The sequence below is a fragment of the Macrotis lagotis genome, chromosome 6 (genome assembly GCF_037893015.1).
Source record: "Macrotis lagotis isolate mMagLag1 chromosome 6, bilby.v1.9.chrom.fasta, whole genome shotgun sequence".
Taxonomy (NCBI): domain Eukaryota; kingdom Metazoa; phylum Chordata; class Mammalia; order Peramelemorphia; family Peramelidae; genus Macrotis; species Macrotis lagotis.
Window position 1 is genome coordinate 52,200,009 of NC_133663.1, and position 144,179 is coordinate 52,344,187.

Genomic DNA, 144,179 nt, shown 5'->3' on the forward strand with positions numbered 1-144,179 from the left:
TGGATGCAGGAGGACCTGAGTTCAAATGTGACCTCAGACATTTGATACTTATTTACTGTGTGATCTTGGGCAAGTGATTTAACACCATTACTTTGCAAAAAAGAAAAACTATAAAAAACAATTATAATTGGGCATCTATATGGTATAGTGAGTGAACAGAGTTTGAGGTCTGGAGTCAGACAGAAATGAGGTCAAATATGATCTCAGACACTTATTAGCTCTGTAATCTTGGGGAAGTCACTTAATGGTTTCCTCCTCCTTAAAATGGGAATAATAATAGAAACTAATTCCCTGAACTGTTGTGAGCATCAAATGATATAATATTTGTAAAGTACTTCGCACAGTCCTAGTGTATAGTCGATGCCTTATCAATTACAGCTATTATTATTATTAATAAGAGCAATAATGAAAAACAGATGAACCTTAAAAGTGAATTGTAGGGCGGCTAGGTGGCACAGTGGATAGAGCACCAGCCCTGGAGTCAGGAGTACCTGGGTTCAAATTCGACCTCAGACACTTAATAGTTACCTAGCTGTGTGGCCTTGGACAAGCCACTTAACCCCATTGACTTGCAAAATCTAAAAAAAAAAAAAAGTGAATTGTATGGAGCAATGGTGGTGGGGGGTGGAGGAGGAGCCAGTATGTTAAATATTTTCCAGTATATGCCTATTACTATCCAATTATTTATAAACTCCAAAATTCATTTGTTGGTCTCTAATACTTGAAGTAATAGAACAGCAACTAATTTACATTGCTCCAGGGAGTTTCCTCACCCAATTTCCCTATGACAATGGAGTCCCAAGATCCTAGATTCAGAGCCGAAAAGGGACCTTTATTAGCCATCAAGTCCAATGCCTTTATTTTACAGATGAAGAAATGCAGTAATATCATTATGCTATGTTGTCTCACAGATTCAGTCAGAAGAAGAAAATTTCTATGAGCAGCTTGTCTGCTACTAATTCTCAGAGTTATGAGTCATTTTCTCCTTTTCACACAAGTCCTATGTATTAGAGACAGGACTTGAACTTAGGCTTTCCTGACTCCAAGGTTAGCCCTCAATCCATTATGCAACATTGCTTCTCTCCTAAATTCATTAGGGAACAGGAAAAAATGGAAATTGAAAAACATTTAAATGTGTTTTGAAGATGACAGCCACACAAAAGCCAGCAGGCTCCTTTTCAGAAAAAGGTCGTGTTTTCTTGTAAATGTAGTTTTTAAACCATGTAATGTCATTCTTATCACCAGAGCATGTGTTCCACTCAAGAGTCCAAACTGTCATTTTCTGAGGGTTTCCTCCTTCATCTGTGTATTGGAAGATTCTGACAGAGAGTTCAAAGTTAAATTCTCCATTAAAAGCATAGACAGGCAAAGCTAGACTCTGTATCAGATACAGACATGTATTAAACAGTGTAAATATTCCTAATAACTTCTATATAAAAGGATATTGTAAACTGAATTATATTTACAGAAATCTTCTTAAATCATATCCTTTTCTAAAGTGAGGGATAACTTTGGAAAGCTTATAAATATTTTTTTTCTGGACTCTAATTTTCCTATGTTGGGCTTTTCTTAAAGTGGGATGTAGTCATATGCTTTTCTTGGCTTCTAGAATTCAGCTTTACCCTTGGGTATGTTCAGAGGGCTGAATCATTTAATAAAATGAGCTCAAGACTTGGAATTAAAGGTCTTGGTTGGGTTTATTGTCTGACCTTGGGCAAATCACTTAACCTTCTAGGCCTCTGCCTCATCATTGGGAGACAGTGCTGTTTGGTGGGTGGGTGGGGGGAACAGACTTGGGAGCCAAAGCTCCAGGTTTGAATTCCAGCTCTGCCACTGCTGGGAACCTAATCACCAGCTTCTCTGGAGTTTCAGTTTCTTCTCTATATCATGAGAGGGCTAGATGAGATATTGTTCTGTACTGTTTTGTGTTGCTGTTGTTTAATTGTGTACAATTCTTAGTGATCCCATGAGGAGTTTACTGGCAAAGATACAGGACTGGTTGATCATTTCCTTCTCCAGCTCATTTTAAGATGAAGAAATGGAGATAAACAGGATTAATTAAATGACTTGCCTAGGGTCATACAGCTAGTAAGTGTCTGAGGTCAAATTTGAACTCGGGTCTTGCTGACTCCATCCATTTCACCACCTAGCTGTACTTTTTCAGGTCTCACACAGTTCTAAATTTTTGAAATTACAAAAAGAATAATTTGAAACAAATTAAGGGATTAGAGTAGTGGTGCCAAATTCAAATAGAAACTGAATTCTAAACCGTATCTGAGAATCCCTAGGTGTGCTACCGTAGAAAACCACAAATCATCTTTATCTGTGTTCTATTGTAATTTTTATTTATTTCATCAAATCTTTCCCAATTTTTACTTTCATTTGACTTGGACTGAAATCCGGTTTAATGTTTGACCCTTCTAGATCACCTTCAAATTCTACCTCCTGCCTTTATCCCCCATAAAAGGTGAAGGTAGAGCAAGGGTCTATAGAATAAAGTGTTACAAAAACTAGACCTAGTCTAATGAGAATCTAGAGATTTGTTCAGTTCAGAATTAATAGAGCATGAAGTATGAAAGTATGGGGTGAGAAAGATTATCAAACAAACTTTTTCTCACATCTATCCTTATTTATACAAGTATTGACCAAATCTAGAACTGTAATGAATGGAGGGTCCATGGAAAAAAATAGTCCTCCAACCCTTCTTAGGATGACATTTTTTTTGGTTGACTGTATAAGATGCCCAAAACTATTGGCTACAAAGCTGAGGTACAAAGATGAGCTGCACTTGAATCCCAAATCCTTTTCCCCAGTGTATTCTAAAAGGGCAGCTGTAAGGCACTAAATTCTATTTCCAGCACTAGGGCATCCCAGGAGTCATAGTGAGGTTGTCTAAAATGATACTATGGCTTCTAGGATAGCCTATTTCTTTTTAAAAATAACAATCAGTATCTATTAAATGCTAATAGGGTAGCTAGTTGGTTAGAATGTAGGGTCTAGAGTCAAATCTTCCTGAGTTCAAATCCAGCCTGGGCACTTACAAGCTGTGTGACCCTGGACAAGTCATTTAATGCTGTTTGCCCCAGTTTCCTCATCTGTAAAATGAGCTGGAGAAGGAAACGGTAAACTACTCCACTATCTTTCCCAAGAAAATTCCAAATAGGGCCAGGAAGAGACGAATACGCCTGAAAAAAAAAAAGAAAAAGACTGAAAATTCTAACCATATACTGCTAAATTTCAATAACTACAAAGACCACAGTGACCCAGTCTCTGCCTTTTGGGTGAGACAACAGAAGACTACGCATATATGTAATGAATGCAAAAACATTATAAGACAGTTTGGGGAAAAAGCCCAGGTAACAGGGGGGTACTGGGCAAGCTTCTTGAAGAAGATTACCCTCAAACTTGAAAGAAACCAGGGATTCCAAAAGGGGGAGGTGTATTCAGACATAGGACATGGCCAGCCTGGGTAAAGAAAGTCATAGAGATGGAAGATAGATTGAACAGGAGGATAGTCAGTACAGCAGAATCACCGGGAGTCAGCAGAAAAATAATGTGTTAGAAGACCAGAAAGGTTAACAAAACCACTGATGTGGCAGGGAAATTTTAAATATTGTCCTCCTAAATAAAATATGCCACCTATTAGAATTTAGCTTATAAATCGAATCTGAACTTATGATTTCATTGAATTTGGGAGGAGGGAGGGAAAGGGAGGAGAATTCCTTCCCCAGCATGAGTCTTAACCTTCTCAGCAAATTAGATTCTTTGAGTGAGAGTTGCTGGCAGTGAGAGAGGCCAAGAGACTTAACCAGGAACACATAATGAGTATATCTCCAAAGCCGGACTAGAAATGCTTCTGGCTCCTAGAGCAGGTCTCTCCATCCTCTACACCAGAATTTTCAGACTGAAATAGGAATTGGGACTGCTAAACCAGACAAAAGGATCCCTGCAGCTATGTATTGACTTAGAAAACCACATATCTGTATACTATTCTATTTTATTTATTTTGCTGATTTTCCCCAATTACATTTTAATCTGCTTTGAGCAGATACTTGAGGGTGTAACAGCTTCAATTCCCTCTATCTACTTTGTTTGAGATCTCTGTACTGAGAGGACCATTATGTTTACGAAAATACATACTTGATTTCTCTCTATCTAAAACTCAGATCTTCAAATTATATCAAATTATATATTTGATTCAGTCTAATGGGTAGCTAGTTATTCCTAGATATGATTTTTATATGTATCCTTATCTCTTACAATTATAGACTATCAATTTTACTACCAACTATCTATCATTTTAAAGTTAGGCTCACATTCCTAAAATCTAAAAGGCAGATCCAGGTTTTTAGAAGAGAATCACATTTCCAATTGTTTTTTCTTCATTCTAAGGTCCCACCCCTGGGAAGGGGAAAAACATGTTCTTGGTGACTCAGACCTGCCCTTCTATTCCAAGCTACCTGTTTACAGTAAAAATAGCAAAAGCTTATCTGCAAAAGTGTGATCTTCCGCCTGATAAAATTCTTGTGCATCTGGTTTTATGCATTGGCACCTACAACTGAGAGGTGAGATTTCTAGAAGGCTTGGGCCATTAGATGACATAACCTGCATTCAATCTTAAAAGTCAAATCTATACTGACTGATTAAAATGTCAGCATAAGAATGATTGTATAAGTTGGTCTGAACATCCTGGATAAATTGGGAATTGTGCTAGGAGAAGGGGCTAAAATGACCAGTCTTTGACCAGAGATTTCTACCCTGAGTGTGTGTATATATATATATATATATATATATATATATATATATATATATCCTAAGGAGATCAAATACATAGACATTATTTTATTTATTACAAAATACAGTATTCAGAGCAGCCCATTTGTGATAAAAAAAAAATGAGAAGCAAACTTAGATGTGAATCCATTGGAAAGTGGCTAAATCATCTCTGGTAAATGAAAGTGATGAAATATTACTTTGCATAAATATGAATAAGTGCAAATACAATGAATCATTGAAAAACTCATGAAAATTTGAAGAATGAAATAAATAGATTAAAGGGAACATTGTATATATAAGAGCAGCAACTTTGAATGAATAAGTCATTTTGACTATTATACCTACCCAAATTAACTATATAGTTTATATATAAGAAAGACTATCTGCATTCAGTGAAAGAAGTGAAAAATAGAAAAGTATGTATAGAACAATTTTATAATCATGTATTATATATAATGTGTGCATATATATATATATATATATATATATATATATACATATATATGCAGGTGTATATGCGTGTCTAATGTTAGCCATCTCCAGGGTAGTGGAGAAGGGACAAAAAAACAGAAATTTACATAACTTTATTATTATTTAAAAGGAATAACAAGTTGTGCATAATAGATTTGCTATTTCATTGCAATCATATTTTTATTATACTATATTATGAAAATGCTTGCTTTATTCCAAAAATTAAAAATAAAAACTTTCAATTAGAAAAGCACCATATAAAATTGAGTAAGCAGAACTAAGCAAACAAGTGGCTGAGCCAATGCACATAACACTTTCAATTTTTAAAAAATGAAATCCAGTATTGTGTAATTATATTGAAAGGTTGGTCCCAAGGAAGAGATGAGAAAATATACTTCTCTTCCTAAAGAAAATGTGGGTGTGGGGTGTTACATTTAGTGTTAGACTCTGTTGATATTTTGGGGAGTTAGGTTAATTTTTTTTTAATTTTTAATTTCCAGGGAAAGCTTGTGGATTGGAAGTTGATAATGGCAAATGGGAAATTTGATATATTCAGAAATGCAGGTGATATAAAATACATCATATCAATAAAAATTGATTTAAGGAAACAGCATGAGAAAGTCAAGTGAAAAAGGAATTGTTCAAAGATTTTAAAAAGCTAGGTTATTGAGCTCCTAATTAGAATAAGAATCAGTGTTAGCCTTCTCTCATGTCTAAAACAAGAGGGAAGAGAAGCCATATACCTATCTAATCGCTAAAAACATACTCCTTGGCAATGATTTGACAGCTTGGCTTCTACTGAGAGGAAAACCTGATGACTAATTCATTTCAATTCAACCTACATTTACTTATTAAGCACCTACTATATACTGAAAGACATTCTAGTAAATATTCAAAATTTAGATAAGAAGAAAGGAGTAGAGGAAAAATCAAATTTCCTTGAAGGCAAGCATTGTTTAATTTTTGTCTTTATCTAGAAATTCCCTGGCATAAAGCCCATATGAGTGCCATGTTGTTGGCACTTAAATGCACTTTGAATTGAATTCTTTCCTCTGTGTAGACTACAGTCTCATAGGAAGACTACAGCACACAAAGAGAAAGCTCTAAGTGAATGGACAAATCAATCAGAAAACTATACACATGCCAAATACCAAAATGCCAGGCACTCTGCTTGGCACAGCACATTTCCTCCAGTGCTTCATACATTATTTGATATGTAAGAAATTAACAAATGTTTATTGACTGGTTGACTGACTAGGTATTGGGAAAACAAAAAACAGGTCCTGGCCCTAAGAAGCTTATAGGATAGGACAATTTAGAGAAGATTAAAAAAAAAAAAAACATACAAAATTTAAACCAAAAAAAAGTAGTTTGAGAATTAGGAGAGAAGAAAAGCTTTAGGTTGGGGTAGCACTTGAGTCAAACTTTAAAGAAAACTAGGAATTCAAAGAGTTGGAGGAGAGCTTAACTGGCATCAAGCTTAACCCATCAAGAGTCACAGAGATGGAAAATAGACTGCCAAATGTGAGAAATAGCAAAGAGGTCAGTTTGGCAAAATTAATGAGAAGTAATATGTATTAAGACAAGTTGGAGCCAGATTATGATAGGCTTAAAATGTCAATGAATATCAAAAAACTCTCTTTGTTTCTCCTTCCCCATCCAGTGGTTGGAATTCAATGAGATCCTTGCCTAGTGGATCTAATAGATCTCTGGAATAATCAGGAATCAGTCTTTCGTCCAGTGGAATGTTAGGATGGAATCAACGTTTGATGTTCTACTTACTAATAAATAAATACCTTTTCCCTGAAGCATGGGGGATCCTTGAAGATATGTGTGTATGTGTATACACACACACACATACATATGTGTATATATGTATGTGCATATATGTATATATGTGTATACACATGTGTGTATATATGTGGACTTAGTGTTGCTCATTTATTATATGCACATACAAAGTTAATATAAAATATATCTCTTTTCTACACATATAACTGAGTCATCTTTCTCTCACTTACATGGCATGAGGAGAGCAAAATTTTCCAGGTTTCTGGAGGATGCCTAGATATTCTGCTGCATCATTCCTATCCCAATATATCAAGTTAAAGAACAGGTCAGCATGAACCACCATATTCAGAGAAGTATCTGAATTCTTGCCAAGTCATTTGGCTCTGCTTGGGCTGTCATCAATTTGAATTACTTGTAAATCATGTCAGAAGATATTGGAATAATTATTGGCTACCATTCACATAGTGGTAAGAAGCCAACAATGCACTCACTGGACTTTTCTGTCCATCAACAAATTGTAGAATAGACACATTTTTGTCTTAAAACAATTAAACTAAATGTGTGTGTGTGTGTTTGTACAGATAGATATTTCAAGTCAATATATGTACCATTTGCATTTATGTAATCTTAAACTAAATTTGGACTATAGGTAATATTGTATATTTTGGTAATTTATTCAGTCAATGCAAAATTAAATGCTCTTGTATCATTGGTGTATGCAAAATATTTTTTCCCTGTGCTTTGAAAAAATTTTACACTAAAGCATTTCTAGAGAATACAAGGCATCTGTTTATGTTGTGTTTAAGAAATGTTAATGCATCATGCTTCAATTATTGTTTATGTAGACTTGGAAAGAGCTATGATTTCATCATTTTGAAAGCATTCTCTCCACCAGGGCAGCTCCCAATCCCTTCATGAGCTGCCAAGTCTCAAAATATTCTTCACTCAGAGGAAAAATGTGGGTGATGAGCCCTCTTAGCTCAGCCAGACTGGCCCTCAGAAAATATAGTGCCCCTCACCAGCTCACCCTCAGAACTTTTTCAGGTTGGTAAAAGCTTCCTAAGTTTTTATACTACCCACCAAGAACATAGGATCGTCTGCATGCTACAATAAAGAACCAAAGTAGAACTTTAGTGGAAAGATTACTGACAAAAAGTAATAATAGCTTGTATTTTTGTTATGGTTTATCGTCACATAAACTGTTTCATCTAGTCCTCAAATGAGATTTAAAAAAAAGACAAATAAGCACCAGAGAATAACAAATTCACATCTAAAATCTGTCCTTTTGTAAATTGGTTGTTGAAAATCAGAATATTATCCTACAGAAACTATCCCACTTAACTTCAGAAATAGCTGGACTATAATATTAATAGTAATGTAGAAACAAGCCACCACATAAGATATTTCTGTGGGAAAATTCAAGTTCCAGTTCAGGATCCTGGGAGCAAATCAGTCCAAGGGCCGTCCTGCCAGTAGGAGGGGAAATCTGGCCTCTTTCCTTCCTATCTTTGCCCATGTATATTAGGCATTGCATATACTCAGTAAATATGTATATACTAAAAATACACTACTTGCCAGGGCTACCAAAACAAAAATGAAATTGCTTCTGTCCTCTAGAATTTGCAGAGAGAAACAATTTACACAGAAAGACAAGTCAAATGAGTATGCCTGTACATATCATATAGATATATAGAGATAGAGATAGAGATAGAGATGATAGAGACAGAGACAGAGACAGAGATAGATAGAGATATATATTACATAATATATACACATATACAAACAATACATACACATGTATTTACATTGCCATATGCATGTTACATGTGTTGTGTATAGTGTGAATCATATGTTATTTATAGTTTATGCATAATTATATGTTATGGACAGATTATATGTATATATATATATAATTTCTAGAGATATAAATTATACTCCTCAACAATGAAATTTCACTTCTATTGGGGGAATAACCTGATGCCCCATTCCCCCCCCACACACACACATACATTAATTTGGAAGCAAAAAGAATGTTTTATACAAATGAACAGATAAGAAAAAGTATTCATAGTAAGTGGCATTTCTAAAGTAGACATTATAGTGTAGTATAGTATAATATAATATAATTAATATAACCATATCATATAGAATATATAACATAATATGATATGCTTGTACAATAGATCACTGTATAGCATAATATAACATGATATAGTATGGAATAGCAAAATATAGTATTAATAGCACATAATGTAATATGGTACAGCAAAATATGATCTTGTATAATGTAATATAGCATAGCATAATATAATGTAGTATATAATAGTATAGCATAATATAGTATAGTATAATATAGTGTAGTGTGGCACAGTAAAGTATAGCATAGTACAGCATAGCATAAGGATAGGATGGGATATTTTAGTGCAGTATAGTATAATATAGTAAATTGAAAGGCTCTGGTGTCACATCTTATCTGCATCACCTTGAACAGTTCATTTCACCTCTTGGCCTATTGGTTCAGAATCTGTAAACTGTAGAGATTGGACTAAATGCCCCTTGCGATTCTTGAAGCTCTAGGTCAATCTTTCAGTGATACCATAAAGCTTTTTTTAAGACAGGGAGATCGAAGATATACTGTTATATGTGAATCATAGCAAGACTTTAGATGGTATATCCAGATGAGTTAGAATAATCTATCTGGAGAGGTAGACTGGAGACAAAATATGAAAGTCTTTGATTGTCCAACCAAAAGAGGTGTATTTTCTCTGGGAAATCTCATTTGGGGGTTGTGCTTTAGGAATTAAAGGTTGACATCAGTATGGAGAATCTATTAGAGATGGGAGAGATTAGAGGCAGGGAAGCCAGCCAGAAGGCTATTGTAATCGCTTAGATAAGAAATGATGAGGGTGGATGAAGTAAGGTGGTAATTGTGTGAGAGAACAGAAAGGGATCAATAAAGATTTTTGTAGAGGCAAAATCAAGAAGACAACAATTGATTAGATATGGGGGGGAAAGGAGAATGGAAAATTGATAGTGACTTTTTGGGTAGCAATGCCCTCGTCCAAAATAGGAAATTTGGTAAGAACAATGAATCTGAACCAGTAGTTGGATGGGCAAACATTGGCCAAAAGTGTTCTTAGGTATTTCCTTTAGTAATGGAAACATAAAGAAAGTTCTGGAGGCCACAACAAGAATATGTTTCTGGATGGGACAACATTTAGACATAAGGTTATTTAAAAATCAAAGAGTGCCTTTATATATTGAATATTTGGTGAAAATGGAAGAAGTCAATTATATAACATGAAATAGAAGCAGAACAAAAAAGTAGCTTACATGTATTTACATACACCTTGTTAGAAATGACTGAAATTCTTTTTCTCTAACAACTGTTTTTTTGGTTCCAGGGTAGAGAGAAAAGTTCAAAGATAAAGAGATTATATATTAAAATAAAAATAAAATATATATGGTTACTGTCCTTTGCCCATTTTCTCTTATTCTCCACATATTTTCCCACAGTGTCCATGTTTTAATGAAGTGTGATAAGACCAATGGGCATTGATTTTAAATTAATGCCATCATCCAAAGCTGCATGGAAAGAGAGTTTATATTATCCATAACAATGAATGTTTTTTATGTTGTACTCATTTTGATCATATAATTATGTTCAGTTCTAAATGTCACATTTTGCAAGGCCATTAATTAGCTAGAAAGCATGCTGAGGAAAGAGTCCTGGATGGTGACACTTTAAGATCATACCATCACTAGGAGCACTGGGAGTTTTTAGCTTGAATAAGAGACTTACAAAGAACATACCTTCAGCCTCTAGATCCCAACATCCTCAGAAATTAAGGATTTGGAGAAGTGGAGGAGGGATTACACTTTCTGTCCAGAGCTCAAACAGAGCTGGTAGAAATTGCAAAAGGTAGTAGTATCACTCTTGAAGTCAGGAAAAGTTTTCTGACAATGACAGCTGGTCAAAAGTTGAAATTCTCCTCCTCAGGTCTTTAAACAGAAACTGGATTCGCCATGTACCAGCAGTGAAGTAGGGAAAAATCTTAGACAAAGATTAGATGACTTCTAAGATCTGTACTTATCCTGTCTTTGATTCCATGACAAAGCAAAAAGATGTAAAGCTTACCAAGAGTAAAAGTATCTGTGGGTATTCATGATATATAGGTCATAATCTCTCCCACAAAAGACTTCATTATATATGACTTTTGTCCAAGTCCTCCAAAAAATCCTGCTACAGGGAATTTACCTAATGTCCGCAAAATCTTGCTCTAGGTCATTTGACAATTCCATAAATACAGAGTACTACCAATGCTCACCAACTGTGGTATTCATTCCCTAGACACCTATCCCAGACTCACTTCTCTCTTGTTGAAGATCTCATGAATATGCATGAATATTACCTCTATCTATATAACACCTAAATCCATGGTTGGTTGGTTCTTGTCCTTCATAATCAAAGAAAACCAAAAGGACAACACAATTTTGAGACAAATTGCAGGGTGTCTGACTGTGATTGATCAGACCAGTATGAGCTGGGAATGTTCTAGCACAGTTTGGGGATAAATAGACCCTGTGAACACCCGGGGTGCTTACTGTAAACTTGCATATGTCATATTCCCTTTCAGCTGCTTCAATTCTGCCTTGGTCATAGAGTGCTGCACTCTCACTCACTGATGAGGGCATGCCATGCTGAGTGATTCTGTGCCAGTGTTTCCCATGTTGCACAATCAATTCTAAAGTTCTTCAATGAGACCTTCAAGGTATCTCAGTATTGCTTCTTCTGACCCCTTGTGAGTGTTTATCCTGTGTGAGTTCTCCATAACTAGTCTTTTTTGGCAAGCATACTCTGGTATTCTATCAACATGCCCAATCCATCATAGTTATACTCTCTGTAGTAATGTTGGAATGCTCGGGTGTTTAACTCGAGAAAGGATCTCAATGTCCGGTATCTTTTCCTGCCAGGTGATCTTCAGAATCTTCCTAAGATAATTTAAATGGAAGCAATTTTCAGGTTTCACAGGCATATAGAATGAGATCAGCACAACGGTTCTATAGGCCTTCAGTTTGGTAGTCAGTCTACTATGTCTTCTCTCCCACTTCTTTCAGAACCTCCCAAATACTGAGCTAGCTCTTGTAATGTGTGTGTGTGAACCTTATTGTCAATGTATACTTCCCTGGAAAGAACACTGGAAGGTAAGTGAACTTGTCCACAGTACTCAAAACTGCTCCATTTGCTGTAATAGATGGTTACAGAAATAGATGGTGTGGTGCTGGCTAATGGAGCACCTATGTTTTCTTGGTGTTGATGTTAGACCAAAATGAGCACAAGCATCAGGGAATCGACCTATGTGCTGATGCATCTCAGCTTCAGAGGCTGTATTGAGTGCACAATCATCTGCAAACAGAAGAATGTGCACCAACATTCCTTCCACTTTGGTCTTGGCTTGCACCCATCAATGCAGTAGCTGATCTTGAGACCATGTTTATCCTCGATAAAGGCATTTGATAACATGACTGAAAACCCAGTCTTGCTTTAATCCATTGGTGACTGGGAAGTCTCGAAAGCATCTTCCACTATACAGAACCTGGGCAAGCAAGTCAACATGAGATTGACATACAATACTATTGAACTCCAGGCAACCAAATTTTAGCAGAATTTTCCTTAAACCTTGGCGACTAATGGTATAAAAGAGCTTGGTCAGATCTACAAATGCTATATGTAAACCTCCATTCTGTTCCTGACATTTTTCTTGGAGTTGTTGGGCATCAAACACCAAAACAATTGTTCCTCAACCCTTTCTGAAGCCACACTGGCCCTCAAGAAGGTGAATATCTTCCTTGTGAAGGATCAACCTATTGAGAAGGACTCTGGCAAGTATCTTACCAGCAATGACTAAAAGAGAACTAACCTTGTGATTGTCACAGGGAAATCTATTCCCTTTACCTTTATAGAGATGGATGATGAAGATATCCTTGAATTCTTGAGGGATAACCTCTTCATGCTTTATAACCTGGAAAATTTCAATCAATTTTTGGGTGAACAATGGATTTCCCCACCTTGTAGATCTGTTGGAAGAGAATCAACACCAGGTGCTTTGCTACTTGAAAGGAGCCTAATGGCATTCAAAATCTTGTCTTCAGTTGGAACTTCATCTAGGGACTGATTGACTTCAATTTGAAGTAAGTGGTCAGTGACTTCTGCATTGATTACTGATGGTCTGTTAAGAACACTATGGAAATGTTCAGTTCATCTCTTTAGGATTGAGTCCTGATTAATGATCAATGTGGATCCATCAGCTCTGAGCTGTTGAGATGCACCATAAGTCTTTGGTCCATAAATAGCTTTCAGGGCATCATAAAAGAATCCTAGATCATTCTTCTGAATACTAGTCAGACGTGGACAATTGCCTGCTTAGATACCTCCTGCTCAGTATCCTCCAGATAAATGAAATTCAACATATATAAAACATAACTCAATATCTTTCCACCTGAATCTGCCACTCCTACAAACCTTTTAATTTCTATTAAGGGTCCCACTATTCTCCTGGCTACCCAGAACCTCAGAGTAATTCTTAACTGTTTCCTCTTCCTCAATCACCACTCCCATATCCAATAATCTATCATTTCTTGTTGACTCAACTGTCACAGTATTTCTTGCTTCTGGCTATTGATTTTTACTCATATGGGTGGTCACTTCTCTGACTTGAGCATTCATCATCTCTCACCTACCTTTCCACCTATGAGTACTCTACACTCTATTCAAATTAACTACACGTATTCCCTGCTCTTGAAATCCTGTCTTCTACTTTTATACATATTGTCCCCCATATCTCTTAGAACCTCCACCTTTCTTCAAATCACAGTTACTTCCCACACGCAGATTTTACTATTCAACCTTGCCCAATTAGTGCTCTCTGCCCTTGAAGGTAACCTTACATTACTTAGTATATAAACTTTCTCCTGACTTATCATTTTGTACATAATATACTTCCAGTGGGGGGAAAAAATCTATTCTTAGTTCTCTTGTACATTTTCTATGCTTCATAAACATTCAATGAATTAAAATGAGATTCTTAAAAATTAATATCCTCCAAGTCATATATACTTGAGCATGAATCCCTATAATCTCAGAGAAATAGGAAGGAAAGACCAATGGAGAAAAGAATGGTAAATTTTAGTATGTTGGAAATACATTACCTCCCCTTTACCATTACTACTATCTAGTCATAGCTTCTCCAACATGAAGCTATCTAGTCATAACTTCCCCAACAAATCACTCATCAAATTTCATCTCCATGGATTTAAACTAATGTGTAGTTTCAGCATTTTTGTTTAAATCTTAACTCTGCCAATCAGCATAAAAGTTCCACCTTCCAACTATATATCATCTACCAATTTAATAAAAAGAAATTTATGGGTATGGATATATATATATACTTATATATATATATACATATATATACATATATATATATGGGTACATATGTCTATGTGGTATGTACTATATATGCACAGTTATTCTAATGTTAAAAATTAGGAATCTTGTATTTTGTGCTTCAGACTCAATTGCACCAGAAGTAAACACTGTCATTGTTTCCCCTTGTACTGACATGTCTCTATTCAAAAATGATCTGAGCTAACATCTATAGGAAACCAGAACAAAGAAAAATGTCATAATATGTTAAAATTCAGTTTGGAGTTAAAATTCCAGAATAGTCAGTCCTTAAAGGATCCTTCCTTGCCTATTTCTCTCAAGACTAAAATGACTTTCTCTCTGTGATTAATTTATTTACTATAAATAAAAAATACAGGATTAATGGTTTTTTCTTTAACAATAGAATAACTGTGTATATATATATAGCATATATCACATATACACACATACATCTACCATAAATAAAAAAGAGTACCCTGCCCTTAGGTAAGCCTTAGTTGTCATCCATGATCAATTTCCTGGGATATCAACCTTTCTTCTACCCACATTCCTAAAGGGAGGGTTTTTAGCTGGAGAAACATGTATTTCTTCATATACTCAGTCAAACTAAAAAGGAGATATTTAATGTTTCCATGCTGTTTTAGCCCACATCTCTCATCTGCAGCAATAAGGGAGGAAGGGAAGCATGAGAGAATTATCAAATGATTTGCTAATCTATAAATAAAGTATATTGACAGAATTCCCCTGATTTATCAGGTCTAATAAATCTGTCAAAATAGAAATCATACTCAGAAATCAGTGTCCATTAAAAAACAATTCTTGAATAAGCTATATGAATTATGGTAACACTTTCTTTTAAACAATACTTCAGTAGCACATTCCAGGATTTCCACCTGAATTAGTGTCAAGTTCTCTGGTTAAGTATTTGCAGAGTCTTCTTGGAAATATAGGAAAATATTTTTCAGTTTTGCAGTATTTTAACTATTTGGTTTGATCTTTCACTGATATTGAGAATTCTGGATGAAAAACTTCTATCAATGCAGTTCCACAACTTCCCTGTAATTTAGGGCTTCCAGGGAGCCTTTAGATGTTCAATGATCTATCCAAATTATACCACCAGTGAGCTTTAGAGAAAGGGTTAGAATCCAGGTCTTCTTGATTATAAGGCCAGTTTTCTATCTATTAAACACATTGTCTCCCTTCTCTGACTTACCATATGCTAAGACTAGTCCTGCCAATCTCCCTCATAAAAAAAGTGAAAGAAAACAAATTTTATATTAGATTGGAGTGGACATTGTGTTTCTGCACAGTCCTTCAAACTGTTTCTGTAGCCAAAGTCTGTGGAATAACCATCAGAAAGAAGAGTTGTGTAGACAAGTCTACAGCTCCCTCTAATCATTTTCTAAGCTTTTATTTATTTGGAACAAAGACATCTTTGTTTTTTCTATCAGGAAGTTTCATGCTTATTCCGACAAATCTGATATGAGCCAGACTGCAAAAGTCAAAAGAGAATTGTGACTAAATTAACTGTGAAATAAATAACAGCCAGCTACATCTACACTGACCAGGAATAGACCACCCCTCAGAGCAGGTTCCAAGCCATCTGCAAGGTAAGCAGTTGAAATATCAAAGCACTTTTACAGAAATCTATAATCAAAACAAATGGGCTTGCTTATGAAATAAATATGATGTGGTGCCTTTTCAATAGGCATGAGTTGGAGAGGCAAGTATGGAGAGAGAGAGTAACCACAACATTGGGCTTGATCGATCAATAAAAATGTGTTTATGAAGTGCCAATCTTTAATCTCAGTAGGTTTATCTTTTAAGTGTGGAGAAGACCATTATCTCTAAATATATAAAATCAACTAAGCAGCAATCTAAGAAGGGAAGGGCTAGTCACTGGAGGAATCAGAAGACCATTCTGCAGCTGGGAATATTCGAGCTTAATCTTGAAGAAAATTAGGAAATCTGAGAGGCAGAGGTAATGATGGAGAACATTTTAGGCATGATCAGAACAATACTTTAGGAGGCTGTGCAGAAGACTGTTGGAATTGAAGAAGAATATCCAGGGAATTCTCCTTATCATTTCCCACCTGGCTTTTTTTCCTAGACTTTATCATATCCAGAAACTTCTTCAAGATGAAATGAACTCAGAAACTTTCTCCTCCTCAGTGGCCCCTGCCTCCAACTAGTTGGAAGGGATGAGGGTGGACATATGGGAATTTCTGATCCTCTACCAATTTTGAGGAGAGTAACTAGGGAATTCGCCTTATTATTTCCTACCCAACTCTTTCCTGGACATCATCTCCAAGAAACAAACAGTCTAAGAAATGAAATCAACTTTGAAACTCTCATCTCCTGAGATCTTTTTTCCTGTTCCCACTTTCAGTCTCTTTTTATGTATTGTCTCCACCACCATTAGGTGCCTTGAGAGAATTGGGGAAATTGAGAGAATTAGGATAAATATTTATAGTAACTGGGAGAACCACATCAATTACATCTTGTGACTCAATTTTGGAGCTAGTTCAGTTCCCTTTCTCTTCAATTATGGGCCTATCTGATTTCTGTCTGTGAGAAAACTTTATTCGATTTTGGGAATCAGGGGAAAAACCTTATTGCATTGCTTGAACCCAGACCTGTGTGACTGGGAAGCTGAACCACCTCTTGCTTAGAGACCCTTAACTAAGGACTAGATTATGCAGATCAGAAACCCAGGTAGATCCAAAGATTGATACAAAGAATTTTTTTTTACAACTCAACCCTGTCCTATACTGATCAATCAGTTATTGCCGTGTTTCTTTGATTGTTCACAAAGAATGGAGGAGAGTGAGATACCTCTTTTTCTGAATTAAGGAAATTGTGCCTATTTTCTCTCCCCCCCTCCCAACCTGGAGAGGAGCTAATCTTTCATCCAATCAGAAATCAAATAATCTAATATTGCATTGTTTCCCAGTAATTAATAGATCTATTTGATTATTTCTTAATGTATAAAAGTCTTTCTCCCCCCGTCCTTAGGGACCCTCCCTTATCTGAGGAAGAGGCCTGGTTCCAATTTGTCAGACAATTGGAATGCATTGCTTAATAACTCAAAATGCTTGAACCCTTCCTTCATGTTACCCAATCCTATTTCTTTCTTTATATCTTGATGCTTACCTTTGTACCCTACACTATATGCATAATATGCATTTAATAAATATCTGTTGACCTTGACTCTGACTCTGGAGTGGGGAAGACTTAAAGCAGGGAAACCTAATCCAAAGAGATCATTAAAAGGGGAAAAAGACCCACATGTACAAAAATATTTATAGCAGCTCTTTTTTGCAGTGGCAAAGAACTGGAAATTGAGGAAATACTCATCAATTGGGGAATGACTGAAAAAATTGTGGCCTATGAATATGATAGAGTAATATTGTTCTGTGAAAAATCATGAGTGTATAGACTTCAGAAAATCCTGTAAAGACTTGCATGAACTGATGAAGTGAACAGAACTAGTATAACGTTGTACACATCAACATCAACATTGACGATCATCTATGGTGAATTTAGCTTTTCTCAGAAGTTCAGTGATCAAGGACAATTCTAAAAGACTTGTGGAGTCTAAATGCAGACCAAAGCAGATGATTTTCACTTTTCAAAACTTGTTTAATATTTTTTCTCATGTTCTCCACCTTTTAGTTTTGATATTTCTTCAACAACATGATGAATATGGAAATATGTTAAACATGATTGTGTCTATATCAGATTACTCACATCCATGTGGAAGAGGGGGAAAAGAGGAGGGAGGTAGAAAAATGTGGAACTCAAAACTTTCAAAAATATGGGTGGTGAAAAAATCTTTAAATGTAATTGGAAAAAATAAAATTAAAAAAACATAAAAAGGAGACTATTGCTATTTGTGTATTTGAGTGGCAAGGAAGGTCTACACTATGATGGTTGATATTTGAGTGTAGAGAAAAGGTTCATATAAGAAAGATGTTGTAGTGATAGAAACAATATTTGCAAACTGATTAGATGTGGGATGAATGAAAGAGGAATCAATAACACTGAAATTGTGAACCTATAATAATAGAATGATCATGACTTCTTCAACAATAATAGGGAAGTTTATAAAAGGAGTGACATTGGGGAAAATGATTATGTTATCTTTTGGACATCTTATGGTCAAAATGAGGAGTTAAAAAATTAGAGCTCAGAGGAGAGGTTAGAGTTTGAGTTTGGATCTAAGATTCATCTACATGTGATTGATTATTGCAAGCATGAAAGCTGATGAAATTACCATACAAAAGAAAATGTAAAAGGACCCAGAGAGAGCCTTGGGGAACACTTACAGTTAGTGGGCAAGACATAGATAAAATCCAGCAAAATATTCTGAGAATAAGTCAGAGAGATATGAGGGGAACAAAGAAGGTACTTTCTCAAAAATCCAAATTAAAAAAAAAAGTATTTGGAAAGAGGAGGAGTTCATCAATGTAAAAATTCAGCAGAAAGGTCAAAAAGAATGTGACCTAAAAAAGATTAGGAGAGTTTGCAATTAAGAGATCTTTGACAACTCTAGGGGGATAAAACCTAATTTCAGTCAAAGGATAATATTTGGAAAGTAAATTTTTAAAGGAATTAAAAGAGAATGAAAGAGGGAAATGGAGGCATTAACATAGATAGGATTTTGTGCTTCATATCAGGAAATGTGATATTTATGCTTTGTACTATATTAATAATGATGCTGGCATTTAAATAAAGCTTTAAGATTTCCAAAGGATTTTGTAAACATCAACACACTCAAAACTTGCAATAGCTAAGATATTATGATCCTCACTTTACAGATATTTATAGACTGAGGCTTGGGGAAAAATAGTATGCACAGTAACTTTAACAATGTAAATGAAAAGAATAACCACCAATTGAATTTGAAATTTAATCTTATGAAATTAGGAAGATCAAGTTGATTCCAAGAAAGAAATAGGAGTGTATGTGTGTATTTATGTGTGTGTGTGTGTGTGTGTGTGTGTGTGTGTGTGTGTGTGAGAGAGAGAGAGAGAGAGAGAGAGAGAGAGAGAGAGAGAGAGAAAAACAGAGACAGAGAGAGGAGATATATATATATATATATATATATATATATATATAATATACATATATAATGTCAGATTTTTTCCTATGTGAATCAGTTTTGTTGGATCTTTTTTTTCCTTTTCTTTCTTTTCATTTCTTAAATATTTTTATAAGACATAGAATATCTCCAAAGGAATAGAGAGGAGGGACAAATCTGGGTGATGTAAAAAGAAATATAACAATCAAAGAATTTTTAAGAGAAAACTGAGACTAAGAAGGGTTAAATAGCCATTTTAGAAGCATGGGAGAAAGGATTTAAATCCCTATCTGTCCTTATACTAGAGTCAATATTTTATTACTACATCGAGTTATTTCTAGGAGACTAAAACTGAGCTTCTGGACTCATGTTGTTAACTCCCCTGACTGTATTGCCTAGCTCAAGGCAAAGAATTATTTCTTGGTAAGTTCCCCAAAGATAACAAATCATTGAAAAATAATCTTTAAAATCGTAAGAACTTTGGTATCATGGAATCTATACTCCTGTGACCTAGACCAGGAACTGAGAAATGGATTCTTAATCTAACCTGTCAATAAAAAGCTAGATAAAAATAAATAAATAGATAATAAGTTAGGTATTTCCAGACAAACTATATCATGTTTCTGAACTTCAAAAATTAAAAAGGGGGTGAGGAAGTGAATTGAATTATATCTTTCTATGTAGATGGTACCCCATTGTCTCCCTTAAATATCAGTCTCACATCCCAATTGACAGTTGTACATTTCCCTCTAGTCCCCAATGGTACTTAAAATTCAAAATTTTTGTTACAGAATCAATTTTCCATCCAAAAATTGTCCCTCCTCTTGACTTCACCATCATTGTTGGTGACACGACTGTCCTCCCAGTAACCTAGACCTGAAAATTCAGGACCATTTTTTGTTCTTCTTTGTCCTACATCCCTCCCATCTAATCAGTGACCAAGTCCTTCTGACTCAAACTCTGCACCATCTCTCAATTCTGGCTCCTCCTAATCCACATGGACATTTCTCTAGATCTGGTTCTCATTGCCTCTATTCTAAACAGTTCCTTAAATCGTGAATTTGAGAGTTGGTGGGGAATCACACAATACCCTCCAGTCTAACCCATTTTCAAAAGGGTTATTACCATTATAGAATACATCTTTTTCTTAACTGCTGACTGCTTTCCTGATGCCCCAAAACATAGTCCTACCTCCCTTCCTGCTTCAAAAAATTCTCACCATCCCCACTAACTATCATTCTATAACTCTTCTCCCTTTCTGGCAAAGACTTCAAAATCAATTCCTTTTCTTTCTCTTTCAAATCTGCTAGAGTCTAGCTTCCAGCATCACCATTCAACTGAAACTACTCTCTTCAGCTACTAGTGGTTTCTTAATTGCTAACTCTAATGGATTTTTTCCTCAGTTCTCATCCTTCTTAACCTCTCAGCAAACACTGATACTGTTCATCACTTTCTTCTTCTTACTCTCCTCTCTTCGAGGTCTCATTGTCTAACTCTGATCATTCCCCAAGTCTCTGTCCTGGGGGTTATCACCAGTCATTGACCTATGTCATGCCACTGGACACTGATGACTCTGGAAGAGAAAGTGAATCTGCTGACTTTGCACAATTCTCCTTCACTAAAATTCAATTAACTTGCAAGTTAAAACATCTTCTTTAATATCGTTGGTACTCTTTAAGCAAGAAGGACAATTACAACAGTCCTGAGTCATCCTCTCTTCTTCATCTATTGTCATTGATGATCTCATTAGCTCACATAGATTCAATTATTTACTCTATGGAGATGATCCTCAGATCTATTTATCCAACCCTGACTTCCATTAATCAGATCTCCAATATATCTTGGATTTCCTATAAAAATATCAAACTAGATATAATCAAAATTAAACTCATTGTTATCCCCTCAAAACCCTCCTTTTTCGTGATTTCCTGCCACCATAGAGTTCCACCATCCTCCCAGCTACTGAGGTTTGCAAACCACACATAAATGGCTTCTCATTCTCTATCATACCCCAATAACTAATTTGCTACTAAGTCTCATCAGTTCTATCTTCACAATATATCACCTCCATTCAGCTCTTAAAAGTAAGCTATCTTAAGTCTTATCTGACCATGATACACCTCTACTCAATTAATGACAGTGGCTCCCTACTACCTCTAAGATGAGAAATATAGTCTTCTATTTGCCTTTTAAAGCCTTCATAGTCATGAGCCTCAACCTTTTTGGTCTTCTGACACCTTACTCACCTCAACTTTTCAAAGATCCAATGAGATTAGCTTCCTTACTCTTGCTTACTCTAGACATTACCTCTGCCAAGTCTGGGTCAATCCCCAGAAGACTCTCTCTCTTCATCTCCACTTCCTGGTTTCCATAAAGTCACAATTAAAATCTCATTAAAATAAGTTCCCCCCCCCCTATAATTCTAGGGCCTTCCCTCGGAGATGAGCTCTAATTTACTCCTTGAGCACAGAGATTGTTTTTGTCTTTCTTTCATCCCAGGATTAAGCATAAACTTTATAAATTCTTGTTCACTAACTTATTAGTTTCATCTGCCAAACTTTGTTATTTCTCTCATTGGCCCCTTTTGTAAGTGCTAGTGTCCTCCCCCACCTCTTTCTTTCCATCTCCTTTTTCTGTTCACTGTCCCTCTCCCTTTCTTTGTTTCTCCCTCTCTCTGTCCTATGTCTCCCCATCCCTTTCTGCCTCCCCCTTTCTCTCTGACTCTCTGGCTGGCTGTCCTTCCCTACACACACACACACACACACACACACACACACACACACACACACACACACACACACAGACAAATGCAACATCTCCATGTACACATGCTGACTGCCTCAATCTCCTCCTTTTTCACAACCCTTCCACTGACTCAAAAGTATCCTAATTATTCTCCCTGCACCAGCCTTTACCTCAAAATTTTGGAAAATCACTTTAGCAGCTGTATGGAGGTAAATAGTCTAATCTATTCTCAAGCAGCTGCCATAGTGATTTTCCTAAAGCAAAGGTCTAAGAAACTCCAAAAATTTCCCTCTCATTTCTATATAAACATACACTTGGCTTCTCAGAATACTAGAGAGACCACTGGTCTTGGAGACAGGAAATAAGGATTCAATCGCTTCCTTCCATACTATTCAACTGTATTTTCCAGGACCAGTCACTTCATTTTTTGTGCCTCAGTTTCTCCACTAAGGACAATAGATAATTAGACTAAATGGCCATTATGTCCTCTTGGAGTTCAAAATCTACCTTCCCAGTCTTGTTATCCACTACATACTTTATACTATCTATGATGGAACCAAATTATACTTCATGATGTTTCTCACCCAGAGCATTAAAAATGACAATGCCTTAGAGCAGAGGCTATTTTACATTTGCCTTCTCATTTCCAACACAGCATCTGAAATATAGTAATTCATGACAAATTAATATTGAGTTGTTGAAAATATATAAAAAGCTCTTTGCAAATCATGATGCCCTATATGACGTTTACTACTGTGGTTATGTATATGTGTATGCTTGTGTTTACATTTATGCACATACACACACATTTATTGAGCAAGTCCCTTAACCCTGTTTGCTTCAGTTTCCTCATTAGTAAAATAAGCTGGAGAAAAAAAAAGAAAATCACTCCTATATCTTTCCCAAGAAAATCCCAATTAAGGTCAAAAAGAGTTGGACACAACTGAACAACAGAGACATACACATAAATGTGATTCCATGTGTTAAATACATATTTTATATAACATATACTATAATAATGTTTTGTGATTTAACATATACGCTACATGATATACACACACCATAATATTGACTTTCGGGACCAGAAGAGATCTTAGATGAAGACCATCAATCATCTAAAATGAGGATAAGTCACCTCATTTTTCAGATGAGGGTAGGGGACCTGCCCAAGATCCTATGGATAGTAAGTAATGAGCAGTGGTGGTAGAGATGAATCCCAGATTTCTTACCCCAAATCCAAAACTTTCTCTACTGCTTCCCTCCTATAAAATCACATACACACATTTTCACCAATAAATGAAATGAAATAATGAGGATTCCTATTTCTGTTAATACTATTCACTTAGGGGTGCTTCAAAGCAAAACTATTTCAGCATATTTGACTTGTCAACAACAGTTCTTTAGATGAAATCTCACATGATAGCAAAACATAAAAACATTTTTATAAATTATAATTAGCATTTATATGGTACCTTTCATCTTCAAAGGCTTTACAAGGGTTCAGCTAATTAATTTTCACCAAAGCTTTGCAATTATTTCTTGCAGGAAAAATACCAGTGAAAACTTGGAATCGAGACAGACAAGGAAAGGAAAGTGGTCATGACAGGAAGCCTTACCCTACAGAAAAGCCTCCTCATCACACATTATATGTTGGGCTGGCTCCCGCCATCCCTTTCCAAAAGAACAACTCTCTCTATAATGTTCAATGAAAAGGCAATATTGCTTCCTCATACTGAATTTAGTTCCTTGTAGGGCCTCATTGAAGGAACTAAAGGAGTTCAGAATTTGCCCAGAAAAGTTCACATGGGGATTCCATCATACTTTGCCAAATTCTCATGTTGTTCAGGGAATATTCAGAAATTAGGGCACCACTAATATCATCAAGATATAGACAAAAGGGGGTTTTGTGAATTAAAGAAAGCATAAAAGCTTCCCTAAGAAAGTCAGACGAAGAAAAATATTATATGAGAAATAGCAGAGAAAAACAGCCAGAGGGGAGAAACAGTGGAGGTAGGAAAAGAGCAGGAGGTTGGGGACAGACTCAGCATGAATTGAAGTCATTTCTGTTTGTTTGTGAGCTTTGGATATAAATAAGTCAGGGTCTTGGAATCCTGACGATACACAGGTCCCTACAGGGAAGGGAAATACAGAAAAGTAGTGTTAGATCAAAGAAAATAATAACCCGGAGATGAGTGAGTCTTAGTAATTCCATGTTAGTAACAGTCCTGTAGGCCATGCTGATCACCCAAGAAGCTGTGTTTTGAATAAATCTGACAGACTGTGTACTAGGGTTGAGCAAGCCCAGAAAGTTGTCTGAAGTCTGCTGAGGATCTTTGGAGAAAATAGCTATCCAGTAGGTAAGACTCAAATGAAATATCCAAGCCTTGCAGGAATGGATCTGTGTATAAATATATGCTGATGGAGAGAGAGAGAGAGAGAGAGAGAGAGAGAGAGAGAGAGAGAGAGAGAGAGAGAGAGAGAGAGGTGGATAGCTAAAGATATAGATGATAGAGATAGATGTATAAATATAGATATAGATTATATATGTATATATATATATATATATAATTGTGTATGTGTAAATGCATGTATGTATGTATGTATGGGGGGGGGAAGAGACAAAGAGAAAGCAATAAGTAAATAACCAACATCATTACTACCCTTGCCTAGGAAGTTAAAAATGAAGCAAAATTATTGCCCTATCAAACGTGACACTTTAAAAGATTGAGACTGGGCAGATAGGTGATGCAGTGAAAAGAGCACTGTCCCTGGAGTCAGGAGGACCTGAGTTCAAATCCAGATTCAGACACTTAATAATTGTCTGTGTATCCTTGGACAAGTCACTTAACCCTATTGCCTTAAATAAATTAAATTTTTTAAAAAGACTGAGAGATGGATTCTCAATAATTTACATGTTTTATAAAGTTAGCTTTTTTAAAATAAAAGGATGGTCATTTAGGCATCTCTCTTTGACCAAAGACCCCCCATACTAGTAGGCTCATATGCTTTTGGAAGAGTTGGTGTTCCTGAGGGTAACAATTAATTCTGATTCTTTAACAATTAATGAAAGAATGAATATTATGATGAAAAGTATGTTATATTCCATGAGGATACAGATCCCAAGTCTTAGCCAAAGAGATATCAATTTCGCTCTGACAAAAGGAAGGATTCACATTTTCCCAGACCTGTTTGAGCAAACACAATGAACAGAAATTGCACCCGTTAACCTAAACTTAGAATTTCTTTTACTGTCTTTGATTAGATTTCAGCCATCCTAAGCTGGGTAATCTTTGAAAGACATTTCCCACACTGTTTGATTTCTGAATGAGGAAGTAGAAAAAGAGAAAAACCTTGGTCCTGATTCAATAGTTGTTATTAATACAAGAGATAAATAATCATTTTCTCATTAACAAGTTGCTCACTTCATTGATCATGAATTTGACTTGTATATAAACATGGAGAATTCAATAGTAAAAATGAAACAACTGAGGCCACTTCCTAATATAGAAATGATTTATTTATGATTACTCCTAGGAAAATATATAGGAATAATTACATATGAAGTGACTTGAAAACAGGTAATATGGGGTTTTAAAATAAGTATGAGATTTGGCATGAGGAAAGTAAGTCTAGACTAGTTTCACATTTTGCCAATGAATGTGTGGCCTTGGGTAAAAAAAAGTTCACTTCTTTTCTCTCTGGGTTCCATGAGTTGGACTTCCTCTAAGAGGTTTGTTTCATGTGATAGATGGGGAAGAGATCAGGAGACTCTAGAACTGTGCCTGTCTTCTCTCCACCATCTTGGCCAGAAGTCTTAAAAAAAAAAGTTCACTTCTTTGAAGCTCAGTTTCTTCATCTGGGAAATGGAATTACATGATCACTAAAGTTGTTCGCAGTTCTAAATTTCCTGAAAGTCAAAATCCATTGAAATCTCTCATACTATCATGGATTATTCCAGAACTCTGAATGGAAAGTAACTATCCAGAAATACTCTTCAGGAAAATCTCGGTCAATCAGAATTGGAAAAGACTCAACAGTTATCTAAACCCATCAATATTTGAATACCATTCTCCTACTAAACCACACCAACAAATATTTAGTCACCTGAGTTCAGAACTGAAAATCTGTAATGAGGATAAACCCAGTACCACCCTAGGTAGATCAGAGTCCATTACAATTTCTAGTTAGCTCTAATTGTTAGAAATATGGATTGCTTATTTTCCTTTAATCAAACCTAAATTGGCTACTTTATAGATTCTAATCATTTGCTCAAAGTTGTTACCTAATGTCTTACTAGAAAAAATCAAACAGCTTTCTTACAGGGCAGTTCTTCAAATTCTTGAAGATAACAATCATGCCTGTCTAGGGGCATCTCTTCCTTAAGCTATATCCCCATTCCGCCAATTGATGTTTGTCTTGGTTTCTAGTACTATTATCTTCCTGGAGAGCTCCTTTTGGATGTCCTTCCTCACCCTATCATGTCCTTCCAAAAATGTGACACTTCTAAATGAAAGTATACTCCAGATGTGGTAGAGTATAGCAGGACTTTGCTCTTCATAATATGTTTCTCTTTTAATATTCTTAATTCAGGTTCAGAATATCCAAGCCCACCTGTACTATGCCCAATGTATAGAAGCTGAAGAGATGAAAGTAAAGGAAAGCTTGTACAACAAATTTAACCACAAATGAAGCTGAGATCATCACAGACTGTCAGGAAACTGTTTTGCATGTATTTCATTAACATAATGAGCAGATTTGTTTATAATAATAGATCCTGTTTTATGAAGTCTTTCACAGAAATTTCTACTGTAGCAATTCAGGATAAAATTGAGATGCATGCAAACAAAAGTGGACAGATCTTCATCTTCAAGGAACAATAGATAAAATGCTGTTATGCCTACTATTGCTCTTGTGAAAAAAAGGGAAGTCTACTTTGAAAGTGTAATGATGAAGGTCACTTCTAGATAATTACCCCGATCATACAAAAAGTTGTGTCGAGATCCTAAACCCTAATTCATTTATCAGGTTCAACCATTTTTCAGTCATGTCCAACTCTTCGTTATTTTATTTGGGGTTCTCTTGGGAAAAATTCTGGAACAGTTTCTCATTTCCTTCCCCAGTTCATTCTACAAATGAGGAAACTGAGTCAAACAGAATGAAGTGACTTATCCAATGTTACCCAAGCAATGTATATGAGGTCAGATTTGAATTGAGGAAGATGAATCTTCCTGACTCCAAGCCTGGTAGCTTATTCACTATACCACCTAGCTGCCCATTATTAGATGATAACACAGCTCAATTACTTATTGTTCAAGAATATGACTTGGATGCTTCCCCCATTATAAGAGAAAGATTGACTGAAGGATTGGTCATACCCTCGGGGCTCTTATATAAAGTTAGGTTTGAGTGTTTGAAAGTGAAAGGAGGGAGAGTAGTCGCTAAGAAGGAAACATTGGGATGAACATGTCACCACTGACTCAGCCTAGGTGATCCAGATAATTTTGGACTTCCCATTTAGCATCTTCACAGGGCAGTGGTGGTAGTAATGTCTACACTGGAATCCAAGGATGGTAAAAGCACCATGCAAAGCTCTACATGGGATCCAGAAGCTAAGTTATACTCTATCACCTAGATGAGAACATCTTGAGGATTCTAGCATGTACTTCAGGGAGTTCTGAATTATTTCTTCTGTCCCATTTGGTTTCTAAGCTTGAGTCCATTTTCCCCTGGTCCCTGTGCATACTGATGAGACACCATGTCACAGACTTTTGGGGAGAATATTTTGTGCCAATTATTTGTTATTGTTCAATCCCTCAGATGTAGTCACCTCTTCATGATCCTGTGGATCTTAGCATGCCAACTTTGTCTTTGTGGTTTTCTTATTAAGATGCTAGAGTGATTTGCCATTTCATTTGTTGTGGATTAAGATTTTACAAAAGGTTAAATGACTTATCCAGGATCACAAAGCTAGTGTCTGAAGCTAGTTTTGAACTCAGGTCTCCCTGACTCCATGTCCAGTGCCCTGTCCACTGAACCTTCTAGCTGCCAACGATACCACGAAATCACTAACTATACCACCACATTTCTAAAACTAATTACCTGGATGATTTATTAATATCAAATGATAATCATAGGAAGAAGTGTCCCAATATGCACAATGAATTATATTATTGTTCGGTCATTTCAGTTATGTTTGACTTTTCATGATCCCATATGTGATTTTCTTGACAAAAATACTGGAGTGCTATACCATTTTTTTCTCCAATTTATTTTATAATTGAGGAAACTAAGGCAAAAAGGGTTACTCAGATACTATTAAGTATTTGAGACCAGCTTTGAAATTACATGTACCTGACTCAAGGTCTATTGCTCTATCTACTGTGCCACCTAATATTTCCAATGAACTATGTAATATTTGAAAAAAATCTTCTACCCTTTAGGGCAACCCTTAAATTCTGAGAGTATAAAAAATAACCAAGCTTTGGGCACCCAATCTGCCAGTCTGAGTGGGGGTTGGGAGAATAATCAAGAGTCTAATAGAATACAGAAGTCCCAATAGTAAAAGACAAGGAAATACCACTAGAGATAATATATGATAATCAATAGAGTTCTAGGCTTATAATCAGGAAGACAAATAGTTCAAATTCAATCACAGACATCTGTTTCTTGTGTAACAAATCATTTACTTCTCTGTGCCTCAATTCTCTCATCTGTAAAATGAGAGGGTTGGGTGCCTGTTTGGTTCTTTCAGGTTCTAAATCTTTTGTCCCATGAGTCCCATTTTAAAGAGAGGAAATAGACCCAACCAAATTCCCCAGACACCACTTCAATCCAATCTTACCAGATAGAAACCTAAACTAATATGTTCTCACCTATCTTCAAGGACTGAATAAACTGGGAAATCTAGAGTTTGCAACATTTCAAATTTACAAAAGGTCCAAGGCAGAGATAGAGACCTTTTTTTCAATGTCTCAATTTTTAACCTATAAAATGAGATAAAATGGTTCTTTAAAACCCTTAAAACCTTTAAAACCTAAAACTACAAAATCCATTCTATTAGATTCTGTTCCTATTTTCCATGATAAAAAATGTTAATTGTTGCATTTAGAAGAACCAATAGACAAAGCAGAATTCAAATTCTTCCTTTGTAACTTACTGGCTAATGTACCCCAAAATAAATCTTTGGACCCCCGAGTCTCATAACTATCTTCAGGATCTATCTACTGAGTTATCACAGTTAGAAATTTGTGCTGGGAGATCAAGTTTCCATTCTAGGAGTTTCTCAAATTGATGAAATCATGAATCCATTATTGTGTATAGAATGTATATAAATATGTTACAACCATCATTGTAGCTGACATTTATATAGTATACTTTATACACTTTAATAATAATGAAAAATGGAGTAGAAAAAGAACCTGAAAGTAATGATAGGTTAAAAAGGTTGAATAGTTTTCTTCTAAATTACTTTTTTAATGTAACACACACAAAATGTTGTTCTTTTAGATAAATTTTAAAGTAATTTGAAACAAAAATAGAAAATGTTCAATAAAAATAGATCTTTTAGCTATCACATGAGACTGAATAAAATTGTGCTGTTTTACTAATGATATTCTTCAAAGGGTTTTATCTTGTAAAAATGTCAACATTTGGTCAATGAGTCTCAAGATTTTGAAATTAACAGTAAAGAACAAGCATAATGAACCATAAGGGAAAAATAGAAACTCTGATAAGTTTTGAAAAATGGATCCTTTGAAAATTAATTTCATATTTTTTTAATTTAATGAACCTGCTCAACTGTGCTGCTGCTACTGTCCTTCTATTCCTAGGAAAAAGAGCTGGTAAAGTTCTCCCAAATACCAAGTGGAGTCATGTTTTAGCCTGATCAGCAGTAGAACATTAAACATAATGTTCTAGATCACTAGAAAGACTATGGCATACTAGACGAAACATCCTGTTTAAAGAAGATTCTGAGTTCAAGTCCCATCTCTAACAATTACTATTTCTTTAAACATGAAAATGTCCCAGTTTTCTTATCTGTAAATGGGGATAATAACATTTGTAATAACTAATTCAGAGGATACTTTTAGGCTTAAAAGATGCATATAGAACTATAAAACTTAAAGCATTGCATACACATCATCTATTATGATATAATTTTTTATTCGCTTAGTTTTAACTATGTGGATTACTAGCCCATGGATCTTACATGTCCATATATTTTACTGGGAAGCCTCTCCAGCATTTCAGGACTTTTTCAGTTCTCTATTATTGGGGTAAAGGAAAAGAAAGATTTAGAACTGTTATTTAATCAGTGAAGAGAAATTCCATTCTAGAAACCCCCTCTAGCAAGTTAGTTCTGCAAAATCACTGTAACTTCTAATCTTAAACAGTTACTTGGGAACCAATACTTGAAGTCATTTAACCATGATCTCTCACAGTTTGTATATATTTTAAGCAGGACATGAACCCAGGTCTTCCTGTTTACAGGGTTGACTTTCTCTATGCTTTACTACACTACCTCTGTAAACATCCAAAAATGTTCTATGAGGATTGGCCAAAAGAATAAGGGATGTTTAACCTGGAGAATTAAGAAGGACATAGTTCTCTCCAAGCATTTGAAATATTGTTGCATAAAAAACAGTTGTTCTTTTTGGTTCAAGAGGACACAAGGTGGGGGGAGGGTTTAGAGAAAAAAACATCTTTCTCTTTAAAGTATCTAGAAAATGATTGATGTTTGTCCTTCATTCTTAAAGGAGATCCTGACATCAGGGAGGTGACAAGTATATGAACTGGATTTGAGAGAGGGCTGTGCTATGTCACCAGTGTCACTTTCTCCTCTAGAGTCATCTGGGTCCAGTGACACGATATGAATCAGGATGACCAGAGATGGTTCTGGATGCAAGACAATCAGGATTAAGTGACTAGCCCAAGGTCATCACAGAGCTAGTCATGTGTCTGAGGCTGGTTTCAAGCTCCCATCCTCCTGACTCTATATATACACTTGGATTCCTTATTACTGGTGGGTTTTAATCAAAAATTGGATGACCACTTGTTAGTTAAGCTGTCAAGAGAATCCATTTCCAGATCTGGGTTAGTTTTGTCTGAATGTATTCTGATGTTCCTTCTGAATCTGAAATTCTGTGATCCTATCATCTAGAAATCTAGGCCAGCATATTAATTTCCAGAGTCATATGAGACCTAGAAATATGGTTCAGTGTCCCATGTGACGTATTAAAAGCTATAAAATGATCATAGGAAACATTCTCACTGACTCAGAAAGGCCATGCTCTTGGAAATATAATCAAACTATGATCTGTCCTCTTAAATAGAAGATATAGGAACTATCATGCCAAGTATGTCTTTTCAAGGTCCAGGCTCAAATTCTAAATTTGGAACAGAGAATAGCAATTATCTCAAAACTCTTCTCCTAATCATCCTGGCATCAGTGACCTTTCCCAAAGAGTTTCTATAACACGGCAGTTTTCCTTCATAACAAATGTCATATCTTTCCTTTTCTAACATTTATTCCCAAGGTAGATGAAACAATCTGAAAAATCCCCAGAGCACATAAAATGAAAATAAAGTCTATGGAAATAAGACTGTCTAAAATGTTATTGTGTCTTCTACAAACTCTTCCCATGAAGAAGCAAATTCGATTTCAGACTATTTAGTACAAACTTTTCTTCTTCCATGATACTACTTTCTTATTCAGATACTGTTGTCAAGAATGGTGGGAAATAAAGCATGAAGGAAAAAGTGTCCTAAGTACATTTCTCAATAGAACCAATCAATTGTATACAACAAGCTAGGGATTAAACCCAGATCTCCTGACCCCAATCAACTGCAGTGTTATTTCCAATATATTGTGCTACTGTGAGGTTTCTCTTGTAGAATGTGACTCAGTGTCTAACCCTACCCAAGACCTTCCCTAATCAGTCCCCCAGTTGTTAGTGTTACTCCAAACTCACCCTAAAAATGATTGTGGATTTAATCTGAACATATTTTGTTTCTACATATCTAGATATATGCTATTTTCCTCAGTAGAATATTAAGCAATTTTGAGGTCAGGGATATTTTTTTTAAATCCCCGACACTTGGCAATTGTAGGTGCTTAATAATTGGATATTGAAGCTTGGTTCCAGAGAAGAGTTGAGAAAAGGTACCCCTCTCTCTTCTTGGCAGGGGCGACATACTAGTTATGGAAAATTGCATTACTTTCAGACTAACCTACTCTGCTGGTGAGTTTTGTTGAACTGCTTTTTTTCCCCCCTCCATCTTTTTTTATTCTTTGTTCAATAATGATGGTTTTTCTGGGGTATATTCAGAAATAAAAATGATGTGAAAATAAGAGATATCAACAATTCTTTTTGGAAATAAATGTTTCTTGAATTGTAGGACTAGAAGAACTATGTGAACTCAACAAATTGTTGAAGAAAATGCCTAAGCACATTATTTCACTTCTCCCAAATATCCCACAAATTACATCTGGGACCCAAAAATCAAACCTACAACAAATGCTTATTTGTTGAACTGAAAAAAAAATCTTCCCAGTTCTCTGCTTTGTATTCCTAAACATTATATCAATAATTGAAGTTAATGTCTTAGCTTAGCTTAATGATCTATGAGAGGAATTTTGGAATTTAAGGATAATAACCATTTCAATAAAGACTTTGTAGGAAAAAAAGAATTATTTTGTCCTTTTTTGGTAAATTATTTCAGTCACTGCTCTCTCTCCTCTGACTTTAATGCTTCTTTGTCTTTTGTTCAAATTTTTGATGAAAAAAACATTTTTCAAGGACACAGTTCTAATACTAGAAGTCCCATCATGTTCCTTAGAATGAATTACAACCACTGTAAGATGATGAGGAAAAATACTTAGCTGACTGTCTATTCAGAGGGGTGGGGAGAACTGAATCTTGCATTGGTGCCAGTCTGGCTGCCAGTGGAGCCCCTGGAGACTTACAAGCTGTGTCATTATGGCCACATGGACTTCAATTCTTTGCTGACTAAATTCAAGCGCTATATTAGGGTATGAGTTGCAAAGCCCTATAATGCGTATAATCCTCAGTTGTGGTAGATGCCATGCTGCGAATCATTGTGAGATATTCAGGACATGCCAACACTGGGCTTCTTTCATCCTTACATGGTCCTTGTTAGTGTGGCCAATGACTGATTCCAAATGAAAGACTAACAGCTCAATGTTGATTAAACTTGAAATTGCCCAGGGGATCAGGCAGCTCATCTGTCTCTTCTAAACAATTGGATAATTTCAGTCCAAAAGTAAGTGTATTTGACTTAATTGCTCAGTATATAAATCTTGCCCAAGCTTGGATACCATGTGTGTACTGATGTGTTCAATGGAAATACATCTTTGAATTCAGGTATGACATTTCATCTGTAAGCCATCCAATTCAATTTTCATTTTCTAATTGATCAATAGAACTTTTATGACTGATCTAAATTAGATATTAAATTTACATTGTTGAAATGATCTGAGATGATTCACACTGCCTCACCTTAGTGATGTTCTAATTAAGGCCAATTAGGAGGTGAAGCTTGGAGGTTAGGGGAAAAGGAGGAGGATGAATTAGTCAGAAGTCTAATTCACAAACAACCAAAAGAAAAGCACATTTTACCACTCTTAAATACATAAAACCTTACCAGTGCCATTAAGGCAAAAATTGGTCTTTATTCCTTGTTTCTATTTTTCATAGCTCCTATGTAGGGAGTCAATGGATATTTGTTGAACTGTTGATAAATATTTTATTCTGTCAAAGAAATATTACTTAATAGAGATCCAATTGTCAATTCACTTGAATTTGAGTAGCACGTCTTAGTTCCTGCTTTAATTATCAGATGAGAGATGATAGAGGGAGAAGACTGGATATAGACTCAAAGGACCTAGGTTCAGATTTTGCTTTTGTTATTAACTTCTCATATAAATTTAAGCAAATCACTTGACCTCTCAACATCTCACCTAAAAATGAGGGAGGAGATGGACTAAATGACCCCTAAAATTCTTTCCAGCCCCAAAGCTATAGTCATATAGCATATTTCTAATTAGCATATCAAAAAATTCAACCTAAGGAACATAGACTAGTTAATCTTGTAATAGCCAATCAACAAACATTTATTAATTTACCACTGTCTTCAGTAACTCATCTTGCTGCAAGATTCTCTCCAACTGAAATACTTCCTCAGAACCTACTGGCCCCAGGGTTCTCCTTCCCTGAAACTGGAGAAAGTAGAGGGTGAAGGACATTGGAGAACTCCTCTCAGGTTCTTCATTTAAGGAGAAGGCCAAGGGTAGCCACCTCATTATTTCCCACCCAGCTGCAGAACTTTATAATGCTCCCTCATAGATACACTTCCCTCCCCCCACTTTTCAACTTTTCCTTATATATTGTCTTATATGTCATCATTATTTTATGAGTTCCCTAAGAAGGGAAATGTCCTTTGCCTTTTTTTGTCTCTCCAAAGCCACCTGTGTGGCTTATAGTAGATATTTAATAAATGTTTATTGACTTATTGGCTATCTGCCATTATTCTGAGAAATATACTAAGAAAGGCAAAAAAAAGCCTTTTCCTCAAGGAGCTTACAGTTTTTAAAAAGAACAAAATATATGAATAACCAATATATACAAAATACAAGGAAATATGGAAGAGAAAGGAATTAGCTGAAGAAAATGGAATATGAACTGAATCTTGGAAGAAACCAGGAAAACTAAAAAAGTAGAGATGGAGGGAACTGTCCAAAGGCATGGAGAATGGACATGACATGTTTTTAAGGAACAAAAGTTAGTCCAATATAGCTAAATCAAAGGGAAGTTGAGTAGGGAAATTGGAAAGGTAGGAAGGGGCTAGGTTATGAAGAATTTTAACTTCCAAAGGATTCTTTATTGGGTACTGATGGTAATATGGAATAGCTGGAGTTAATTGATAATATAACTTTTTTAAAATATAACAACTAAATTTTAAAATGACTTTTTCCTCCCAAGATAATTATTCTTCTTCAATGCTTTTTTAGACTATTAATTTGCAAAGCAAGCCTTTTTTCACAAAGTTATAACACATTTATTGTTATTTAAGTTTTAGAAATTTTTTTTCCCTCAAAACACTCTAGGTGGGGGCAGCTAGGTGGCACAGTGGATAGAGCACTGGCCCTGGAGTCAGGATGGACCTGATTTCAAATTCAAACTCAGACACTTAATGATGACCTAACTGTGTGACCTTTGGCAAGTCACTCAACCCCATTGCCTTAAATAAGAAATTAGAAAAAAAAAACACTCTAGGTAACATAGATAATGCAAATAATATTAGCCTTGCCTGACAGAAAAGGTAACTTATTATCAAGTTAAATAACTTGTCTACATTCACCCAATGTCAAAGATAAGTTCCTCCAAGCCTGGTGCAAATTATTGCAATTTCCAAATTTTAGAGCATGAATTAATGGTGATGGCTTAACATTAAATGTGTGAAACAATGGTATCTCTACCAAACAACTCCTCTTCCAATGCTTCACCCTAGGGTAAAGTTGCCCTGAGGTTGTTATAGGTTATGCCAATGTAACACAACTTGCTAATTCCTGTCAAGCTAGAAAGACTTCAAGTATAGGCCTCACAATTCAATTTTGTATCTGTGTTTGCAGAAGCCATAGTTTGAACACAATACCTCTGGAAGACCATCTGCTACTATAATCTGCTACAATAAAGTCAGTACCCATAATCATGAGCCAAGATGCTCCAAAAAAATAAAAATATTGAGATAGGACATCAAAGCTGGAAGAGACTTCAAAGATCATTTAACCTAATCTCATTTTATACATGAAGAATTTGTCAAAAAATTAGCTTGCCCAATCTTTTGATTAATTTTATTTTATAACCAAAACTGAAGCAAATTTGAAAGTGATTTAACACTACTTTTGATGCAACTAAACAAGATTATGATAAAAAGATGAGTCAATTTAGCACCTTCCTTTTAAGTACTAAGGTTTAACCCAAGTTAGTCTAAACAAAGCTTAGTAGAATCTCTTTTAAGATAAGCCTCTTCTGGATGATATAATAATTATTATAAATATTTGGGGGAAATGATGAGGAAGAAGATGGCATCACCCAGATGTGTGGGTGTGTAAATACATAGCATGGTCATATCGCCATGCTAATATTCTTATGAGGATATTCTACAAGTTAAGAAATTTAGAAAATAGTATAGGAAAAGCATAGGGATAGGGTTAAGCAGAGGAGTCTTGGAAAACATAGTCTTATGGTTAGGCTAGAGATAAAAAGAAAATAACCCTGTAGGACCCCTACATGGAGTCCTAGAGCCCAGTATCCCAAGTGGGATATGAGTACACCTTGGTAGCTAATTGATGGAAAGTTGTGATGAAAACATCCAGTCTTTCTGAAAACCTGTCTTCAAGGGGATCTAGAAAAATCCCAAATGAAGACAGCGTGACATTTTGTTTCCACTCCCTGGTAAGTGCATTGAAAATTCATCATGCCTTAGCCATTTCTGAGGCATAGATTACTTTGGAAGATGGGTGAAAACTATGGATCCTTTTTCAGAATATTGTTATTAAATTCATAAAACAAAATATATGGGACTGATGAAATATAATTTTATTGAAATATAGTTATCAAAATTTAAAAATAAGTTCATAGATTCCTAGCTTAAAAATCTTTTATATGGATTGGTTAAAGAAGATTAAATTTAACTTCCCTGGACTTATAGTTGATTTGTGACCCTGTGTGTAAGAATGTATTCTGGTAAAGAGAAGTTTTTTGATTTCCCTTCCTTGTTATTTGTTTTTGTAAGGACATTAGCATGAATCCCAGACCTAATTTTTACATCTATCTGACCGTTGAGCAAATCGCTTAGCCTCAATTTTCTCATTTGTAAAATTGGGAGTAATAAAAAAAAAGCATAAGCCCCATAGACTTGTTGGTAGTGTCAAATGAGAAAATGACCCCCAAGAATGGTTTTTAAAATCTGTTTTAATAATTTTATTATAAAATTCTTTTGAGAGGCTTGTCAGAGTGACTGAATCTGGGTTCAAGTCCCTGGTTCATACTGGGAGTATAGGTCATTTCTCAGGATCCTGAGCATTCTCTAAAAATCGATGTTCAAAAGCAGGTATCAATTTGCAATGATAGAGAAAGAGTCCAATGATGGAATTTCCCTGTTTGTATATATTCAAAACTCCAAAACAAAAAAAAATGCATTCATTTCATCTCATAATACTTTATGTATCTTTCTCCAGTTGTTCAAATTTTGAGAAAAACCTGTATAAGATATTGTTAATAATACTAGATTCAGTTTTCCATATAAACCCCATGGATTTTTTTTAATAAACAGAAAGGTAGATAGGATTTCCCTTCCAAAACAGCTTCATAGTTTTCTTAGTAGGTCAATTGTGATGTTGCAAATCTTTTCACCTCCATGATATTTTCATTTTGTGTATATTTAATATTCATTGTATACTAGTTATAGGAGTTTTTAAAGACAAAGTTGTGTTTTCTTCATATGAAAGATATAGAGAAATAAATGTTCTGTTTATTAAAAAAAATTGTTGGTCACAACTTTCTAAAAGACAACAACATCCTCTATAAATCCCCAAAATGACCAAATTCCTTTTATTCTGGACTCGTTTCCAGAGCTGGAGTATTTTCTCCAATTTAATGTTGTATAGCATGATTGATGATGCTGACCTCTGTCTACTATTAGCGACTAAGAAAGAGGTGGTATGTGAATAGAACATTTATAAGGGAGTATTAAAGCAACATTGTCTGCAAGTGTACTCTAAAGATACCCAGAAGAAGTGGGGGGAAAGCCTTCTTGTATTAGAACTGACATTTCTGGGTTTGAAACTGGAAGATCACAGTGTATGTTAGGTATAATATTTTATCTCAAAATATTTCTTAATTGGACTCTTGACTCCTGTTCCCAATCAATTCTCCATCCAGTAGCCAAACTGAAATGTGTGAGAGTACAGATCTGACCACATCTTTTTTATTGTACTATATGATGGAAATGTTTATTTTATTTCATAAATTAAAAATAATTTTTCTTAAAAAATACCTTCAGGGCCCTTCTTACCTCTAGGGGAGAAAAAACTCCTCTCTGGTGTTCAAGACAAAGTCAATATAGTTCTAATATATCTTTTCAGACAGTATACATTATCCCTTCCTTGTTCATAGTTTTTAGAACTAGAAGAACTTGGGAATGCTGAATCAAGACATTTTATTTTACAGAAGAAGAAACTGAGACTCAAAGAGGATATGGTTAAGTTACTTGACCAAGACTCCAAAGTTAGTTTGTGTCTGAAGCAACATTTTATTCTTATCTCAATCCAATGTTCTAACCTATTTGCCATACTGACAATTCCATTTCTCATACATAAGTATCTCCTGGTTCCTCAACTGCACAGAGTGCACTGAAAAATACATTCTTTTCCCCTTTGCCTTTTAGGATCCTTGATTTTCTTGTAGCTTCAACTTTCACCTTCCTACATGAATCCTGAGTTCCCCGAAATTGCAGTAGAAGTATAAGAGTTTCTTGTCTACTGCTGTAGACTCAAAAATGGAGTGTAATTCTTGATAATGTTATCTCTCCATTCATCTCTTTTTAATGTTCTCTCTGCTCTCTTGGTTTTGCTATGTTCTTCCACTGTCATGTCTTCTCCAGTCAATCCATCCAGACTGTTCTGACACTGAAGTCAACCAGAAATGCCCTTGTGTCATTATTACCCAAGAATCTGAAATTACAGGAATATGCTCCATAGGATAAAGAGATTATATTTAGTATGGAAATTCTATGAGCTACACCATGAAATCCATAACCAGACATTATAAGTATATAGAAGTTAATATATAACCTAGACCCAACCATATACATGTAGATATTCTATATCATCCTTATGAGATTTGCACATAGTAGATAGGCACCCATGCAGAAGAAACATATGCTAAGCAGAAACACACAGTAAACAAGTAACAAAATTTGCCACTATTGACTAATTCATAAATATGGTGTCTTAGAAAGGGTAATGGCTCTGGAGACAAGACATGGTTCATAGCTTAACCTATATATTTACTTTGGGGTGTCAGATTCCTCATCTCCAAAATGAAAGGCTTGGACTAAATGGATTCTGATGACCCTTTCTGATCTAAGTTGGGGGAGTAGATGACCAGAACATAACTCTCAAGTGTGAGACTGGCAGAAAGGAAGATGTAGTGGGCTTGTGCTGCCCTGTCTCGCAAGAATGAAAAAAAAGGATTTCTAGGGGCAGAAAATCTCTGCAATTTGCTATGATGATTGATCAAAGATATTTCCATCTCCTAGGGGTGGGGAGGTGGATTATTTGCCTGCTTTCATTCAGACCCCACTGTGGAACTGAGCTTTAATAGTCTGAGAAAGACCAACTAGGGAAAAGGGGAGAATTGGAAATGAGAAGGTTCTATTCCTTGATATGTCTAATATTAAGACAGTGCTTTGGCATAATGATATAGTCCTGTTCCCTGCATCCTGAATTTGATGCTATCATCCCCTGTGTTAACAAACCTATTTTTCTTTCAATACCCTCAAAGATCTGGGTGATTTTTTAAAGCAGTGGATGATTTCAAAAAAAAAAAAAAAACTTAAAAAGTTGATAGAAGTTAGAGTTGAAAATGAGCCAAAGACTAATCTCCTCCAGTCATCCCTGCTAGGTATCTTCCTGTTAATAGCTAAATTCTTGAAAAAGTCATTTATAATCCTTGCCTCCTCTTCTTTTTTCCATCAATCAATTCTTAATTATCTGCTGTAAGACTTCTGACCTCATCATTCCATTGAAACTGATCTCTCCAAAGTAACCAATGGTAGCCTAGTTGCCAAAACTAAAGGTCTTTTCTCAGTCCTGATTCTTCTTGAGCACTGGTAATGTAGCTAAAGTCAGGTTTGAATTCAAATTCAGCCCCAGCTCATTGGCATGGTACTTAACTTCTATCTGACTCAATTTCCTAGATTATACAATGGAAATAATAGTGCCTACTTCCCAGGGTTCTTGTAGAGAGCAAATGAGTTGATGTTGGGTTTGGGGTTTTTTTTTTAAATATTTTATTTTTCTCCAATTAGATGTAAAAAATAATTTTAAAATTCATTGTTAAAGTCTATCCCCCACTTCCTTACTTCTCCTCTCCCTGAGACAGTAAGCAATTTGATGTAAGTTATACATGTGTAAGCATGTAAAACATTCCTATATTAGTCATTTTGTAGGGGAAAAAACTGAACATAAAACAAAAAAAGTGAAAGAAAAAGGTAAAAATAATATGCTTCCATCTACATTAAGATACCTTTAATTCTTTCTCCAGATGTGGATAATATTTTTCATTAAGAAGAGTCCTTTAAGGAATAGCTAGGTGGCACAGTGGAGCACTGGCACTGGAGTCAGTAGGACCTGAGTTCAAATCCAACATCAGACAATTAATAATTACCTAGCTGTGTGACCTTGGGCAAGTTACTGAACCCCTTGCTTCCCCCCCCCAAAAAAAGACAAAGAAGAGTCCTTTGGAGTTGTCTTGGATGATTGCATTGTTGTGAATACCTGTCATTCATATTTGTTCATTGTTTAATATTGATGCTACTGTATACAGTATTCTCTTAGTTCTGTTCACTTCACTTGGTATCAGTTCATGTAAGTCTTCCCAGGTTTTATTGTCTCTCTCTGTCTCTGTCTCTGTCTCTGTCTCTGTCTCTCTCCTCCTCCTCCTCCTCCTCCTCCTCCTCCTTCTCCTCTCTCCCATATCTAATCATTACCAAATCCTGTCAATTTTTCCTCCCCAGGATCTTCCTATACTCTCCCTTCTCTCCTCTGACACTGCTACCACACCAGTGCAAAGCCTTATCACCCAACACCTGGACTATTTTGATAGCCTCTGGTTATTATAAAGAGCAGATCTAATCATATCACCACTACTCCCCACCACCACCATTCTGCAAAACCTAGTGATTCCCTATTACCTCCAGGGGCAAATATAACATCTCTTGTTTGACTCTTAAAGGCCTTCATAATCCAGTTTCCTCTTATCTTTCCAAACTTCTTACACCTTACTTCCCTCATTCATGTATTCTCTGATCTATGATCTTGATCTCCTTGATCTCCTACATCACAACACTCCAATATCTCAACTCTAAGTCTTTTCACTGGCAGTCCCCCATGCCTGGAACTCACTTCTTCATCTCTGCCTCCTGGATTCCTTAAACTTTCAGCTAAAGTCTCTCCTTTTGTATGTAGGAAGCCTTTCCCAGTCTTCCTTAACTTTAGTTCCCTCCCTCTGAAACTACCATCAATTTATTCTTATTTCTATAAAATTGTTTTCATGTTGTCTCACCCATTAGCCTGTGAGTTCCTTGAGAGGAGAAACTGGTTTTGATTTGTTTTGTTGCCTTTCTTTGCATGCTCAGAGGTTAGTGCAGACCTGGACATGATTAATAAATACAAATGATTGAATGAATTATTTCATTTGGTCTTTGCAATAACCTTGTGAAATAAATGCCATTTATTATCAACTCCTTCACCCTTTTTATACATGAGAAATCTGAGTCTGAGAGAGTTTAAAATCCTTCCCCAAGAACGTGCATCTAATAATAGTAATGAATATTCAAACTTTTTCCTGACTTTAAGTCTATCACTCCATCCAGTCTACCCCCTAACTTCTTCTAGAACAATTTAGGGTGACTCCAGGTTTATGAACCTGATTAACTAGGATAGAGATATCCTTGTCAGAAATAGTATAATTAGAAAGTGGAATGAATTTTGAGCAAAAGTAATAGATTCTGTTTTGGACAAGTTGAATTGTAGATATCTGTGGGACATCTAGTTCTAGATGTCCAGGACGCTATTGATGATGCTCAAAAGAGAAATGAGGGGAGGCATAGATTTTAGCGTTAGCTGCATAGAGATAATTCAACTCAAATTCATGACAGATCCACTACTGGAGAAAGCATAAAAACATAGAGTACTTAGCACAAAGGACTAAGCACTGAGGCACACTCTTGCATAAGAGGACGTGATAAGGACAATAATACAATGAAGGAGACTGGAAAAAAGTGATCAGACTAGCAGAAGGGCAACTAGAAGAGAGAAGCGTCATGAAAACCTACAGAGAAAATGAGTAACTAGGAGTAAGGGTAGTGACTATATAGAATGAAATAGAAAATGGGGTGTTGAGATTTAGCAAGACATCAATGGAAAATTTTGTGAGAGTAGTTTAAGGGTGAGGTCAAGAACTAAGCCAATGTAATAACCATTTACAGAGGTCATACTATATGCAAAATACTCATCTAGGTTCTGGGGAACAAAGTAAAACTTAAAATTAATCCCTGTCCTCAAAGAAATTATGTTGGGTTGGGGTGGGGGAAGGAAAAGATAGACATAAGTACATATATTATCATTTCAAGGAGAAAGAAAAAGTTTTAATAACAGGGAAAATTGGAAAGTTTCCCAGAGGAGGTTCCATTTAAACTGAGGCTTGAAGGAAGCCAGACATTCTAAGAAAGTGGTGGATCTCAGACATTTGGGAGAGATTGTAAAAATACAAAATGGGATATGGGTTGTCTGGTTAGTTTGGTAAGAATATAAAATTCATGAAGGGGAATCATGTGAAATAAGCCTGGAAAGTAGGCTGAAGCCAGACTGAAAGTATTCAAGCCCAAACTGAGGAATTTGTATTTTATTCTAGAGGTAATTGAGAGCCACCAATACTTGTTGAGGATGGTGATGACAGTTAAATAACACCAACTATAGAAACAGTGAAGACCGGGTAAATATGGTTACCTTTACCAGACAGAAAGAGTGAAGTCCAAAGAATATATTAGGTTTTAGGTATTTGTGGGACAGACATTATGGGGAAATAGCCTGCCCACAAATGGAAAAAGTGATGCGAAAATCAAAGTAGAAATTTGGGCTGAAGATAAAAGATTTGCAAGATGTTTCTATCAAAGATAGTAGTTAACATTCGGAAGGAAGGATGGAAGGAAGGAAGGAAGGAAGGAAGGAAGGAAGGAAGGAAGGAAGGAAGGAAGGAAGGAAGGAAGGAAGGAAGGAAGGGAGGGAGGGAAAAGGCCAGTATGGATAAGAGTTTTTATGTAGAACATTAAACTTGTTTTCAGAAATACAATATCCTTTAACATTATATACTAAATAACTCTGTTCTGATTTATATGTATTTTGAATTCCTATAATCAAGATAACTAGGTCATCCTATCCAAAAGGATGGCTATAAACAAAGGGTTGAGCTGTGTAGTTAATCAGAATTACACTTAGGCAAACTGAAAAGCATCCAGATATAGGTAAAGGCAGATGGCCTCAGCATGCTTTCATGCTTGGTCAAGTGTTATTAATCTATGACCAAAAGAGCAGGTGGCTGACAGATATTGCACTATTTCCTTCAAAAGTCACCCAAGCTGTAACAAAATATTAATTCAATATATTAATGTATTTTTTGAAAATCATTTTCACAATAACAAATTTTCATCTATGATAGTTTTCTAATTATCCTTTTCAAATAAAGTTAAATTATAACACTGATACTTCTCATACCTTTCACTTTTTGTCTATGCAGATGAATTCCTGTCTAGTCATAGAAACATTTACAGAAAATAAATATATCAAAGAATCTGTGACCTTATTAGTCTAGATCTCAGAGGTTTTTAACCTAGGTTTTGATAACTTTAAAGATAGATAGATAGATAGATGATAGATAGATAGATAGATAGATAGATAGATAGATAGATAGATAGATAGATAGATAGATAGATCGATGATAGATGGATGGGTGGATTTCAGTATAATTGATATCTTTGGAAATCCTGTTTTTAAATTTTTACACATGAAAAATCATTATTCTGAGAAGCGGTCCATTAGTCTTCACCAAGGGATCTATGACATTCAAAAGATTAAGAAACCCTAGTCTAGACCAAAAACATGGATTCATTTTAGTACTAAAGCCATAGTCTAGTTCCTTGTCTCTCCATGATAACTTGTACTCCTATTCCACATTAGTAAATGTTTTTATGAGTTGATTTTCAAGAAAAAAATCTTAGCCTCTTGTTTGATGGTGAGTTTACTGTATTGAACTGAACATTGCCTTGGACAATAGAGTCTATCACCAAGCCCATACTAGAAGCTTTCCAATTTAAGTGATGCTTACTACTAACATTAGCAATTATGACAATTGACAGTTCCATAATTCTTTGAAGTCTGAAAATTTCTCTGTGAGTCCCCTGCACCATTCTATAAGAATCAAGGGTTATTTCTGCACCATAATAAAATATCAGTTACTAAATTATAAAATTTAGAGATCACAAAAGTCATCAAGTTCAAGCCACAGCTGGAAAAGAAATTCGCCTCTACAATATAGCCAAAAGTCATTATGTGGATTTTTCTCAAGAATAGAATCTTGAAGGAGATACCTCTCCCTCCAAAATGACCCATTCTATTATTTATAACTGTTCAAATTTTTTCCTTATATTAACTTTAAATTTGCCATTTTACAATCCCCACCTATTGCTACTAGATCTATTCCATAGGGATTATATAAAACAAATCTACTCTATCTGCCATTTATGATTAAGTCTTTGAAAAATGTCTAAAATATGACGGCAATTTCACTTCCAGCATAAAATCAGACCAGTCTTAAAATATATCACTTGAGTCTTAAAACAATCTGTGAACTAAGGGGATAGCTAACAGTTGGAGAATAGCAGAACAATATGAATATGATAGAATATTGTTGTCCTGTAAGAAGTGAGAAAAATAGATGATTTCAAAATGGCATGGAAAGACTTTTGTGAACTGATTCAGAGAGAAGTCAACAGACTAGGAAGAATAATATATATTATGAGGTCAATATTATAAAAACAAAGAATTTTAACGACTTTAATAAATTGATGAAGAATAAAGTAAGTAGGATCAGGAAAACAATTTGTACAAATAACAACATTGTAAAAGCAGACAACTTTGAAGACTATGAGAATTCTCCTTGGTGGAATGACCATCCATGATTCCAGAGGACTAATGATAAATCGCATTATCCATCTCCTGACAGAGAAGTGATGGGCTCAGAATACAAAATGAAACTGGGATACTTTTAGACATGACCAATGAAGGAATTATGCTTTGTTTGACTACACATAAGAAATTTTTTTTCCAAAAAAAGAAATTATTTGTTTTCCATTTTTATAATGGGACATGGGGTGAAAGGGAAAAAAATAGATTTCAGTTAATTTTAAAAATAGAATTTATTTTTTTAAATAAAAATGTACCACCACAATAATCCCATTCATGGCTCAGGAAGTTAGTCAGTCCTTCACATTTAATAGTTTTTGTTCTTGGTCCATCCTGTTCAACTTTTTATGATACCATTTAGGGCTTTATTGGCAAAGAAATTTGAGTGATTTACCCTTTTCTTCTCCAGCTCCTTTTTACAGTTGAGGAAGCTGGGGTAAACAAATTTAAGTGACTTGTCTAAGGTCACATAGGCAGTGTCTGAGGCCAGATTTGAATTCAGGAAGACGATTCTAGACTTGGCACTCCACCCACTGTGCCACCAAGCTACTCCACATTTACAATGAATCATCACAATTATTAATGATTTGCGGAAGTTACATTTCTTAAATTATATTAGAATATAATTATATTTATAGTTATATATAAATATAGTTATATTTCTTAAAGTCAAGGACTACCATTTCCTAATTTTGATTGGCAAAGATTGCCAATAGATACTCTCCTAATCTTTCTAGGCAGATATGCCATAGAAATAAGCCCATTCATCTGGTTCAACCCATACTTGAAAAGTAATTAAAATGCAAGCATCACATTGCTGACAGTATAAATATATTAGACACAGTTATTACAAGACCATGTGTTTTAATGCACAGAGGAGATTCAGCATAATTTCCATATAGCCTTCAGGAGTATAGCATTGTTAATATTTGCAAAAGAGCATTTAAAACATAAAAATCCCATTATCATTTATCTCCATGGCTAAATTGTCGCCCTCACCCCATTTTTGTTTAAACCTAATCCCTTTTCAAATAAAAATTGGCTTCTTGTGTTCTGAATTCACCTAAACTTATTTAAGTTGAATTGTTCACACTATGAAAGAGAAAACAGTGCTTAGAAGGAAGAGAGCTCATCCCCAGGGCTCCAGGGTAATAGGTTTATCTTATTTATGCATCTGGTGCCCTAATTCATGATGCTTTAAAACTCTGAAGTTACAGCTCATAGCTCACTGCCATCAGTGGCCACCTTTTATGCAGTAAATTCGACAGAAGCAAAGCAATAAGATAATAAGCTAGACCCACTGGAGCTTAACAAGATAAATACAAAGTGACCGCCTAAGCCTGGGAAATTATTCTTTAAAAATTAAGGAGTGACTATTTAGTAGTCATAGGGGTCCCCGGGAAAGAGCTTTGACTCTGGAGTCAAAGGATCTGAGCTAAAATGCCACCTCTGAGGTTCACTACCCAACAAAGTTTCAATGAATGGGACTCAGTTCCCTTCTCTGTAATATAGGGAAATTGAAATAGATGACCTCAAAGACCTTGTTTCACTCAAGAATTATTATTTCATGACAAGAAGAAAATAATTCAAGTGAGAGTTTGAAGGGAAGGGTGATAGGAGAAAGAGAATATCTTGATTTCTCCAAACTTGCTTGGAAAGAATTTTCTCTTTAAGAGATGACTAGGTGGTATGATGGAAAAAATATTGGACCTGAAGTCAAGAAGACTCAAGTTCTGATCCAGTCTCAGACCCTCAAATAGTTGTGTGAACTTGAAGAATGTGAATCAAGTTTCTTTTCTACTTTGAACTCAACTAAGTAGACACCTGATTAGAAAAGCCCATTGCTTGTTGTATGACAAGTGTTGACCTCTGTTTTCCTTGGTTTCCTCATCTGTAAAATGGAAGTAACATGCAACTAAAATGGAAATAATTCTAGGAATTGTTGAAAGGATAAAACAAGATCATATTTGTAAATGTGATTTTAAAATGTAAAACTAAAAACTATTTTATTAATATTCCAAACCCAACATTCTTGACCTGAAAATCCAAGTAATATATTTGCCTATGTGCAATATTATTTGCTCCCATTGATTTACATGTTTGATACTCACCAAGAGCAGTGTGGGCAAAGTGGGCAAAGGGTCATGGTTGGCCAACAAAAGTTGAGTTCATCTCTAACTTATGACATATACACATAAACTTCTGGAGACCATTGTAAAGTCACGTAGGCTCTCAGGGTCACAGGCCACTCTTGAAGGGTATTAATCATAGTTTTTGTCAATTTGCCTTAGTGGATGGAGTTCCCTAGCTAAGAAGTTTGTCTAACTGGATGAAATCACAGATTTAAAGACTTGTTTAACACAGATCAAAAAAATGTGTAGAGCAAAAAAAAAAAAAATACAAGTCTTGGGGCATTCTGAGAAAACTCATTCATCTATTCAATAAAATCATTGAGATTTTTCAATTAGATTGATCTGCTTTAAAGTCTTGCTTTTCCCTATTCCTAATGGAGCTCTTTTGGAATGCGAGTGGAAAAAGCAAGCACAGCACGGTTGCTTGGAGATTTGTCTCTGCATTTTCTCTTACCCTAAAATAACATATTTTTTATTGGGAATTCTGAATACCAGATAGCCTTTATAAGAAATGATCAAAATTTTATTGTATATCTCTGGAAGAGCGCATTAAGTCAAGAAATTCATAGTCCATGTTCCTGTCAAACTGGTCTACTTGGAGTTCCCCCATATGACATTCCATCTCCCACCTCCAGGCTCTTTTGCAGGCAAAATTCTCAGTCTTGGAATGCCATCCCTCCTCACCTCAACTTCTAGCTGAATTCAAGGTCAGGTAATGTATCACCTCATAATTCTGGCAATTGTGGGTACTTCACCTCCCCCATCCCCACCACCCTCCAAAAAAGATTTATATTAATTTGTCTAAACTGTATACTTAATAATCTGTATGCATGTACCCCTTACAAAATATAATCTCCTTAAGGACAAGCGGTTTTTGCAGTTTTATCTTTGAATCTTTAGTTCCTAGCACAATCACTGACACAGAGAGGACATTTAATAAATGTCAATCAAATTTCTTTTCTACTTTGAATTCAGCTAAGTGGATACCTGATTAGAAAAGCCATTCATTGTTGTGTGGTAAATGGGACATGTATAGCTATTGAAGGATGAGACCAAAATGTATTTCTAATTTCCCTTAGCCGGAAGGGGAATAGCCTTAGGCCATAGCTGTTTATTTTTTTCTTTTCAATGACCAGATCTATTATTTTAGGGCCAGTTATAATTTGCTTGGGTTATCTAAGCAAATTAATTCCTTCTAGTCTATTCCTCCTGCACTTGTGAAACTTCAGTCAAAGTAAAGAAGTGCGACAAGCTCATTTTTAAGTGTGCTGGGAAGCTACACTCTTAGCAGCAATTACAGCATCTACTAAAAATAATTTACAGAGCCCCATGAAGAGATAGCATGAAGGTGAGCAGTGTGAATGCTTCAGCCACACTGTCGGCAAGATAAACAATTTATCATTGTCGCTGATTAATTTAACAAGCCACTGAACATTAAACTTGCACCCAAGCAGCCTGGATATTCAATAAGGCGGTTTCAAGTTAGTGGTTCCATTCCTGTTTTCAATAAATATATCCATGGAAGTCTTTTTCTAACCAATAATGATGAGGGAATAAGCACTGGGTTGTGGGGATCCTGCCTTGGTCAAGTTTATCTACCTCTATCCTGAATAAACAAACAAATCAAACTCAATGATGTCCTCAAAGGTGTGGGGGAGATGGGGAGCATGGGGAGGGGGAATAGCTCTTTTTTTGGCAGGCAGAATAGGAATATGGCCCCAAAACATTCATAAAAGAATTTCTTTGTGATAATAAAGAATTGAAAACAAAATAGGCATTCATGGGTTTGGAAGAGCAAGATAAATATGGTAGGATAATATAATATATCATTCTGTATGACAAATCTGAAAATCCTGTGATTCCACATGACTGATGAATTTTTTCTCTTGCCTTTCCTCCTTTTCATTTATATGAAAGTCTCAAGAATCTTGAGTGGTATAGGAAAAAAAGAAATAATATAATAGAGTCTTAGACTCAAATTGCCCTTGGTGCTTTGTTGAAAAAGCAGACCCTAAAAATCATATTAGAGGGTTATCAATTAGCATTTGGGAATTGATAGAACTTTTCTTCAGTTTCCTCATTTGTAAAATGAGTTGGAGGAGGAAATAGTCAAGCATTCCAGTATCTTTGCCAAGAAAGCCCCAAATAAGGTCTTGAAGAGTCAGACATTACTAAAAAAACCACTGAGCAGGAAAAAAAAAGAACTTGGCTAAGGACTTTCTAATCCTAACTTACATAGAGGCTTGGAATAGTGACATTGATAATGGTGAATAAAAGGAAATCATATGCAAAGTATGAAATTATCATTATCTCTATTTGGGTTGTAGTTATTCTAGGCATTCCTAGGACTCCTAGAACAATCTAGGGATTCCAAAGGATGGAAGGTCAACCTCTTAAAAGAAGAGCAATGCATTCAACAAGTAGTTGTGGTGAGTTAAGTGAATTCTATTTAGGAGAGAGAAAAGCCAGATTTGAGAAGTTTAGAAAGCCAAATGGAAGCAAGTATATATATATATATATATATATATATATATATTTGTGTAATTTTATATATATATATATATATATGTACATATATTATTTTAGAAACAACAAGAAACCATTAAAGTTTCTTCAGCATAGTAATCACAAGGTCAGCTGTGTGTTTTAGTAGACTCTATTAGGCAACTGTGTGAGGTCCACACTAGAGAGGGAAGAAACAAGAAACAGAGAGATTAGTGGAAAGGCTTTATAATAATCATATGTATTCCTTATGGGTATGCCCTTCTATCCCTGTGCTCCATTCACTCTGCATGCATATGTCTTCAAACATGTTCCCTAGATATATTTTCCCTTTCTGTCAATGGTGAATGTGTTTGAAGGAGACTGTGATTGCACTTTATGGGGAAAGTATTTTATTGCTGTTTTATTACCACATGATTCCATCAAATGCTTGTACTTTGATCTAATTGTGTCCTCTAGGCATCTCAAACTCAAACTTATCCAAAATGAAACTCATTATCTTTCTCCCTAATATCCTTCTCTCTTCCTAACTTTCCAGTTTCTGTCCAGGGCATCCATCACTACCCTCCCTTACAGACCCACAGATTCACAATTTTCATTCCATTCCTGACTCTTCACTCTCACCTCACATATCCAAATTATCTTGTTTCTACTTGATATCTTTCATATGAAAGTCCTTTTCCCCCATTAACAGGGACCCTAGTTCTCTCCCTTACCAACCTTTAATCTGTCTAGATTAATGCCATAGCCTCCTTATTGTTCCTTCATTCTCAAGCCTCTTCTCACTTCTATTGATTAAAGTCAGCTGTCAAAAGTGTAGGTCAGTCTATGTGATCTGTGCCCTATTTTAAAAATAACTTCATTGATTCCCTAATATATCTAGGATTAAATATAAAGTCTTTTGTTTGACATTTAAAACCCTTGGAAACCTTGCTTCTTACTACCTTTTTAATCTTTTTTGAATCCCTTCTATGATCTTGGGGTCTTCTCACTGTTCCTTCAAACTCCCATTTCGGTGTTGATGCTGTTGTTGCTTGTCCTTCCTTGTGGAAATGAACCATAGCCTCAGGAAGGTGATCTCATGACATGCAAGTGAATTAGATTTAAGGAAGGAAGGAGGGCATAAAAAGTCACCAGTCTCACTTTCTCCTCTGGAACCATCTGGGTCCAGTGACCAGATATTGCATCAGGATTCAGTGGGAGATTGTGCCCAGGAACTGTACCCCATGACTAAAGAAGTCCTTCTTCATCCCGACCTCTGATTATTCCAGCCTTCCCTCAAAAATGACCTAAATTAACCTTCTGTAGGGAGCCTTTCCAACTCCTCCAGCTGCTAATGCCAAACCTCTGAAATCACCATCCATTTACTACACTATGTAAATCTTTTAGGTACCTATTTACTTATTTAGGCAATTGTTTCCCTGACTAGAATGTGAGTGTCTTTGAACAGATGTTCCCTGATGGACTAGTAACACATATATAAAAGAAAGGGGTGACTCAGGTGCTACATTAAACTAGGAAATCCCCAAACACATTAACAGAAGACTTAAAACATGATGGTGGGGTTTGGCTAATACAACAATAGAATACTGCATACGGGAATTTGTTTTGACTCTGAATGCTTGTTAGGAGGATCTGTTTTTGTTTTAATGGTGGGGATAAGAGAGAAAAATGATTTTTGCTCATTAAAAATAAATTTTAATTTAAAAAAGATAATATTACTGTGAAGGGAAAATGAGTTCGGGTTAATACCCCTAAATGGACTAGGTAAAATATGAGACTTGAGGAAGATCATGGTAATTATTCTCATACCTGGAGATGTGAGATTTAATCCCTTCTTTAGTTGCTCAGTGTTTTCCATTGTTTGAGCTAACATAGTTCTCACCCTTTGGTGTGAGCACAAGACAAGATTCTGTGCAAAGTTATTCTGCAGGAAAAAAATTCAATCCCAATAAAGAACTAGTATCTGTCTATTATTGCTACTGGAACCACAGAGTTCAACAAACAAAGTAAGCAGTGTGAGCTTGACCATAATATCAAACCATTATGATGAACCTCCTTCATTTGAGACATTGCATCAGTAGAAAGATAAAAAATCAAAGAAAAATTCTACCATTGGCTCTCACTGAGACCATATCCTAAGAGGAACATACACAGGCACATGTAGCTAAACACTAAGACGAACTTATAGAGCACTGTAAACTTTTCAAAGACATATATATGACACACATGTGTGTATATATCTGTATATATAAACATTCAAATCTTTCTAAAATAGATTTGACCCTCACCATAGCCCTATGGAGTAGGCAGTGTGAATTTTATTATCCCCATTTTTCAGATGAGGAAACTGAGCCTGAGAGATTAGGTGACTTACCCTTGTCACACAGCTAATGAATATCAGAGGAGAGGTTTTTAACCTGATTCTTTCTGATTCCATAGTAACATTCTCTTCTCATTATAATATTGCCTCTGTAAGGAAATGAGTAGTTTAATTGGCAAGGAGGTATTTCAAAAGACAAAATATGAATGGAACTTTCTATTTTTTTCCTTGATGTAGTATTTCACATCTGATTCTTTTCAAATTAAATTACACTGTAATTGAGTAAAATTAAAATAAATTCTAATAGCTTATGTTATGTCAATTGTGAGGCAATGGCGTTAATCACAGTCATGGAGCTAACTGAAACTTATTGACTTAGGATGGGGTTTGAGATGAGGGAGAGGGAATCTCTTCCATTAATCAATATTCTCCAACCCCACTGTGGACTTGTAGATTGCCCTGGCAGTATGAGGATATTCTAAGGTGAAAAAAAAGGGTTCCCCCTAGATCATGGCTACTCCGAAGACTCCCTGACAGCCTTTCAGCTCTTTCAAAGGACCAGATCAGCACTGGATCATTAATCTAGTATTGGAAGTAACCTCAGAGACTGTTTACTTCAATTTTGTTATTTCATAGATGAGGAGTTGATCTGGGTGGTTTTATGACTTGCCTGAGATCAATCAGGTAAAAGGAAGACCCTGGATCTTAACCTATTTTCTCTGATTTCAGAGTCAGACTGCTAGATAAATTGTGTGAAAGATTTGTGAATGATGAGAATTTTGATCTTCTCTAAAGAGGTTCTGAGCAATCTAAATCCAATTGTAATTTTGCCCAGAGTGGATTAGAATCTTTAGAAGGTACTTAGAGCCCAACCATATTCTATTCTCTTCCTTTCCAAAAGAACCACTGAGAGGCAACAGGATTGAAACAGTCTCAAAAACTATTGCAGTTTCAAATTGTTCTATGATAACTTCAGAAGGGTCAAAGCTATGCTGATTCCCTAAATGTTAATTAGGAGAGTCCCAATAGCCTGACACCACTAACTTGCCTTCATGCCAGATCAGAGAAGATTCTATTTCATCACTTCCCATTTAATAAAAAGATCTTAGATTTATTTGAAGCCTCATACAGCAAAGTTACAGTGTCTTACCTAACATTTTCCCTTTGGATATTGTTTTTCTATTGCCTAATTCTTGGGCCAAAGCACTAGGGAGTCAAAACGGATAATAATGATGATGATGATGATAGTAGTAGTAGTAGTAGTAGTAGTAGTAGTAGTAGTAGTAGTAGTAGTAGTAGTAGTAATAATAATAATAATAATGATAATAATTATGATAATGATAATAATAATAATAGACTGCTATGGTCAAAGAATTCAACTCCAGGTGGGCAATATCGGGCCATGAATCCCTTCATGGTTAGTGAGGCTGGAAGTAAGAGATTAGCATCAACCAGTTGCCTTTCTAGCAAGATACAGCCTGTCAGGGTTTGTTCTCCACTGGCATAAGTTTGAGAAATCAGGATCATTACTCTGGCATGATAGTAATTGACTTCTACATAGTTTTATAAGGTCCTTTGCAATCTTCACCCTATCTGAACCTCATGAATCCATTGGGAGATGAAGGAAAAATTCTAAAATTTCTAGCATAGAAGAACAGTCAAGTATGGTTTTCTCACCCCAAAAGGAATATGGGTCTCACATTCCATTCAAAGATGACTAGAATGATTGCAGAGCAAGTGTCTTGGAATGGGAGGGATTCATCTCTGATGTCAACTTTTGGTTATACTTAGGGCTATTAGCTGATGAGAAGAAGAAACTCTCAGTACTGTTGTTGAGGAAAATCCTAAAGGAACCATGGAGCATACAAAAAACTGACTCAATCAATTTTGAAGCTCCATAGATGGAGCCAGTGCCTCCAATTTCCATGGAAAATGACAGAATGGTTTCTTAGCCCCTGTTATAACTCAGAAATAAAAAAGGAGTCCCAATTTCTATAGTACAGCAAGCAGAAGGGAATGAGATTGTGCTCAGGGACCAGATGGGGAGGGACAGATAGGAAGATCAATCAGTGGGTTTGTGGGTTGGCAGGAGCAGAAGGTAGTGGGAATACAGACAATTTTATTGAATAAAGAGATTTCCTGAAAAATAGATCCTCCAGACCCCAGAATTCAGTATTTGCTAGGGTAAAGGGAAAGACCTTTGTAGTTAAAATAAGGCCTTGAATCCAGGTAAATATATATTCAAGTTTCTCCATGACAACAGTCAGTGGGATGGGTTTCTCAAAAAAACCACAGCAAACAGGAAGGAAATAGTATACTTTCTGCAAAAAGCAGCCTGGGGCTCCGGACTGTTTACCAAGACATTTAAACCATAAATACTAGTGTCTAGCATGCATGACCAAAGGTTGGGTTTTTTGAAGTGATGCCAACAATTACAAGCTTAAGGATACCCAATGAAAAAATGTTGTCTTGGGCATCCATGCTTGGGGCCACACCTGTCTGATACACAATTAAACAACACCAGTATAAAAAGATTTTCCCTATAACAGAAGAAGAAGGAGCAAAAGCTGAGGCTGCAGGGTTGGAGGAGTCAGTCTTCTAAGCTCCACTGATTCAAAATATAAGTAAAGAGCAGGTTTGCAAATAAACCCGGGTTCTCTGGGCCCTGAACTTGCGCAAATCAAAACAAGAAATGACTGTCAATATCCATTGCTTGGTGTCCTAAGAAATAATTTCTTGCCTGGTGGTTTAAATTGTTAAATAGTTCTACTGTCTATACAACTTCCAGGCAGGATGCAATTAAACAGTCCTTTCTTTTTGCCAAAGGCTATTTTTGTGCACATCCATGCAACATGATGATGAAAAAGAAAAACCGGGGCTGGTGTCAGAAAGAAAACCTTAGTGCCACTAATTACATCGACTTCTTGTGTCTGTAAGGTCCTTCATTAGCAGCAGTTTTAAGAAAGGGCCTGGCCTGCATTTTCTATGTGTGTGTGTGTGTGTGTGTGTGTGTGTGTGTGTGTGTGTGTGTGCTTAATGAAAATGTGTTAGAAAAAAAAAGTTTGATCTCCTCCACAGAAGAAAACCACAGTTGAGGTAATCCAGTAGTTGTTTCATTAAGGGAAAATTAAGGCCAAAATGTGAAAGACTCCATACACAATAATAATGTTTGCCACAAAAATATAGGTTTATAAAAATGACTCTAGACAACCCTGGGAGACCTGTTATGGACAATGCCATATATATATCCGGGGGGGGGGGACAAAAAACAAAAAAGCCACAGTATCTGAATGTATACTATGTTCACTTTTTTCAAACTTCTTTTGTGTTTTTCTTTCTTATCCCATGGTTTTCTTTCTTTTCCATTAGATTTAACTCCTTATACATAAAAAGACTAATCTGAAAAGATGTTAAATGTACATATACACCTTTTACCAGACTGTTTGCCACTAAGGGAAGGTGAGTAGAAAGGGAAGGTGGTGAAAATGTGTCATTTATAAATATGCAAGTGGATTAGTGTTGAAAAGCCTTCAAAACATATAATTAGAAAAATAAAATATCAATAAATTTTGAAAGTCTAAGTCATGGAATTATAGAAATGGAAGAGAACTTGGGGTCATCTGGTTCAATTGCCTCATTTTAAAGATGAGGAAACTGAGTTATAGGAAAAAAGAAATGACTTGTTGAAGGTCATACATCTGTTTAGATAGAATGACCATTATCAGTATGACTGTAACTCTACTAATAAATGAATGACAACTAGTCAATAAATGGAGGAGCCTCAGCTAGATGAGCTGTGATTTGTTCTCATCCAGCAACATTCTATGATTTATTTATTTATTCACACTCTAAAGTCACCAACTCCTTCCATAATACTCTCTCTTTTTCTTAAATCCTCCATCATTTTGCATTCATTAAGACCTGGTTCCCTTCAGTTAGATGTCTCTATTAGACTGAATTCTTTGAGAACAGGAAATGGCATTTACCTTTCTTTTATCCCCAAAGCTTAGTATATAGTAAATTATTAAGAAATGTTTATTGACTCACTGACTGATGACAGCCTCCTTGGCCATCTTTTCTAACACTGGCTGTACTTTCACTTATTCCCCATAATTCATTAGTCATAGTGGGGAATTTGGAAAAACTCTTTATTCTCAATTCCCACATCGAGGCTCTCCCTCTAAAATGATCAATCATTGACATAGTCTCCTTTGAGGTTCATTCAACCTGTATTTATCACCCAGTCACGATTCTGGTAGATGTTAAATTCAGACTTCCAAGACACTCTCTTTTCTTACTATAAGCTCAGTGCCTGATTCACTTTTCTCCTCTCCAACTGCTAATCTCATAGTAGGGTATTTCAACATACGTATTGATACTCTGTCAAGTACCCTAAACTAATAGTTCCTCAATTTACTCCTTTCACAATATATCCCTCCACTCTATCTCAAGTAGAAACCGAAATGGCCAACATTCATTGTTATGTTCATGAAATCTGAAATTGCTTCATCTGAGCACAATCTAATGTTACTCCATCTCTGTCTCCTAACCCTTAAACTCCATTCTTACCATGACAAGTCAGCACTCCTGCACTCACAACACTCTTCTCCCCTCATCTTTATACAAGTTTAGGTCTATACTTCTCTATTCTTCTTTCAAGTCCTTTGTTGTTTTCCCCCATTAATAACTTTACCCTACCAAACCCCAAGATTGTATTACTCTCACAATTCATTTCCTTCATTTCTACTCAGGTGTTGCTGAACAAAAAGTCATACTGTCCAGGTATCCTAAAAGTTTGGACAACATATTTTCAACTGGTCTTTCACTGCAGTAATCTTTTCACACTTCCATAAATGATCCACTATTCCAGTTATCAAGAAACTTTTCCAAACCTTTTCATCCCTCCTTAAATCTCTCATTACTCCTCTTCTCCCCATTCTCTTAGCTGAGAACCTTAGCTCATAAATTTCACTGGGAAAAAATGAGACTATTTCCATCTTCTCCCAGGCTCTTTATCTCACATACCTCCTATGCCTTCTCCACTAATTCCTTCACTCCACACCTTGAAGGGATGATGCTTTTCTTTCCAAGGTGAACTTGCAGTAGTGACCTCATCCCATTGCATCTTCTCCAATATATTATCTCTTTTATCTATTCTCTTTCACTAGTCATCAACTGTTCCTTATCTACTAGTTGTTTCCCTATTAACCAAAAGCATGCCTATGTTTCCCTCAACCTCAAAAATCCCTCACTCAACCCATCTGTCCTAACTGCTATTATCTTATATTGCTCCTCCCTTCTTCTGGATAAACTCCTTGAGATGATTCACTACAATAGGTAGCTCCATTTTTTCCTCTTACTCTCTTCACAACTCTTTGCACTATGCCTGCCAATCTTATCTCCAAACTTCTTTCTCCAAATTTCTCAGTAATTTCTTAGTTGTCAAGTCTAGTGCCCTTTTCTCAAACATCAACCCTCTTGAACTCTGTTGATCTTGGCAACATAAATTCCTTTCTTCTCCTTGATATTCTTTGCTTTCTAGCTTTTCATGACAGTGTTCTCTGGCTGTCTTCTCTTTAAGGCTCTTTCTCTGTCTCCTTTACTGGATCTTCAAACTCATTGTACTCACTAAACAAGCGGGGTCCTTCAAAGTTCTGTCCTGGTCCTTTTTTCTTCTCTCTCTATTCTATTTCTCATCATCTTCCCTAGGTTCAGGATTCTTTCCTGTTTATATAACTCGCAGATCTACATCTCAGTCCTAACCTCCTTCCTAAACTCAAAACTCCAATTGGTTGATCTTTAAACATCTTAAACACAACATGATTAAAACTGCAATCATGATCATTGCCTCCAAGCCTTCCCTTTGTTCTGGTTTCTTTAACTATATTAGCTATATTTTCTCTCTCTCTCTCTCTCTCTCTCTCTCTCTCTCTCTCTCTCTCTCTCTCTCTCTCTCTCTCTCTCTCCCTCTCCCTCTCTCCATCTGATTCTTTACCAAATCTACTCTGTGTTGTCTCCTTCAGTTAGAATATGACTTCCTTGAAACCCAGCACAATCCGTTTTTTTTTCCTTTTTCATATCTCTAGCATTTAATACAAGACTTGGCCCATACAAATGATTAAAAAAGACTTTTTCAATCACTTTATCCTACCTTCTCTAGGAACAAATTGAGTTAAGCTAAGTTCAACTTCCTTTTAACTTGGTAACATTTTCATGAGATAAAAATTCTGAGTTCCTGATTGTTGTCTTGTTGGTAAGAACAAGTCCATTAAGGTTGATCACCACCACCATGTTGCTGTTAGGGTATATAATGTTCTTCTGGTTCTGCTCATCTCACTCAGCATCAGTTCATGCAAATCCAGGATTCCCTGAATTCCCATCCCTCCTGGTTTCTAATAGAGCAATAGTGTTCCATCACATACATATACCACAGTCATTCCTCAAATGATGGACATTCCCTCAGTTTCCATTTCTTTGCCACCACAAACAGAGCTGCTATGAATATTTTTGTACAGGTAATATTTTTACCCTTTTTCATAATCTCTTCAGGGTATAGACCCAGTAATGGTATTGTTGGATCAAAGGGTATGTACATTTTTATTTCTATTTTGGCATAATTCCAAATAGCTTTCCAGAAAGTCTGGATGAGTTCACAACTCCACCAACAATGTATTAGTGTCCCAGATTTCCCACAATCCTTCCAATATTAATCATTGTCCTTTCTGGTCATATTAGCCAGTTTGAGAGGTATGAGGTGGTACCTCAGAGATGTTTTAATTTGTATTTCTCTAATAATTAGTGATCTAGAACAATTTTTCATACAACTATAGATTGCTTTGATTTCCGCATCTGTAAATTGCCTTTGCATATCCTTTGACCATTTGTCAATTGGGGAATGGCTTGTCTTTTTTTTTTAATTTGACTCAGTTCTCTGTATATTTTAGAGATAGAATACCATCTGTATCCTGAGAAAGAATTGTGGAGTTTGAACAAAGACAAAAGACAATTAGCTTTAATTTTAAAAAATGTTATCTTATTATGCAATTCTGCTATATCTCATACTATATGCTTCTTCCTTAAGGAAATGATTTCTCTCTCATCACATTCAACTTGGATCAATGCATACTGTGGGAATGACGTAAAGACTAAAAAAATTGCTTTCTGGGTGGGGGGAAGCAAAGCAAGACTGGGTGAAACATTGTAAAACTTAAAATAAATAAAACCTTTCTAAAAAAATTCTGAGTTCAATGAAACAAATAATAAATGAACTCTTGCACTAATCATTTGTAAATTTGGAACTGTCCTCATTTTATTTACAAACAAAAAATCAGTATTTGAAGATCCAATGAAACAATGTATGGAAATTAATTTATGATCATAAATTGCTATGGAAATGTGATCATTATTAGAAAAACAGCCTGCTATGACAGGGAGTTCTGTGTCAACTTTGGACAAGTCATTTACCCATTGGGTGTTCATTCTCCAAGCAAATCACTGACTTTAATGGCAGACAAATTTGTACTTTACTTGTTAAAGGAAGTTTCTTCACTTTATCAATGAAATCATGTGTTGATCCCCCCAAAACCATCACATATGATGCATATAACATGCATAAAATATTAGCTTCTATCATATGCTTACATGTAAATATAATTTACTTGTGTCGACATATGAGTATATATATTTTTTGTATATGTATACACATACATATACATATAACTAATGGATGTAGGAGTTAGAATACTGGACCTAGAGTCAAGAAATCAGAAAACTCGAATTCTATCTCAGACACTCACCTGGATAATTCATTTAACCTCTCAATCTCACGTACTTCATCTGAAAATGGGGGGGGGGGGTGTCAATAGTAGCATCTACCTCCCCAGGTTATTGGAAGAATCAAATGATATCCTAGATGAAAAATGTTTTACAAACTTTAAAGCATATATTAAAGTGATCTAGTGTTATGTATTTATAATGCCTCTATTCTATTCCTAATTTAGTGATTAGTTTTGATCTTTGGAACTTCAAATAATGGAACTTTTTGCTATGTAGTTTTTTATCCCAAAAAAGTAGAAATTGATCTATATCAAGGTTCTTATCAGAAAATATTTTTAAATATTCTAAAGCTTACTATTGCTTTAATCCTTTAGCCTCCATCATTTGAACTGGATCATTAATTTAAATGCCTTTGGCACCAGATTAATTAGTAATCAGAGAAGAGTCACATAATGCTCTCTATGTCTTGGTAATTATCATTCCCTACATAGAGTTAAACTCTGAGTAGGCTGCAAACATGCCACTTCCTTCAATTTGCTCACTCTGCACAATACTCCAGGTTTATTTTAAGGGTTTCTATGGGGAGAGGTAGGCACATGTGTCTCAGAGATTTGATCAATGAAGGTAAGATGAATGGTGATGGAGGTCCTTCCTGAGCCATTTTGTTCCATTCTTGTCCCTGGCTTCCTCCAAGGGTGAACTGACTGTTATCATTTACCAGTTCATGTGTCCCTCAAAGGTAACTATTTAAAAATTAGTCTCAGTCAAGTTACTTGAGTGATGAAAAGGGGAATAATTCAGAAACTTTTCTTCTGTGAGAGTTAGCACTCAAATCCTGAATGCAGAGTTTATAAGCCATGTATCCTTTTGGCTTGTGAATTTTCTACCTGCAGCTGTACATGTGACCCAAATTGCCCCAAGACAGAGCTTTTTGTATATTGTTAATTATAGACATGGTTGGAAAAACTGAAGCCCAATTAGTCATCTGCCACTCATATCCAAAGGACAGATCTGTGCCTAGCATCAATAAGCCAATTGCCAGTATCCTTCTTCATAGAGTCAAGGTCATTACATATCACAGAAGGGCTTCCTTTTGAATCCCTGTCTGTGATAGGACAGCTGCAGCAGACACCACCATAAAGATACTGATAAAACTAGGGAGGAGAATTTGTATTATTGATTATTTCCTAAACCTGTGGAGAACTTATAGAGTGAAGAACAACTACTGTCACATATTTAGCTCTCTAATTTTGTCAGCTTCCCTACTAACTGAAACTATGGGGTTAGTGGGGTGAGAAATGAAGCAACCTTAAATGATTTTTGAAAAAGAGGTTAATAAAAATCATAGGTGGACCCCTCTGTCAAGGAAAGCAGCCTTGTCTGGGTTTGAAATCACATTCCCAGAGAGGGTTCATTTTACCAGTTTTGATGAGACAACTATTCCCAAGGGGAAAAGGGAGGGGATTATATTGACTGAGTGACTTGGATGAATGGATTGTGTCTAACAGATATGAAGGCACTCCTACAAAATGGTATCACAAAGAAGGTAACAACATCATGAAAGCTAGGCAACAGAAAGAACCATTTTCTGGAGGCAATGATACTCTAATAAATCTTTATGAGATAAGAGAAACTGAAAGAAATAAGGATAGGTGAGCAGGGCTAAAATCAAAGAGGGAAGAAACTGACTTCATACTCTTAGAATAATATCTATTAGTGAAAAATTGAGTATATTCATCAATTCTTGATCATTAATATGTAATAAAATAGAGGTATCACAATAAGAAAATAGGAAATAATGTGCTGTGTTCAGATAACACAGTGCTCTTTAGAAAAATTCACTTGAATTATAAAAGCCCTTAAAAGAGTCAATAGATGCATAGAAGTATCTAAAATGAATGAGCCCCATATGAATTATTTTCAGGAGAGGAAGAATACTGGGGCCTAAATTATAGATGTGGGAATGAAAGAGCATGAAATTTATAGGAAGACAACATAGTATAGAGGTTAGAGCTGGTATGGAAGTCAAGAAGACTTGAGTTCAAGTCCTGCTTCTGATAAGCACTGACCATGTGACTCTGGGCCAGTATTCTAGGCAACTCTTTGAGTCTATAACTTCCAGAGAACTGATCTGTATTAGTAGAGAGATTCCTCACTGTAAAGTTTCCTTATACCAAACAAATGACAGATCCAGTCCCCATCCCTATTTATAAACTTTATATATCCAGGAAACAAAATAAAGAAAGAAGCTTCCTTATCTGCTACAATTATCAAGAAAGAGTTTTGGTCTTTTCAGATTCCATCAGTTCTTTCTCTTTGATGGATCACATTCTTTATCATAAATCCATCAGAGAAGTTGCTTCCATATTTTTTCCCACAATTAATTGCTATAACTAATTGAATTTCCTTCCATCCATTCCTTTCCATTCCCATTTATTCTATTCTCTCTCTCTCTCTCTCTCTCTCTCTCTCTCTCTCTCTCTCTCTCTCTCTCTCTCTCTCACACACACACACACACACACACACACACACACACACACACGCACACACACACACACCTTTCTCCTTGTAAAGTGTATTGTGGGGCAACCAAGTGACTCAAAGGACAGGACCCTCCTTTTGGCACCAGGAGGACCCAAGTCAAGTCCAAGTCCCACCCCAGACACCCAAAAAATACCCAGTCATGTAGTACCAATCATGGGACCCCAATCCCACCAATCTTGCAAAAAGTAAAAAACAAAAAGTATGTTGTATCTGACTACTACCCTTTCCCATGATTTTCCCTCTCCTCTATCAATTGCTCCCCCCATCCCCTCTTGCATCCCCTGTCTCCCATCCCTTTCCTCTCCTTTTTTCCCCTAGGGAAAGATAGATTTCTATACCCTATTAGGTACATATGTTATTTCCTCTGTGAGTCACTTCTGATGAGAATGAAGGCTCCCTCACTCCCCCTCACCTTCCACCCCTTCTACTCCATTGCAAAAGCTTTTTCTTGACTATGAGAAATATCTTAGCCCATTATTCTTCTCCTTTCCCTTTCTCCAAGTACTTTATTTATTGTCATTGACTCCATCTTTATACTATATTATACAATTATATTCAGCTCCCTCCTGTGCCTTGTCAATATATGCTCTAACTGCTTTATTAAATAAGAATGTTCATATGAATATTTTCCATATCATCTTCCAATGCAGGAATACAAACAGTTCAACATCATTAAATTCCTCATAATTAGTTCTCCCCGTTCATCCTTTCTAAGCTGCACCTGGGTCCTGTATGTAGAAATCAAACTTTCTGCTCAGTTCTGTTCAATAGGAAAGTCTGAAAGTCCCCAATTTCACTGAATGTCCATCTTTTCCCCTGGAAGACAATGTTCAGTTTTGCTAAACTGATTCTTGGTTGTAAAACAAGTTCTTTTGCCTTCTGGAATATTATATTCCAAGCCCTCAAGCTCTTAATGTGGACATTGCTAAGTTCAGTGAAATCCTGACTGCAGTTCCACACAATACTGCTTGATCATTTTCTCTTTAACTTCGGAGTTCTGGAACTTGGTTATAATATTCCTGGGGGTTGTTTTTTGGATCTCTTTCAGGAGGAGATCAGCAGATTCCCTCAATTTCTATTTTGCCCTCTGTTTCTAGGATATCAGGGAAATTTTCCCATAGAAATGTTTTTAAAATGAGGTCAAGGCTCTTTTCCTAATCTTGACTTTCAGGTAGCTCAATAATTTTTAAATTGTCTCTTCTGGATCTGTTTTCCAGATCAGTTGTTGTTCCAATCAGATATTTCACATATTCTTCTAGTTTTTCATTCTTTTGGTTTTGTTTTATTGTGTCTTGATTCCTCACAAAGTCATCAGCTTCCTTTAGGTCCATTCTACATTTTAAGGAGTTGCTTTCTTCAGAGAGCTTGCTTATCTCCTTTTTTCAAATGGCCAATTCTGCTTTTTAAGGCATTCTTCGCCTCATTAACTTTGTGGACTATTTTTTTTTCCATTTGACCTAAACTGATTTTTTAACATGTTGTTTGCTTCAGCATTTTTTTGATCTCCTTGACTAAGCTGCTGACTTGGTTTTCATGTTTTTCCTCTACTTCCCTCACTTGATTTTCAAAATCTTTTTTTGAGCTCTTCCATAGTCTGAGACCAACTCCTATTTTTCTTGAAGGCTTTGGATACAGAAGCTTGAACTTTGTCATCTTCTGAGTGTGTGTTTTGATCCTCCATGGGACCAAAGTAATTTTCTTTCATTAGATTCTTTTTTTCCTGTTTACTCACTTCTCCAGCCTGTGACCTGGTTTTAAGTATTATTGGGAAACCCCAGCAAGGACTTCAGTTCCTTCAAGGTCTTGATGAAAGTCTCTGATTGCTCACCTGGCCTGTGATCTGATCTGTGGATGACCACAAGCACACCCCCTGCCCTGAAGCTGTGAGGAGGGTCCCTGCTCTATGACAATGGGGGCGGGGGGCGGAACAGACTATGACCAGGGTCTCAATATGGATAAAGTCACAGAGTCCTGTCCTAGGGACAGAGGAGAGACCTCAAAGTTCTCTCCGCACCACTTACCTTCCATGGAATGAGTACTCTGGACTCAGCTGTCATACAGCTCCCCGTTGAGTGGCACTGTGGGCCAGCTTCCCTTTCTTGGGACTGGGACTTTGCTGAGGGCTGCAGCTGCACTGAGGGCCATGCTGGCCTGGGTTCCACACTCACTCTGGCAGAGTTTTCCCCATTGATCTTCCAAGTTATACTTGGTGTTCCCTGGGTTGGAAGTTCTGGAAACTGTTTCTGCTCCCAGGGCCACAAGTGCCTGGTGGACTATAGTGTGACCCTGACTATGCTGCAGCCCCCTTCAGACCCAGTGGAACAGAGCCTTCCCACAGATCCCAAATTACCTTGGGCTGGAGAATTGCCTCACTGGGACATTCTGTGGGTTCTGTCTCTCCAAAATTTAGTTAAGAGTCATAATTTTAAGGCCTTTGGAGTTTCTTGGAAGTGAGCCTCATGCCACCATCTCGGCTCCAAGAAAGACTTTTAACAACCTGGAGTAAAATAATCAGGGAGCTATTATTCTAAATCTTAATGTGAATTTAATACATTCTATTTAAAAGATCATTGTTAGGTGCAGCTAGGTGACACAGTGGATAGAACACTAGACCTGGAGTTAGGAGCATCTGAGTATAGATCTGACCTCAGATACTTAATAATTACCTATCTTTGTGACATTGGGCAAGTTAGTTAACCCTAATACCTTGCCAAAAAACAAACAAAAAAATTAATAGTTAACATATATTGCTTTACATATATTATCTCATTTGATCTTCAAAAACATTATGAGAGAGGTATGTGTTTTTACTCCAAAATCACTGTCATTTTTCCCCCAATAATTTCCTAATTATATAAATTCTTATAGGTTAGTAAGAACCTACTTTAATTATCCCCACCACACGTGTGTGTGTGTATATATACATATATATATATATTTGTAATATCTACACACATGCATATATATACATACACATATACTCATATATATATTTATATATAATTCAATCTTGTAAATCTTTTATATAAATCTTTTTTATAAACCAACTTGCTTCTCTAAAGATATGGAGGAAAAATAAATTTAAACAAATGAAATTTTCAAGTTAGTATATTTGAGTTATTTGCTGTTAATGAGAGCAACTGGGGTGCAGAGAGATGGCAAAAGGGAGTTTTTAGACCAATTATCTTTAGAATCATAAAATTGCCTCTAGAAGGCATTAAAGACCCTTCTCACTCTCACCCTAACCTACAAGATTATGTCAGGAAAAGAAGGCATTATCAGTTGGGAAGAAAAGTCTGGATCAGAAAGGTTTCAAATAAAAATACATTTGAGCTGAGCCTTGAAGAAGAACAGAAGAGGAGAGCCCACATTCCAGATACAAAGTTAGCCAAGAGTATAGAAAGATAAAGAGACATGCAAAGCACAACTCAGCCAAAACTCACCTCATTATTCCCATATAATTATGCAATCCCACCTCTCTTCCAAACTTTTATTTCTATTGAAGATCATATCATTTTTCCATTCTTTTCTTATCCTTATTCTGCCTCATCCAAGGTATCCAATTTAATATCAAATATTGACATATTTAACTCTACCTCTCATACTTATAAACTTTTCTCTACTCAGATAGCTACCACCTTGGTTTGGGTCCATTGTTACCTCTTGACTAATGCCATTGTAATAACCTTCCAATTTGCCTCCCTGGCTACTTCCTTGTCTGGAATCTAAACTCCACAGAGTTGTACAGCTCAAATACAGATTTAATCATTTTATTCCCCTATTTAATAAACTCCATTGCTCTTTAATGGATTAAGAATCAACAATGTATCCCTCTGTTTCTTTTTAAAACACTTCACAGGGGACAAAGCCAAGATGGCAGCATGAGAGCACCCTTCCCCAGGAGCACTCTCCAGAATATCTCAAAAACCTTAAAATTATGACTCTAACTAAATTTTCAAGAGACAGAACCCACAGAAAAGTACAGTGAAACAATTCTCCAGTCCAAGGTAACCTAGAAGCCCGAGGGAAGGCTCTAACCACGTGGTTTGAGGGGGTGGCAGAGAAGCTTTGCACCAGAGCAAAGGAGCGCCAACCTTCCAGGACAGCCTACAAGTGCCTGGGTCCCTGGAAGCACCAGCTCCTGACAGCAGAAGCAGTTTTCAGATTTCCCAACCCAGGGAACACTAAGCACAACTTGGAAGATCAGCAGGGAAACCTCTGCCAGATTGAGTGCAGAGCCAAGGCCCTCAGCGCAGCCCAGATCCCAGGAAATGGAAGCAGACCTGTGGAGCCACCTAGCAGGGAGCCACTGTGCAGCTGCTTCCAGAGCCTCAACACACAGAAGGTAAGGGGATGGAGGAGACTGTCGAGGTCTCTCTGCTAAACCTCAGGCAGAATTCTGGGGCTTTGACCATATTTAGATCCTGGTCACAGTCTAGGACCCCTTATTGCCATAGAGCAAGGAGCTTCCTCCCAGCCCCAGGGCAGAAGGGTATGCTTGTGGTCATCCACAGACTAGAGCACAGGTCAGAAGAGCAGGCAGAGCCTCCAATAAGACCTTGAAGGAATTGAGGTCCTTGTGGGAGGTGATCCAATAATAGTCAAAAGCCTGGTAAGCACCCCAAAACCAGGTCACTGGCTGGAGAAATGAGTAAACAGAAAAAAAGGAAGCTGACCACAGACAATTACTTTGGTCCCATGGAAAATCAAAATACACACTCAGAGAAAGTTCAAGCTTCTGTACTCAAAACATCCAAGAAAAAATAGGAAATTGGCTCAGGCTATGGAAGAGCTCAAAAAAGATTTTGAAAATCAAGTGAGGGAAACAAAGCAAAAATTGGGAAGACAAATGAGAAAGATGCAGGAAAAACATGAAAACCCAAGTCAGCTGCTTAGTCAAGGAGATCCAAAAAAATGCTAAAGAAAACAACATGTTAACAAACCAGTTTAGGTCAAATGGAAAAAAAAAAACAGTCCAAAAAGTTAATGAGGAGAAGAATGCCTTAAAAAGCAGAACTGGCCAGATGGAGAAGGAGATAAGAAAGCTATCTGAAGAAAACAACTCCTTCAAATGTAGAATGGAGCTAAAGGAAGCCAATGACTTCGCAAGGAATCAAGAAACAGTAAAACAAAACCAAAAGAATGAAAATCCAGAAGAAAACATAAAATATCTCATTGAATAAACAACTGATATGAAAACAACCAGGAGAGATCATTTAAAATGGGCTACCTGAAAGTCAAGATCAGGAAAAGAGCCTTGACTTCATTTTAAAAGAATTTCTACAGAGAAAATTGCCCCAATATCCTAGAAGCAGAGGGTAAAATAGAAATTGAGAAAATCCACCAATCTCCCCCTGAAAGAGATCCAAAAAACATCCCCAGGATTACAAGGAGACAGAAGGAAACAATTCAAATAGTGTGGCTTAGCAGCATCTATAGTAATGGCTCTTAGGGGTTGGAATATATTATTCCAGAAGGCAAAAGAACTTGGAATGCAACCAATAATCAACTACTAGCAAAACTGAACATCCTCTTTCAAGGGAAAAGATGGACTTTCAATGAAACAGGGGGAATTTCAAATGTTCCTGTTAAAATAACCAGAACTGAACAGAAAGTTTGATCTGCAAGTACAGGACTAAGATGAAGCATAAAGAGGGTGGACGAGAACAGTAAATTATGAGGGGCTTAATGATGATGAAGTGCATGCATTCCTGCATGGAAAGATGATACTGATAATACTCATATGAACCATCTCATTTAATAGCGAAGTCAGAAGGAGCATATATAGACAAGGCACAGGAGAGAGCTTAATTTGAAGATATAATATATTGTAAAAATGGAGGCAATGTGTGAAAGGGAAATGTACTTGGAGAAAGGGAAAGAAGAGGTAGAATGGGCTAAGAAATTTCACATAAAAGAATCAAGAAATAGTTTTGTAATGGAGTGGAAGGGGGTGAGGGGGACTGAGGGAATCTTCATTCTCATCAGAAATGGCTCAGAAAGGAAACAACATATATATACTCAATAGGGAATAGAAATCTAAAGGAATAAGGAGAGGAAGGGCAGGGGGTAAGGAGGGGGAATCATGGGAGAGGATAGTCAGATATAACACATTTTCTTTTTTTTACTTTTCACAAGGTGGTGGGATTTGGTGGTCTGTCTGGGACCATAGGACACAGTGGTTACCAAATCTCTGGAGTGGGATGTGGGTTTAGGGCCTCCTGGCCCCAGGGCCAGTGCTCTGTCCACTACACCACTCAGCTGCCCCACAGCTCACATTGGAAGAGGGACAAAATGAAAGGAGAGAGAAAAATATAATAAATGGTAGTGGGGAGGAATGGATGGAGGGAATTACAATCAGCAACAGCAACTGTGGAAAATATGGAAGAAACTTCTCTGATAAACTTAAGATAAAGAATGTGATCCACCCTAGAGAAAGAGCTGATGGTATAGGAATAGAACCTGAAGACCATTTTTTTCTCTTTATTTCACTTTATTTCCCATGGGTTTTTTTTTTATTTTTGTGGGGGAAGGGGAGATTATGTTTACTCTTACAACAAGACTATTTTAGTAATGAGTAAATAAATACAAATGTAAATTAAAATTTAAAAAGGAAAAGAAAAGAAGGGATTATCTATCAAAAAACCCCTTCACAACTTGGCTCAACTTATTATTATGAATTTTTCCCACCCACCTCATGCCTCAGTGATCCGCCAAGTTGGTCTCTTCTGTTCCTCACAAATGTCTCTCAGTTTTCTCTTGTCTTGCACCCATACCTTACTCCCCAAACACACTCCTTCTTTATCTTTACTTCTTGGAATCTTTCTCTTCAAGATACAGTTTGAGTAATATCTTCTACATGAAATTTTACCTGCTCACCCCAAGTATTCTTAAGACTTCCTTCTCTAATTATCTTAAATTATTTCTTTCTATCTATAGGAGAAGCAGAAGTTAGGTCTGACATACAGAGCAGCAATGAAGAGATGGTCAAAACCCATCAGAGTACCCTAGAGTCCTAAAAGGGCAAAGTAGCATGCCTAAGTATGAGAGAGTGAAGTCAGAGCAGGGTTCTACATATTGGATATAGCTATAGATACAGATAGATGTGTGTGTGTGTGTGTGTGTGTGTGTGTGTGTTTGAGAGAGAGATACATAGAGAGAAATGATAGATAGGTGGATAAATAGGTAGTTAGATAGATGATAGCTAGAGAGAGATAGAGAATAGATAGAGAGAGATATTAGATAGCTAGATCGATAGAGATTAGATAGATAGATAGATAGATAGATAGATAGATGGATTAGATAGATATAGAGAGATATTAGATAGGTAGATATACAGATGATAGAGATAGAGAGAGAGATTAGATAGAGAGAGATTAAATAGATAGAGAGATAGATGAAGATGGACAGATGGATAAGTAGATAACTATATGCACACATACATACATACATACATACATATAGTTACATACTTAATTTTTATCTCCCCAAAATGTTAACAGGTAGCAAGGTAGGAGGAGTGCTGCATCTGAAGTCTAGAAATTTGAGTTCAAACACAGTCAAATCAAGCTTGTACTAGCTCTGCAAGTCTGGGCAAAACACTTTATCCTCTCTTTGCCTCAGTTTCCTCAATTGTAAAATGAATATATTAATAGCTCCTACTTCTCTGAGAGGCCATGAGGATTAAATTATTTGTGAAATGCACTTAGCACAGGGCTTGAGAAATACTGAGCATAAATAATGCAAATGTGTATACCCTTTCCCTACCCCCCTTCTTCAGGGTCCACCAAGGTGCCTGGACTCTAACAGGCAACCCATAAATGTTTGTTGATTGATTGTTGGTGGTCAAGGTCTATTCCATCCCTGAACTTTTGTGATTCGGTGTTTTGTGAGCATTCAGACAGAGAAGCAGTAAGCACTGAAAGTCAGTGTGGCTTCATCCTGCTGACATGCCCAGTTAAACATATTTTGTTTGTTGATAGGGTAAGAATGCTGGGGAATAAGAGTGAATGGAATACACATACACTGATATTTCAGCAAAACATTTGATAAAGTCGTTCTTGATATGCTTGTGGATAAGATGGAGAGAAATGGGTTTAGATGATAATTAATGTTTTAAAATTTAGTGAATCTACAGACTACTATTACTACTAATATTAATAATAACACATATACTTAGAGATTTGCAAGGAGCTCTTATAAATATTATCTTCTTGTATCCTCACAAGAGACCTACAAGGTAAGTACAATTGCCATCATTTTAAAAAATAAGAAAACTGAGACAAGCTCTTAAGTATCTGAAATCAAATTTTAACTCAGGTCTTCCTGACTCCAGGACTTCCTGACTTCTACCCACTTTGCCACCTAGGTCCCTCTACTTAGAAATCTCAGATAGAGTGCTCTTGAGATCATTTTAAATCATTTTTATCAATGACAATAAAAAACATAGAGCCAATGCTATTCAAATTCCTAGATAACATAAAGCAGATAGATGTGTGCTATGTGGACAATAAAATTATCTAAGGCACTCTCAAAAGAGTCTAGCCATGGTTGTTGCACAATAAGTAAAAAGAATATTGATCAAATATAAAGTTTTACACTTGTTCATAAGTGAATAGTCAAGTTCATAAGTAAAAGATGGAAGAAGAGTAGTTTAACAACCCTTCTTGTGAAAAAGATGAGAATTCATGATACTGATGCTTCATAATCCAAATCTATTAATATACCTCCTCCCCAACAGATGTGAAATATGGAAAGCATTGAAGCATTTAAAAGAAAAACAAGAAAAAAGATCAAGGACTTTAATGGACAAATTCAAAAATAATATAATGATGGTAATAAATCAATGATACTGACAAAAAAAGTAATGCTCTAGGAATAACTAAGATAAGTATAGTATGCAGAATTAGGGAGATATTCATTCCACTATGCCTTATACTGACTAGAAAACATCTGGGATTCTTTGTCCATTTATTGGTATCCTGATAAAAAAAAAAATCTAGTCAAATTGGAGTGCCTCCAAAAGATACTGACTAAAATGGTGAAAGGACCAAACACAGTTTTAATAAGAATTGGTTGATTAAATTGATGATGCTTATTTTTCATAAGCAAAGGCTCAGGAAATATATAACAAGTATATTTAAGTAACTAAATGTGTAGAAAAGGGAATAAAAATCAGCTCAAATATGCTTTTGAAGGATTTCTTTGATTCCATTTGTTATTACTTCTAAATTTTTCCATGATTAATTTCCAGTCTTAGATTTGGTTCTCTTCTAGTCCTCTTCTCCCTCACTCTCCACCACATAGACTATGATACAGTAAAATTGATCACTTTCTTATTCCTCATACAAGTCTGTCCATCTCTGGAATCTGGGCATTTTCACTGCCTGACCAAACCACCTGGAAGGTCCTCCCTCCTCAACTCTATTTCCTGTCATCTGTTTTTTTTTCAAGTCTAAGGTAAAATCCTATCTTCTGCCAGAAGTCTCTCTAATTCCCCTTCATGTTAGTCTGTTAGTCTTCCCTTCCCTTTGAAATTATCTCTAATTTATCATATATATATATATATATATATATATATATATATATATATTTTCTTTGTTTCCCTCATTAGGCTTTTATTTGTATGCCTACTGCTTAGTAATATCCTTTGGACATAGGAGGCATTAATCAGTTCTTATTAACTTGACTTGATTTGACTTATCTGAGGAGACATATCCTTTTGGAAATCTGCTGCGGCAAAAATTTATGGTGAGATATGAATGGGAGTCACCATGGATTGTCAGATGTAGCTGGCTTACAATCTGCATTGGTTGGAAGAAATATTCATGTTGATGAGATCATAGCTCCATTGATATGTTACAGTATATCACTAGTCTTGCCACAATTTAGTAATAGAAACCGGATTATTTTTATTTTTGGAATAGAATCAAATGCATACTGTGAGATGCTATTCCAAAACATACATCATCATTTCATAAGTAGTAGGTAATGGCTGACAGGCAAAATATAATGGAAACAGGTCTAAATCTCATGAGTCCAGGACCTTAAGTTTCCTTAGATGTACACTGTCCTTAGTATTATAGACTAAAAGAAAGAGTGATAATTGATGGTCAAAACACCTGGCTTCACTGACAATTCCTTTGTTTTCTGTGCCTAAAGTTTTCTTTTGTTAGGTAGATGCAGCCTTTCTGCCCTATAGGACATCACAGAGATCTGGTAATAAATATATGAGAAAAGCCATGAATTACTTGGATAAATGCAACAGAGATTTTGATGATGAATCTGGAACTTTTTGACTCACCAACATTCATCCATTCACAATGCTTTAAAGTGAGAGAAGTCTTCGATTCTGTACTTAGGAAGGAGATTCAAAGAAATTAGACAGTGGATAAATAGACAGTCTCCAGATGTTAATTTTCTTAGGATGGCAGGAAATGAAGAATAATTAGGTTGTCAGCAGGCCTTAGAAATGAGTATATCTCTAAGTTACATATAACAATGATACATATGAAACAAGAACTATAAATATTGGGAGGGACCCACTGAAGTCACCATTGAGGCTGTGCAAATTAGAATTTAAAATACACAATCTTGAAAATAACCCATCATAGATATTCTAAAGATTTGCTGACTTCAGAATTTATGGAAACATTTTTAAGAAGATATAAAAAAAATCCAAGCTCATCTCTCAATTTTGAATATCATTCAAGCAGCAAGTATTTATTGTCTCTCCTATGCGGAGTTCTGTACACAGTGTACTGTTATGGATGTCCTGTATGTACCAGGACTACATCAATCTTCTGAGTGGAAACTCAGTATTTATTCTTGTAAGCCAAAGTGCAAACAGTACATTTTTTTAAACTTGGAAACATAATTTTGGGTCAACTACACAATTCTGTGAATCTGATGAAGCATCTTATTAGTTCAATTAGATAAATGGGCCATACCACCAGTCACAGTGTCTAACCTCTAATCTGTTTTCTTTTATTTTTTCCATATTATTGTTAAATTCATTACTATTCTCCCAGTAATCCAAGTTCATGACCAAAGGTTACCCTCAACTCTTAACTCATACTCACTTAATTTATTCTATCCAATGCTTAACCTTATCAGCTCTATCTTTACTATATGTCTGTCATGTACCCCCCTTATCTCTACTTACAGTCACCACCCTGATGCAATCCTGTGATGCCTAGACTGTTATAGCAGTCTGTTAGTTGATCTCCCTGCTTCAAGTCTCACGCTATTCCAATCTATACTTGACTAAGCAACCCCCCAAAATTTCCTAAAGCATGAAAGCATGAATCTGATTCTCTCTCTCTCTCTCTCTCTCTCTCTCTCTCTCTCTCTCACACACACACACACACACACACACACACACACACACATACACACACACCACACGTACACACAGAAAATTCCAGTAATGATCATTATCTTGAGAATCAAATAAATTCTCTGTTTGGACAAATGACAAACAAGATGGAAGACTAGACCTCTTCTCCAATCTTTATAACCTTTTAAAATTTCCCCAGATAAACATTATGTGCAAGATATTAAATAATTACAACTGTCTCCATAGACTAAGACACTGTAATGAACTACTATTTTAATGAATTAATAGCAGAGAAGACTAATCCCTAATCCCTTATGCTTTCACAGCATTTTCCCCCTATCTCCCCATGCAGTGGCAGGGCTACATAACAAGTCCCATAAGGCTTATGCTTTGGAATCCACTCAGCAATTCCCGTAAAGCTTCTTTTATCTGTCAGTGTACCCCCTTACCTTGCCTTTACCCCACTTTTTGTGACCACAAACAACAGAAATCAATTCTTCCCTTCCTCATCTGCAGAGGAGGTTGAAGTTGGACAGAGAAAGTGTTCTCTTCCTAGGGCTATGACTGTGTTTAGCCAAAGAAGTAAAGAACCTAGGGCGCTGGAGCAGGTTGCCAATAATTTAGTTAGGCTGCACCAGACCTGCAGGAAAGAGAACTAGTAACTAACTGAAATTAAATCTGATCCCACAGAAGTCATTTGGGGCAGAGACTAAGGCTTGTGAAAAGTGAATTCATTGGTACTAAGACCAAGTGCCTGGGAAAACCACCCTCAAAGAGGAAGAAATCAAAAAGTGAGTGTCCAAGGGGGGAAATAAGGGAAAAAAGACCAAAATAACCAAAGATAACAGGAGAAAGAAAACAGTTTAAAAGTTTAAGTTTAAGATAAACCAACAAGCTTCCGGGGGCTAGCCAAGATGACAGGAAAACTGGGAAGCTCCCAGAGCTTTTCCTGAAACAACTTTAAATGAAGCCTCTAAACAGACCCTGAAACAACAGAACTCACAAAAAAACAGAGGGGGAAACAAATTCTTAACTCAAGATATCGTGTAAGAACTCCGGTAAAGGTCTACTTCACGTGGGTAAAAGGGGAGTATAACCCAGAATATATGGGAAAGCTAAAAAAGTCAATAGGATGTTCTTAGCCACAGTACAGTTTGGACTCAGCAGCCAGAGGTGTAGCAGACCAGCAGAGAGGGTCCCAAGCCCAGGTCAGAAGACAAAGTTTGAGCCCTGAGAAAGTTGGTGCCACAGGTGGGACTGCCTGCTGGGCTACCCTAATGCCCTGAAATGCCATGGGCAATCAATAAGCCAGGGCTCAGGTCACCTGCCCCCCAGTACAAAAAAGTCCCCTTTGCCCCAATAGCAGAGTTCAACTATCAAAATGATCAAAAAGAAGTGCTAGAAAGCTACTATATTGATAGGGACAATTAAAATGCCATCTCAGAAAAGGAAAGCAGTGGCAAAATGCCTACATAGGAAGCCACAAAGGGGTCTTTGACTTGATTTCGAATGCAGAAAGACCTCTTAGAAGAGCTCAAAAAGGCTTTTTAAATACCAAAAAAAGAGAGGAGGAAGAAGAAAAATGAGAAAAGAAATGAGAGTCATGAAGGAGAATTATGAAAAATTGACTGAAAAAAACAATTATTTTAAAAGTAAACGTGAACACAGGAAAAATAAATTAATCCCTTTAAAAGTAAAATTAACCAATTGAAAATGAAACACAAAAAAGCTAACTGAAGGAAAAAAAGCCCTAAAAATTAAAACTGGACAAATGGAAGCTAATGACTCTATGAAACTCCAAGATTCCATGAAACAAAATCAAAAGGATGGAAAAAAAATAGAAGAAAATGTAAAGTATCTTTTGGGAAATACAAACCAACAAGGAAAATAGATACAAGAGAGATAATTTATGAATTATTTATCTACCTTGAAGTCACAATCAGAAAAAGACTCCAGACTCTATTTCTAGTGGCAAAGAATTGGAAATTGGAAATATGTAATTGGAAAAAAATTAGAAAAAAATAAAAGGTAAATTAAAAAAAAAAGAAAAATCCTGAACAATATTATGCAGAAAATTATCATAGAAGATAAATAAATAGCATGATATTGATAAAAAATTGGGTAAATGGCCTCTGGAATACCTAACAAGTCAAAATACCTCAGAATAAATATTGTAAGAAACATCGGATGAGGCACAGAACCCTATAAATGAATTGCCTCTAGAACATGGAATCATAGTAAATGTTCCCAGAATCATTCAAAAGAGAAATATGAATCATCAAATCAGAATTTAAGACATATGAAAGAGAAATCTGGAGTCAAATAAAAAAGTAGAGTCAGAAAGTCTCCTATTCCTGAGTTCAAATCCCTCCTCAGACACTTACAGTGTTGGCAGGTCAATTAACCTCATTTACCAGTTTCCTCATTTGTAAAATGAAATGGCAAAAATCCCAGATGGGATCATGAAGAGTTGGATACAACTGAAATAATTGGAACTGAACGACAAAGTACAAGTAAAACATGATCTATAGAGATAATTCAAGGATTATAGGTCTCCAAGTAAAAAACTCTGAATATCAAAATGTAGCAAAGAATCACATTGTCTGCAGAGAAGGAGAAAAAAAACTCTGTGCTGCCAACTCCAGGACACAGAGTGGTTAGATAGAACAATTAAAATGATACAAGAAATTCTTCAAGAAACAGAAACACCTTCAAATATAAAGGAATGGAAATTTTATTTACACAAGATTATTGTACGCCCATCAGAAACTGCAAAAGGCAATGGAATAATGTGATCAAAAGAGCAAAGGAATTCAAGATGAAACCAAAGTGAAATACCCTACTAACTGGAGTCTAATAATCCTTAAAAATAGGGTCATTAAAGAAAAAGAGCCATTTAAAGTATTAATACAAAAAAGAGGATATGAAGAGATTTTTTTAAAAAGTTAAAATTTAATTTTTTAAATTATAATTTGTTATAATTATTTTTAAAATCCTGTGTTTGGTTTTGGAAACTCCTTCACACTATAATCCAGCTACATTGACCTATTGGCTGTTTTTAATCACAGAATACTCATTCCTTTTCACTTTCTGTTCCCTATTCCTGGAATGTTCTTCCTCCTTAACTCTGAATTTTGACTTCCTTTCCTTTCTTCAAGACTCAGCTCAAAGGAGGTCGGATCTTCCAATAAAGGAATATTTTCTTTGACTAGTTTCCCAGTGCTCCTTTGCTAGTGCTTTCTTTCTGAGCTTATTATTTGCAATGAATAATCTCATATATACATCATTATTTGCATATTATCTTCCCCATTAGAATGTGACCTTCTTGAGGGCATGAACCACGTCCTTTTTAAAATTAATATCCAGCACATATCATGTTACCCAGATATACTAAGTGTTTAATAAATGTTTGTTGTCTGATTGGTTGTATTTTTTTTTTGAGTAAGGAGGGAAAAAAGGGTAGCCCATATGGTAAACCAAATCACATTTATCAAGCCAAATGCCATCTAAAGCCAAACAACAGATATTTCTGGCTCCATAATTAGCAATTAAAATCTCAGGGAGATTTTTGTTTTCTTTTTAACCTTATATTCTTTTCAGCTTCTAAACATTCTTCTGCTAAATGTGCTGCTATGGAGTTATGTCATTTATTATGGAACAACCTAGTAATTATTGTGTGAAATGTGCTTTTTACTGTATGTCTAGTTTATATTATATTTTTAGTGGCAAATTACTCTTTAAAATAAGATTACAGCCTAATTTGCTCTGCTCAGTCATCTGAAAAGTCACAGGATGAAAAGTGTGTTTCGCCATGTAGGAATTACAAAATCTACTTGGAAATGAGAATACAAGTTTTAATTAATACTGTCATTTCTAAGTCATTTAAGAAATAAAGATTCAAATATGAGAAAGTGAAAGCAGATTTAGTATTTCAGTAGTGGTTTAACACTTCTAAAGAGGCCCCAACAGGTATGTATGTGTGTATATATAAATATACATACATATATACATATATATGGGTATATACAAACATATAGATATCCACATATATATGCAAGTCTAGGATAAAATATTTGATTATTAAATTTTAACAAAATGGTACTTGGCTACTATTTTGAATTTTCTCAATAGAAATATACTTTTGTTTTAACTAGCTAGATAGTTTTTGTTTCATGGTGAAAACCAGAGGAAGCTATAAACCATGGAGCAATCCCAGACTTTAAGAGGACATATATACTATTCTGATAGTATTTTGTTGAATCGTTCTAAGTTGAATGACAAAGAAATGTTACACATACACAAACACAAGCACACACATATGGAGACATTATCCTCAATATTTTATTTGATTCTGTCCATTACATTTTCCCTTAATGGTCCTGACAGATAGATATCTGTAACAGAGAGGAAAACTGGAAAATTTCTTATCTCTGGAAATTTAAGTAAGCTACTTTCCTTGAAGTGTGATAGTCAGACATTGAGTTTTCTGATAGCACATAACTTATCCATGATGAAATTAAGAACATCTAAGTCCTTTTTGAGTTTTAAAATTCTGTTTGCCCTAGAAGAACATTGAGAGAAGAGGGCTGGAAGTAAGAACATGACAAGATCATGAACATACAAATTCATACTCATGACAATGGGAACACGGGAAATTAGCAATAGTTCAAGGAAGAGAACATGATCAAAAAGTATTGAACAAATGAGCTAAGTAATAGGGAAAGGAACCTTCCTGAGGAAAGTGCTCTATTGATACCAGTTTGATAGTTCTATGGAGATTCCAAATACAGAGACAGCCTATATTGGTAAAGCACATAACCCATAAAGTGCAGATCTTACTGCCCTCCTGTGAATACTTCTTACAAAGAGTCTATCCAAAATTCTGGAAAATTTACTATAAATCTGTGGGTATTTATATATATATATATATATATATATATATATATATATATATATATTATATAGATAGATATAGATATAGATATATAGATATATATATAAAATAGAGAGAGAGAGAGAGAGATGCCAGTAAAATACCCAAACTATTCCTCTGTTATCCCTCACTCTTGCTAATTGTTCAACTTGCCTCCTTATCTTGGTGCACTTCTATTTGAGAATTTTTTTATCACCTTTGTGGAATTATTCATCATTCATTCATTTGCTACATCTTATTCACATCCTCCCTATATATTTCCACTGTCTCTTGGGTGACTTATGGTTTTAATTCTTCAGAGATTTTGATATTCTATAAGCAACAGCCATGCAACATCACTTGAAGAATATTGAACTAAGGTGGTGAAGTGTTGAATATTTGATTCAGGGAAAAACTTGGAGTCATTAAAACATCCCTCAGCTTCCTAGATACAATCTCAGCTATTGTTTTCATCTCACTCTCTTCTGATCTGAGTTTCTTGTCCATCGTGTCTATCCAAGATATAGGTACTGATGAGATCTCCATTCAACTTATAAATCATTGCCTGTTCAACAGACATTTTTATCTATTTTAATTTTCATAGATGAATAATTAAGTCAATTAAGCAATATACATATTTATTAAATACTTACTATATTCTAGGTACTGTGCTAATCATATAAAGAAGCAAAACATTGCCTGCCCTCAAGAAACTTGCTATCTCATGATGGAGTCAACATATTCATGAAAGATAAAACATGAAAGATTAAAAAAAGATATTAGGTAAGAGTTTTAGAACTCTCTTGAACAATTCTAGATTTCAGCTGAGAAGTTCTCAAATGTTGGGAGAGTTGATGAAAATATCACAATATCATCTAAAAACAGAGGCACCTGAAGATCTCATTCTGGAAACAGAATCCTTTTTCTATCTGGACTCTACCTTAGCCATACAGCCATGATGATATAAAATGCCTTGGGGCAGCTAGGTGGCACAGTGGATAGTGCACTGTCCTGGATTCAGGAGGACCTGAATTCAAATTTGACTTAAGGAACTTAATAATTACATAAATATGAGACCTTGGGCAAGTCACTCAACCTCATTTTCTGACAAATTGACCAAGTTCTATTCTTTGAATCACTTGTCTTTGTGGTTACAAAAGTCAGTTCTTACTAAATTCAGACTAGAAGACCCTTGATTACAGGGACTATTTTTTGTTTGTTTTAATCCCTTTATTTATCCCTAGTACCTCATATGCTATGTGAAAGATAGAGGTGCTTAATAAAAACTTGTTGAATTGAATTGTTATCTTTTGGGGGAAATGGAGATTTTCATTTCATTCATTTCAATGATTTGATTTGTGTCTTAGGGGAATGAGTGGAAAAACAATCGTTGCTAATTTTTTTAAGTCTATGAAAGTTTTATGAAATTTATTTTATCTTATTTAAAGGAGATATGTACTTAAAATCTATTTTTAAATAAGATGTGGGTTTAGCCAGATGGATTAACATGAGCTAAAACCACAAAATAGGTGATGAAGTTTGAAGCAGCCTTTGAAAGCCCATTCTCTCTAACATTTTCCCACAGAAATTTAGTCAGGGGCACATTCTTGCACATGAGATAACCGGGAAGTTAATGCTGTATAAACATCACAGTGTGGTTCATAGGGGGTGGCGAATGTACAAGCCTTCAGACTCTCTGGGAAAAGTCATCTCCAAGGAAACTCCCTGTTTACCCTTCATTGGCAGAATTGTGTGAATGGAGGCCTTCCATCCTGTCCAGACATGACTCTCGCCTGGACATGATTCCCGTCTAATAGCTCAGATGCTGTGCTCTCCCAGGTGCAACAAAGAGAAAACTTGGTCAATAAGCAAATATCCCCAGCAGCTCCAACACAAAACCTCCAAGCAAACAGTATTTTATTAGCTTTTAACAGGAACTGGATGTCCTTGGAATTTGCCCTCAAAGTCCAATGCTATCCTAAAAAATGATATCTTTTGAGATTCAAATCTTCCAAAGTACAGCCATTTGGAGTAAATGCCTGTGAGTGAGAATAGTTAATGAGGTTGATGAGTGAGTAGTTGGGAAGAAGGGTGGAAAAGAGAAACAAGGAAAGAACTTCTCCCCACAGAACAAATAAATCTTGGAATTCTCTGTGTCTTATAAAATTTGGATTATTTATAAAAACATTTTTACTCTCCCTATCACCCCTGATCTAGGAAGCAAAATTCAAAAACAAAGGAAGATTTAGCCCCTTATAAATGCCCTCTAATCCACTCCATGAATTTATAATTCCCCCAGTGTTGTCCAGTTTCTCATCCTATTCAACTCCTGTCTATGTCTTCCTATAAAACTTCCAGAGAAGTCCTAAGGAGTGGGGGGGGGGGAGAAAGCAATGTAGAGAGAGTAAATAAAAAGGAACAAGAGAAATGATCAGAGGCTCTAGAGTCACAAGAATGAGATTATAATTCCACCTCAAATGTTTTCTATCCATGTAATCTGGTGATAGTCATTTAACTTCATTTTCTTAGTATCAAAGATATCCTTTACATACCACATTCGGGTCTATGTATAAATATAAGGATTAAAAAACTAAAAAACAGTCCATTTGTTCAAGGATCTTTTTAGTCTGTAAGACTAGACTGTAAGAACTGACCATTGCAACCCAAAAGACTCAAGTAACTCAAAGATTATAACTTGGTAAGGCAGTTGGCAGATGTTTATTAACTTATCTGATCCTTACAACAAGCTTGTGAGACAGCTTCTGTTATAATCTCAATTTTACAGATGAGGAAATTAAGAATGAGAGGGGGTTAAGTGACTTGATAAACATAACTAGGTAAGGCAGAATTCAAATTCGGGTCTTGCTGACTCCAAATTCAGCATTCCATCCACTATAGTCTCCAACTTTGAAGCACTGTGGATTAGGCAGTGAAGCTGCAGAGAAATAAATGAAACCTTGCCTATCCTCAAGTCACATTCTGCTGAGAGGACTCAACATGAATCCAAAGAAAGTATAACATAAGATAAATTGAAGGAAGAGTAAGCAATAACGACTTATAGGAATCAAAGTTTTGAAGGAGAAGTAGTACTTGTACTGAGATTGTATCGAAGAAATACAAGGTTGCTGTAGATAGAAATAAGAAGTGCATTATAGTAAGAATGCCCACCCTTTGTATTTAGGACAAAACGAGAATTTTTCATAATTTTGTGCCAGAAAATTCCCTCCCCCCATTATTAGAACCTAAAAAAAACCCTTCCAGGTAGGAAAGGAATTGTAGGCATGAGTAATTTTATTAAATGAATATTACAAAATACTTATACTATCTTAAGAAATTTCATACTTTTTATTTGTAAAATATAGCCTAGAATTTCAGTTTCCAAATTAATATTGAATAATAGAGATTCACACTAATGAAGATCAGCAGGAGTAGCGAAAATAGGGACAATCCAAAATGTCATATAATCCAGATACTATTTTTACCTTGCTTTAGGATTCATTTTACATTAGAGTTATGCATCAGATATTCAAGAATCCCTTTCTGGCAAATGAAACAGCCATAGCATGCAGAGATCCAGAGTAGAATCCAGTATTTAACCAAAACATATTCTTCTCTCAGAATAGAATTTACTTTCTCAGACCAAGGCAAGATTTATTCTTTCTCAAATCTTTACCAGGAGGGCAGTAAAAATATTGAGATTTCATGAAAAATAGTAGACAATGCAGACATCAAGGAACACTCAACCTGTTGACTCTGCATAACAGCTTTAGGTATTCCACCAATACCTCAATCTCCATATGCCCCAAACTAAATTGATGACCTTGCTACCCTCAATCTTCTCCCCTCTCAGGACCCCTTTTCCTGGGCAAATACCACCATCTTCCCAGTCATCCACCCTTGATACCTCTGACCCTCTTTGTCTCATCCCTCTCCTGCCCCAACTATAGCCTATCCCTTTCTAACTCCTGCCCATTTTACCCCCATGTTGCTTTCACATCCATTTCTTGCCATTAAATAGTGACCATCTTAATTCAACACAAACAATATATTAGCTTTCTAATTTGCTTTTTGGAATAAAAAACAACCTGGTGGTATTTTCCATAACAAGGCTTTACCCTACAATTTGATAAATTGCTCCCTTCTTTCCCCGTTTAGCTTGTGTCATCTCCTGCTTCCATCCCACAAACCTGGAATACACTTCTTTCTCCATCTCTACTTGCTCAACTACTTTTCTTTTGAGATTTACTTCAAGTGCTCTAGCCTCAGTTAAGCCTTCATTGTTTCTTGCAGCTAAAAATGCTTTCCCTCTGATTCCATTCTATCTCATGTAACTGTTGTATCTCCCAGTGGAAAGTGAGATCATCAGAGACAAAGACTGTCGTTTGTCAGTTGCATCTAGCAAAGTTTCTTAGACATAAAAATGTTCATTGAATTGAACTTAATTGCAATGAATTGAAGTGAATCTTAAAACTGATAGATGACTTTATAGATCATTTAGTTGAGAGACATATGACTTAGTGAAGAAAAAAATTTAAACATGGTAGAACAACTGGCTTTTCGATCCTTCCTCAGATGCTTACTAGCTCAGTGAACATGAGAAATTAACTTGTGACCCGGGCTTCAGAACCTTGAACTCAAGATCCTTGGGAGTAACCATGCTTCCAGCCCAGTACCCTCACCTATTTAGCAATCCCTGTGGAGATGCAACCTAATAACTATTCCAGATACAGCTAGTGAAGACCTAGAAAAGACAGTCTTGCCATCAAAGTCCTTGGCGTTATAAAATGGTTCAACATCCAAAAATGATATGATTTTTATCAGTAGAAATGACAGTGAACAAGAGGCATTGTCATTTGTATACAAGAAATTGAGGCTCCCATTGAGACTTGATCAGGATCACATAGCTAATAAGTCTGACTTTTCTTCTGAACTATAACCAGGACCCTAAGAGGTAGGCACATAAATACCACCAAATTCCTAACTAAGTACAATGCATGAAAATACCATGAGTCCTTCCCTGGTCGATGTGGAGTGGTGTATAAGATCATGGTACAAAGCTCTTTTGAACCTAACCCAAGTGCCCAGAGAAATTTGGAGTATTTGTCCAAAGTGTATTCTTGTTAAGGCAAATAAGCAGCAATGGAAATTGATTGAATTGGCAACTAAAGCTAATACGTGTTTGGGGATAGTTGAACTGTCCAAATATCCTAGGGAATCTGTTGATCTAGTTATCTATCAATCCATATTTAGATAGGCACATAGATATAGTCTGCTAAACAGATTAATATTTATAATATAAATAGATCAAGATAGATGATAGACAGATATGGATGGATAGATAGATGATAGATAGATAGATAGATAGATAGATAGATAGATAGATAGATAGATAGATAGATAGATAGATGGATAGATAAATACTGAATAATCAATCTATGGAGTAGACTTCAGAGGAAGGTCCTTTGATAGTAAATGTCCAAGTAATGACTTTTTTGATGTAATGAGATTTACAGAAGATCCTCTATCACTGATGAAGTCTTCTTTGGACATGCAGTTATTATTCATATATTGGATGAAAAATAAGGTTCAATATCCTTTTTAGGCAATTTTTTCAATATTGGATAAATATCAAGTTTTGATAAACTAGTCATTTTAACAAGATTTCATAGGTAACTTTTTAACTGTTGTAGCTAGCAAATTTGTAGGAACAAATGATTTCACATTGGAAGTAACTTTAGAGAGCAGGAGTAGAAAAAACACACAGAGTTGTAGCAAAGATATATGAATTTATTTCTTTTGATCTCAAATACAATATACTTTTCAAAATGCTGTATAACTTCTACATTTAATTCAAAAACATGAGTCAGTGCAGACATAGCAGAGTTCAAAGAAAAGTTTTGTATTAGTCAAACTACACTACTTACTGGCTATACTACTTACTTTAAATATGTCACCTAATCTATCTCTCAACCCATAAACTGAAAATATCCTTCTCCTACCTACCCCCTATCAAATCACATTTTAGCTGACATTATTCAGTCATTTTTAAGTCACATTCAACTCTTCATGACACATTTGGGGGGGGGGCGGGTTGTGGCAGAGATACTTGAGTGATTTGCCATCTCCTTTTCCTGCTCATTTTACAGATTAGAAAATTGAGACAAAAAGGGTGAAGTGACTTGCCCAGGATCACACAAGCACTAAGTGTCTGAGATCATATTTGAAATCAGGAAGATGGGTCTTCCTGACTCCTAGCCTGGCACTATGTCTTCTGTACCACCTAGCTGCCCTTGAGTCACTTTTATGGTCCAAATCTTATAGCCTCATTTGTCTAGAGCACTAAAGGGTGAAGTGACTTGTGTTAGAGGCAGAAAACGAATCCAGATCTTTCTTACTCCAAGGTCAATTTGCTATCTACTATGCCATAAAGCCTCTTGGAATTATGATGTGCATTAAATGAGAATTGATATGAAATGTTTAGCAATCATAAAATGCTGCATAAATGTTTTATCATTATTGGTGATGATAATGGCGATAAATGTGCCAATAAAGAATCACTATTTTCCACATTCTAATCAATAGAGTACTTTTTTTTTGTATTATGAATGTTCATTGATCTCACTTTCACTGGAGGCTATAATAATACTTCACTCCCCAGTCCTCTTCTATGATATCAATTTGTTTGGTTTGACTCATTCTCCTGTGTTTTCTACATTATGCATGCAACCAATGGAAAAATAATTTTTGAGGTAATATCACATGTGTTTTTATTCTCCCCAATAATAAAATCAAAGATGACTTAGATGAGAAATTTCTCATGAATGAGAATACCAAGAATACCAGTGCCTGTCAAATTTTGTTCAAACAAGAAATGCCTACAACATAGAAAAAGTAATGAAGGAATCCATGGAGCCCAAAGATGGGCCACTATGGATCCAGATAAATATATGACAGCAGTCATTATAACCTTTACTCATTTCTGTGCAGCATGGAACAAGGGGGATGCCATGAGGAAATTCTGATCAAAGGAGTAGAGCTTTTAATAGAGGTTCAGTGATCCTGAGTAAGATACCTTCTCTACCTAGGCATCTGCAGAACCCACAAGAACATCTTACAGTTTTAGAGACTAGCTTAGACACCTCCAAAATAGCCTGGAAGTCAATGATGAGGAGTAGAGTGTTTTATAGGAAGCCAGATAGTGAAGAACTCATTTTAAGTGAGTCTGTTTTGGTTGATAATCAGGACAAATGAGGAAATTATAAGATCTAATACATCTAACTAAAATCAATGATTTCAAGTTGCTACAACCTGGTGAATTCCAAAATAACTACATAGCATTTATGTAGCACTTTAAGGATTGAAAAGAATTTTACAAATATTGTCTCATTTGATTCTCACTACAATTTTGAGAGGTGCCTGTTTATTTTTTAATTCTCACTGTACAGATGAGGGAACTGAGTCAGGTAAAAGTTAAGTAATAGGATCACAGAACTATTGAGTGTCTGAAGCTAGATTTGAGCTCTGGTTTCCTGATTTCAGGTCCAGAGCTCTATTCACTAGACCACCTAACTGCCTATAATAGAGGGTACAGAGAAAAATGGAAGTTGTGATTGCTTAATTACTGTCTGTCTGTCTGTCTTAAAGTTCCTAGAAAACAAGAAAGATGACATGGGGTAGATAGAGACCAAATGTCCACATCCTTCAAAAAGGGAAGAACATAGAATCTGCAAATTTTAGACATTCAAATTTGCCTTCTCCAATAAAATTCTAGAACATATTACTAATGAAATAATTTATCATTCAATTAAAAGAAACAAGGCTATGATGATCATTTATAAAAGAGTAAGCTACTGTATCATCTCAGACAATTTCAATGGACTCATAAAGGAAATGCTATCTACATCCAGATACAACTGATAAATTCTGAGAGCAGATTGAAGCCTATAGTTTTTCCACATTATTTTTCTTACTATTTTGTAACATGGCTAATATAGAAATATGTTTTGCATCACTTCACATAGATAATGGGTTTCATATTGTTTGTCTTCTCAATGGGTAAGGGAGGGACTGGAGGGAAGGAGCAATTTGTAAATTGAGCAGAACTGAACATGATCATATTTAATATAAATATAGTACTTTGAATTTGAAATTAATAATAAAAAAATTATAATTTTTTAAAATAAAAAGGGAAGCAATGAATAGTAATAGTGAACTTGATTCATAAAAAATAGTTGTGCCAAACTATCCTCATATCCTTTTCTGAAAGTGTAATCGGTATGATAGGTCAAGGGAATTCAATAGACATAGTTTAGATTTAAAAAAAAGTATTGGCAAGGTTCATTTTTCTGTTCTGGGGACAAGATGGAAAGATGAGGTTCAACTTTTAGTAGAGTCAGACAGATTCAGAACTCATTGAAAACCTAAGAGACTGGATGCTAATGGACCTTTGGTCAGTTGTGAGAGTTAATACTCCAGGAATCTTTATTAACCATGTACTGTTCAATGTTCACCAGTGATTTGGCCAAAATTATAGAAAGCATGCCTATCTAGCCTTCAGATCACCAGATACTGGCCGTGAAAGCTAATAATAATGATAACTTACACAGCTTTAAGGCTTCCAAAGTGGATTACATTTGTACTCTCATTTGAGTCTCACAGTAACCCCATGAGATAGATACTATTATGATTCCCATATGGGGAAACTGAAGTTGAGAGAGGATAAAAAACATGTTCAAAGTCACAATGTTAGTTAGTATCTGAGGTGAGGCAGGATTTGAACTTGGATCTTTTTGACTGTCTAATGTGTTGAAATGAAAAATTGTTAACATTTGGATGACTGAACTGGAAATCAAAAAGTTCTCTGAAACCTAGAAATTGAGCAGAACTGAATATGATGAAATTTATTATGAATAAATGTAGAACTCAGACTTTAAAATTAATTTTATGAATTAGCAATGGGTAGAAATGTAGAAAAGATTTAGGCCAAATAAAAGGACCTATTTCTTTTTTAATGTCATTTTATTATATTTTTTCTGAAGTTTACCAAGTCATGATTTCTTTTAGAACAATAGTGTTCCATCACATTCATATTCCATATTTGTTCAGGCATTCCTCAATTGATGAGGATCTCATCATTTTCCAATTCTTTGCCACTACAAAAAAGAGCTACTATAAATATTTTTGTGCCTGTGGATCTTTCTCTAAGAGTCTGCTTTGCAATTAGAATATCAAAAGTTGGAGTTATATTCATATAAGCAGGAATCCTATAGACAGGATTCTAGGTCAGTAGTATAAGTTGAATGGAGAATGACCTTTAAAGGTCTTTCCACATCTTGAAATCTGAAATTATGTAATAACTAGTTCACTTATTAGTAAGCAATGGTGGATGATATTGGTCTTACTTAACAAATACAGCCTTCTGAATGGAACTGGTCAGATTTTGAAGGGACACGAGCAGAGGACTTGAAATCATAAGCCCTCAATTTGATTTGTTATATCTAACACTTTCCAACTGAGATTATTGCCAAGTGGCATCTCCTCTTTAGATTTTGGTCTTCTCATCTGTAAAATGAAGATCAAACAATTTCACTAACTATACTGCAGGAAAATATTTTGTTCTATAGAAACATCAATAGTGCAGTGACTAGAATACTGGCCCTGGAGTTCAAAGGACCTAGATTCAAATCCAGTCTCAGACACTTGATACCTACAAGATGAGTGACCTTGGGTAAGTCACTTAACCTCATTGCCTTATAAAAAAATCAACTATTAGCGATATAAGTATCCCAACATATAATTTTGACCATTATATCATAAATGCATTACTTAAGAGGCACAGCCAAAGATAAATTGCTGAAATTTGATCAAAAGCTACAGAGTCTTTATTCCCAAAATGATCTTTTCTACCCTTGATGTCACTTATAGTTCTCATCTCTGAGTTCAGAGTTCTTTCATTCCACACTGTATAGAATAATTTCTCTTCTTTGCCAATTTCAACAAGCTTGCTTTTTATTCATAATTCAGGAATTCTTTAACATCCAGCTAGAAGAAATTATGATTCCTAATCCCCCCTCCCCACCTGAATATGCAACTCACATATTTTACTCTGATTGATACCCAAAAATACATATCTAAATAAGTGTTTATGAATAGGGTAAATAGTCTATGGTGTTGTAAAATTAATTTTTATTTACCATTATGTCTTTGGCTGTTTTACTTAGCTAATTCATAAACAAGCACTAGCTCCAAAACATGGACCATTTTGTCTTCTATCCTGTGGTCATTTCTCAGCTGTCCTCTTCATTTCAAAGGAGACAGAGAATAAAACCAAGGTCAAAGTAAGAATCCTATCCCTATTAGTCAAAGCACAAGTTGAAACATATTTTTGTAAATAAAATCTAAGAATGTTTAGCCTTAGTTTGAATTTCAAATAAAACATTCATTAAAGGTCCAAAAATGTAGCCAAACTTTATTAACAAAAATATAACATTAATATCAAAGTAGAAAATTCCTAAAGAACAAGTTTTTAAATGAAATACCTGAGTAGGTACAACTTTGTACTATCAACCCAATTTTAAATAGACATTGACTAGGATGTTTCTTTCAAACTATCAGGATCCCAGCTATCAATCAGAATTTCCTTATGTTTGTCTTCAGTTAAAAAGTTCAAATTATCTTTTTTTTACATTTTTTGCAAGGTAAATGGTATTAAGTGACTTGTCCAAGGCCACACAGCTAGGTAATTATTAAGTGCCTGAGGCCATATTTGAATTCAAGTACTCCTGACTCCAGGGCCGGTGCTCTATCCACTGTGCCACCTAGCCACCCCCAAAAGTTCTTATTATCTTTATGGTGCCTGCCCTGGGTTTCTTTTTTTTTATAGGTTTTTTCCAAGGCAATGGGACCAAGTGGCTTGCCCAAGGCCACACAGCTAGGTGATTATTAAGTGACTGAGACCGGATTTGAACCCAGGTACTCCTGACTCCACGGCCAGTGCTTTATCCACTGGGCCACCTAGCTACCCCTCTACCCTGGGTTTCTAGCTGCTTCTCCTCATCTCTGGCACTAGTCTTAAATTCATTTTACTTACAGTCACTATTAGAGATACTTAAAAGGATGAGCTTAGTTTACCTTTCTAATAATTCAACTCATATAGTAGGATTGCACCATTCTTCCAGGTCACCTACTTTCTAAATCCATGTAGGAAAAAGAAAGGAAAGAAAGGAGGAAAAGAAAAGAAGGGAGGGAGGGAGGAAAGGAGAAATAATTTATACTAGTAAATTATTATTTTGAGAAAATAATGCTCTTCATGGATTATTTCAACAAGGAAATAGAACTAATTTTCTACTTTCTACTTAAATAAGTTTTTAAAAATATAAATATTCCTCTTCCTTATCTTCTTATCCTATCTTCCTTCTTCTATCAAGTTGAGAACTGCTAGTTCTGTATCAAGGAATTCTAAAGTTTCCATAAAGTAACACTCCTGTTCAAATCCTGAGTAACTGGCAACTTTTTAAACCTGTCTGTGATAAGAAAAAAAAAGAAATTACAAAAAGCCATTTCTAAAAGGAAATCTATACCTTACATAGAATACAAATTTTGATCAGTAGCTATATTTTTGAAGCAAAACATCTTTTTTTTTTAGTTTTTTTGCAAGGCAATGTGGTTAAGTGGCTTGACCAAGGCCACACAGCTAGGTAATTATTAAGTGTCTGAAGCCGGATTTGAACTCAGGTACATCCTGACTCCAGGGCCAGTGCTCTATCAACTGTGCCACCTAGCTGCCCTGAAGCAAAAATCTTAAATGACTTCCATGATAATCAAGGACAGCTTTCATTTACCATGTTCTCTATAGCCACAAGTGTAAGCAACAAACACATGTGTGTGCTTTAAATGCCTCTAGTAATGGAATTAATTTTAAGCCATAAATATGGACACACACACACACACACACACATATATATGACGACTGCTAGAAGTGTTATAATACAAATGTGTTAAACACACAAGAGAAACCACGCTTTGCCTCCAACAAATTAAAGTTCACTCTTTTTGTTTTCAAATTCTAACACATTTATCTGTCTTGTTTTTACATTTATAACAACTTCAATAAACTAAGGATATTTTAATTATCTTGCTAATATTTTGCTGCTCAATTCCAGAAGTAAGGGGCAGAAGAGATTAGAAATTTCAACTTTTTTTCTTTGATATATATATATATATATCAAAGAAAAAAAGATATATATATATATATTATATATATATATATATATATATATATATATATATATACATATATATATCTTATTGGTGTGGTTATTCCCTCCACTGTTATGGGCAGTGGCCCATAAACATCACCTTCTCTTATATGATTCTTGTCCATTTCTTTCCATAAACCCTCCACTGAGGACTGACCTAGTGCCACAGAGGCCTTTCTCCAGCTCTTTTAATATTTTTGTAACTATCAAAAGGATGCTCAATGTCAGTTGTTAACCCTTATTCTTGATACATTGCCCACTTCCTTTTCTACTCATATTTCCTTAGGTTATTTTAGACCACATCTCATATATCATTGCTACAGCCTACATCTTTAGATGACCAATGTACCTAAGTCCCTAATTTGGAAACACTGTCCAGCATAGAGAATGCTCTTTCAAACCAAGTCAGTTTTGTTGACTCCAACGCAGTACTATATTCACCATACCATACCATACTGTTTTTCTTTTTTTCTTTTATCTTTTTAAACTAGAACTGCAATTAAATTGATATAAGGAACCCCCCAATGAGAAGATTTCCTCTATCAATACAAAATGGCATCTCTTTTGTATCGTATGGTCTTAGGGAGCACTCTGTGTCACTGAGTCATTCTAAATTTCAATAATTTATCCAGGGTCAATAACTAAAAAGTGACAGGAATAGGACTTAAATTCAGGTCCTCTAATCACTGGGAAGATCCAATTATCTTCTAGTGCTACTATCCATTTATGCCATACATGAATTTCATCTAAAGTTGTACCTACAATTTAGATTTCAAGAGCAACATTGAAATTGGACCTCCTAATATACTCTAGAAGATAATTATCACTCCTGTTAAGAAGTCCCATTTGACAGGACACATACTTACCTTACTTAAAATAGCCAAATCATTCTTGTTCAACTATACAGAATTTTTTTAAAGCCAATTAAAACTAATGATAAGACAATGTTACTTTAAAACAGGGGTAGGGAACTTCTAACCTGCTGATTGTATAAAGCTATGAAAACATTTGGTCTGGCACTACCAAAAAAAAATCACAGGAGGAACTCAAAATTCAATAAATCTAGGAGCTTTTTAAGGTTAGAATTATTAAGTTGATAATTTTGTATGAGCCACAAATGATGTTATAAATATCTAAATGATACTTGGTAGAATAAAAAGGGATTGTCTACTCCTGCTTTAAAATATCCAGTGGAGATATTAAAAAAAAGCTTCTAAGTTAAGATAAATAAAATAATGGACCCATTTTACAGATTTCTATCAGATAGATATATGAGATCTTTGCCTTGAGGAGCTGGAAGAACAGAAAAAGATGAGTAAGTTAAATTTTTCTAAGACTGGGTTTTCCATTTGCCTCCTAATTGATTTCCCATACTTGGACAACTCTTATATGACCATTCATAAACAGATGTAACCTCACCTGGTCAGGCATCTGGCTGTGGTGATTGGTAAACAGAGTACCAGTATCATGATTTGCAAAAAATTCCAATTTCAGGTAAGAAGATGTTGGTTTGAGTCTAGGCAGCACTATGTGACTTCACTAACCCTTACTTAGTTCAACTACAGAAAAGTGTTGTTAATGCCATTATTACCTAACTCCTATGAATGTTTTGAATACTCACTGAAGCAATGTACATAAAAAAGTGTTATGAACTTAAAGTACCATATATATGTAAGATTTCATGATGATGATGATGATGATGATGATGATGATGATCAAAGACTTAAAACTAAAAGCGAATTTGTAGGATATATTTTCCAACCCCCTAATTTTACAAATAAACTGAGACCTGGAGAAGTTAAGTGGTATGCCTTAAGGTCACACAGGTAGTACGTAAGACAGCTAGCAGAGGATAAAGGTCCTCTAACTGTTGACCCAGTGTTCTATATTAGAAATAGAGGCATTTTTAAATTGAAGCATCTCTGAAGTACTGCCTCATAACTCTTAGATTGGCCAATATGACCAAAAAGGACAATGATCAATGTTGGAAGGGATGTGAGAAATCTGGGACACTAATACATTGTTGGGGAAACTGCAAACTCATCTAACGTTTCTGAAAAACAATCTGGAATTATGCCCAAAAGGGAATAAAATGTGCATACACTTTGATCCCACAATACCACAACTGGGTCTAAACCCTGAAGAGATCATGAAAAAGGGTTAAAAATATCACAAAATATTCATAGCAACCCTGCTTGTGGTGGCAAAGAATTGTAAATCGAGTGAATGTCCATCAATTGAGGAATGGCTGAACAAATTATAGTATATGTATGTTATGGAACACTATTGTTCTATTAGAAACCAAGAGGGATAGGAATTCAGAGAAACCTGGAAGGATTTGCATGAACTGACGATGAGTGAGATGAGCAGAACCAGAAGAACATTGTAAACCCCATCATATGGGGTTGATGATCAAACTTAATGGACTTGCTCATTCCATCAGTGCAACAATCAGGCACAATTTGGGGGTATCTGCAATGGAGAATACCATCTCTATCTAGAGCAAAATTGTGGAACTTAAAGACCAAAGTCCATTACCTTCAACTTTTTTTAAAGTGTCTTATATACTCCATAATTTTGCTATCTCTAATATTTTATTTTATCCTCAAGGACATGATTTCTCTCTCAACACATTCAATCTCAATCAATGTAAAGCATGGAAGCAATGTAAAGATTATCAGACTGCCTTCTTTGGGGGGATGGGGGGAGGGAGGAGAGGGGGGGAAATTGTAAAATTCAAAACCTTACAGAAAAAACGAAAGGTAGAAACTATTATTGTATATAATTAGAAAACAAATAAAATATTAATAAAAAGAATGATTACTCAAACTGTCCCAATACAAAATCAACCTTCAAAAAACTCAGTGATTTTTAAATGTGTATTTTGCTTGTTCTACGAAGGGTTTAATGAAATATAATTTAAGCATCAAATGGCAACAATATAGAATTTTATAAATTAATTCACAAGAAAAGAAATACAGAGACATTTTAAAGTAATCCTTTCAACTGAAATACCTAATTATACTAGAACAGAAAACATTGATTTTCAAAATTGAGTTCTATTAATAACATATCTTAAATCTAAACATGACCACAAGGCAAAATACTCTTGAGAACTTATGTAGGATTAAGTCTTAAAAGCTAAATCTCTGGTAGACTGTGATTTCACAATTCTATGACCTTTGGGGCTTTGTTGCTAAGATTTCTTTCCTCCTGGTAGAATCTCCTGGAATAAACAGGTGAGGTTAGGAGTGAGAGTAAAAGTAACTCCTTTTTAAACTGGTGAAACTTGCTGTGCCTAGCAACAACCATAGGTATAGTCAACTTGGTCAAGAATTATTTGACACGAGAGGTAAATCAGGTCAGCCAAGGAGGATAAAAGGAGATTTCATCTATTTTAATATATTTCCCTTAACCCCTTTGTTCCTCAGTTTCCTCACCTGTAAAATAAAAGAACTGGATCAGATGTCTGAGGTCACACCCAGCTCTCCATCTGTAAGCCTATGACATGAAATTGGAAGGATGGACCCAGAAGAGTTCTCCTGTCCTCTTTGAACTTAAATCTAGATATTACATTCAGCAACTAATACAGAAATTTCAGTATTTCAGCTTTTAACAAAAAGGAATCTCTGAATTACACAGTTGTAAAAAAATGGAATCTCTTTCTCATCCAGAAACATACGAAAGTGGAAACCTAACCTTTCCTAGAGACAGGATTCTTGAATTGCATTTAGAAAACTATGCTTTGCATAGTTTTAAAATATAGTAAGTACCTGCACACCTCAGTAAAAGCATTTTTAGCTGTGAATGTGAAAAAGACTCAAATCACAATCCCCACTTACCTTCTACATTATCCTCCATCTATCAAAGTTCCTTTCTTTTCCTCTCTTCTTACCAGTTTTAATTTTTAAGCCATTGTCTTCACATATATGGCAAGTCTGCCCTCTAACTTACTCCATACAATTGCTGTGAGGTTTAAATGAGATAATGTATATGAAGTGCTCTGTATGTATAAAGAGCAACAGGACTGCATTCTATTACTAAACTATGACACAGTATACACCACTTATAGGGCACACTTTTAAGAAAGCAGCATCATAAAAGTATCTAAAAAATTATAAGGAAAGAACCATCTGTTGTCTTCTACTCCCAGTAACTAGTTATTCATTTCATGTTCATGACCTCAAGGATGATGTTGCAAAGGATTCAAATGAAACAAAAGTGCCTACCACAAGAACAGAAACCATCCAACATATTTTTCAAAACCATATGTTATAATGAATTCTGCTCACATTATTTAAACTTCATGAAAAAAGACATATATCTCTAGTAAATTTGCTTTCAAAATTCTTACAAATGCATACTGTCGATTGAAGAAAAGTGGGGTGTTAAGAATCACATTTTCATTACAGCTCAGAATTACAGTTTTATCAACCAGTCACTATCAAAAGAGTTGAATAGCCTTCCTCTCTTTGCAGCTTAAATTAAAGTTGGAAATCATTCTAGCACAGTTTGATTCCATAATGACTTAAAGATTGTTACATTTAGTTTGTATATAAATGACTTTAGGAGATAATAAGGTACTTTATAGAAAAAGACATTTTATTTACTTAAAATTAGTAAGCATAGATTTGTATGCTTCCCTTCTGGAATTCTACAAATCCTTACTAGTAGACTACCAAATTGAGCAGATTCTCCAAGCCAGAAAAGTATTAATCATGGACCCAGAGACATATTACATATCTGGTGTCCTAGGCTAGACTAATTAAGTTTGATGAAGATTATCATCAAGTTAACTTCTACGAATTGGCTTTTTATCCACAACCCTTAAAGAACTCCCATTGGTGGCCTTGCCATCTGCCTCATTGGAGGGCATCTTCACGACAATGAAATCATAATATCAATTGGTGTCCTCTAGTTTGTCAATGTCCTTCCTCAAATACAGCATCTGGAAATGAAGATATTACTCCAAAAGTGGTATTATCTGAGCAGATCTGATAAGGGCTCTCACATCCTTCTTTCCATCTCAAAATAACATGAAACACTTTTGGCAGCCAACTGTGCTTACTTATATTAAACTCTTGTTGTTCAGATGTCCAGTTATGAAGGAATAATATATCACTTCCCTGTGATACTTGTAAGATTAATTTTTTTAGCCCAAGTATAAGGTTTTATCAGCCACCTTCTTAAACATCAATGCATTAAATTAAGAAAGGATAGCAAATGGGGCAGCTAGGTGGCGCAGTGGATGGAGCACTGGCCCTGGAGTCAGGAGGACCTGAGTTCAAATCCGACCTCAGACACATAATTATTACCTAGCTGTGTGGCCTTGGGCAAGCCACTTAACCCCCATTGCCTTGCAAAAACTAAAAAAAAAAAAAAAAAAAAAAAAAAAAAGATAGCATTGTATGATGGATAAAGCATTGACATAGACAATAAGAAAGACCAACATTGAAGTTCCATCTCTGATAAATACTGGCTGTGTGACCCTAGACAAAACATTTAACCTCTCTGGGTTATAGACAAATGTCTGGACCACTCTCCTTACTCTGTGTTCCCTGGCTATTTTTAAGTTTCAACTAAAATTCAAGAAGTTGTTCTCCAATCCCAATTAATCCCCAATTAATTCCAGTGACTTCACTCTGTTAACTTTTTTTTATTTATCCTGATTATAACTTGCCTTGCAGATATTTGTTAGCATGCCCCCCCACTTTGAACTGTAAGTTCCTGGAGGGCAGGGTCTGCTTTTGCCTCTTTTTGTATTCCCAGAGTGATTGGCACATATAAGTGCTTAAACGGTGTTTAAGGTTGATTCTTCACTTCCAGTCCAGACTCCATGACTTTGGGCAAATCGTTTAACCTCTCCACCTCTCAGTTTCTCTTCTGCAAAATAAGAAAATTTTACCAAATTCAAGAACAACACAATTTCCAATAGTCCTCAAATTCCCTTTCCATCTATTTTTCATTAATTTCTTCAATTAGTTTTTAGTGAGTATATACAAAGCACTGTAAATACAAGGGATAATTTCTAGATCCTTGTTCATATAGAATTTATAACCAAGGGTTACTCAGTGGCTATAACATATGGCATAATGTGAGGGATCTTTTCTAATTCAATCATTTGTTCATGTTTTTGTTGAAAATCTCTTTGTATACTTGTTCCCCTGCTCTGACAGGAAAGTGGAAGATCCTTGCCACCAGGGATTGTTTCATTCTTGTCTTGTATCTCACTATCTAAAATCATGGTTGGTACCTAGTGTTTGATAAATAAATACGTGTTGAATAGAATTGATTCAAAAAGAGAAAAAAAATGAAAAACAGACATGCAGTGTGCTTTGGTTACTCCTAGGAAAGCGAGACCACATCCAACTGGGAGACTGGACAGTTTTCATGGACTGGGCGTTATTAGAGCTGAGTCTAAAAGGAGAGGCAGGACATCTATTCTATCTGCCCCCTTCTCTCTACTTATCCCCCATCATCAGAATTCAGTCTTTGTTCTTTTCTAGACTATTTTATAATCTCATTGTACCAATTCCTCTCTCTGCCTTTAACCTCAGACCTCTTTACACAACTGCCAATATAATTTTCCTAAATCACAAATCTGCTCATGTCATCCCCCTTCACTTCCTTCAATTGCCTGAGACTGCCTATGCGATGTACTACAACTGCCTCAGTTTAACCTTTAAATCTTCCCCAATCTATTCTCACTCTACCACCCCAATCTTATATCCCATCACTCCCCTTCACAAGCTGAACCTTCCAGCCAACATAGTTGACAATTTATTTCTCAGATCAGTTTCCACATCTATAAAAGCTATCCCTGACAACTCCACCCTTTTTCTGAAGTTTTCCTTCAACCTCCAGGACATAGAAATATTCCTTTCTTCTTTATTTTTTTTCTAAATTTTCCTTTTGTCATTGCCATGCTTTAGCTTATTTTGTATTAATCTTATACCTACCTGTCCATCTTCATTGACAATCAAAATGTAAGTTCCATGACACAGGGAACTATGTCTGCTTTTAATCTTTGTAGCCTTAGAGATGAAGCAGTGGGATAGAATGCAAAGCCTGCCATCAGAAAGACCTGAGTTCAAATCTGAACTATCAGACACTTACTATGTGATCCTGCACAAGTCACTTAACCCATTTACCTCAGTTTCCTTAATTAAGTTCAAATAAGTGACAACCACTCAATATCTTTACCAAGAAGACCCCAAATGGAATCATGCAGATTCAGATGCAACTGAAAAAAATTGAACAGTTACAAAAAACATTATTAACTCACACAGGTATTGTGAGAATCAAATGAGATATCTGTAAAGCATTTAGCATAGAAGGAGCTCTATGAATGCTTAATGTCTTCCCACTTTAATGCTGACTATAAAATAAATGTCAAACAAATTAATCAAACTGAACTAAAATGAACTCAGGTGAAACCTGAGAACGATAAGAGAAACATAGAATGTGAAAGCAGGGAAATGGAACTGAGAAGGTGAGTCCTATTGGGGAAATAGATAGAAACCCGTTCAACTAGAGTGAGGCACACATGAAGAAGTGGAGGGGGGAGTGGCAGCCAAAACACAGTACAGGCAAGAGTATGGGCAATCCTGAATGCCAAACAAAGGATTTTAGACTCTATTTGGAGAGTAGTAGGGAGTCATTTTAAATTATTCATTATGAAAATACATCTTTTCTAAATTGCCTTTCCCTTCATTTCCTTCCTGGTGGGTTCGCAGTCAAAATTTGCTTAATCTATGGTTTAATACTAGTGTTTCAGATACAATTTCTATGCAACATAAAACATGTTGTGTCAATCAATATCTTTCCCCGGAAAGTATCCTGTAACAACATCAAGACGAACGTTTCCACAGTGAAAATTGCTGCAAAGTGACAATGCTTCCAACCATTTAGAAGAATGTGAAATAGATCCTCTCACAGGAGGTCTGATTTCATTCATTAATTCCTACTTTCCTAAAGAAAGTGCCCTTTTTCCTACTTGGTTTTAATTTTTAACCATAAACTATTCCTCAAATTAGCCATGCATACATATTAAGACTCATATCTCTCAGATTTAGCTGTCACAGTAGCCATTAGAATAGCTCAAAACTAAAGTACTATCAGTTTAGGAAGGGGGTATTATAATATTTAAATATTCCCTAATCCAACCAAAACAAAATGGCAGAAAAGTTTCTAAGAATATGAGAAGTTTTAAAGTTCAATTCAACCTATTTGAGGATAATGCATGAGAAATTTCCTTTAGAATGCACAGTCTGTATCACAAGCTATGATGTGGAAGCAAAAGCATATTATGTACTTTGAAAATTGTATAAACAGAGAATTCATTAGGTGCCAGCCACAGCACACTGTGTTGTGAGTAGATTAGATAACAGAAGTTATAATCTTTTTTTTTATTCTACTGTCATGCCACACTCACAGGCATCAGACTTTATGACTTCTTCAATGTAAATATCTGAACAGATACTGTGCGTTTTTAAGACTGATATGCCTTTATTGATTTTATTAATATTTTGTGAGTATATACGATGTGTAAGGAAGAATACTAGGAACTATGGGAGACAGGAAGAAAAGTAAGGTATCTACCTTCCAGAAGTTAAATTTTAAAAAAGGAAGATAGGACATATATTTTATATATATACATATATATATATATACACATATATATGTATGTATGTTTGTGTGTGTGTGTGATACTTTACTCCAGTTCTTCCTGGTTTTTTAATGTTAAATATTAAAATCTGCTTATCTTTACCATTTGCTCCCTGAATAATATTTAACTTTCACTTTCAAAGACTGAATATTCCAAGACTCATAACTATACATCTTCACTATTAGTTTATTGGTATTAAAAAGATAGACTTTCACTTCATGTAGAAGCTGGGCATCTTTAAACAGATTTTGCAATTTCTTATATACAGACCAGTCTTCTCTCCTTCTCTTGTTTAATTCTGGGTCAAACTGGAGATCACATTGATTGGAGTCTATTTAAATTACCTTTATGAAGCATATATAATGATATATGTGCTCTAGAAGTTACCTAATCTAACTACCTGTCACAGCCTCAATAATAGGTATTCTTCATTCATGTTTTTCCCCTGTGTAGATTAGTTCAACCTCTTTGGGGTTGTTACAGATCTCTTCTAGGAGCTTTTAGAATATTCCAGAACTTGATAAAATCAGTATGTCATCTACAATCCAGAACAACTAAAGAACCTGAACATATATATAGGGAAACCTTCTTTAACATGGCCACTGTGTTGAATCTCATCCATTTAGAACACATTTAGGCAAGCAAGATGTTGCCCTGTTATATCTTTTGCCTGATATTAATGTTTAAAGAGATATCATAGTTATCTAACAATACACACTTCAAGGAGCAATGAATATTTTGGTTATTCATGTTAGAAGCTTTATTAAAAGGTAGAATTGTACTCTACAGAATCAAAAGTTATTGAATGGTCAGCAATAAGCCAAGTGATTCAATAGATAGAACATTGGACTTAAAGTCAGGCACTCTTGATTTCAAGTCCAGTTTCAGAAACTCACAGCCTCGGGTCACTCACTTGAGTGACCCTATGCAAGATATTTAAGCTCTGCCTTTCTTGGTTTCCTCATCTGTAAAATAGGAATAATAAAGCATCTGCCTGCCATGGTTGAATAAAATGAGATATTTGTAAAGTGATTTCCAATCTTTAAAGATCTATACAAAGACGATCATTATTCTTTATATCTTCCATTCAATGATGTGATAGTAGAGATATTATCTGTTATGGAATATCACTTGCAAAAGCTTTTCCGCTTCTTATATTTTATCAAGGATGACACAAATACTTGTGTATGTAGAGTATTCTGATAAAAATTTTGTGTAGATGAGAAAGATGGCATATAGGGCACTAGTTCTTCTAGTAAGGTTGTTTTTAATATTAGTAAAATCCAAGTATTTTTTATCTTACTTACATTTAAATAATGTGTGCTTTGTATAGGCTAGATAGATAGATAGATAGATAGATAGATAGATATAGACATAGATATATCTCATTTGATCCTCACAAAAACCCTGTGAAGTAGGTGCTATTATTATCTTTACTCTTTTTAGAGTTCAGTAAACTGAACAAACAGGAGTTAACTAACTTCCTCAATGTCACAAAATTAGAAGTGTCTGAGCTTGGATTTGAACTCAGTTCTTCCCAACTCCATGCCAAGTGCTCTTTCTATTGTTTTCCCTAGTTCCTCTTTGCTGTCTTAACATCCCAAAAGATACCTCATGAAATGATACCTCATGCCATCATGGGTCTCCTCTGTGCATACATAGTCTGATCCAGCTGCTTTCACCATCCACATTCCTTTTAACACCATTTCAACCCGATTACAACAAGCATCAGGGGCTATCATGTTAGAGATCAAGTTTGGGGAAGGAGTCTTAGAAAAGCTCATCAAGGCATAGTTTAAAGAGCCTTGAATGATAGGTTAAGAAGTCTGGGCATTATTCAATAGAGAATGAAGTGATGATTGGGTTATCCGGGGAAGGTTTTTGATTATAAGAATAATCTGATCTGAGTTGTGTTTTAGGAAGGTTAATAGGTATACATTAATATGTATTCGTTATTCTCCAAGATCCCAAGATTAGTCAGTGAAACAAAGTATGAGGAATCAAACTAGAATAAATGAATGCAATTCTCATAAAAAACTGATATTAACATCCTTCCTCTGGTCATTTAGAGGGTCATCTGCTCAAGTCATCCAAGAGTCTTTATTACAATTTTTCTTCAGAGAAGTATGCTATGGGAAATAAAAATACTTGAGGAGAGGCCATCCACCTTAGTCTCTTTTCCTGGTGAAAAAACAAACCAAAACAATAATACCGCCTTAAAGCAAATAGGCCTATGAACAAATTTCTGACTATCATCACAGGAAAAGACAATTGTACCATGGGTATGGAGGAGACATTGGGGGCAAAAAGAGAAAGTGAAGCCTGCATGTGTGTAGCATCCCAATTATCTATGAACCCAGATAAATTGGTCCATTAAGTAACTCTACATACAGTAAGTTCAGATTATCAGTCATCAAGACTAACAAACTAGGAAGGAAAAGTTGCAGATTACTAAATCATTTCTGTTTTAAAAATCAGTAAATATCTGATGCCAAAAGATTCCCAAATATGGTAAAAACTGGGCATGGTAAAAATTGTAAGTTAACTTTAAAATATATATAAATAGCAGTAAAGGTGACTCTAAAATCCATTCTTTGCTTTTTTCTTAGCATTTCCCAGTCATGTACATTGATTTTTTGAGATATTTTGCATTTATCACTCCTACCCTTTAATTACTGAATCAATGTTGCCTCAGACAAACTGAGACCTGGGGAATGACTTTGACTTTAAAAAGGTCAAGGTCACCCCTGTATGGGCCATCTCCAGTGGTCTTGACCTATGTTTGCCACTGGACGCTGATGACTCCAGAAGAGAGAATGAGGCTGATGATTCCGCCCAGTCCTGTCTAATCCAAATTCACTTTCACCCTTCTGATGTCATTGGTCTTCAAGAATGATGACTAATAACAACAATTTAATCTGAGGAAACATTTCAAAACAAAGCTGTTCTGTCCATCTAGGCTTCTTCTCTGACTTACCCATGTTGACTGTTTATGCACAGCATTAGGAGATTTTGCAATCAATTAACTAGAGTGTGCATATCATCTCACCTTGTTTTGCAAGCTCCTTCACTTTGCATTTTTCTAGGTTGAATTTTGCTGACTCCTTAATGTCTTTAAAGTTCCTGTCTCTTCTTTACCCCAACTAGATATCATCTACCACATTACCATTCAAACCTGTTTTTCCAAAATTTTAAAAGGTCCTAACATTTTAAACCTCGAATGTAACACTTTCAATTATTTTCCTGCTGTAACTTGCATTTTCTCTCAATTGTTTTACTAATCTCTTAATCTGATTTTTATCCCTATTCAAATTTTACTTCTTACCACGAAGTTCCCAGTTTCTTTATATACTTCTTAAGAGGATCAGGTGCAGATGTTATCAAGTTTTCAGCAATCATTTGGAACTACATTAAAATAATTTTAAGATGATTCACAAATACCTATGAATTTCATATAAAATTGTAAACCTTCTTAAATGACAAAGTTTAGTATAGTTATTTAATCCTTCAGAAATATTGGTCATGGGTACTATGGTCTAGGAAGTACAAACACTTTAGGCAAAACACAGCAAAGTAAGTTTCTTGACTTCTTCCATTAAAAAAGATGAAGTTAAACTTCCATTGAAAATATGCCTTAATGGGAAAGGAGCCTTTATTAATCATTGTACTATAGGAAAGATTTGGATCTACAATCTGCACTTTATACTCCAGTGAATTCCAACTCCATCAGAAATTTAAACATTAAAATAACTCTAAAAAACAGAAATAAATCAAAATATTTTTCTCAAATGTGCAGAGGTTAATTTTCTTTTTATTCAACCACTGAGAAAGATTGAGAACAAGATAGATGTGCCTGACTACATTTTTTTTAAATCCGTGCCACAAGATGATATAATTAGAAGATAAAAGAAAAATAATGGGATGAGGAAAATATTAATGGAAATGTAATGAATAAAAAACATGTAAAATGTGTTAAATTCCTTGTTCTTAACAGTTAAAGATTATAACAATTTTCAAAAACAGGAAACACAACTTGTTAGTAATCACTTGAAAAAATATTCAACCTAAAATACTCAAAGAGATAAATTGAAACAAATTTGCCATTCCACTTCATGATTATCAAATTGGTGGAAATAATTAAAAGCCATGAAATTCAATTCATACGGAGTAATGATAAAACAAGCACAATCATTCATTGTTGATGGAATTTCAAATTTTTAGTCTTTTGGGGAAAGGATACATTAAAAGATACAAAAAAGTAATCATGCTTTTGGGCTGAATAATTTTCGTTGTTAAATATATGTATCAAATATATTGTCAAGAACAACCAGCAAGGACTATTTCCTAAAAACATTTTCTTTTTTGTGGGTCATTCCCTTTTATTTTTTTTTAGAAAGATTTTATTTATTTTGAGTTTTACAGTTTTCCCCCATTCTTGCTTCCCTCCCCCAATCCCCCACAGAAGGCATTCTATTAGTCTTTACATTGATTGTTTCCATGGTATACATTGATCTCAGTTGAATTTGACAAGAGAGAAATCATATCCTTAAGGAAGAAAAAAAAGTATAAGAGATAGAAAAATTACATAATAAGATAACATTTTTTCCCTGATTTGAAGGTAATAGTCTTTGCTCTTTGTTCAAAGTCCACAATCTTTCTCTAGATAGAAATGGTATTCTCCATTGCAGACAGCCCAAAATTGTCCCTGGTTGTTGCACTGATGGAATGAAAGGCAATCAAGTTTGATCATCATTCCCATGTTGCTGTTAGGGTGTACAGTGTTTTTCTGGTTCTGCTCATCTCACTCAGCATCAGTTCATGCAAATCCCTCCAGGCTTCCCTGAATTCCCATCCCTCCTGGTTTCTAATAGAACAATAGTGTTCCACGACACACATATGCCACAGTTTGCCAAGCCTTTCCTCAATTGAAGGACATTCACTTAATTTCCAATTCTTTGTCACCACAAACAGGGCTGCTATGAATATTTTTGTACAAGTGATGTTTTTACCCTTTTTCATAATCTCTTCAGGGTGTAGACCCAGTAGTGGTATTGCTGGATGAAAGGGTATGCACATTTTTTTGCCCTTTGTGCATAATTCCAAATTGCTCTCCAGAAAGGTTGGATGAGTTCATGAGTATTAGTGTCCCAGATTTCCCACATCCCTTCCAACATTGATCATTATCCTTTTTGGTCATATTGGTCAGTCTGAGAGGTGTGAGGTGGTATCTCAGAGATGCTTTAATTTGCATTTTTTCTAAAAACATTTTCAAAGCAGAATTATATGACATAACAAAAAAATAGAAGCAACCAAAACCTGTAATATTAAATGAATTGCTTTTTAAATTTATGTTACATAGATGTCAAGGTTTTATTACTATGAAATCAAATCTAACAAGCATGAGAAATATAACAAAATCTGGAAAGATGTTAACATAATAATTCAAAACAAAAAAAATTGGAACTAGAAAAATGGAATCTATAGTGTGAACAAATGAAAGAATGGCCAAAAAACCCTAATGAGGACTTCTTCAAGGAAGTAAGCAAAATAGCACTAGAGAACTTTATGTATTTAAATTAATTTTAAAAATATGAATAGTTAAGCAAAGCAGAACTTTTTAATTGCTTGATATTGTTTTAATAAACTTTTTAATTTTTTATAAATAAAATGTTGTTCTAGTACTATGATGAAACATTGTAAGAATTAAGTGTTCATGGGGCAGCTAGGTGGAATAGTGGATAAAGCACCAGCCCTGGGGCCAGGAGTACCTGGGTTCAAATCCAGTCTCAGACACTTAATAATTACCTAGCTGTGTGGCCTTGGGCAAGCCACTTAAACCTGTTTGCCTTGCAAAAAAAAAGAATTAAGTGTTCATTAAAGGTCCTGGGGGAGGCATGAGAAAATCAACTTCACATGCTGTTAATGGTTTACCCTCATTCCTTTTTCTATAGTAATTGGATAGTTAATGAATGATGCCTTACATTTGTTCAAATGGGGAAAAGAACAGAATATATAATCCATCACTCCCTCACTGAAACCTAGTCAATGGAGATTACCCCCTACCTGAAAAAAGGTAACAAAATTATGAGAAAATCTTCCTTTCTTTAAATTCAATTCTTGATTCAATTCAAGTGTGGACTGGAGAAGCAGCTTTATGGAAAAACCTTTTCTGACCGATGCATGTTTTCTTCTTACTGTGAGCAAACTTTCCATCATCCATGGAAGTAAAGATGAGCTACAATTTGGGGTTTTAGTGTGAGACTAGCTAATTGAATTCATTTGAATTGACTTGACCAGAAGCAGTGTGTAGAACTTCAGTCTCAGAATTGGATGCTCGTTGTATTTTTATTCACGTTTTTCCTTAATCTTTCTTGGTCCCTCACTTTCTGTACTATTGTTGGGAAGCACTAACAATCTGAACTGGTTTACCGACCTGGTTTCCTCTTTTGATAAGGGCTAGAAGAACAAGAGGAAAGTATATGAGGACCAAAGTCCCCTAACTCTCAGCAGAAGTCTAGTCTTCTGGAAAATGGTAGAACATTCAGAACTGGCTCTTTCCCTTTCTCTCTCCTCTTGCCTTTTCATTCTTCTTTTTCATTCTTTTCCTTCTTTTTCTCTATCTCTCCCTCCTCTCTCTCTCTCTCTCTTTCTCTTAGCTAGGTATTCAAAATCATCATGTCCTCATAGCTAGATATGTTTATCTGGACTTGGAAGAGGCATCTACTGTAATCTTTTAGAGGTTTCTTTTATGTTTGACATTATTGTTAAGAATTCCACTTTCATTACATAGAAGTCATTTTGATAGATTACTATGTTTGTTACTGAGCTAAGAATTTCACTATAGCCTACATGCTTATTTCTCTCCAATAAATAGCCGTCTCTCTGGCAGAACTGTGCAATTATTTTGAAAGGTTGAGTAGACTTGCTAAACACAAAAACCTAAAAATATGCCAGGAATCCTGGCCTCCAATAGACTTGTGATACAACCAGCTCAGAAGCTGATAGAGGTTCATGATTTCACTCCTTTTATGAGGATGCATAGAACGAATTGTGTTATATCTTTTATCTTCCAGAATATATCTGCATTAAGCCTCCCCTCCCCTTAATTCCTGTCCATCCTTTGTGGGAACTTTTCTATAGAGAAATACATTTTTATTCTACCAGATAAAGACATCAATGAATATTTGTTTTTAAAAAAAGTTCTCTTTTCTCAAAAGGTGAAGATTACATTTGTGAATTTTGCATATTTCCAAATGAAACTATCCCCCTTGAGTAATCTTGGACAGTCAGTAGTTTAAACATAATGAGCTGCTTTACTAACCAGTCTAATATTTTTTAGCAAGCAAGAACTAATTCAAATTTTTTTTAATTCTTTTAAAGCATTTGCAAGTAAATGAGTAAATTAATTACTTGCTTGGCAAAAATGATAAAGAATCTTGATTTGAAGTCATGATAAATAGAAACAGTGTTTTGAATGTAATGAGTATTGTTAGAGAGAACATTAGGTTTTGTTCACTGCACATAAATCTGTAGGTAATAAATTCAAAACTATGGCCTAAAATAAAGCCCACCCTTCTAGGTAAATCCAGGGAGAAATAAAGACAATCAAATTAAGGGTAATGAGTAATGGGATAAAAACAATCTCCATAAACATACTTGAACTAGTTTTTAGCAGACTGCTCCAGGGGATGGATTAAACCAGAGTGAATTTACTGAAATGCCATTATGCCATGATGAGGAAGGACAAATAAAGAATGAATTTAGGGGAGAGAAGAGTGGGGAAGAAAGCTTTTAGATTATCTGTAAAATTTCTCTTTAAAAAGAAAATTTAATTTTTTATATCACAATGGTTATATATTTGATTTGGAATTAGAAGACCTAGATACAAATTCTCCCTCTTACACATTCCTGCTATGTGACTAAAAACAAGTCATTTAAGCTTCTGATGTACTTGTCAACTATTGTGAAACCACAATTCTCCCTCTCTCTCTCTCTCTCTCTCTCTCTCTCTCTCTCTCTCAAAAGTTAGACCAAAAGAAAAACATATACCATTTGCTTAAGGAACTACTCAGAAAAATGTTGGGCTCATCATTGGCATTCCCTGATTAAAGGCTAATCAAACAATTTTCAATATAGAAGATGCTATGAAGACCATAATCCTCTTCTTCAAAATCTGCCTTTGGATTTTGTTTTGAGATTAGATACTTGCCCTTTATTTCCAGAATTTGACTTGCTCATTTTCTTAGAAATAGCCATTTGTGATTATCATCTGAAGCAGAAATGTTCCCTCAAGTTTCATAGAGCTAATCTATTAGCTAAGGTTAACTGCCCAACCTGGTAATTTGGGGAGATATAAGAGCAAAATCATAGACAAGAACATGATGAAATATCAAAAGGGTGAGCTATCCATGGACATTTTTCCTAGCTGGAATATTTAACTATTTTTTCCATTGCCAGATTACTTAGGGATACTCCCCAATCAAAGGAGCTGGGTGGGATTCATTGCAGTGTGCAGACTAGAACCCTAAACTAAAACTGGGGAGACAAGATGCTAGTCCCCTACTCTGTCAGTGAACTGTGGTGTCACCTCAGACAATCACATAAACCTCTGTTGGGTCTCAGTTTTCTCATCTGTAAAATGTGGAGATTTAGGCTAGATGATCTGGAAATTTCCTTTCAGTTTTATGATTATGGATGAATAGAGTATAGACTAATCTCCTGGGATTCACAGGCATAGATAATAGATCTGCAGGTTTTCCCCCTTGCACAACAAAGATAAGAATTGGAGTTCTGCCTCAAAACCTTTGTTTGAATTTTGAACCCTCTGCCCCAGAAGCAGCTTGTGGGAAAGAGGAAACGGGAAGAGAATAGCTTGCATTCACTCTTTCCTCCCTCTCTCCCTTTCCCCCTTCATCCATACTCAGACACAGAGGGATGAGTGTTAGACATTCCAAAAATGTTTTCCTACTCAATCATGGGGGAAAAATCAAAGCCTCCCCAAGATTCTATCCATCTATTTATCTATCTATCTATCTATCTATCTATCTATCTATCTATCTATCTATCAGTAAGCATGTATAGACTTTTGGAATGAGGTGAAATGAGAAAGGAGTTCTCTAATCTCTCCCAAATTCCTCTCCAAACAAGAAAACCATCTCAGAATGGGTCTGGGAGCAGGGAAGCCGAGCAGCAGCCAGTCTGACATGGGGGACCTGAAACAAGAATTCAAGCCCTGAACAATCCACTAGTGAGCCCCCATCCTCCTGAAAACCAGCAGCCCCCTAGGCTAGTGAGCAGTCTGTATAGTATAGCAGGGCCCCACCCAAGTGACACCCCCTCCCCTCCTCACCCCCCACCTCCCCTGCACAAGTCACCAGCCAGGCCTTGACCCCATTGCTGACCCAGTAGTGAAGCCCCTCCTGAGCAAGGCACTGGGAACTGGACCCCACTCCTGGGTTCTATCAGTAAAGAACTTGTTTCTAGCAGCAGGACCCCACTCCTGGGCTGACCAACACCAAAAGGACTCTGCTACACAGCAACCAAGCTGCAAGGTCCCATCCCTGGAACAAGCACACCGCTAAACGGGTCCCTCTGTGGAGGCCAACAGGAAGGGCCCACTCCCCAGATCAAGCCAGAAGGGAAGCCTAAGTACGGCCAGGGAAAGCAAACAGTGAGTCAAGCAGTAAAACCCAGAACCCCAGCACACAAAGCCTGGGACAGAACAATGCCAGAGTCCAACTCTCACCTGAAAATACCCAGTCAATAAAAAAGGTGGAAAATAGGGGCAAAAAACAAAAATGAACTTGACTATAAAAAGTTTTTGTGGTGATAGAAAGGATCAAGGCTTAAAATTTTAAATGAACAAAAGCATCAGAATGGCTGAATGTGACACCTCAAAGGAAAAAGCAATTTGGTCGCAAGTCAATAAAGAATTCCTGTAAGATCTTAAAAAGAATTTTAAAAGGAAAATTGGGGAAAGAAATGAGAGCAAAGCACAAGAATTACAAAAAAGGGAATCAATAGCATGGGAAAAAATACAGAAAAATTTACCAAGGAAAGTAACTCCCTAAAAAAATTGAATTGACCAGGGGCAGCTAGGTGGCACAGTGGATAAAGCACTGGCCCTGGAGTCAGGAGTACCTGAGTTCAAATCTGGTCTCAGACACTTAATAATTACCTAGCTGTGTGGCCTTGGGCAAGCCACTTAACCCCATTTGCCTTGCAAAAAACCCCTAAAAAAATAAAGTGAATTGACCAAATCGAAGAGGATGGACAAAAGTTCACTGGGAAAAAACCAAATTTCATAAAAATTAGAATTAAATAAGTTGAAACTGATGACCGTATGAGATATCTAGTTACATTGAAAAAAATAAAGTAAAAGGGGGGGGGGGGTGAAATTTCTCATTGGGGAAAAACAACTAACCTAGAAAATAGATCCAGAAAGGAAAATATAAAAAAACTATTGGACTTTCTGTAAGTCATGCTTAATCTGGCTCCATAGCTCAGGGGTTAGAGCACTGGTCTTGGGGGTGGCTAGGTGGCATAGTGGATAAAGCACCAGTCCTGGAGTCAGGAGTACCTGGGTTCAAATCTGGTCTCTGACATTTAATAATTACCTAGCCGTGTGGCCTTGAGCAAGCCACTTAACCCCGTTTGCCTTACCAAAAAAAAACATAAAAAAAAAGTCATGCTTTAAAAAATCTTTCACAAAATTATCAAATAAAATTGCCCTGATATTGTAGAACTAGAGGTCAAAATAGAAATTGAAAGACTCCAATAACAAAAAAAAATCAAAGCTATCTATAGTCATATAAAAAATGCTATAAATCACTATTAATCAGAGAAATGCAAATTAAAACAATTCTGAAGTATAATCTCATTCCTATCAGACTGGATAATATGATAAAAATTGAAAATATTGGATGTTGGAGGGAATGTGGGAAAATTGGAACACTAATGCACTGTTGGTGGAGTTGTGAAGTGATCTAATCATCTGGAAAGCAATTTGGAATTATACCCAAAGAACTATAAAACTGTGCATACCCTTTAAACTATCAATACCACTACTAGGACTATATCCCAAAGACATCCAAAAAAAGTTAAAAGGACTTATTTATAGGAAAATATTCGCAGCAGCCTTTTTTGTGGTAGATAAGAATTAGAAATCAAAGGGATGCCTATCAATTGGAAAAATGACTAAACAAACTGTGATATATGATTGTAAAAGAATATTATTGTGTGATGAGAAATGATGGACAGGAAGATTTCAGAAAAGCCTGAAAAGACTTATATGAATTGATGAAGAGAACCAAAAGAACATTGCACACAATAATAATATTATTATGTCTTGGTTATTCTCAGTAATAAAATGATCCAAGGCAATCCCAAAGGTCTCATGATGAAGCATATCACCTGCCTCCAGAGAAAGAATTGGCTGAATATGAATTAAAACTTACTATTTTTCTCTTTCTTTCATTTGTATATTCAATTTTCTTGTACAAAATGACTAGTGAAGAAATATTTTACATAAAAAGTCTTTATTATATACCAAACATTGTGTTAAGCACCAGAAAAAGCCCAACAAAATATTGTATTCTTTTTTTAATTTTTTGTCTTTAAGGCAATGAAGTTAAAAGTGATTTACCCAATGTCACACAGCTACACAATTATTAGTAGTCTGAGGCCATATCTGAACCCAGATCCTCCTGACCCCAGGGTCAGTGCTCTATCCACTGCATTACCTAGCTGCCCCCGTTGTATTCTAATAAAATAAACAAGCCTCTATTCGAGATGCTGACACTGGAACTAGCAATTCTGGTAAAAGGTCAAACCTCAAATGAAAGCTTTCCCTCACATCTCCTTAACCATGTGGACAAATCACTTAACTTCTATATACCTCAGTTGCCTCTACTGCAAAATGGGGCTAATTTGTTAGGATCAAATAAAATAATACTTGCAAAATTCCCAGAATTGTGTCTATTACATGGAAGGAGCATGAAAAATATGCTTTCTTTTGTCTTAAAAAAAACATGGTTTTACCATGTTCCTCAATTTTGAATTTAAGAAGCTAGAATTCGTCAACATCACCTCAAGGAGGATCTGATCCAAATTGTATTTGATGGCTTTGTTCATATAATTGTCTTCTCTTCCACTCCCCTACCTCCATCCCAAATCCAAACCCAATATTTATTTTGTTTGTTTATCTCATGAAGTCTTTCTAATGATCCCTGTCTAGGGGAATGTTTCTGATTCAGTGGATAGAGGACTTGGAATCAGGAAGAATAGAATTCAAATCTAACAACAGAAAATTAATAGTTTTGTGACCCTGGACAAGTCACTTAAACTTTTTCAGCCTCAGTTTCCTCATCTCTAAAATTAGGATAATAATATTAATCTCTTTCATCCAGAGTTGTGAAGACTAAATGAGATAATATGTGTAAAGCATATTGCAAACCTTCAGGTGTTCTATAAATGGTAGCTCTCCTGTTGGTTGAACTATAATCAGCCCAGCTAAGTGGGACCTAATTGAAGCTGCACCAGTCAGTAGCATTGAGGTAAAGAAGGAAAGAACAGAGTTTCCTCTCCCCACAGCAAATTCCATGGGTTTTTATGATCCCCATATGTGCAAAATTTCTTCATAAAACCATTTCCAACTAACTTCAATCTGTGCTCTGTACAAAAATTATAAGTATTTTATAATTAAGACTCAATGTTGCTTAATTTCATACTTTAATAATAAAAAACACTGACACTACATTTCCTTAATTAACAATGTACTAGCAGAAACATCAAGAACCAGGAAAATGCAGTCAAGCAAATACACAAAAGCTTGTATTATAATAATACCTTTATCCTAAAAAGCCCTAGTGTGTTCTTGTCCATTATCTCATTTGCTCTGACAACATCATTCTGTAAAAACTAATTACTACTTTGCCTTATTAGTCACAGATCTCAAAGAATATTATTTCTATCCAATTGATTTAAAGAAGGTATAGAAAGAAGGAAAGATTGATTTCACAGTTTTAACTTAAACCAAATCTTCTTTTGAATGAGGACTTACAGCAGATCAAGTAGAAGGGAGTAAGTGCTTTAAATAAAAATGGACTCTAACCTTCTAACTCATTACTATGACCCTTTCTCAGTTGGGCTTTGCCCCATGGCATTGTAATCATGTAGATCTGTCTGCAGCAAAGAAACAATAGAGCTTAGTGGCTAAAATTATATTTTTAGCTTTGTTTTGTTTTGTTGTGAATGTGGGGGTGGTGGACATTTCATTATAGGGAATTTCTGGTAAGGAAATTCCCTGTACCAATGAAGATCACTAGTTATTCTGTAGTTTTCAATCGGGGGAACTCATCATTTTTTGTATTAAGTATTCCAATTACAGTTTTGTAAAGCCTACAGACCCCTTCTTCAAATAATGTTTTAAGGGCAGAAAATAAAATATTTAAGATTGAAAAGGAAGTCAGATTGAAATCTAAAATTCATAATATGTCTTATAAAATTTCCTGGATAATTAAATGACTTGTCCAGGGACATAGGCAGTATGTTTGGGAGTGGGGAGGAAGTGGTAAGGGAATGTACCTAATTTCATTATTTCCTCATTCTGAATCTGACTTGCTATCCTCCATTCCATGTGGCTTGTCTATGACTCTATTTAATGAGAACGACTGGTTAAAATGAGGAGTTTCTCCTCAACACCCTGCCAATTCATCCCTGTCTGAGAGGCAGTATTTGTGGGACTTGTCCTGACTATGAAAATTCCCAGTTGAGACTGTCTAAGACCTCTCTGTCAATAGATAGTTCTAAGTTATCTTGTGCCCTAGAAATAAGAAATAAATGATCCTTAAAGACATGGCTGCTTAATTTCTTTCTCCATTTTCACCAAAAGAATGAGGATGTATATTTTTGTTTCATGACTAAATGAATTTCTTCATCATTTCCACAGCAGATCATTTTTATTAGAAAAGCTTCAGCCACAGTCATAAGTCTTTACTTACTGATGGCTGGAGATTATGCAAGTCCAGACAAGATGAATTTCTATCATTTTCTCTGAAACTCCGTAGGCTCTTAATTTCTCCCGATTTTTTATCTTCCAAACTACTGAAGGAAGTAACACTATTTTAAAAAAAAATCACTATCTATACCTCTAACTATAACCCGAGCCAATAATTAGACTCTGGATTTGATCATGAAATTTGCTTAAAGAGTTTTTGGAAACTAGTCCCTAATTTTGCATGCCCCTCTCCAACTTAAGTCTACATTTTTTTCATTTCATTTCATGGACATACATTGTCAATAAGTATGTAAATCTCAAAGGGATTGGAGAGGGAAGAACAGCTATTCTTCTAGAAATGTCTCAAGCAGTATACTTGAGTCATCTCCAAAAATAAAATAATACTGTGAATTCCAGACTATTCCTTATTGTACAACTGTTCTTTTCGTGGGATTGAGTCAATTCTAGCCCCATCACCTAACATAGAAATCCTCATTATGAAATCCTCATTATAGTTACCCAAATGTCTCTAACATCCTCTCAGTTGGAGCCTCTCATTAACTATCCATTAAAAATCTTAAAACCATATGGACAAAAATATTAATATCACCTCATTAACACATAGAAGACATACAGAGGCATAAATTGCCTATATTCATACCACCTCATTCAATGCTAATTGTCCATCTTAGTGGGTTTATCTTCCTTACTGCTGTTAAAAAGTTATTCTCATTTTGCTTTGAAAGGGCTAACTGAAAAGAAATTTTCAAGTAGAGATAGCTCAAAGACCATTTGAAACCAAATATGGACTACATCATCAGAATTGAAAGTATTCTGATGCTTCTGTTGGATACTTATCAATACTCTTGACAAATACAAAGCAATAAGCTACATGACTTTCATGAATTGGTAAAATGTTCAAACTGATAAATCTTAGAGATTGTAATTATGACCAGTAACTTTATTGACAATAAGAACACCTTCTTACAATTGGACCCTTACAATTGGAACCACCTAACAGCTTTCAAATGAGACAAATTGTAGAAATAAAAATGTATGGTTTATATAAAATAAATGTATACTGTTTGATGCAAAAAATACAGCATCATCACTATCATCGATAATAATAATCATTTATTAGGTTTCTACTCTCCGCAAGGTACTTAACTTCTGAAGACTTATAAATGTAGTCTTTTCCTTTTGGGGGCATCAAAGTTTGGTGGTTTGATAAGAGGAAGAAGGGAGAAAAGAGGGAAGCAAGGGAAAAGGAAGAGAAGAAGGAGGGAAGGAAGGAAGGAAGGAAGGAAGGAAGGAAGGAAGGAAGGAAGGAAGGAAGGAAGGAAGGAAGGAAGGAAGGAAGGAAGGAAGGAAGGAAGGAAGGAAGGAGAAAGGGAGGAAGGGAAGGAGGAAAGAAAGAGAAGGAAGGAAGTGAGGGAGGAAAAGAGGAAGGGAGGAAGGAAGGAAGGTTAAACAAAAATCAGATTGATACATGTTGCATACTTGTGAGAAGTAATATATGCAGTAATATATTTGCTACCTCCTTTTACTGTATTTTCCATGTATGCACTTTCTATAGAAAAAAAATGTGATATTTTTGAGCATCCACAGCTGCTGTTGCCCTTCAACAGACTGAAAGGAGGGTCACTAACCTAGACTGGAAAAACCCTTTTATCTCTCCTAAGAGTGTTACAGACTCTAGATCAGAGCCTTTGGTACCAGCCACATACCAAAAGAGCCCAAATTGCTATTTTACTAGCTGTACAAACATTATATAAGACATGGTCCATATTTTGTTAGAGTTCAACAATCATAAAAAAAAACAAGCTTACAAATTCGAGTTCATGTGTCCAATTTCCTTTAATCTATCTACAGTCCCAACTTGCTGCCCCATGAACATGTTTTTTTGTCATGGGGAAAGTCCGGTGAAAGAGTTTGGATAGTTGGGTTCAAATCATTTTCAACTGCCAGTGAATCAATTAGAAATCCTTTCCTTACTGAGGTAAAGTGGGTTGGGTTGGTATCAATCTTTTCATTTAAAACACACAATTGCATATTATATTATCATGATTGTGATCAGGGCACATTGTATCTTTTCTGACATCTGAATGGGAGAGGAAATTTGAAATTGGGATTCTAGATAGATCTAGGATATAAGATCACAATCATAAGTTGACCATAAATGGGATTCTACAGATCTGTTATTGATCCAGACCTCTAAAACTGGGTTTGTAATATTGAAGCTATAGTCTTATTCACTTTGAAGACACATTAATGCCTTAATAAAAAAAATTTTTATGAGATGGGCAAAGTTGATTACAAGAAAAAAATGATTTGATTATATGGAAAGAAAATGGCAGTTTAACTGAGTTGTTCAACCTTTAAGACATCTTGTTAAATGATTGTAGTGGCAAAATTTTTTGCAGAATAAAGAATGATGATGAATCACAGGCAATCTATTTAGTCCATGAATTCAGATTTTTTGCATATTAGATATCATAGAGTGGGATAATCATCTGTGTGGCCAAATTTCTCTGCCAAATTCAGAATGCATATTTACATTGCTTTGGGTTTGATTAGGATAAAAATCAAGTCATCTAATTAAAACAGGCTATAGATATATCTGATGAGATCTCTTGACCGGAAAAATGTTCATCTTCATCCTGTTTTTATTACTTCCTCTTAAGGTTTTACTAAATATATTCTCTGTTAGAATAGTATTGGTCTGGACTTCTAGAGCTCCTATAGTCAAAGTTTCTATTATTCTTTTCTAAATTTATGAGTGCCCATCCTCTAAGAAGCTAAAAGATACTAAGATTAGGTTTTTTTTAATGGGGGGGGTGTTCAAGGAGGCTAGCAGCTCTGGTTTGAGGGCTTGTTGAGCCCTCCACTTTTCACCCAATTCTCACCTGTGGCTCCAAGCTGTAGCAAGCACAGTGGCCACACCCTAATAAAATATCTTGGTAGATGGGATGAACCAGGTTGAGTAGAATCCAAGGGTTTGGTAGGTACCTCAGACATGTGTTAAGGGGATGTCTGCCCCAAGAAGTGAAGACTTCTCCTGGCAGAATGAGCAGATGTTCCAATGGCCATGAAGGTGGCTGAAGCAGGCTATATGGATAATTTAGAGCTTGATTAGACATAGAAGATGCCAAAGTCATCCACTGCATCCTGGACCATTGTCAATCATCTTGACTTTTGTCTTGCCAACAAACTTCAAAGAAGAGAGTGTGAGACTGAAAATAGTGTGCAATTCTGCCTCATTTAGATATCATCCTGGGATGGCATTGGTGGAGAGAGTAATATCATTTTAGCCCCAATATTTAGCAGAGACTAGCCCATAGTAAATAATAAATGCTTTTGATTGATGAATGAATGAATGATACAAAATCTAGGGAAATAAGATAGGTACAAATATATATTTTTGTTAGCTTGCTCACTCATTTCTGTAATATCTGACTCTTCATGACCCTATTTCAGATTTTCTTGGCAAAGAACTCTTCTCAGCATCACAATGCTCTAAGACAATTCTGAAAGACTCATGATGGAAAATATCCACATTCAGAGAAAGAACTGATTAAGTCTGCATATAGATAGATCAAAGCATATTATTTTCACTTTGTTTTTCCTCTCGGGTTTATTCCTTTTTGTTCTGTCTCTTCTTTCACAACAAATGTGGAAATATGACATGGATAAGCTATATCAGATTAGTTGCTATATTGGGGAGGGAAGGAGGAAGAACTATCTAATTGGAAAAAAATAAAATTCTATTTATATTAAAAAGTTTGAACCAAGTTATCATTTTCTGAAAACTGACATGAAGTCCTTTGTTTTTATCAGAAAGCATAATCATTTGCAAATGTCACTAAGACTGTGCCATAATGAAAACTGACTTGTGATGACATGGAATACTAGTCAGTGAATATTCAATGAGTACCTATGGTATGGTAGGAACTCTGCTGGGTGTTAGAATATAAGGACATAAGTAAGACAACTCGATCTTGGGGAGCATATACACTATTAATTTATTAAGTACATATGGTTCAACATATACCTATCACTTTCCTTGATTCCTCCTCATTGATTGAAGTGATTGGCAAGGAGATACACCTGCATTAAGTAAATTATATGCTACTCCTAAAATGAATTAGTGATCTACTCAGTGGAACCTAAAAGGGGGAGGTAGGAATCTGTCTTCTGGTCTTCTGATGCTCTCTCGTCTTGGCTTGAGCACAAGGCATAAGCCTACCTGCTGCCCAGGTAGGCTTATGCCCCATTCTTGGGCTATATGGTAGGAGCAATATTCTAACCCCTCCCTCCCTCATGTAAGTTAGAGATTTGGGGGGGATTTTTAGGGGGTTTTTTGTTTGTTTTTTCTTTAAAAGAAATTGAGACTTGGTTGGTTCAGGGAACTAAAGGATTAGTCTATTAATGTTACTTCCTCCTTACCTGAGTAAAAAGCAACCAAGAGGAGTTAACATTTAACTATTGTTGAATGACCTAAGAATGTTCTATTTTATTCCAGTAGTAAACCTAAAATACCAGGGGACTAACCTGAGTCAGATCTGGGCAGGAAAAGACTGCCCTTTCAGTTTTATTTCTTTTCTAAGTTTAAGTAACCAAGTAATTATCCTGAGGTGGATATTTCTAGGTCTGGAGGCAACTTTGCAAGTTTCTAGAAATTGAAAGCTCTTGGATTCTCAGTTGGTACCCTAACCTTTAGGAAGTGCTCTCACAGAAAAAAATGTGGAACTCAAAACCTTACCCCAAAAAATGATTGTTACAGACTACCTTTGTATAAATAATTTTAAAACAGTTTTAAAAAGAAAGTGCTCCCACAATTACTATGGCATTTCTTAGAGAAGATACCCACTGAAGAAAAACAAAAAAGAGTGAATTTGAGGCCCCCAATCTTAGTTCTGAGCCATATAGCATAAGAAACCACCATTTCAAGCATGAAAAATAAAATGTCCCTATATATTAAAAAGGGCCATTTCAAATTTGACCTGATTTTTAAAAGAGAAGGTTAATAGAAGAAAATGCCTAAGGCTCTCTGTTTATTGGGAACAGAGTTGTAGGGCCATTTTTGAGTTTTAGCCCTTTTCAGTCTTCATAGAAACACAAACCTTTATATCAATCCCCAGTTCGTGTCTCCTCTCCCCACACTAGCCCACAATGCTAACATCTTTTGCCCATGGCAATTGTCCATTGAGGAGTTTCCACATCAGTTAAAATGCTCTGCACAGAGTAGAAAGTTTCAGAAAAACAATAGCTTTGCTAAAAGCATGCTTGATGACCTTCAGGTAAAAACAATCCACAAGAAGGGGGCCAGGGCCCCCTGCTCAAGTCATGGAATGGTAAACCATTGCTCATATACTCCTTGCCAAAAAGGTCTAGGTTTTCTTGGAACATGATTAAGGCAGAAATTTTGTCTGTAAATCATATATATATATATAATTTTCAATGGATTTTTTTTGCGCCTTCTCAATAGGTTGAATAAGGGGGCAGGGAGAGAATTTGGAACTGAAAATAAAATTGAATTTAAAAAAATAAATGCTCAGAGCAGATATCTGTTGGTGGAGAAGGGAAAGGAATAGTTAACTCAGGTCTATTTGCGTTCTGGCCCATAACACCCAGATAGCCAGCTGTGATACAAGCCTGAACCTAATGGATAAAAAGTGAAGGACATTGTGGCTTTATCCTTGGGAGATTTCATTTTGCTTGCTTCATTATGTCTGAAGCAAGCTAGTTCTTCATCATTTGTACCACTGGATTTCTCAACCAGAAGTTAGTCAGGAATAAAATATAAATGCTTTAAACTGCTCACCTCCACCCAAAATAGCAACTCCAACAGATCTTTGTATTGTGAAATCCATAGGCTATAGACAATGAACATCCATGTCCAGGAAGTTTAGGGTAAGAAAAATAGGAAATGACAATAAGTCACCCAGATAGAGACAGAAACAGAGAGAGAGAGAGAGAGAGAGAGAGAGAGAGAGAGAGAGAGAGAGAGAGAGAGAGAGAAGGGAGATTGGCAGGTTGAACTTTTATTTCACTGCAAAACCTAAAGAGGAATGATGATTGTTCCCCCCACAGGCAGAAAGGTAACTAGTTTGCAAGGTAATTTGCTTTGCAAGTATTGGCAGATAAGACAGATAATAGATTTTTTTTTGGTAATATAATCTGTGACTCAGAAGCTTAATCAAATTCTGGGAATAAACAGGCTGTGTTTAATTTTAGGGGTTTTTCAAAGACTATTTCCATTTTGCTTTTTAAAGTACCCGCTTCTGAGGTCCCTTGGAAAGTTTCAGAATATATGCAGTCTCCAACTCTATTAATATTGGCAAAAATATTCCCAATTCCTATGCAAGTATTCAAGGTGACTGCCTAATATAGGCAGAAGAAAGCTATAATTTCACTAAAATAATAAAAAGAATTTATAGTAATCCATGAATAATTTATATAATTCTTCTACCATTGCTAATGAGTCCTACCTTTATTCTTGATCTTTCTTATTCTTATACTTTGTTCCCTTCCATGTAGTCTTTGATCCATGATCACTCCTTTGCTCTTTCTCACACATAATACTCTCTCCTGAAACCATCCCTTTTCATTGGTTGTCCACCATGTCCCAAAAGTTCTCATTCACCACCTCTTCTTCAGTTTCCTGACTCCTTCAAGATTCAACTCAAATCTCTTCTGCCTTGCTCTTTCCAAGTGCTTAAACTATGTATGCCCTCTGTCTCTGTGAAACCACTATTAGACATCTCCAGTGATTTCAAGACAGAAAGATGTCATATACCCCAAAGAATTTATAACAACACTTTTTATAGTAGAAAAAAATTGAAATCAAAGAAGAAAACTATCATTTATGGAATATATAGACAATTTGTAGAACAAGACAATAGTGGAGTTTATTGCTGTTCTATAAGAAACCATGAATATGATAACTACAGAAAAGTATGAGAAGACTTATATGAACCAATGCAAAGTAAAGTAAACAGAATTAGGGAAATTATACACACATGCAAGAGAGAAAAACAATGAGATCATTGAATTTGAATGCTGTATAATTATAATGACCAGACTTGGCCCTAAAGAAGACATGTGAAAACATACCTCCCCCAGTCCTTTGCAGAGATAAAGGATTAGCAACAAAGCTGTGGAATACTATAGATGATATACAGTTTTAATTTTTCAGATTACTATATTTTTCTTCTTTATTTTTTCCTAAGAGGGCAGGAGTGAGCAACCTTTTTTTCCTGTCAAGGGTCAAAACTTAAACATTAACTTGCTATGTTTATTCAAATATTTAATTAATTCATCCCTAAAAAGCTCCTAGATTTATTGAATTTCAAGTTCTGCCTGTGGTTGCCTTCGACAGGGCAAGACCAAATGACATTTGCAGGTCTTACACAGTCCCCCAGAGCCAGAAATTATAGTGAATGGTTCTCTGAAAAAAATGGTGGAAGAAGGTTACACAGGGAAATGCAGGTAATATAAAAACAAAATATATCAATATTTAATTTTTAAAATAAATATATTCAAAAAAGAAAAATAAGAAAACTCACTCCACTCCATTGCAGAGGTGGAAGGTACCACAAATGTTGCATATTGCACATTATGTTCAGACTTTTTTGATGTATTTATCAATTGTGCTAATTTTTTTACTCTTTCTCTTTCTGTCTTTAAAACTACTATTTTAAATAAAATGACTCCTCTGAGTAGAGAAGCAAAGGAATACAGAGAATAACTATGATGATTTGAAAAACAATATGGGTAGGGAAGAAAAAAGAAAATTTCATTATAATTGTATTTTATATATTATATAAATTTATTATATATTTAAAAGGAATAGCATTAACAGATTTGCAGTTTCCTGAATAATCATCTTTTCTATTCTATTATGGAAATGCTTATTTTCTTTCTTACATACAGAATAAAATATGTGTTTTAAAATGTCAAGAAAAAGATATTTTTAAATGTGAAATTAAAATGAGTTGAAATCAAATTGAATATATCTTGGCTGAGTAATTACAACTCTACTGGGGGCAGCTAGGTGGCACAGTGGATAAAGCACCGGCCCTGGAGTCAGGAGGACCTGAGTTCAAATACATCTCAGACACATAATAACCTAGCTGTGTGACCTTGGGCAAGTCACTTAACCCCACTGTCTTGCAAGAAAAAAAAAAACCTCCACTTCTCCAGCAACTAAAACCTTGGTGTCCAGACATTTTTCAACTACTACATGATTGAGACATAGAAACATTTCATCCTACTAATGATACCCCCTTAGCCTTTTGGGTCAGAGAGCACGTATCTTCAATGTGTCTCTGCCCCAAGGCTAATGCTATAATTTCCATGTGGAGAAAATTGGTGGCTGTACAGACTTTTCTCTGCTTCTGCACCTAGATCTGCTTCTAAGTCTAGTTGCCTGTGTATGCTTAAAACAAAACAAAATAAAAACAGAAAATATTTTTGCTGGATCTCTAATCCATTTGTAAGAGGTCTGTGGGCTTCCTCATATAAGCCAAGCACAAGGTGTCCGAGTTACAATATCCATAGCCAATCAAATAATCCCCAAATGATGTTATTTTCATTTTTTTCAAATATTTCATATATACTTTATATGCATATACTACAGGGCTATACTGGAGTCAATTTGAGAAAGCTGATTGTTAAATTTTCAGTGTGAGCATTTATACCTTGGAAATTGATAAATATTATGGATCAGTGCTTGATTTGTTGATTTGATGATTGCACAGATCTATGAAAGGTGGAGGAACTGTTAATAACACATTTAAAAATGTACCGTACCTACAGGCAAAGGGTTGAGGGAGAGCTGGTTGTTAAATATTTACCAGCACATCGTTGAGCTGACCCAATAGACAGTACCCTTAAGAGAAGGACTGTTTGAAACTATCTTTATATTCTTTACACTTGGCACAGAACTAGGACACATAATTGATTTTTAATTGAATTATTGATCAATCATCAAGTGATACACTCTACTTGAGAGTACTTTCCCCTATCAGCCTTATTTCAGAAAACAAACTTCCTTGATGATTAAAAGATGTAATTCGCAACCATAACTCCTACCTGTTTAGTTATTAGTGTGAATAATGATGACCGAAGCTTCACATTAGTCAAGAGAATTGCTATTATACTGAGGCCAGAAGAATATATTTAGACTTCATTAATGGGAAGCATATGTTAAATCCTCCAGCAGAGTAATTCAACTTTTGGACCTATAGCGGAATTCTCCCCCTCTTTATTCTACTCCCCCACTGGAGAAAATTGTCATCTGTCAGTGGTAGAGATGACTTATTACCTTAATTCCTAAGCAAGATCTAGTCAATACCTTTCATTTTGTCAGTTTTTAATTTTGCTAAATGTCACTCCAAAAGTTTCAGATCATGAAGAGCTAATATTTGGCTTTCATTAAGTTGGATTTTTGCAGAAGCTTTGTTTAGGTAATAAACTCAGAATCTTCTCCAATTGGTACATTTAGTTTCCAATAGACTTCTAAAAATACAGCTACAAAATGCAGCATGATACTTTGCACAGAGAGAATTGACTCTTTTCTAGCTAATTTCCCACTCTCCATGTGGAAATGCAAAGATTCCCACATGCATTTTCAAAGACTTTAGCTAAAACCAAAATTTGTCTTTGGTGGACTACTCATACATAATTACAAATTTCATTAGCCATAAGTGTTGCACACATTTTGTTCAGATGTCTTTTTTCTCCTTATAAATTTTCCTTGTTCTTTAAAATGGGGCAAAGTGGACAAAATAATAATAATAACTGATAAGTATGTATTACATTAAAGTTTCCAAAGTGGATTAATGTACAATATTAAGTACCAATGGAATTCAAAATGTGCCCATCTTGTGGTTTCGCCAACATCCTCGGACAATTCCCCCCATTCCTAGAGAGTCTCTTTGACTAAAACTTGTTCCATTTAACTAAAGGCAGTAGTACAAAAAAGACTACAATTACGGGACATCACAAGAGAGTACTGGATATTAAACGACAAGAACAGCAATAAGCAAAGGGAAAAGGAACACACCAACTTTAATTATCTTGACCTCATAATTGTCCCAGAAGCTTTAATCTCCTTTAATCTAATCATTTCTATTTTATAATTGGGTGGGTTAAACTCCAATTCACTTAATAAAAAACAAAAAAAAATCATCTTGCAAAATGAAGCTTCACTTACTGATGCACTTCAAAAATGAAGCATTCTGTAGCATTGGGACCTTTAAATGCCATTTTGCAATACCATCACTGATTAATGGCAGATATGACAGAACAAAGACCCATCAAAAAGGAATCATTGAATGGTACATGTGGTGGCATCTGCAAGGCAATGCGGTTGCAAGTGTTGCAGTACAAATTCCAAAGTTCTTGCTGCAGTCATCAGAAAGAAGAGAATTGAGTATAAAAATCATGTAATCCACTTTGAAATAACACCTGCCAACCTTATGCCCCTGGGGCTGGGAAATCTAAGGTTTTCTCCTAAATTCAGTAGTTTTCATTTCCTGTTCATAATTGGCTTTTTTTCATTCTATTTAAGAAATATGTTCTTCTGACCCAGAAATACCAATACTAGGCCTATATTCAAAAGGAATCATAAAAAAATGGGAGAAGTCCCAAGTTCCAAAATATTCATAGCAGCTCTTTTTGTAGTGCCAAAAATTTGGAATTTGAGGGGATGCTCACCAACTGGGGTATGGCTAAACAAGTTATGGTACATGAATACTATGGAATACTATTGTTTCAGAAGAAACCATAAATGGTTGGACTCTAGAAAGCATGGAAAGAATTACAAGAGGCTGAGTGAAGGAAGTAGAACCAAGAGAACAATGAACACGTTAACAACATTGTGAGATGAACAACCTTGATGGAAGCAGCTCCTCTCAGCTGTTCAGAGAGCTAGGACAAAGGTACTAGACCATCTATGGACAATGACATCCTCATCCAGAGAAAGAAAAACAAAACAAAACAAAACAAAACAAAACAAACCCCTACAGAATCTGAGTTGAACACTTCATTCACTTTCTAAACATTTCTCTTACATTTTTCTTTCCTATCTCATGGTTTTCTTTCTTTTCATTTAATTCTAATTCCTCATACTGAAAATAACTAACTGAAAAAAAAATGACACAAATGTGTATGTACAATATTCACCAGACTGTTCACCACTGAGGGGAGGGGGGGTGGGAAGGGAAGGTGGAAGGAAATTATGTAACTTAAAAATATGCAAAGCTTTCATAACATGTAATTGAAAACATAAAATATCAATAAAAAAGAAATAGGTTCTTTTCATAGGAAAGTGCAATTATGTCATGATTTGAGATTCTCCTTATTTAATCTATTCTACCTAAAAACAGATCTTTTTCATTCCTAAAGTATTATTTTAAGTATTTCCAGCTATACTTAACTTTCCCATGCATAAGGGAAAAAGAAAAAAGAAATGACTGTTAAGTGTTTACAATGTACCTGTTAAGCACTTTGCAAATATTTTACCATTTTATCTACAAAACAATGCAGTGAGGGAGCTGTTTTCATTATATGCATTTTAGAGTTGTGGCTAACAGAGGCAAGCAGAGGTAAAGTAACTTGCCCAGAATCACACAGCTAGTATTTGTCTGAGGTCAAATTTGAACCCAGATCTTCTTGAATCTAGGCCTAGCACTCTACTTACCATGCCAACCAGCTGCTAATATTTAATAATTCTTGCTTTAACTATTGAATCAGCAACATATCCAATAATTACAAATATTTATAAACTATTTTCATTTATGAAGCCTTATATCCTCCATAGCCTTCTTAGACTTCAGGATGGCCAAGGTTTCCAGTGTTCATTTATCTCCATGCTTTAGAATTCATAGGCCATTCCAACCTTCATATCTCTTCCTTCAATCTTTCAATGAGACCATCATTCTCTCCCTAACTGGCCTTTTACTCTTTTTTATCCTATCCAGTAGTTCCTTTACAAGAAAACCCCATCATCTAAAGGGACAGGTAAGTTTTCCTCCTTCTCTCTTCTGATTTAAATACCAATAGAACTGACCAAAAAAATGACATTACTGAGGAATCAATGTGGCCCTTTGTAAGAATGACAACTAATATATTCCAAAGCAAGTCTTAAAAGCAAAACAATGTCCTTGGGAGAACAATTGATTCCCATTTAACTTAGACCCAGCCCTAGGCAAATCTGTGAATAAGCAAAGTTGGTCATTCTTTCAGTGCCTTTCTTGTCTCCCCCCCCCCCCCATCTTGACACCATCTCCCATGGTGTCCCATGTTTTCCCATGTTGGCTCTTGGTTTCCCAGAGCTCTACATAAAAGCAATTCACCCTATCTCCCTAGCTTGTACAATACCCTATATATTGAACATCCCCCCCCCCCCCCGTTGAATCTGAACTGCCTAATTCCTCACTCCTAAAACAAAGGCTATTGTGGTGCTACATGTTTGATTTTGACATCTTTATAATTTGCATCCTATTCAGAGAGAGAGTTTGGTACAATGGAAAACAGTATTGGGTTTTGAGACATAGAACCTGGGCTCAAGACCCAACTCTGCTACTTCTATGTGTGTGTGTGACCTTAGAGGGCAGTGAGATGGCACAGTGGATGGAGCACTGACTTGGAATCAAGAGGACAGGAGTTTGAATCCAATCTCTGACTCTCACTAGCTGTGTGACCTTGAGCATGTCACTTAACCCTGATTTCCCTGCATCCAGGGTCATCTCCAGTCTCCCTGATTCATATCTAGCCACTGGACTCAGATGGCCCTGGAGGATAAAGTGAGGCTGGCATCCTCCTGCTCATATCCAATTCATATGCTTGTCATGGGTACCACCTCCCTGTGTCATAGTCTTCATTGAGAATGAAGGACAAAACATTATTATTGTGTGATCCTAGGCAAGTTACTCAACAGAGCTTCTGTTTTCTCCTCCATAAAATGAAGGAATAAGACTAGATGACCTTTGAATTTCCATCTCACTCTAAATCTGTGAAACTACAAAAATGGCTGCGAAATCTTAGGGTTTGCACATTTTCTTCCATTTATTTTTTTTTTTTGCCACCCTATTCCCTCCAGATGCAGATTTCTCAATACTAACCTTTGCCTGAAGGAAGGCAAGTTGTCTCCATCTTAGTCTTCTCTCCTGGTCCCTAAAAACATTACCAAACTATCTATGCTTTTAATTGGGAATTAAAGGGAGATATCTTAAAGTTTCAATTAACAAAGAAAATATCACAAAGTGATAGATGCTCAGTTACATTTTAATCTTGAGTTTCCATACAAATCTAAGGAGAAGTAGGCTTTAATCTTAGCTCCACATTCCCTGCCTGTTTAAATCTCTTCTTTCTTATGTCCTGGCATTTCTCTGGATTCTAGATTTTAGACTATCCTGAGTTGGTCAAGCCAACAAGAATGTAATTGCTTATGGGGCAAGTGCCATGCTAAGCAGTGAGGATATGAAAGGACAAAAAAAGATTTCACTTTCAAAGAAAATATTTTTTTTTTGCTTTTAAATTTTTTTAAATTTTCAATTACAAGTTCTCTCCTCTTTATCCCCATCCCCGACCATTGAGATAAAAAGAAATATCAACTACCAAACCCAAGAAATCATGCGAAATATATTCTGCATTAACTGTGTTACCAAAAAACCCAGAAAAATAAGGAAAAAAACCCAAAATATCTCCAATCTTTATTCTGAGTCCATCAGGGCTCTCTCTGGAAAGGATTGGCATTTCTCATCATGGGACCATTGAAATTCTGGGAACATGTTTCCTAATAATGGAGACAACATGCAAATAACTATGTATATATTAGATGTGTACAGTGTAAATGGAAAGCAAGCTCAGTGGGAAGAAGGGAAGAAGCCTAGATGGTAGCTGGCAATCTACTTTGCATTTTATTTCTTCACCATCTTTATTAATGACTATAATCATGTTTGGACATTTCCCCCTATTTTCACTTACTGCTATACTAGATCTCCAAAGATTCTGCCCATAGGTTTCAGGCCAACCCTTGGAGGCCATCAGTCATCTCCTGTTGTCATCTTTCTGGGACCCTCAAGAGCTCTGGACCATCTGGGTCTAGTAAACAAGTCAACATCTCAGGCAACAAACATTATTAGCATTCACTGTCTTCTAGGGACTGGGCTACTTTTGTGCTGGGGATATAAAGGGCAAAAACAGCCCCAATCTGAAGAAGTTCACATTCTGATGGGTGAGAGCACATGCCAACAATTATACATACAAGGAGTAACAGTGTGAACAAGAGGTAATCTCAGAGGGAAGGCATCAGCATTGATGGGAGATGGGGGGGGGGGGGCTGTCAGTGGTAATGAGAGAGAACTGGGAAAAGCCTCCTCCAGAAGATAGACTTTGAGTGATCTCATAGGAAGCCAGAGAAACTAAGAGATGAAATGGAAATGAGGGGAGGAAGTGTTCCAGGCATGGTGGACTGCCAGAAAAAAGGCACAGGGTCAGGAGATGGAGTGTTCTTTGCTGGCAACAACAAGAAGACGGGTGTTCCTGGATCTCATGGATCATAGAATCCATCAAGGAGAGTAAAGTCTAGGAAGACGGAAAGGGGTGGAAGACTTCTCTTGGGCTAAAAGCCAACCATATAGCATCCTTTCCTCCTTTCAGTTCCTTTGTCCTGTTTGATTCTTCTAAAGCAATCTTTGCTAGCTAGACAAGGGGTTCTTGGTTTCTTTTTTTAATGTCATAGACCACATTGGCAGTCTTGTGAAAACTATGAACCACTTCTCAGAATGATAACTTTATATGGATAAAATATGCAAAATTACAAATCTAATCAATTATATTGAAATAGCTGTCAAACCATAAAGAAGATAGAGAGGAAAGAAAGAGAGAGGAAGACAGAGACAGAGCCAGGAAGAAAGAGGAGACAGAGACAGAGAGAGACAGACAATGACAGGAACAGAGAGACAAAAGAGAGACAGAGGAGAAATAGAGGCAGAGAGAGAGACAGAGACAGAACAGAAAAGAGAAAGAAAGAGAGACACATAAAAAGAGAGAGAGAGAGTCAGAGGCAGAGAAAAAGTGAAAACATGAATACACTCCCAAAAAATGTTCAAAACTTTATACCTTTTAGGCCTCCCACCAAGTTCCCTTCAAATTCATATCGTCAGATGTCTCTGCTTCCTAGCTCCCTGGCAAAATTAGAATTACAGAATAAACCTGAGGACTAAAGTACATTCTCTGGGCCAGCTGCACCCACTTCTCTATGTTCTCAGGTAGAAAATGCCATTGCTCAAGATCCCATCCTAGGGATATCATCCTTTAGAAACCAGGTTCCCAATTGAGGGAGCCCTTTGCTACTAGTCAAGGAAAATCAAGGATTCCACCCATCAAGAGCAGGAAAGTATGTTTACACAGTTTTGCCTTCAGCAGGCTGTAATGTAAACAAGGATCTGATAAACTAATTCACATTAACATATCAACAGCAGATAATGGTTTAATGTGGGTTGTCTCTCTCAGGTTATCATGACAAAAACCCCAATATGACAGAACTCCAGATACTCCACAAAACATGTGTTAGCAGTATCTTAGAATCATAGGACTGGAGCAAAAAGGGATCTCCATGATCATTTAGTGATTAGACTAATGATCACCTCCCTCATTTGACAGATCAGGAAACTAAGACCTAGGGAAATTAAGTGATTTTATATGATAGGACCTGTATCTAAAAGTAATCACCCTTCCTCTCCCCATCACTGGGATTAGTTCACCCTAATAGGTGACCCCTGAACCTGGCAGGCAACTGCCTCTCTTAACACATCTTCCTGGTCACCTAAAGGAATAAAAAGTCCCACCCAAGTGGAGTTCAGAGTCCTTCAGACCTGACAGATGTCTGAGGACCCCAGTTTTATTTCCCATGAAAATTATGTCCCTGGATCATTCTCAATTTGTTGTACAACCTTGCAATTCTAGGGCTAAGTAAAATATCTTTTCATTGCCTGGTCAAAGACTTCTGAGAGTTTTATTTCATTCTCAAATCAAACCTGAACTATCAGTAGGCTGAGATCAGACCTGTCCCTAACACCTATAAGGTTATACAGATACAAAGCACCAGAAGTGGGATTTGGACCCACATTTTTTTTTCTTTTGCTTTGTTTTTTGGTTTTTGTGGGTTTTTTGCAAAGCAATGGGATTAAGTGACTTGTCCAAGGTCACACAGTTAGGTAATTAATAAGTGTCTGTGGTCGAATTTGAATTCAGGTCCTCCTGACTCCAGGGCCAGTGCTCTATTCACTATACCACCTGGCTGCCCCTTGAACCCACATTCTTGACTCCAGGGTTGTTACTGTTGCACTGTATTATTCCATCTCCCAAGAGTGAAGCCCTTTGTCTATCTTCAAATATCCAGATCCTATTCTATCTATATTTAAAATTACTTCTCTGTATTTCTGTTTTTATCTATTAGATTTTTCCAATATTCAGTGTCACAGGCATCTCTTAGATTTACAAGTTTGAAAAAGGAAAAATGAACACTAAAGAAAAAGAAAGAAATGGGCTGCTGGGGGGAGGGTTATTTGATAAACCTACCTGATAAAAATATAAAGTCCAAAGTTTGTAAGGTATTGACAAAAAATATGTAAGAATAAGATCCATTTCTCAAAAGATAAATGGTCAAGTTGTATAAACAGGAAGTTTTAATAGAAAGAAACATAAATTATTGATAACAGAATTATCTAATCTTCAGAGAAAAGAGAATTAAAAGAACAGGTGAGTCTTGTCTTATACCCTTCAAGTGGATGAAGTTAGATAAAATTCAGTGTTGGTGCAACTATGGGAAAACAAGGCCATTTTTCTGTTCCCAGAGGAGTTGTGAATTGGTGCAATCATTTTGGAAAGCAATTGACAACATATAAGTTTTAAAAATTGAGTATATCATAGAGGTTTTATTTCAGAAAAAATCCAAGAGGTCATTTACTCCAGTGCCCCTAATTTTATAGGTGGGGAAACTGAAACATAGAGATTTCACACAGGTAAAAACTACTCTCCCAAGGACTCAAACCTTTCGATTCCAAATCTTTCAGCTATCCAAACTGTCTTCCCAGTCATCTGACTCTACCCTATTACTAGTAGTATTACACCATAAGGAAATAATTGAAAGGGGAAAAAAATTATAAGTAATAGCAAACACTGGAGACAGTTTATACTCAATATTTGGGAAATCAGTGAAAAAATGAGTTTTATCAATATATCAATATAAGAGAGTACTATACTATTGTTCTACAAGACATGAAGGATGGAGAGTTGGGAAAACAGAATCAGAGTAATCTTATACATGGACTGTCACTATGTAAATAAAAATGGTAATTATATATCAGCAACAGAATTTGAAAAAAATATATTAGAAAAAGAGATAGGAAGGGGCACCAGTGGATAAAGCACTGGCCTGGATTCAGGAGGACATGAGTTCAAATGTGACCTCAGACACTCAATACTTGCTCAGCTGTGTGACTTTGGGCAAGTCACTTAATCCTCCTGCTTTGCAAAGACATGGGAGGAAGCAAATTGTTGATTTGTCCAAAGAAGGTATAAATCTCTCCATACGGAATCTATCAATGCAGATTACTATGTGCTGCACAGTTTATATCTGACAGCTTGTGGGACTAGGAATCAGGATACTTGAGTTCAAAATTCAGCTTTCCTACTCATTACACTTTTGACCTTGGGAAATCATTTTAGGTATTCTGAACCTCAACTGTCTCATCTATGGAATGAGAGTGATTGGACTCAATCTTTGATCCTTTGAGTGGTCCAGATATAGACAAATTAAATAACTTCCTCAGGGTCACATAGACAATATAGGTAAGAGGCAAAATTTGAACTCGTCTTAGTCACTCTGCAGTCAGCTCCGCCTCCACTACAGCATGTCACCTTTCTTGTATTACTAAAGTTAACATATGCTTTTTTTAAAAAATTGTAAATAGTTTGGAGTTCAGGGTTTCATGTATGATCTTGTAAAGTATGTATTTTCTTGACTGTCTTTGTTGATGACAACTGTTTATTTTTAAACAACTTAAAAATATTTTTGATTTCATTCACCTGATTCAGTGATTTTCACTTTCCTTACTCTCTAGTGAATCTCATAGCTTTATGTTGAAATTTGGTGACAGCTTCCCAAGTCATTGAGAGCAGCAAGGTTTTGAAATGCCACTAAAATTCTATTAAACTCGACAATATTACAGGATGAATTGGGCACAGAGGAGTGTTCAACCTTAAGCTAAAAATGAGAACATCTCTATCTAAATTCCATTAAAACTGATGCCTTTCAGGAATCAGTTTGAAAAGAACACAACTCAAAACACAGTGCCAAGGTTCATTTATCTGTTTAACCTTCAGTTTGGGGTAGAAGTTATCTGTCATTCAAGTTTTGCTTCACATATAATTTCTTTTTTTTTAATTTCATAGTTCAAATACCACTTACAACCTAGCATTGACTATGTTTATTATTATCGTCAAGACTATACATTTATTAATGAATAAAAAAAGATGGATGAACCTAGAGTGCAATTTTTTGCACCACCATTCAGAGTGAGAAAAGATTCATAAAAAAGTGGTCTCCTTGAGAACCAGATGGAATGGGACCATAAGACCTTTCTATGACCTTCCTGAGATGAGTGGCATCTACAAGTATTCTTGGTTTTCATTACTTTCAACAATTCCTGATTTGATGATCTCAAACTTTGCTCTAGTCTCCTTTTAACCTGGGTTTGACCTGTGGACCCTGACTTCTGGCCTTAGTGTTTGACTGGAACCTTTTCCTTTCACATTTCCCCCCATCATCCAATTTCTCCCCAGATGCCTTCCAGACTGTCAAATTATGTTTCTCTTTCATATATATCTATATCTATATCTATATCTATATCTATATCTATATCTATATCTATATCTATATAAAATATATAGTCTCTTCCCACTAAAATGTAAGCTCCCTTGCTTGTATTATATCTACCATACTTAGCACAATGACAAACAAATAACAAGCACTTTATCCATCTGTTCAAATCCTGTCCAGTTTTCCCCTACTAGCATGTGGCTCTCCATTTTCCTTCCTGCTATAAGATACTGTTTAGATGCCAAATTTCCAATCATTGGTTGTCCTAACTTAGTCCATAGGGTTCTTATTTGGGATATAAAAAGAAACTAATCTGCCCTAGACAATACTCTAAAATGACAATACCTTAGGACAAAGTATTTACTGTATATGTAATGCTATTGTCATCATCTTTTTCAGACATTGGAAAAAACAGTTAAATGAGCAAAGAAAAGTAGCAAAAATTAAATAGAAAACTGGGGAAATGATTAGCAAATAAAGGGAAAGATGTAAAATGGGGACTGCCTTTAGATCATTCTCTTGTACCAAATTACTAGAAAAAGGCATTGAACTTATTAGATGTTCAGGAAATGTTCCCTTAAACCTTGTCCTTAATCAGATGATCTGGCAGGAGTTCTCCAATATCCACCCTCCACTCTCTCCAGTCAGAGGGAGGGAAGGACATAAAGGGCACTGAAGATGCAGGAGTTACAAAGATGAATTCATCTTGGAGGAAGAAGAACTTCTAGAGAAAACGGTGAAGTTTAGGTGAGCAGGCAGATGGGAAATGACGATGTCAAAAGACTCAGGTTAGAATGAAATCTCAATATTTCCAGACTGGGTAACTGAGCAATTTGTTTTAACTTTCTGAGTCTCAATTTCTTCATCTGTAAAGTAGGAATAATAATAATAATAAGCTACCTACATGGTTCTGAAAGTAAAATGAGATGAGATATACACATTGTCAGAAAGTACATTTTTAGTTAAAAAAAAATACAATTTCCTTGCCCAAAACTAGCAATCTCTTAAAAACTAAAAGATGTGAGATGTAGCAGATAGTAGATAAAGAGCCAGCCTCATAGTGAAGAAGATGGTCTGGTCTCAAGTCCTACTTCTGTTACATACCTACTAATTTTGTGATCCCAACTAAGTCACTTGTTTCATAGTGCTTCCAGGGACTCTCTTGCAGAGTAGATGTTGAAAGACATGGGTGATGGAATCTCTCTCATTGAGATTTTCCTAAACCAATGAAACCACAAGTAAGAATAAAAAATGGAAAAATCAATTGAGAACATTTCTTGGGGCGGCTAGGTGGTGCAGTGAATAGAGCACCAGCCTTGGAGTCAGGAGTACCTGGGTTCAAATCCGACCTCAGACACTTAATAATTACCTAGCCATGTTGCCTTGGGCAAGCCACTTAACCCCATTGCCTTGAAAAAAATCTAAAAAAAAAAAGAATATTTCTTCACATCAGGAAGAGACCTTATGGATCATCTGATCCAAACCCATCATATTAAAATGCTAGAGAAAAGAGGAAATTTGTCCAATACCACAGTAGCCACTATATCTCAGAGGATGGGACTTGAACACATGGCCTCAGGATCTAGCATTCTTTCTACCATACCACACAACATTTTCTTGCATGTACCATGTGAGATGTTATTCCTCACTTCTCTTCTGGAATCTTGTGATGCCTTCTGTTACTGTTTTTCAAATTCATAACCTTGTGTAGCCTTACAGATAAATATTCCCAAGTAATGAGCTCGCAGAGAAATTGCTGATGTTGTGGTCATCATAGTTGAATTTGGGGGTCGGGGGCTTATGTTTGTTTTGGTAACTAGTCAATTATTCCATCTGGAGTTACCTAGATAATAAACTGACAATATAATTCTTTACTTCTCACTAGTACAACATAGCAAGCCCTGGAGGTAAAAAGATCTTTTCATAATAACTATTCTTTCCCCTTTGGAGTACAACCACTGGCAATTTCAAATAAATAGGTTTTTGAAAGTTTGATTACATAAGACTGGTTGATGAAGGAGAAATTCAAAGAGCATTTATAATAGGATGGTCTGAATCATTATATATAGCATTTATGGTGATCAATAAAATATTAAGAATGGATTAGATTTTTAGTAAAAAATAGATTTCATTTTAAGGCAGAAAAAAATCTCTTGCAATGATTTTTTAAATGCTTTGCACACCATGACAATTTTACTCTGTGAGGTACAGTCAAATGGTACCTAGCTCAGCTCAAAATTAAAGGTGGAGCTACATTTTGCTAGAAAAATCAGACTGATTTTCTTTTGAAAATTTTGACAGCTTGCATTGACTGTTTAGCTCACAGATTTAATTTAAAACAAAAATTGCTTCAGAATAACCTGCAGTTTTTAAGTACAGTAAACTCCCATTTATGTGATTAAGGGATCTGTCTTATTTATCTTTTTTTTTAATTCTCATATGCTGGCACATTGCAAGGCACCTGATCTCTAGATAATAGGGATAAGCAATAAATATAACAATCTTTCTTTATTACTCTTTCATCTTGTCTTACACTCTCAAATAGGGTCCCTAAAGGGTGGCTGCTACTCCTATTGATCTAATGGATACCTATCATGAGTACCCACTATTAACATTCTAGCTCAGGAACCCCCACTGATGTGCTTCACATTAAAAATCACCTAGTACAATTCTTTGTTATATAAGATGGCTCTCAGGGAAAGGGAATGAAGAGTAATACAAGGGGAAATGTAGGAGATATAAAACAAAAAAATCAATAATAATTTATTTTAAAATATTTCTAGGAGTGGCTAGGTGGCACAGTAGATAGAGCATTGGCCCTGGAGTCAGGAGTACCTGAGTTCAAATACCCTTAATAATTACCTAGCTTGGGCGAGCCACCTAACCCCATTTTGCCTTTCAAAAAAAACTAAAAAAATTTCTAAAAAAAAGACAACACAATATATAACATATAATATATAACATATAATGTTATATAATATATAATATATAATATATATAATAAGATATTATAACATTCCCCGCAGAAGCAGCTAGGTGGAGTAATGGATAGAGCACTGAACCTCCAGTCAGATTAACCCAAGAATGAATCCTACCTCAGACACCTAACTGTGTGAAACTGGGAAATCTAATCACACTCAGTTTCCTTATCCATGAAACGGGGTCAGTAATATTACCTATCTCTCAGAGTTGTTGTGAGGATAAATTGAGATACCATTTTTAAGATGTTCCTCAAACTTTAAAGCCCTTTGTAAATGGCAATTATTGTTATTGTAAACATGGATATACTGACAAATTCACAGTGCAACTGCTTAAAAGTCGTCACAATCTCTGAGGTACAGTAGGAGGAAAGTATATATGTAGGAAAATGTGTTATAAATCAGCTTGCAAGTAAGGAAATGCAGCCCTAGAAATTTTTTCACTCCTTGTTCTGAGTTCTTTATAACCTAACTCTCAATTTCCAGTTCTCTCATATTCTCTCTCTCTCTCTCTCTCTCTCTCTCTCTCTCTCTCTCTCTCTCTCTCTCTCTCTCCCTCCCTCCCTCTTGAATCCATAGACAGTTTTCTCCTTTGCCAACAAAAGGAGACAAAGGATCTTCTCTTGGGTGACTGTTTCTCTGTATTCATGTGTGACTGGGAGGTGTGTTTCTTCTCTCTCATTTGAGATGTAAATTCTCTCAAAGTGTCTAGTGATCATTAAGCCAGGAACCTGGAGTCGTCCCCTGGTACTCCCACTGAGAATCGCTCATATATAGGACAGTTGTTGCCACTGGGATGGTTTCAGAGCATGATGATATTCAAGATCTTCATTTAAATCCCCACTAACAAAAAGAACAAGCATTTCATTTCTGATATATATATTGACTGTGTGACTCTGAATAAGTCATTTAATGTTGTTTCTGTGTCCCAAGCACTCTCTAGGACAAAACATTCATCATCTTTACATATATGAATCTAAATAGTTTCACTTTATTATATCCCTTATGAATTTTCCCTGTCTACCTTTTTATGTTTCTCTTAATTCTTGTGTTTGACTGTCAGATTTTCTATTCATGTGTGAATTTTTCATCAGGAATGCATGAAAGTTTTCTATTTCATTAAATTTCCATTCAAAAAATAATTCTCAATCTATACATGCAACTGGAGAGAGAGGGGGGCTCCCAAAGGGAAATTTATTAGCAGCAGTTCCCCAAAGGTATTGGCTTTGGAGCTGGAGAACATAGGGTTAGATGATACTCCTGACAATGAATATATAACTTTGGACAAATCACTTAACTTTTCTCATCTTCTGTTTTCTCATCTGTAAGATGAGAAGTCTAGATAGATGGCTTCTGATGTCTCTTCCAAATGGATTCTAGATCTATTATCCTGAAGCCCTAAAAAAGAGCCTTTTTATTCACTGCTTAGGCAATTATGTCTAAAAACAATGAACATCTAATCCATCAGCTGTAATAAAACCCCAGTGATGGAACAGGAGACATACATTCTTCTTTTCCTTCCTCTTTAAGGAAACAAAAAGAGAAATTCGACAAATAGAATCACAATCCTAGAATCAGAGAAAGTTTTTAAGGTTATTTATCCATAGGATCATAGTTTCAGAGTTAGAAGGAACTTTCAAGATCACTTAGTCATAGAGTCACAGATTGAAATTTGAAAGGAAACTTAGACCTCATCTAGTCCAATGCATTTATTTTACAGACGGAGAAATATGGTCTAAATAAGCAGTGACTTTCCCAAGATGGTGTAGTTAGTTGGTATCATAGCTAGGACAAAAACCCTATTTGAGACTATGAACATTTTTTCATGCTTATTATCCAGTAATATATAAATAATAAAGAAAGAAAAATAGATAGATAGATAGATAAATAAATCAATGAGTGAATAGATAAATAGATAAATTTACAGATGATGAGTTCAGAAGATGAGTTCAAATGGCACATTTTATGATTAGAAAGCTCAGAGATAAAAATGATATAGGAAACCTTGTTATTTATTCCAGGAAATTCAAACAAGAAATTTATGGACCCATTAATATGAAATAATAGTAAATATTCTGAAACCCCTAAAGTTTGCTTCCTCTTGTTTTTGCCCCTTGGGACAGAGTGGGGAAGAAAAGTTGAATCAATGGAGAGGGGTGAAAAGATGGGGTGAAAAGAAATGTATCAAGATGTATCAAGACATGTGTGGCCTTGGGCAAGCCACTTAACCCCATTTGCCTTGCAAAAATCTAAAAAAAAAAAGATGTATCAAGACATCATGGAAAGAGCACTGAATCTGATGTTGGAAATCTTGGGCTCCAAACCTTATTTTGCTTTTTGTTACCTTCAGCAAGAAACTAAGTGTTCAGAGTTCATTCTCCTGAGGTAATTGAACTCAAAGACTTCCAGTGTCCCTTCCCTTTTGAAATACTACGGCCATTGGACATAGTGATTCCCAGTCCAAGAAGACTCTGATAACACAGGCTTTTCATACTCCAGCAACTCCTATGAAATTGCTTTCAGGGAATGAGAGAGCTGGTTCCTGACTAGTCCTTCCAAAGAGAGCTGTAGAAAGAGGTAAAAGGCTGACTTGGTATTTGAAAGATCTGGTTTCAAATATGACCTATAGCATTTATTACTTTTGTGAATTGGACAAGTCACTTCCTTTTTCTGGACCTCAGTTTCCTCATCCCTTTGGTCATCTAATTAGACCTGTAGATCTATTCTTCAAATTATATTTTTAAAAGCATAGAATCAAATGCATAATATCACAAAGGAAATCATATATACTTAAATACATCAACTGAAATAGTTTAAATAGTTCACAGAGGATCAAATGAAATAATATTTGTAAAGCACAGTATAGGTACTTTAGAAATGATTAGAGGCCCTGATCGATGTGATGAAAGCAGCAAATTGAGATTCCTTGGAATAGGAAACACAGTAAGAATGGGTTAAACCAATGTGAAGGTTTTACTCTCAAACACTTCCATTTGCTTAGAATGCAAGTTTGTTCTCAGGTTCTCACTTCAGATCTTACTGTATATTTCTCCAAGGGATGAGGCAGGTCTGCCTGTTTCCTTTCATAGGTCCAGTCCAAAGAGAATGACTCCACCACAACAGCAACTCCCCAAGATATTCCCTGATAATGAGACAATCATTCAGATTCAATAATAATGGAAGTGATGAACAACAGGTACCCAGACCCAAGAGATAGCTTCAATTCTCTCCATGAGGATTGATGAGCATGTTCACACTGCTCAAAGAGAGAAGCAGTCAAAGTCTCTCAAACTGTTCTTATCCAATAGGCAGTGAGATGGCACAATGTATAAAATGCTAGATTTGAAGTGAAGAGTTGAGTTCAAGTCCAAGCTTGGACACCATAAGAACTATGAGAACCTGGACAAGTCATAGCCTCTTTCAGTTTTGGTTTTCTCACTCATAAAATGGGAATAATAATTACATCTACCTCAAAGGGCTCTCATGAGGATCAAATGAAATAACATGTTTATAAATCCTTAAGTGTTATATAATATTAGTTATAATTATATTATCATCATCATCATTAAGTTGATCAGGTTCTCCTAACCAATAAGTTTGGTTAAGACAACAAACTCATTAACTGACTCAAAAGTATTTCTAGTGAATATGATCTGAAATTATTCCCTTGGAGAAAGAGGACAACAAAGACTAATAGGGAACGGCTTTCCTAGAGCTTCAGAAGAGATAGGTGAATAAAGGAAGAGGAATATAAACTCAATACTTTGGCCTTTCTGCTTTGATAAATGGCTCCACTCTCTCTGCTACTTGATGTCTTCAGCAGAAAATTGAACAGGTGGACTGCTATGGTCACTAAAGTAGGAACAAAGAATAATATCCCCAGAATTAGAAAGGCCATCCAGTCCGATCCCTTCGTTTTACACATAAGGAAGATCAAGTCAATGGAGGTTAAGTGACTTGCCCAAGATCACATCCCCCAACACCCTCCCACTCTAAACCTATATTCCTAGGATCCAATATGACAAATGAAAATTGTGCAGCACTATTGGGGTATGTCTAGTTGGGAAAGTTAGCATGATTTATCTGAAATTCTCTTTGCCTTTTTTAAAACAAGGCTACCTTTGTCAGAAAAGAGAATAATTTTCAGAGCATTCATTAATGTAGACCAAGACATACACATTCTAGGGAGCAAACAATACCATTAGAAGCTTTCTCTAATCAAATGTCTTTCTAGTTATTCATAGTAGATTGAGTACAGTCATAAATTTTGTAGCTGAGACATCCGCAGGGGACTGAGGGTACAGGACATTTTTCCCCCAAAGAATTAAACTGTAATCTGCAATGCAGCAATAATTTACCACACAGCTTTCGGCAGGAAGCCTACTGCAGCTCAGCTGGCAGTCTGAAATCTTATTAACCCTTTGGGTATCAAGGTCACCTCCACCACACACTTTAAGAGAATTCCTAAAAGTCTGCCGGTCTCTCCTCTTATGGTTTAGTCCACTGAGGAGGACAGGTATTTGTGGATCTTGATTTCAGTGTATTTCAGTACCAGAGAAAATAAGGGGTTCATGAATATTTCCCAGGAACAAACAACAGAATTTTGGATATTAAATTGTTTTAAAGCCCACAGCCACCATCCATTACCACTATCCTCCCATACTTAGATTCATAGAAAGTGTACATTGACATGAAGGTGCTTGTGCCTATATTTCTCTAACTACATGGCTGTGGTTTGCTTGCAGGACAGATCAATTAGAAGCACTGCTGCTTTTGCCTGTGTATTCCTAAAATCTGGTTGCTTCTATTTGCTTCTAACTTTTATGCACTATGCAGTAAATTTATTTTCTATATAAATAAATGTTATCTCATTACCAGCCATCTCCATTAGAATCTAGCAGACCATGAAATAGACTTTGCAAGATCAAGCAATGCGCTTAGGCCCAGAAAAACATTGTTTTGGCTTCTAGCTTAAGAAATTATGGGGAAATGAAGCACTCTATTACAGTTTGGAGAACACACACTATATAATCTTTTCCAGTCAAAGCCATTACTGAAAAGGAGGGCCAATTCCTTATTATTGGGAAAAGGAAATCCACTTTGATTTCTCCACCTGCCTCTTTGTCTGACACACCAGACATTCAAACTCTTAGGTTTGAAAAATGGATCAGACCTTTGACAAAATGTTGATCAGATGCTGCAACTTCTGAGCAAGGAGGAAACTGGTCCTAGGAATCTAAGAGAACCAAAACTCCAAGAAATAATCAATCTGATGGAGTTGGCATCCAAGAAACCATTTAAAATGCTGCCTGAAGGGGTGGCTAGGTGGCATAGTGGATAAAGCACCAGCCTTGGAGTCAGGAGTACCTGGGTTCAAATCTGGTCTCAGACACTTAATAATTACCTAGCTGTGTGGCCTTGGGCAAGTAACTTAACCCCATTTTCCTTGCAAAAACCTAAAAAAAATAAAATAAAAAAAAAATAAAATGCTGCCTGTGCTACTTGCTAGAGCAGTGACCTAGGGCTAAACACATCATCTTTCTGGGACCTCAGTTTCCTGATCTGTAATGTGAGGGCTTCAAACTCAATGACCTCTGAGGTTCCTTTCATCTCTGAAATTCTGATTCTGTAATCTATCCAATTACACACATATATACTCACACATACACACAGAGCTATATTTATAGTAAGAGGCCACAGGGAATATTATCCAACTCCAAATAAAGGTGATCTGGAGACCGTAACTCCACCTCTTAATTATAACTAAAACAGCAACAGATCCCCTGAAGACTGCATCCATCTGACAAATGGTAATCAGCTGGAATAGATGTGTATCTGTCTCAATAAGGTTAAAAGTATAGATGTAAAATTCCACATTCATTAAAATAAATTATAACTGCTTCCATGTCAGTTTATCAAAGTATTACATGTGACCAGAAAAAGGCTAAAATTCAAACAGAATGTAAACGAACCCCCACTGGATACAATATTAAAGAATTTCATCTTTGATAGGGATTTAAACTCAGTGGGAGGCATAGCAACACAAATTTTGCAGCAGGAATTCTATTGCTTGGCTTAATCCTGGCAGGGACCCAGGAACTGATGTGAAAGACTTTCAAAGCGGGAAGCCAGTAGTTTTGATTGGCAGAAAGCAAGGAATAAGAGGTCTGGTACAATCCACCAAAAGACATGGGTGTTCAGTTCCCTGAAAGACCCAGAAAAGAGTCAGTGTCTGCTGGAATCTGGGCTGCCAACCCCCTGAAAGCTATTCTGTCTCTGCAGCTCAGATAAAACAAATCAGTATGTTTGGAAGAGAACCATGAGAGAGAGAGTTAAAGGTAACTGTGAGCTCACACTTCAAAACAAATGAATTAATCAGTTTGGGTTGTCTGGTCTGTCTCTAGTTTCTATTGCTTGTGACAGGAAGCAGATTCCGAATGGGTATCTTTCAAGTCCAGGCTCCATTTTGCATCCTCAAATCTAGGTGGGCTTTTTAAGAGCCCATTAGTATGCCTGTAGAAATGATTCTTATAGAAAGAACTCAATTTTCAAATTAGCGACTGATCTGAAATTTAAAAGAAATTATTCTTAAATGAATCTCAGTCTATTATCTTCTTGCATATATATTTATATATGCATATACGTGTATTATATATACACACATATACATATATGTACATATATAGAGAGATAAAGTTAAAACAAAATAACTTAGCCAGATACTGTTCTGCTGATTACTTTTGAAAGAACTCAATTTTCAAAATAGCAACTGATATGAAATTTAAAAAAATTATTCCTAAACAGATCTCAGTCTATTATCTTCATATATATATATATATATATATATATATATATATATATATAGATGGAGAGAGAGAGAGAGAGAGAGAGAGAGAGAGAGAGAGAGAGAGAGAGAGAGAGAGATCAAGTTAAAACAAAATAATTAGCCAGTCACTTTTTGATATTGCTGCTTTCTGGTTCAACGTATCTGAGGAATAGTGTTTGTTTCTTATCTTCTTTTTCCTTAACCCTTCCTCAAAATTACATGTACCACCACCACATCTGGGTTTGACGAGACAATATTATTTAGAGGATAGAGTACTGGAGGAATTGGAGGGAGAGAGAGAGAGTTGAGTTCAAATGCCACTGCTGTAATGGTCACTAAATCACTTTAACTTACACTCTGACACTTTGAGTCTCATTCTTCCTCTTACATAAAACAAAAGCAACAATAGTCCTGATCTCTGGGATTTTGTGGATGAGAAGAATAATGAATTGAATTTTCTTGTGAGTTGCAAGCTATTGCTATTATCACAAAAGAAAACTGGATTGACAGTCAAAAGCCTAGTCTCTGACAGTGTCTTGGTGTGTGACTATGATTAAGTCAGATCACCTCTGAGCTAGTTTTCGTATTGCCAGAAAAAGAGATAATGTGTATCCTCCCAAGCGCCCCCACCAGCACCACCAAGTAGGGGGTCTTCTCCTTCACAATCAGTCAAAGAAAAGTTAAATAAAAATATGCAATTAATCAAATTTATGTGCATATTATGTACATATATTATATATGTTTACATGAATGTGTGTATGCAAGTGAATTATATATATAATATATACACCTATTTATATCTAATGATAGGGTACAGGTGAGGGAAGAAAAATATGGAAATTCACATGACAACTTTATTACATATTTAAAAGGATTAGTAGGTTGAACATAATAGATTTTCAGTTTTGCATACAATCATCTTTTTTTATTATACTCTGTTATAGAAATGCTTATTTTAATCTATAAATTAAAAATTAAATTAAAAATTAATAATCAGTCAATGGATTTGCTTAGTTCTTTTTTTCTAAAGAATTGCTTAGTTCTTTATCAAAGTTATCCTCCCTCACAGACGCCACCCCCAACCAGGGACATAAATACAATTCTGAAATGATCTTTACTTATGGGATAGATTTTTGTTGGGGAGTGGGTTGAGAGGAGGATGGAGAACAGATTTAAATAATGACAGCCTAAGATTTAGAAAATCTGGATTGGGAGGATATGACACCGGAGCTTGTTAATCATTCATGAATGAGTTAATTTCTGCTAGCAAGATCCTCAGGGATTTGGCCTCGGGGTAGAGTCTTCCCCTAGAGTTAGGTGACCCTGGGGAGGGGACTAGAGAGGGAAGCTGAAGGAATGGCAGGTGATTATTTGGGGCTGGCAGCAAGAGGCCTGGCCAGGGGTGACACAGGGCTTTGCCTTCTTTTCTCTCTCCTTCTCTGTCTCTCTATCTGTCTTTCTGTCTGTCTGTCTGTCTCTCTCTCTCTCCCTCTCTCTCTCTCTCATATGTGTGTATCTGTGTGTCTCTGTCTGTCTGTGTCTGTGTCTCTGTCTCTCTGCCTTTCTATCTTTGTCTGTCTTTCTGTCACTGTTTGTCTCTCTGTGTTTCTGTCTCTCTGTCCCTCTCTATCTCTGTCTCTGCCTGTCTCTGTCTCTCTCCTTCTCTGTCTCT